Source organism: Schistocerca nitens, chromosome 1, assembly GCF_023898315.1.
Source record: "Schistocerca nitens isolate TAMUIC-IGC-003100 chromosome 1, iqSchNite1.1, whole genome shotgun sequence".
Lineage (NCBI taxonomy): Eukaryota > Metazoa > Arthropoda > Insecta > Orthoptera > Acrididae > Schistocerca > Schistocerca nitens.
This window is the reverse complement of record NC_064614.1, coordinates 126,919,214-127,063,392: the sequence shown is the minus strand read 5'-3', so window position 1 is coordinate 127,063,392 and position 144,179 is coordinate 126,919,214. Positions and strand designations below refer to the sequence as shown.

The 144,179-nt window shown below is 41.3% G+C and overlaps 2 protein-coding genes across 2 annotated transcripts; one reads left to right on the top strand and one right to left on the bottom strand.

Annotated features, from left to right (window-relative positions):
* Positions 1 to 38,015: 38,015 nt before the first annotated feature.
* On the bottom strand, positions 38,016 to 94,960 carry LOC126242889 (RWD domain-containing protein 1). Its single transcript, XM_049948124.1, has 5 exons — positions 94,762 to 94,960; positions 93,550 to 93,755; positions 61,088 to 61,231; positions 47,261 to 47,447; positions 38,016 to 38,260 (listed from the first exon to the last, which is right to left on the bottom strand). Exons 1-5 carry the CDS (start codon positions 94,829 to 94,831, stop codon positions 38,163 to 38,165), a joined length of 705 nt encoding a protein of 234 aa, XP_049804081.1. The 5' UTR covers positions 94,832 to 94,960; the 3' UTR covers positions 38,016 to 38,162.
* A 279-nt stretch (positions 94,961 to 95,239) lies between these two features.
* Positions 95,240 to 103,693, top strand: LOC126242905 (mitochondrial import inner membrane translocase subunit Tim13). Its single transcript, XM_049948125.1, has 3 exons — positions 95,240 to 95,492; positions 95,583 to 95,651; positions 103,397 to 103,693. Exons 1-3 carry the CDS (start codon positions 95,388 to 95,390, stop codon positions 103,493 to 103,495), a joined length of 273 nt encoding a protein of 90 aa, XP_049804082.1. The 5' UTR covers positions 95,240 to 95,387; the 3' UTR covers positions 103,496 to 103,693.
* Positions 103,694 to 144,179: the final 40,486 nt, after the last annotated feature.

Sequence of the window (144,179 nt, the reverse complement as noted above, 5' to 3'; positions counted from 1 at the left end):
TTTAGATGTGTAACTTCTCCAATGTTGTTTACAAACATTGTAACTTCTTTAGCGACAACAATCAGCAAATGTCTGAAGATGGCCTTGTAAGCCGAAAATCGATTAACGTGATAAAAGTAATACTGTAGAACAAAAGAAAACCAGCGCTTTTCATTTATTACAATGTTGTTCCATCAAGAAGCGATGGAAGATTCATTTAACATGAAACATGAACGATAAACAGTTTAGACAAGAAGAGAATAGAGGATTTTGAAATGCGGTGCTACAGAAGAATGCTGAAGATTAGATGGGGAGATAGCGTCACTAATGAGTAGGTACGGAACAGAATTGGGGAAACAAGAAATGCGTGGCACAATCGGACTAAAAGAAGGGATCGGTTGATAGGAGACATCCTGAGACATCGTGGGATCACGATTTTAGTGTTGGAGGGAAGTGTGGAAGGTAATACAGAGGGAGACCAAGAGATGAATACAGTAAGCAGATTCGGAAGAACGTAGGTAGCAGTAGCTAATCGGAGATGAAGAGGCTTGCACGGGATAGAGTAGCATGGAGAGCTGCATTAACCAGTCTTCGGACTGAAGACCACAAAAACAAGAACATTATTCTGTTTCCTCGTGGCTGCGATGCTCTTTCTAAATAATGAACAAAAGAGTTTCTGCGCCAGTCCTCTAATTAGCTGTTTCAGCCTTTCACAAACACGCGTCACGAAGGGGTGCAGTTCATTTTCACGTACAGAGTTTTGTTCATGACCGGACTACACAAACAGAAGTACGTTGGGATGCACCTGTATCTATTTAATTTTTGGCTATCCGATACAATGATCCACGTAGCAATAGGTAACAAGATTTAATATCTCGAAATCGTCATGTGAATAAATGAATAAAAATATCCTAACAGTGGCTATGGAAGAGTTATCCATTGTCTTCATAACTATTTCAGTTTTTTCGAGAGCATAATCTGTCACATTCTTTTAGCCAGATGTATATACACTCCTGGAAATTGAAATAAGAACACCGTGAATTCATTGTCCCAGGAAGGGGAAACTTTATTGACACATTCCTGGGGTCAGATACATCACATGATCACACTGACAGAACCACAGGCACATAGGCACAGGCAACAGAGCATGCACAATGTCGGCACTAGTACAGTGTATATCCACCTTTCGCAGCAATGCAGGCTGCTATTCTCCCATGGAGACGATCGTAGAGATGCTGGATGTAGTCCTGTGGAACGGCTTGCCATGCCATTTCCACCTGGCGCCTCAGTTGGACCAGCGTTCGTGCTGGACGTGTAGACCGCGTGAGACGACGCTTCATCCAGTCCCAAACATGCTCAATGGGGGACAGATCCGGAGATCTTGCTGGCCAGGGTAGTTGACTTACACCTTCTAGAGCACGTTGGGTGGCACGGGATACATGCGGACGTGCATTGTCCTGTTGGAACAGCAAGTTCCCTTGCCGGTCTAGGAATGGTAGAACGATGGGTTCGATGACGGTTTGGATGTACCGTGCACTATTCAGTGTCCCTTCGACGATCACCAGTGGTGTACGGCCAGTGTAGGAGATCGCTCCCCACACCATGATGCCGGGTGTTGGCCCTGTGTGCCTCGGTCGTATGCAGTCCTGATTGTGGCGCTCACCTGCACGGCGCCAAACACGCATACGACCATCATTGGCACCAAGGCAGAAGCGACTCTCATCGCTGAAGACGACACGTCTCCATTCGTCCCTCCATTCACGCCTGTCGCGACACCACTGGAGGCGGGCTGCACGATGTTGGGGCGTGAGCGGAAGACGGCCTAACGGTGTGCGGGACCGTAGCCCAGCTTCATGGAGACGGTTGCGAATGGTCCTCGCCGATACCCCAGGAGCAACAGTGTCCCTAATTTGCTGGGAAGTGGCGGTGCGGTCCCCTACGGCACTGCGTAGGATCCTACGGTCTTGGCGTGCATCCGTGCGTCGCTGCGGTCCGGTCCCAGGTCGACGGGCACGTGCACCTTCCGCCGACCACTGGCGACAACATCGATGTACTGTGGAGACCTCACGCCCCACGTGTTGAGCAATTCGGCGGTACGTCCACCCGGCCTCCCGCATGCCCACTATACGCCCTCGCTCAAAGTCCGTCAACTGCGCATACGGTTCACGTCCACGCTGTCGCGGCATGCTACCAGTGTTAAAGACTGCGATGGAGCTCCGTATGCCACGGCAAACTGGCTGACACTGACGGCGGCGGTGCACAAATGCTGCGCAGCTAGCGCCATTCGACGGCCAACACCGCGGTTCCTGGTGTGTCCGCTGTGCCGTGCGTGTGATCATTGCTTGTACAGCCCTCTCGCAGTGTCCGGAGCAAGTATGGTGGGTCTGACACACCGGTGTCAATGTGTTCTTTTTTCCATTTCCAGGAGTGTATGTTGGTATTGCAGTTTTCACAAACTCTAATGTAGAAACGTGAAGTACGCTATTTTCTCCTGAGTCATGCATATCTACAATCGCGGTACAGTATGCATTAACATAACGGGAACAACATTTTCAGTAAAAGAAGGCCGTACGGTGTGAAATGTTTACTTCTGGCAGCCCCTTAGTTGCAAGAACTCCGTTCGATAATTTCAGGCGTGTTCTCCGCTGATGCGATCTTTGAACCAGCACACAGGCCGCACTCGGAGGGAAATAAGACGATTGTGTCATGTCACGAAAACTTCCTTTCTCATCTTCCGAGTGTTACACCGCCATACTGTACTGAGTTTTCCTTTATACACGTTTCCTCTTTCACAGAGAGAGTAATTTCGCGCATCTATTGTGGGCGTCCTTCAATGAAACAATACGTGTGCATCTCAATTCATACACCGGAAGCCAAGGCAGAGAACACAGTGTGGCGTAGCTGCACGACACACACACACACATTTATACATATGGGCGGGAGTAAAATACTGTACATCTGCCGGCCGAAGTGGCCGTGCGGTTAAAGGCGCTGCAGTCTGGAACCGCCAGACCGCTACGGTCGCAGGTTCGAATCCTGCCTCGGGCATGGATGTTTGTGATGTCCTTAGGTTAGTTAGGTTTAACTAGTTCTAAGTTCTAGGGGACTGATAACCTCAGCAGTTGAGTCCCATAGTGCTCAGAGCCAGCCACTGTACATCTCCTCTTAAACAATGAGCTGCCGGAACTTTACGAGAAATCTTTTACATTACGCGCATCGTTGTTGTTCAGGCGTCGCCTAGTGACAGTCACTCTCACCAGACAAACTCGTAAAGAAGTCCACAGTCCTTAAGACTTTTTACGACTTCTAATTAATTACGAGTGGTAAAGCACACACTCTTCAGTCGTAAGTGGATAAAAACCCTACTGCCTCGAAGAGAACGTTTTTATAAGGCTCTTTTCGTGGAGCAAATATTTCATCAAGCGTTTCACAGGACTCATGAGAATCTCAGGGTTGAGACACATTCTATCGAGGTGCAAACCAACCCTGTGACATGTGGCGGAAGATCATTGGATACCACTATCCTACTCTATTTTTAAAAAGTTCGCCAGAAGAACTACTCTGAATTTCTATCATTTGTCCCGTTGAGGTAATTTCGTGAGATGTAGGTGGGAGGAAGTAACATAGTGCCTTACTCTTTTTGGTACGAAAGTTGCCAGAAATTTAATAGTGAACTTCTCTCACGCACAAAGCCTTTCTTGTGGCGCCTGCCATCTCTTGATCTAGCCCGCTAACAGGCACAGACTGGCGCAAATTGCTCAATCCTCGTTCAAAAAAAGGATCTTTTAAGTTTCTTCATCGGTGAGTTACATTTTGTTACCGTTCCTCAAATGAACTCAGTGCGCATTCTTAGCCTACAATTTGTTTCACGTGGTTGTTTTAGTTCCTAGATATTTTAACGTTGCTGTTGTTTGCAGTGACTGATGATCATTCGTGTAAGCGAAAAATAGTTGGTATTTACGCCCGCTTAAGCGCAATACGTAGAATTCATTTATGTTGAGAGTCAAATGCCAGTCCCTGCATCAGTCACTGATTCTTCACGAGTCTTCCTATATTTCGCTACTCTTTTCTGGCGTCGTGTTTCCTTTGTGGTTCAAATGGTTCAAATGGCTCTGAGCACTATGGGACTTAACATTTGAGGTCATCAGTCCCCTAGAACTTAGAAGTACTTAAACCTAACTAACCTAAGGACATCACACACGTCCATGCCCGAGGCAGGATTCGAACCTGCGACCGAAGCAGTCGCGCGGTTCCGGACAGAAGCGCCTAGAACCGCTCGGCCACCGCGGCTGGCGTTTCCTTTGTGAGTTGAGGGCCAAAGCTCAGGGAAAGTGTTGCCCTTTTTGGAGATATGAGTACAGAGTGATGCGATAATTGTTTACAATGTACCCCAGTATTGTAGGGGAAGTCGAGGCGAACAAATTGATGTAAGACACCTGTGTCCTATCAAGCCGGAAAACAGTCTTAAATCGGCGTAAACAGCTACGCTACAGCACATGCGCACTGCGCGAGATTTTCACTTAAATCGTCTACATCTATATCTATACCCTACAAACCACCGTGAGATGCATGGCAGAGGGTACGTCCCATTGTACCAGTTATTACAGTTTCTATCTGTTCCATTCACGTATGGAGCACGGGAAGAATGATTGTTTGATTGTCTCTGTGCGTGTACAAATTGTTCTAATCTTATCTTCATGCCGGCCGAAGTGGCCGTGCGGTTAAAGGCGCTGCAGTCTGGAACCGCAAGACCGCTACGGTCGCAGGTTCGAATCCTGCCTCGGGCATGGATGTTTGTGTTGTCCTTAGGTTAGTTAGGTTTAACTAGTTCTAAGTTCTAGGGGACTAATGACCTCAGCAGTTGAGTCCCATAGTGCTCAGAGCCATTTGAACCATTTTTTTTTTCTTATCTTCACGATCCCTATGTGAGCGATACGTAGGCGGTTGTAGTATATCCCTAGAGTAATCATTTAAAGCTGGTTCTTGAAACTCTGTTAATAGACTTTCTCGGGATAGTTTACGTCTTTCTTCATGAGTCTTCCAGTTCAGTTCTTCAGTATGTCTGTGACACTCTCCCACAGATTAAACAAACCTGTGTGAACATTCGTGCCGCCCTTCTCTATATACGTTCAACATATCCTGTTAGTCCTGTTTGGTACGGGTCCCACGCACTTGAGCAATCTCCTTTGTAGACTGATTGCGCTTCCCCAGTATTCTACCAATAAACCCAAGTCTACGACCTGCTTTACACACGACTGAACCTATGTGATCACTCCATTCGTATCCCTACAAAGTGTTCCACGCAGGTATTTGTACGAGTTGGCCGATTCCAACAGTGACTCATTGATATTATAGTCATAGAATACTTCGTTTTGTGAAGTGCACAATTTTACATTTCTGAACATTTAGAGCAAGTTGCTCCGCACTACCTTGAAATCTTATCAAGATCTGACTGAATATTTATTCTGCTTCTTTCAGATAGTACACCATTATGGATAACTGCATCATCTGCAAAAGCCTGATTTTACTATTAATATCGTCTGCAAGGTAGTTAATATACACTCCTGGAAATGGAAAAAAGAACACATTGACACCGGTGTGTCAGACCCACCATACTTGCTCCGGACACTGCGAGAGGGCTGTACAAGCAATGATCACACGCACGGCACAGCGGACACACCAGGAACCGCGGTGTTGGCCGTCGAATGGCGCTAGCTGCGCAGCTTTTGTGCACCGCCGCCGTCAGTGTCAGCCAGTTTGCCGTGGCATACGGAGCTCCATCGCAGTCTTTAACACTGGTAGCATGCCGCGACAGCGTGGACGTGAACCGTATGTGCAGTTGACGGACTTTGAGCGAGGGCGTATAGTGGGCATGCGGGAGGCCGGGTGGACGTACCGCCGAATTGCTCAACACGTGGGGCGTAAGGTCTCCACAGTACATCGATGTTGTCGCCAGTGGTCGGCGGAAGGTGCACGTGCCCGTCGACCTGGGACCGGACCGCAGCGACGCACGGATGCACGCCAAGACCGTAGGATCCTACGCAGTGCCGTAGGGGACCGCACCGCCACTTCCCAGCAAATTAGGGACACTGTTGCTCCTGGGGTATCGGCGAGGTCCATTCGCAACCGTCTCCATGAAGCTGGGCTACGGTCCCGCACACCGTTAGGCCGTCTTCCGCTCACGCCCCAACATCGTGCAGCCGGCCTCCAGTGGTGTCGCGACAGGCGTGAATGGAGGGACGAATGGAGACGTGTCGTCTTCAGCGATGAGAGTCGCTTCTGCCTTGGTGCCAATGATGCTCGTATGCGTGTTTGGCGCCGTGCAGGTGAGCGCCACAATCAGGACTGCATACGAACGAGGCACACAGGGCCAACACCCGGCATCATGGTGTGGGGAGCGATCTCCTACACTGGCCGTACACCACTGGTGATCGTGAGGGGACACTGAATAGTGCACGGTACATCCAAACCGTCATCGAACCCATCGTTCTACCATTCCTAGACCGGCAAGGGAACTTGCTGTTCCAACAGGACAATGCACGTCCGCATGTATCCCGTGCCACCCAACGTGCTCTAGAAGGTGTAAGTCAACTACCCTGGCCAGCAAGATCTCCGGATCTGTCCCCCATTGAGCATGTTTGGGACTGGATGAAGCGTCGTCTCACGCGGTCTGCACGTCCAGCACGAACGCTGGTCCAACTGAGGCGCCAGGTGGAAATGGCATGGCAAGCCGTTCCACAGGACTACATCCAGCATCTCTACGATCGTCTCAATGGGAGAATAGCAGCCTGCATTGCTGCGAAAGGTGGATATACACTGTACTAGTGCCGACATTGTGCATGCTCTGTTGCCTGTGTCTATGTGCTTGTGTGGTTCTGTCAGTGTGATCATGTGATGTATCTGACCCCAGGAATGTGTCAATAAAGTTTCCCCTTCCTGGGACAATGAATTCACGGTGTTCTTATTTCAATTTCCAGGAGTGTACAACATGAACAGCAAGAGTCCCAACACACTTCCCGAGGGCACACCCGGAGTCACTTCTACTTCTGATGACGACTCTCCATCCAAGATAACATGCTGTGTCCTCCCTACCAAAATACGATATTGCAGTGCCCGGCCGGCCGGTGTGGCCGTGCAGTTCTAGGCGCTTCAGTCTAGAACCGCGTGACCGCTACGGTCGCAGGTTCGAATCCTTTCTCGGGCATGGATGTGTGTGATGTCCTTAGGTTAGTTAGGTTTAAGTAGTTCTAAGTTCTAGGGGACTGATGACCACAGCTGTTAAGTCCCATAGTGCTCAGAGCCATTTGAACCATTTGCAGTGCCCATGTTATTCTGATGACGATGCACTGCGGCGACCACAGCCGTTATGAAACACAGCAGATGAATTCGCAATTGCGAATAATGACTACCATCAGCTGTACAATGGAATGACGACGATGAAAATTTGTGCCGGATCGGGACTCGAACCCAGATTTCCCGCTTATCGCGATAACTCCTCAATCCAGTCACAAATTTCACTTGACACATCATATGATGCTGCTTTTTACAATAAGCGTAGGTCTGGTATCTAGTCAATTGCTTTTCGGAAATCAAGAAATACGGCATTTACCTGGTTGCCTTAATTCAAAACTTTCCGTATGTCATGTGAGAAAAGTACGAGCTGAGTTTCACACGATCGATGTTTTCGAAATCCGCGCTGGTGAGCATTGAGGAGGTCATTCTGTCCAAGATACCTCATCATGTTTGAACTCAGAAGCACTCTTGAATATTAAAAATCCGTTGTGCTCGCACTTACAAAATGTAAAACTGACGTTTGTTTGTGTAAATTTTTCTCAAAATGTTGTGAATTTAACAGCATAAAATTGTCAATTAAATCGTTTCGTTTCTCTGGCCTTCTTACTACGGAACTACTGTGCTTGTCAGGGTTCAGTTTAGATCGGATCGTAAACGTAGTTAGTTTTTGCACAACGTTTACAAAGGTCATTTTCTTTCATTACCCTCGCGGGAAAGTTTAAATGAAAGATTTTAGCTACATAGCCGACTAAGCCGGCGGCGTAAAGAGAGCGAGAGGATATTGAAAATATCGCGCTGTGCGCATGTGCCGTAGCTTAGGTGTAGGGTTGCCATAATCCAAGGACGAAAATCAAGGACAGAATTCGGTGATTATAAAGATGTGGTTGAAACACGGACTGATATGTTATGCAAGTTTGCATTTCAGTTGAATCTTCATCATTACTTTACAGTGGTAATTATGAAGATGTGGTTGAAACCTGGTATCATACAATGTCCTTTCACCTTTCTGCACGTCAGCCAAATCTTCATAATTACCATGATTCAAACAGTAATTCTGTCAGCAAAGAAGTTGTAGTGAACAAGGAAAATTAATCTAAGCGTTAAAGGTGTCTATAAAGGAGTGGTCAATGATGAAGAAAATTAATTACAATTGACATTAAATAACTTTTTAATCAAAGCACTGAACACAAATTATTAACATGTACACAACCATGCTGCTATAATTGATATATATCTTTCACTTTATGCTTTAAACCAGCCATATTTCTCTGAGCCCTGGACAGAAGAAAGAAACTCGCTCTGATTCTGAATAAGCCTATGAAAATCTGTGCATTTGTGTTTTTCATGTTATATTGGATTTAGAGCATTGCATTGACTGATGTTATAGCTAGCCTGTTAACTTTAGACGACCAAAGAATATCAGATACCGACAGCAGAGACGTTGTAAACCAACAGCGGAAAACTGAAACAATCGCAAAGAATCGATTATTCCACTGCTTCCACAGTCTGCTCTGAAAATAGCCGAGCGATTCTGAAGTGACACAGAATATCAGCACAGGTTTCAACGGCTATCGTCAAGTTTGCAGGAGTTATGAAGCACTTGATCGGTGGCCAGTGGCAAAACCTGCGTGAAAAAATTTTTTTACTAACTAGCCACTTTTTTCGCGAACATTTTCCTCTTCGTCCAGGACACCCGTCTTCGAGCATAAAATCGCGGACGGTCTGCGAAATCCACGACGTATGGCAACCCTACTTACGCGCCTTCTGCAGGCCTGTTCGAGGTTTATGGAAACAGAGAATGGGGAAAGAAAGAGAAGGGACGGGTGGGAATTCGTGACTTCCAGCCGCTCAGGGCACTGCGGTGATGTAATGACGAAAGTTGAAAATTTATGCCGGACGGTGATTCGAACCCGGATTTACTGCTTCTCATGAGCGTGTTGCCTGGACCGCTTCGGCCATCCGGACACCGTCCGTGACCAACCCAAATTTCCTACTTATCGCACGCTGCCACGCAGTATCCTTCGTTCATTAACCCCCAAATCGCAAATTAGTCATACCAGTTGGAGTTCGGACGATATTAGTACATCTGCACTGAAACAAACGTCAAGGAGCCGTCGCGTTCTTACAGAAATGTATTTAAAAAATATGTATTTCAATGCTGTCTGTTCTGTCGGACGTATCAGATAATACAGTTTGAGGTTATTTCCCCGGCTTGATAGACAGCAAGTGTCCTATATCAAATTGTTCGCGTTGACTTCTCATACAACACAGCAGTACATTGTACGAGGTTTGTTCAGAAAAATTCCGAGATGGCAGAGTTAGAGAAGCAACGCGTCTGCATTAAATTTTGCTTGAAACTCAGGTTCACAGAGACACATCAAATAATGGTTCAAATGGCACTGAGCACTATTGGACTTAACAGCTCAGGTCATCAGTCCCCTAGAACGTAGAACTACTTAAACCTAACTAACCTAAGGACATCACACACATCCATGCCCGAGGCAGGATTCGAACCTGAGACCGTGGCAGTCGCGCGGTTCCGGACTGAAGCACATTGAACCGCTCGGTCACAGCGGCCGGCTATCAAATAATGCAGGGGGTCTACGGTGATGAGTGCTTAAGCCGTATTCGGTGTTACGAATGGTTCACACGGTTTAAAAATGGCCGGACGGAAGTTAAAGATGACCTTCGTTCATGGCGACCTTGGACGTCTACCGACGACGGTCGTGTCAGGAACGTCAACGAAACTGTGACGTGCCAATCGAAGACTGACTGTCCGAGAGATTGCAGAGGAATGTAACTTTTCAGCTGGATCATGTTATGAAATCCTGACACAATATCTTGTAATACATCGTGTTGCCTCCAAGTTCGTCCAACGGGCCATGGGTCAAGACCAGAAAGACCTCCGCCTCGCAATCTGTGAAGAGCTTTTGGATCGCACAAATGAGAACGAGACGTTCCTAAAGAAAACTACAATTGGTGATGAGAAACGGTCTATGGTTTTGGTGTTGAGACCACGGTTCAATCTTTACAGTGGGTTGGGAAAGGTTCTCCAAGACCAAGAAAAGCACGTCAGGTCAGATCAGATCTCAAAGCCATGCTGATAATTTTCTCTGACTTTGAAAGTTTACTTAATGATGAATTCGGGACACAGGGACAAACTCTTAATCGATGGTACTATCGGCACGTGTTGCAATGCCTGCGAGAAAATGTGAGAAAGAAACGGCCTGAAATGTGGCGAGACAGTTCATGGCTCTTACATCACGACAACACACCCGTACATCCATCCCTGTTGGTGCGTGACTATTGCACAAAACACAAAATCACTGTGCTGCCTCATCTTCCGTACTCTCCAGACCTGGACCCTGCGGTCTTCTTTAATTTCCAAAGTTGAAAACCCCGTTGAAAGGTTTACGATTTGCAACGATATACGAGATAAAAGAAAATTCGCAGACGCCGCTTCGCGCGATCCAGCAAGAGACGTACCAAGACTGCTTCCGGAGGTGGAAACGGCACTGGGAGCGGTGAATCAATTGTGGAGGAATTCCGAACGAGACCATGCACATTAAGTAAAAGGTAAGTGTATAAAAATATTGTGAACAAAATTTCGGATTTTTGAACAGGCTCGTAAACAGTTATCGTTCACACCTTTGTACGACCCACAAATGTTACCACCAGATGCAGCGCAAGGCGCCAATGTAGAGACGATACCTGAGTTGTCTGTCCCAGAGAGTTGTGTGGTGAAAGAGGCGGGTCGTCGCGAGTTAACCAGCTTTGACCGTGGATAATGATTGGCGCAAGACGCATTGCCCATACTTTGTGGGAGATCTGTATTACTAAACGTCTAAAACGGTGCGCAGTGCAAGATCCCAGCTGCAGGTTGCCTATCTAACGTCTACTAGGGGCAACAACAATTTGAATTTCTGTATTCCATATCATTATTAACCGAATTTAAGATGCTATTGAATCCATATCATTATTAACCGAATTTAAGATGCTATTGAATGTTTAGCGTAATAACTCCAGTATCAAAGTTATAAACCGCGTAAGACTCCTGAGGTAGAGCTGATCATGACACGCAAATTACCCATGCTATACTGACTCATTATTTGCGAATGAGGGCACTTAGCGACTTCCAACAAACTTTACACGTAATTTCAAACCTTTTCGAAACTTGTTCACGCTGAATCCCTTCACAAAATAATCGTTCTCTAATTTCATTGTACAATTACGTCAGAAATACGTTATTTTTGAGAATTTCGGAAGCTTACAAAACTATATTTTCGTGCGCTACCGGTACGACGTTTTGGATACATAATTTATTTCACAGCAAATCGGCTTTGTGGTTCTCAGTTCTGCCAAAGAATACATTACCACTGAATTTCATTGTATATCAACGCAAATAAACGTGCCTTTTTGAGAACTTCAGGAAACTACCATTGTCCTTTGCGTAATCTATGATCAGTCTGTAATAAATCGTTGTTTGTGATTTAGTTACTCTAGCAAATATTCTTTGCTTTCTTTCTTTCGTTTGCTTGTGTCTTGTTCCCGCAGTGACGCACGGTCGGCATGGTTAATCGGAATTGGCAAAGTTAAGTTAAGGGGTGGCCGGATGCCCTTCCCGCCGCCACCCCGTACCCCCCGGGACGGAATTAATGTACCCCAACTGTCCGTGTCTAGTGTCATCCATGGAATAGTGCGAATGTGTTCAGATGTCTGCGAGCTGTGGAACTGAGGCGGAACGAGGGGACCAGCCCGGTATTCACCTAGTGGGATGTGGAAAACCGCCTAAAAACCACTTCCAGGCTGGCCGGCACACCGGCCTCCGTCGTTAAGCCGCCGGGCGGATTCGATCCAGGGCCGGCGCGCCTACCCGAGTCCAGGAAGCAGCGCGTTAGCGCACTTGGCTAAACTGGCGGGTCAGTTACTCTGGCAGATATTCTAACAAATATATTGTGCCACATCTAGTTTTCCGTTAAAGAGGAGTAGCCCTATATATTATCTGCATTTATCGTAAATTAACTCTGTTTTCGATTTTGCTAACAACTATAATTAAACTTCCTGGCAGATTAAAACTGTGTGCCCGACCGAGACTCGAACTCGGGACCTTTGCCTTTCGCGGGCAAGTGCTCTACTGGGTAGAGCACTTGCCCGCGAAAGGCAAAGGTCCCGAGTTCGAGTCTCGGTCGGGCACACAGTTTTAATCTGCCAGGAAGTTTCATATCAGCGCACACTCCGCTGCAGAGTGAAAATCTCATTCTGGAACTATAATTAACCTCAAAACGTTTTAGGAAACTAACAATTTTTCTCACAGGTTTTTGTGTTGCCCTAATAGAAATCTCGTTTTTTGTATTTGCGTCAATTCTGATAGGGAATTAGCAACTTTTAGCTCCACAGATTAAAAGATAATCAGCTGGCTTAATTTAAAGTTATTCGTTCACTACCTTGTAATACATTGCACCAGCCAAAATGAAACCCCGACTGTGAATGTTGTTCTCAAACACAGGATGAGTTGGCTTACGTTCGTAAGTGGCTGGAAATCGCCCTGACCACTCTCAAACAATTGGCACCTGCTGCGAATCGATGTGTTGGAAGAGCTCCAGATAGTCATGTGACTGTGGCAGCAGTACCAGAGGTACCTCAAGTACTATCCTCTGCTGTGTATCCTGTCCCCTCTGCAGAAAGTACAGAATCTGTCACTACTTGTCCACTTGACTGCGAGTGGCGAGTCAATAGCAGATCTAGGCGTCCTGTACAGGGTGGACGAGGACCAGGAAGGACTCAGAGTTTTGTAACGGTCTCCCTAACCAAACATATTTGAGGTGCTGTCTTTCACTGAAGCTGAAACTGAGCCAGTGGGACTCACTTCACCTATTTTGGGGAAATCTGTTTCGTCCGGTGTCAAGAGGAGGCAAACACAAAAGAGTAAACCGTCGGCAGTTCAAACGCACAGTGAATGATGGTACCCCTTAGGGAAATGGCAGCAAGGGACAGGGAAGGGCATTGGGTCCTCTCAGTGTGTATGCCTGGGGGCCTCATTCAACATGATGAAGAGGCTACTCCAGCAGCCACTGAGGGAATAGGGACCAACTGCAAATTGTGGAATACCAGCCTTGCACATGGAGTTTCAACGAAGCTCACAAATTGCAGCATTGTCCCAAGAACTGATCGTGGCCTTTTGGTTCTGAGCCAAGTGGAAAGACTGAACCAGAGACTTCAAAGGTTCTGTGACAAGCTGGGCTGCAACTCCCTGGGCTTTTGCCACAGGGTTGAGAATTTAGTGTCTCCCTAAATGGATCGCGTGTGCACTACTAAGGTAGCTGACTGCGTGTGGGGTGCACACAAGGATTTTTTAGAATAGGCGACTCCATCCAATCCAAATAACGATAGCTGTAGGAAACCCAAAAGTATCAGTACAAGGTCGAAAGATGTGCCTTCCACAGGTGAGAGTATTAAAATCGTAATGGTAAACTGCCGAAGTATTCGCAACGAACTGCCAGAGTTTGAAGCGCTCATAAAAGCACTGTAGCTCACATAATACTCGGCAGAGAAAGCTGGTTGAAACCTGAAACTGATAGCAGTGACAGTTTTGGGGAAAAATTTAAGTGCATATCGAAAGGATAGGCGAATAGGAAATGGAGATGGCTTATTTATCGCAGTAGACATGAAACATAAATCCACCGAGATAGAAACTGAAGCTGCATGTGAGACTGTTTGGGCAAGGCTCAGTATCAGTGGGCATAAAATGGTAATTGGATCCTTCTATCGCCTACCATACTCATCTCCTGATGTAGCCGGAAACTTTGGAGAAAACCTCAGTTCAATTGTACATACCTTCCCCAATCATACTGCAATCATCGGTGGAGACTTTAATCACCCAACAATTAATTGGGAAAATTATGGTTTTGTTAGTAGTGGGCATGATAAGACACCCTGTGAAACGTTACTAAATGCCTTCTCTGAAAACTACCTAGAACAAGTAGTTAGGAACTCCACTTATGACGGAAATATATTGGATCTAATGGCAATGACGTGGCCTGAATTTTCATTGAGGATGTCCACATCGAAACTAATAAAATATCAGTAGTGTCATGTCTCAATAAAGAACTTGAAACTTTCATCACAGGGCAGGAGTATGAAGAGGAACTCCAGCTCAGGTTTAAAGGAATAATTGACCACGCACTGGATATGTACCCAGTAGAACCGTTCAAAATGGGAGAGAACCTTCTTGGTATGCAGTCGCTATAATGAAACAGCGATTAGTGCATAATAGGTGCAAAACAAACCGTAGGGCTGTAGGTAGAGAGATGATGAATGAAATGCTCAAAAGAGCAAATCGTGATGCCTTCAATGACTACCATAGCAGAATATTGTCAAGTAATCTTTCACAGAACCCAAAGAAATTCTGATCATATGAAAAGGGTGTTAGTGGCACCGAAGTTAGTGTCCAGTCCCTAGTGAATGAGATACGAACTGATATTGAGAGCAGCAAAGTAAAAGCTGAAATGCTTAACAGCATTTTCAAAAGTTTCTTTACAAAGGAAAACGCAACAAATTTACCCCAGTTTAACCTCGTACCACTGAAAAGATTAATGAAATAAGTATTATTGTCAGTGGTGTTGAGAAAGAGCTGAAATCGTTAAAACTGAACGAAGCTCCAGGGCCCGATGGAATCCCTATGAGATTTTATACTGAATTTGCAGCTGAATTAGCCCCTCTTCCAACTATAATCTATCGTGGATCTCTCGAACAAAAAACCGTGCCCAGATCTTGGAGAAAAGCAAGAATCACACCTTTCTACAAGAAGGATCGTAGAAGTAATCCATAAACCTATAGTCCAGTATCCTTGACATCGATTTGTTGTAGAATCTTGGAACATATTCTAAGTTCAAACGCAATGAGGTATCTTGGGCAGAATGACATCCTCAATGCCAACCAGCATGGATTTAGAAAAGATCGATAATGTGAAACCCAACCTTGCACTTTTCTCACATGGCATACTGAAAGCTTTACATCAAGGCAGTCAGGTCGATGCAGTATTTCTTGATTTCCGAAAAGTATTTGAGTCAGTACCACACCTACGCTTATTGCCAAAGTTCGATCATATGCTGTATCAAGTGAAATTTGTAACTGGATTAAGGGCTTTTTTGTAGGGAGGACACAGCATGTTATCTCGGACGGAGAGTCATCGTCAGACGTAGAAGTAACTTCAGGTGTGTTCCAGGGTTGGGACCCTGGTTGTTCATGTTGTATAATAATGACCTTGCAGACAATAATAATAGTAAAATCAGGCTTTTGCAGATGACGCAGTTATCTATAATGAAGTACTGTCTGAAAGAAGTTGCATAAATACTCAGTCAGATCTTGATAAGATTTCAAAGTGGTACAAAGATTGGCGACTTGCTTGAAATGTTTGGAAATGTAAAACTGTGCGCTTCACAAAAGGAAAAAACATAGTATCCCGTGACTGTAATATCAATGAGTAGAATTAACCAACTCATACACATACCTAAGTGTAAGACTTTGTAGGGATATGAAATGGAATGATCACATACGTTCAGTTGAGGGGGTGAAGCAGGTGATAGACTTCCGTATAGTGGAAGAATCCTGGGGAAGTGCAATCAGTCTACAAAGGAAACTGCTTACAAATCACTCGTGCGATTCATCTATATCTACACTCCTGGAAATTGAAATAAGAACACCGTGAATTCATTGTCCCAGGAAGGGGAAACTTTATTGACACATTCCTGGGGTCAGATACATCACATGACCACACTGACAGAACCACAGGCACATAGACACAGGCAACAGAGCATGCACAATGTCGGCACTAGTACAGTGTATATCCACCTTTCGCAGCAATGCAGGCTGCTATTCTCCCATTGAGACGATCGTAGAGATGCTGGATGTAGTCCTGTGGAACGGCTTGCCATGCCATTTCCACCTGGCGCCTCAGTTGGACCAGCGTTCGTGCTGGACGTGCAGACCGCGTGAGACGACGCTTCATCCAGTCCCAAACATGCTCAATGGGGGACAGATCCGGAGATCTTGCTGGCCAGGGTAGTTGACTTACACCTTCTAGAGCACGTTGGGTGGCACGGGATACATGCGGACGTGCATTGTCCTGTTGGAACAGCAAGTTCCCTTGCCGGTCTAGGAATGGTAGAACGATGGGTTCGATGACGGTTTGGATGTACCGTGCACTATTCAGTGTCCCCTCGACGATCACCAGTGGTGTACGGCCAGTGTAGGAGATCGCTCCCCACACCATGATGCCGGGTGTTGGCCCTGTGTGCCTCGGTCGTATGCAGTCCTGATTGTGGCGCTCACCTACACGGCGCCAAACACGCATACGACCATCATTGGCACCAAGGCAGAAGCGACTCTCATCGCTGAAGACGACACGTCTCCATTCGTCCCTCCATTCACGCCTGTCGCGACACCACTGGAGGCGGGCTGCACGATGTTGGGGTGTGAGCGGAAGACGGCCTAACGGTGTGCGGGACCGTAGCCCAGCTTCATGGAGACGGTTGCGAATGGTCCTCGCCGATACCCCAGGAGCAACAGTGTCCCTAATTTGCTGGGAAGTGGCGGTGCGGTCCCCTACGGCACTGCGTAGGATCCTACGGTCTTGGCGTGCATCCGTGCGTCGCTGCGGTCCGGTCCCAGGTCGACGGGCACGTGCACCTTCCGCCGACCACTGGCGACAACATCGATGTACTGTGGAGACCTCACGCCCCACGTGTTGAGCAATTCGGCGGTACGTCCACCCGGCCTCCCGCATGCCCACTATACGCCCTCGCTCAAAGTCCGCCAACTGCACATACGGTTCACGTCCACGCTGTCGCGGCATGCTACCAGTGTTAAAGACTGCGATGGAGCTCCGTATGCCACGGCAAACTGGCTGCCACTGACGGCGGCGGTGCACAAATGCTGCGCAGCTAGCGCCATTCGACGGCCAACACCGCGGTTCCTGGTGTGTCCGCTGTGCCGTGCGTGTGATCATTGCTTGTACAGCCCTCTCGCAGTGTCCGGAGCAAGTATGGTGGGTCTGACACACCGGTGTCAATGTGTTCTTTTTTCCATTTCCAGGAGTGTACATGGAAACTCTGCAAATCAAATCACATTTAAGTGCCTGGTAGAAGGTTCATCGAACCACCTTCACAGTTCTCTATTATTCCAATCTCGTATACCGCGCGGAAAGAACGAACACCTATATCTTTCCGCAAGAACTCTGATTTCCCTTATTTTATCATAATGGCTCAAATGGTTCAAATGACTGAGATCTGAGGTCATCAGCCCCCTAGAACTTAGAACTACTTAAACCTAACTAACCTAAGGACAGCACCACGTCTATGCCCGATGCAGGATTCGAACCTGCGACCATAGCGGTCGCGCGGTTCCGGACTGAAGCGCCTAGAACCGCTCGGCCACACCGACCTGCCCGTATTTTATCATGGAGATCGTTTCTCCCTGTGTAGGTCGGTATCAACAAAATATTTTCGCATTCGAAGAAGAAAGTTGGTGACTGGAATTTCGTGAGAAGATTCCGTCGCAACGAAAAACGCCTTTCTTTTAATTAGGTCCAGCCCAAATCCTGTACCATTTCTGTGACACTCTCTCCCATATTTCACGATAATACAAAACGTGCTACCTTTCTTTGATCTTTTTCGATGTACTCCATCAGTCGTATCTGGTAAGGATCCCAAACCGCGCAGCAGTATTCTAAAAGAGGACGGACAAGCGTAGTGTAGGCAGTCTCCTTAGTAGATCTGTTACATTTTCCAAGTGTCCTGCCAGTAAAGCGCAGTCTTTGGTTAGCCTTCCGCACAACATTTTCTATGTGTTCCTTCCAATTTAAGTTGTTCATGATTGTAATACCTAGGTATTTAGTTGAATCTACGGCTTTTAGATTACACTGATTTATCGTGTAACCGAAGTTTAACAATTTTTATTAAAAATGAAACTCCTCCAGCTGTACTTAAGATTTCATATTTATTTGGCTACTAGTTTCGACGTTGCGTCAACGCCGTACACATTAATATCAGTTGTGTGTGGCTGAGTACTAGAAGTCCGCGGTGAGACAAATACGTGCTCCACAATGATGGTGGGCAGAATTTTCGCACCATTCAGATATCTTTTCTAAATACTAGAACATTGCTCAAGTGTGTGGGGCCCTTACCAAACAGGACTAACCTGAGATATTGAACGTATTCACAGTTACTGCACGCAATCCAGAGCAGTTAAAACAGGCAGGAGAGGGTGGGGAATCTGCTCCTTCGTTTACAACAGAATATACTGTGCGGACAGAGTTCAAGCGAGGCCGTACGAGATGCCAAGGCGGCGAACATTGCAGTGGTCGATCAAATGAGGCGCCCCGCCAGAAATTGTGAAGGAAATCCGCAAAATGATATTGAACGACCGTCAGCTGAAAGTGTGCGAGCTAGGAGACGTCCTAGGCATTTCAAAAAGTGCTGTAAATCGCATACTGACTGAAAATTTGGACATGATAAAGCTGTGCACAAGAAGGGTGCAGTGTTTACTCACACTGGTGCAAAAACAGCGTCGTGACGATGTCTCAGTCGAGTGTTTGGTGGTGTTTCGCTACAACAAAGCCGAGTTTTTGTGTCGATTCGCAACCTTGGATGAAACATTCGTCCATCACTTTACACCCGAGACGAAGGAACAACCAAAACAGTGGATTGAAAAGAAAGAATTGGCTTCAAAGAAGGTGAAGACCTTTCCATCTGAAGGCAAGGCCATGGCGCATTTTTTGGGATCATGCGCGTGGAATGATTTTCATTGATTATCTTCAAACATGAAATGCATTCTATATGGAGGATTATGCGAAATGAATGCAGCGTTTGTGATGAAATCAAGCAAAAACGGCCGCATCTAGCTAAAAAGAAACTTTTGTTTCATCGCGACAATGCACCAGATATCCCACATCCGTTTTCGAATTGCTTCCTCATGCAACCTATTAGCCAGGTTTTCTTTATTTGCCTTTGCGCATTTTACTGTTCGTCTAACTTCATCTGCACGGCTGTACCGTAGTGATACGGAGGATCCTAAAGAACAGTCATAGATTCCATGCTGAAAATGTATTCCTAGAATTTTCGAAGTGGTTTTCGTGCGGCATTAGATGTCATGTTTCAAACGCACCTTTTCGGGAGGCACCTGGATTACTGTAACCGCACTGTCGCTATTTTATGTACTCGCTGCTGGTTTCCTCTTGCTTCACTGAGCAACCCAAATTCAGTCAAAGAGTCTTTCTCGATGTGTAGAGTTCCTCCTTCCTTTACAGGTAACCACCTACATTATTATTCTTTAAATTGTGTTATGGTGATCTGATGAAGAGCGCGTAGTTCCACTATTATTTCTCAATTCTTCCATTCTCCAGTACGGCTGTGGAAGCATAGAAACACCCTACTAATTGAACTATAATCCTACGAATTCTGCAGACGGTTGAGCACGGGTGAGAGAGCAAGTTTCCTGTCGTAGGCCATTAGTTCGCCTCTATTGGGCCATGATGAATGAAATTGTCCTGAATGTTACGTTTTTCTATTTCCTTGTTTTACTCTCGAGTTTTTCATAGGTTCAACATCCAGTTAACGTATAAATCTTTTGAAGCTGAACAGCTGATCGCTTGCAAAAGAATATGAAGCGAATCGACTGTGTGCCCATTCGAGGACGAACCCGTCGGAGGCCTACTTGCCTGGAGAGATTCGATGGAGCCACAAGAAACCCAAAGCAGGATTTTCGAACGAAGATTTGAGGCCCAGTCCTTCCGAATACGATTCAGCGTCAGATCACTGCACTGCTCGGGATCGTGAAATGAAAATGATTGTTGCAGGGGCGAGCTGAATTTCTTTCTACTTTTATCTCGTCTTGTTTTGTCCCTGGCAAGGGCAATATCTTTGCGCTACGATAAAGTTCAGAATGCGGAAAGCATTCTCCTTCCACCTCACATGTTACGTCGTGGCTTCTATGAGGAGATTTCCTCGGTTAGAAGAAATAGTGTCATTAAAAATGGTTCAAATGGCTCTGAGCACTATGGGACTTAACATCTGAGGTCATCAGTCGCTAGAATTTAGAACTACTTAAATCTCACTAACCTGAGGACATCACACGCATCCATGCCCGAGGCACGATTGGAACCTGCGACCGTAGCGGTCGCGCGGTTCCAGACTGAAGCGCCTAGAACCGCTCGGTCACACAGGCCGGCCAAGTGTCATTATAATCCGATACCTCTCTCGTAGTAGTTGTTTATTGTCAACGAAGAACGTTTGCCATGCGAAAAGAAAAGAACGAAGGGATCCAATAAAAATACGGCAGTTCGCTGTGTTATTCACAGAATTATCATGTACTCTGTATCGTCGTGGCAGCGTTCAAATGAAGAGCTACACATTCTAACTTTCCACAAGAAAATATCTATACGAGAAATTATTTCCTACGTATAAAAATGGCAATGTCATGCGAGGCCATATTTATAACAGTGCGTAAGTATACTGTCATCAAAAAATTCCCCTCGACTGTAGCTCGCATTTCAAGAGAAAAATCAGTCAACTTAATCAGATAAAGAGGTGTCAAATCCACATATCACTAATTAATATAGGCTTTAAATTAGCGAAGTGTAGTCGAGCTACTGTCGTAACACAGTTAAATATTGCAAATGAATAGCTTCTTCCTTGTTGGCACTCTGTTGATGCGTTGAAATTTTTAGTGTCACATATAATTAGTGTACAGATTATTGTGTAATTGTAGTTCAAAGCAGGAATTCTAATTAATGAAACGGAACATTCCATGCGTCATTTTATATGTCTGTAATAAATAAGCTTGTATAGAAGAGCTACGCCTCCTATGTTGTACGACGCTATTGATATGCACTCTATGTAAACGAGTACCAGCTCTGCGTTTAGCTGGTGTGTTTTTTATTATTATTTTAATAATATCGTTTGTGCCTTCTGATGCTTACTGTCTCATCGGTTTTTATGAACCACGAGCTAAACTTTTCTTACGAAATTACATCGTCACGCGATCAAATTCATCGAGTAATTTAATGAGACGCGAAACACATTTTGAGAAACGTACAATTTAACAGATCGCTGTATCTCCAGAATATGGGTAGTAAGATTACCGTGAATATTACGATTTGCTTGAGGTGATGTATTCACAACTATTCTAATCTTAAAGTCTATTGAATGTACGTGATTAGCATAGTATATTTTTTTATTTATTTTTTTACAGGGAATGGGTTCGTCGTTATGAAACTTCGTTTCAACTAACGTTAAAGAACAAAGTCACATGTAAATTAGCATGCAAATGACAGCACGACCATCTCATAGTAATGTTAATGAATTTTAACATACACCTTCACAGGATCTCTTTTCAAGTATTAACATTTGGTCTGCGGACTCGACTACAGCTGCCGCATTTACTTACCTCTGGTAGTTCGTCGGGTACTTTTCCCATCCATGTGAGAGACAGGATGGCACAGTCACATTTGGCATTTGTATTCCGTTCGAAATGCAAGTGCATAGCAAATTTTTCCTCTTCTAGTAGATTACAGACAGCTCAAGTGCGCGAGATGGTAAGCGCGTTATTTTTACAGAAAGATGTAGATACAGAAAGCTAGTGCGGTCGTAATTGTAAACGTCACATTTCGAAATTTTTAGGCTCATGACCAGTTCGAGGAACAAACATTTTTTCCGATAACTTGCGGCATGCGAAAAAGTTATCTGTCACATTAGCATTATTTTATTTGCATTAGGACACATTTGCTCTTTGTTACAGAAGTTACGCATTATAAACACAGAATCCGCATTCCGTATTCCGCGCCGTTGTCGTTGCACTTTATCAGTGCAATGTCTTGCGGGCAGCACTCCGGAGATAGTTAAAGTAAGAACTTAGCCCTTAGATTTTTCACGCTTTACACGCGCAGCTATATTAGTCACAAATAATTTCGGAACATGAGGAATTCGTTTATTAGAGCTTGCTTCTCGAGCAGATCGCGTATTGATTCTGGCTATCCTCGCACCGCGTGCAGGCGAGTGTTCGAACTATACGCGAACTGCTGGAAGTGGGGGGAAGCTTGTCACAGTATACATTGCTCCAAGCTTAGGCTGAGGCATGTAATCTTTGGAAATCTGATTATTCATTTGTTATGCTCGATTTAAGAGCACAAATAAAATACAAATTTCTGTATGCAGGACGAGATCAAACATTTTGAAAATGATGTTACAGAAAAATTAGGTTTTAATCTGAATTTCGTGATTAGACTAGGCACAGTTTAATTTAATGTTGTCACGCCTGCGCATGAAAGCTACATCTATGACACCAAGAGTAAGCTGTTGGAAGTGTGAGCGAAGTAATGTTTGTCGTTGTTGTGAAGCAGGCGATTGAGAATGATAGTTTTGAAATACGTTTGGCTGGTGGACGTCGTATATTTCATTGCGATTCTTGTACGGGCAGTTATGGATGAAATATGTCTATTGGGTACGCTTATGTGTTTGTTGAATTCGAGTAGGTGTAAGGCACGAAAAATTGAAAATTGGCACTAATTGTTGCGTGTTTTTCCATCTCGTCTTTCACATGACTTGCTACTCGTTACGTTTTGACACTAGTGTAGGCAGACAAGCTATATTCCATTCTCACTTACCCAAGAAGTGAGGCTATTTAATATTTACTTATGATCTGTGTTTTATCTTATAATTTTTCCATCACTTACATAGATACGGTCTTCATATGCATGACGTTAATTAACGGTACATACCCATAAGTAATGTTGCAAAAATATATCTTTTACATACTGTTGCAAAGTATGATGGCTTTCATGAGTTTAGATTTTTTTCACTGTGGCATTCTTGGTAAATTGACAGTGTACATTCCCCTGTACATTAGTCCTTATTTTTCATTTCAAGCAACTATTCTGCTACTGAAATTGTTTGCGACGCATTATTTCAATTGACATGTCTGATTGGCATTATTTCAATTGACATGTCTGATTGGCCGGTAAAATTTCTGGGCATTCAACAGAAATTTTATTTTAATCTCCTTCATAATTTCCCCATTATCCTTCAAAACGCTCCTTATGGACCTTGGATAACGGGGTTCTTATGAAATAATCAAGAACTGATTCCTGCACCCATAAAACTAGGATTTTTAATCATATTTTGGGGCAATTCGTCATTAGGAGAGAAAATATTCACTGCACAAAAGGGTGTAATCACAATACCTGGAGCCCACCCAAGATCACCTTGCAGACATTTATTTAAGAAACTTGGATATTCAAAGTACCTTCACAATACATATATTCACTTATGAAATTTGTCATTAATAATCTATCCCAATTCAAAAATAACAGTGAAGTGCATAGCTAACACTAGAAGAAAAGATGATATACACTATTCTGAATTAAATCTCATTTTGGCACAGAAGGGGGAAAAGGGGTGATATGCTGCCACAAAAAAATTTGGTCATTTGCCAAATAGTATTAAAAGTCCGACAGATAGCCAACCAACATTTAAAAGCAAATTAAAAGAATTTCTGAATGACAACTCCTACTCCATAGATGAATTCTTAGATATGAAGCAGTAGCTGCAAATAAAAGTTAATTAGGCCTATTTATTTTGTGTAAAGAAAACTTATAGTGACACGTTCCACTTCATTACGAAATGTCATATTCATGATCTATGGAACAAGGATTGATTTATATATGTATGTACGTTGGACCTATGTTGATAGTTTTGTTGGCTTTTCTTCCTGGTGCTTACTTATGTTTTACTAGGTCAGTTTCCACATACTTCCAACAGACTTTTTATGGGTGTATTCGTTGGTCATAAAAATTAAATTGCACAAAACGATTAATAGGAAAAATACAATTTGACCTATTCCTCAAAGGAATCATATGCTTGAAACATTGCAACATTTGAGATCATGATGTACTAGTTGGTTAATTATTACTGTGATAGGAAATACTTGAGAGTGGTATTTGGTTGCCAAAAGGAGAAGTAAGAGTATATTATTCCTAATTATTTGATTTTTACCTTTATTTCTTGAATTAGATTCCATATTTTTGAAAATATCATCTGAAATGTAGATATAACGCACTGCTGTTGGGACCCATCGCAAATAGGGCTAACACGGGATACTGCATTGAAGATACATGTCAACTATACTTACAAAGTTTCAAGAACCACCTTCAGATGATGACTGTAGGAGCATACTACCCCCCTCCCCCCGCCCCCAACTGCTTCACACTCACATAGGTATCTCGAGAAAAAGATTAGATTACTTTAGCACACACAGAGGCATTTAAACAGTCATTCTTCCTGCTCACCATACGTGGATGGAACAAGAAGAGAGTGTAATAACTGGTACAAGGGGACATACCCTCTGTCATGCACTTTAATTGATATGCAGAGTATAAATGATCCGTATCTGGAAGTAACTGAACATTCTCTCAAAGATTACCATCTTGTGCTGGCAGCATATATATATATATCTCCTCCCTCCCTCCTATTCCCTCTCCCTCCCTTCCTCCCTCTCCCAACATTCACAGCTTGTGTCACCCATACTATACAGTTACATCTTCGACATGCAAGTTGGACAGAGGAAAATGGGTCAAGTGACCATGAGGTCCCCGACTCTCCTACCTTCAATTTGTTGAAAATTCTTCAGTATTTACCACAGGGACCCAAGTGAACATTTGCCAAGTTTAATTCCATCTGTATCTCTGTGTGTATACTGCTGCCACTTTCACAGAGGCTGATTTACTCAGAAATGGAAATGAATGGGAAAGATCTTCAAGTTTCCTGGCCTAATATAGTTACAATTCTTCTGTTGGGCTCCTGACATAACTTTTGGACAGAATATAGAAATAACATAAAAAGGGGTCAGAAAGTAATAGCCATAGCACAATCTCTTCAACTTGCTTAAAAACTTTATTGCAACAAATCTTCTCCAGCTTTTAACAAGGAATAGGTAGTGAGTAAATGATGCTGGAAACATGATCATTTTTCAGTGAATTGTCTGTCTGCCTATCAGAAAACACACATGTATTCCATATTTTTATGAGCCTCTTAAAGTATCCAAACATAACAAATGTTCTTATCTTCAAGCATCTCTATGCTTTGACACCTCTGATTTCATAAATCTTAACACCACTGAAAGGGTTCATTTACATTCATCATAAGCATTATTTTTAGTTTGGTGTTTTTCAAAGTGGTTTGTGACCATGGGTGCAGCAGGTTCACACTCATCATTAGGTTTTTTTGTTTGTTTGGTTTTTTTTCCAATTGTAATCTGAATTCTTTCACGTTAAGGGGACTTGTTCATGAACAACTATCAAAAAAATCAATTTTTTAATTTGCCTTAAAAAATTATCTGTAGTTTTCTCCGTGGTCTTGCGGTAGCGTTCTCGCTTCCCGAGCACAGGGTCCCGGGTTCGATTCCTGGCGGGGTCAGGGATTTTTCCTACCTGGAGATGACTGGGTGTTGTTGTGTCGTCTTCATCATCATCATTTATCCCAGTTACAGTTGGAGGAAGGCAATGGCAAACCACCTCCACTAGGACCTTACCTAGTACGGCGGTGCGGGTCTCCCGCATCGTTCCCCTATGCTCCATCACGGATTATGGGACTTCATCATCATCATCTTAAGAAGAAAAAGTTTGCTTCCAGGAAAGTGGACCATGGAAAGTATCAAAGTTAGGGAAATTTAAAAGTGGCTGCATGCACCATGATGTCCCCATGGCCCACAATTAGCTCTACTAAAAATAAAGTTTTTCTGTATGACTGTTTAGCCCCTTAAGTTGGCTAATCTGCAAAAGCTTTAAGGTTGCTTAGCCTTTGTTTATACAGAGAGTTTAGTCATTGTTTGCTGTTGCTTTGGCACGAATATTTTGTTTACAGCCAAGTGACTGTATGCATGAGTTTCTTATTGAATTATTACGGACAAGCCATAAGACTAAATGAAAATGACCAAAAAGGCAGTATGGGTTACCTTCTTTCATAAATCCTCCACAAATGACAACCCATATCATGCACTCTACCCATCTGGCAGTGATTTATGGTGTGGTTCCCAGGGGGCTGTTACTCAAGGTGAGACCTACAACCATAATCATTCTTTGCCATTTGCTGTGATGAACATTATAAAACCTATATATAGGGATCTTAGTGACAAGATTAATAGCGAAATGTTTACATGGTAGGACTCAAAATCCAAATGAAAGTTTCAACAATAGCGTATGGGAACGGATGCCAAAAACTCTTCTAGTAGGACTAAATACTTTGAAAACAGGTAGGAGTGCTGGATGCTGTTCTGTGTTTAATGACAGTGCAGTGTCAAGACTTAATGTTGGGGAACTGATGGGAGTGCCTGGTGGACAAAATATGCATAGAGTTATAATAGCCATTGACTGAAGGAGACTCTTCAAAGCAGAAAAATCAGTGTTGGAATCCACCAAAGACCCAAGAAGTAGTAGTGTGAAAAAGAGAAGGGAGGAAGAACGACACAGGAAACAAAATGAATATGGACTTGGGACGCATTAGTGCCATTCAAGTTTAATAGAAAATGCAAGTTTTACCTTTAACATGAATTTCCCAAAAGTTAAATTATTTCATGTTCTGGTACACTTTGGCTAAAAACAAAGGTAGAGCTGAAATTTTGTATAATGTCTTAAAACATGCGTAACTAAAAAGAAAGACTATTCTTTTGACTTAACTTTGAAAATAAAATGTTTTTTTGAAGAAAAACCCTGAATGTATTTCCAAACCTTTTGATCATCATACTTAATTTTTTTTTGTACCACAGTTTATGACAAAATGGCTCTGAGCACTATGGGACTTAACATCTATGGTCATCAGTCCCCTAGAACTTAGAACTACTTAAACCTAACTAACCTAAGGACAGCACACAACACCCAGTCATCACGAGGCAGAGAAAATCCCTGACCCCACCGGGAATCGAACTCGGGCGCTGGAAGCGAGAACGCTACCGCACGACCACAAGCTGCGGACCACAATTTATGACAGTACCATCTTCTCAGTAGTCTGTTTTAAAGGTAATAGTGTGAAGAACTTACAGGAAAAAAATAAACCTACTTTCTTTGTATTTTGAGTAATGTGTACCTATAATGTACATAAATAATTAGCAACAAATAAATACAATTTTTTAAAAAAAGTGTGGGAGCTAAAGCTGTAGTTCATACATAAAAATGTTCCCAAAAGATGGTAAGCATTACATGGGCTTACAAATCTTATTCTTTGCGTTACAATGGTTAGAAAACTAACAATTTTTCAACGTTTCCTCTGGTATTCATGGACCAGCCCCCTTATCTGAAGTGACACCAAAATGATACGTAGACAAGACAATTTACTGACAAATGACTGTGTTTCCAGTGCCTTTTACTCACTACTTATCCCTTTTTAAAATACGGGGAAACTTTTTGTGACAAAGTTTTTCCAGCATATTTGAAGAGACATTGTGCCATGGGCTTTGCTTCCTAAACTGGATTTATGTTATTTCGTTGTTGTTGTTGTTGTTGTTGTTGTTGTGGTCTTCAGTCCTGAGACTGGTTTGATGCAGCTCTGTTATTCTGTGCAGAAACGTGCTAAGATTGCAAGTTATGGAATCATAGCTCTATTAGGTCAGAAAACTTTTCTTAAATGTTTTTCCAATCCAAAGAAAGTGGCCCTTGTGGAAACAGCTCTAGTACATACAAATACACTAAGTTACAAATGAAGCTGAGCCTTAGCAGAAGTTTATGCACATCCTTTAGGAACATCCTGTACAGATTTCAACAAAACTGAAGGGGTCATGCTGAGAGCATCTTGCAGATTGCATCACTTGACGTTGAATGACTCAACTGCAGTTACAAAAATTTAAGTGCATACCGATTTTACACATTCACTGGCCCAAAATACTAGATATGTGGATGTACAAGCAAATAAAAAGTAAACTATTTTCTTTTTTATTATTATAACTGACATTTTAGAAGATTCTGCTTGATATGTAAATTGATAATACATAAAGACAAATATTACTAGAATCTGGGTAAGAGTATAATCACTGTTGCACAGTTTTGTTTGCTAAACCCGAAATTTACTCTCAAAATGTTGAGCAGTGTGACACTATGCCTTTAACAGGTTCCATATCTCAAATGGTAAAAATGAAACACTATAGGATCACTTTGTTGTCTGTGTGTCTGTCAAAACCCCTTTAATCAGGAACAGGCAAACTTATCAGATTGAAATTTGTGTCACCTACTAAGGACTATGTTCTCTTGACAGCATAAAAAACTAACTTCTAAAGCAGTGCAGCCAAAAGATATGGCCACTTATGTCACCTAGCCCAATATTTGCAAACACACTATTAAAAACCATTAGGGTACTTCCTGTTTAGCTAGAATTATGAAATTTGTCAAGAGGCAACATTTTATAGTAAAAACTGTAACTTTGTAATTATACCACGCAAAAAATATTTTCAAGTTGAAATTTATGTCACATACGAAAGTCTATGGCCCTTTGGCAACCAATAAAATTTTGGCATCTAAGTCAGAGCAGTCAAAAGACACAGCCATTTACACCTTTGATATCCTGCCAGTATCAATATCAATAACTGACAAAAATCGCTGAAATTCTCGATTTGTGAGATGGATGAACTACGTACGTACATCAGTTACTGTTAGGTGTCTGTTTTGTGCTGAGTGCAATTTACTTAAAGAGAATTACATCAGATGCATTTTGCTTTTAATTATTTATAAAGCATCTTCCATGGTTATACTGCAAATTGGAAACATACATTTGTTACTGCAAATTGGATACATACATTTGTATATGGTTGGTTATTTTAGGTTAAAAATAGCATTTTGTTTATAAAGTTAGTGTAGAAGTTACTTATAGTTTTTCTTTACATATTCTGCTTCCTCCCTCCTTGCTAACAGCAGTTGATGTTGAAAGACTTCAATTCACATATGCAGTTGGCAGTTTTTGCCACTCTGCAGTATTTTTTGTGCTGCAGTAATTTGCACTTCACTTTGGTAAACTGTTTATCACTCTGCACAGTAACAATGTTTAATGTCTGTTCTTTTGTTCTCGCCCATGTTGAAAGTGTTGCCAACGTATGAAGCTACCTTCCATTTTGTGTGAGTTAGTGTAAATTAGTGAAATTGTCTTGTGTATTAGGTAGAGATGTGAGAGGAGATGGCGAGGTTGATGGCAGGTTTTTTTTTCCCCCCTCCTTTTTTTGGGGGGGGGGGGAGGGGAGGGGAGGGGAGGTGGGCCTGGATGGTGGTTATAGGAGAGGATCTAGAAGGAAATGATAATGGGAGATGGGGCCTGTGGTTATATGTGTGTATTTTATGTTGTATTAAGTGGTCAGTCAGTTTAAAGTGTGTGTGGTTTGCCAAGTTAGTCTGATGATTTATGGGATGTTTCTTTTCTGTTATGGGTTTTTGGATGTGGTAGTTTCCTTGTAAGGTGTTTTTTTTTTTTTTTTGTTGTTTATCCTTATGATTTCCATGTCTGCATCTCTGGTTGTAATTTTACATTTGTGTTGGTGTGTATGTTCTACACAGTTCAATGATTTGTTCTGTACTTGCGTCTCTTACATGTTCTTTTGTATCTGGTGTCAAATGTTCTCCTGGCTTGATGTATGTATAAATGATCAGACCATCTTGGCAAACCACACACTCTTTAAATTGATTGACCACTTAATAAACATTAAATATACAGATATAACCACAGGATACATTTACCACTACCATCTCCTCCCAGATTTTGTCCTAGAATCACCACACAGGCCCATCCTTACCCCCCCCCCTCCCCCCAACCACAAAAAATTGTAATCAACCTCTCAATTTCCTCTCATATCTCTACTTTACATGCAAGACAAATTCACTAATTTACACTGACTTGCCGAACAGTTTACAGAAATGAAGTGCAAATAATGCAGTGCAAGATATACTGCAGAATGGCAAAAATGCCAAGTACATATGTGAATCGAAGTCTTTTGACATCAACCGCTGCTAGCAAGGAGGAAAGAAGCAGAATGTGTATAGAAACACCACAAGTAACTTGCACACCAACATTATAAACAAAACACTGTTTTTAACCTAAAACAATCAAAAATATACAAATGTATGTATCCAATCTGCAGAATAAACACGGAAGGTACTTTGTAAATAAAAGCGGAATGCATCTGGGGCAGTTCTCTTAAGTTTGGACCGAACCCTACTTGCCCTTATCCAATTTTTTTTTTTTCTCCACAGTAGTAACTATATGTAAAAATATTCCAGGAGTAGAATTGAAGGGTATTTCAGATATTGTTCTTACTTTGAATATAAGCCAAAAATAAGCAAATCTTGCTGTAATGACAGGACAAAATGTTTCGTTTACTGTCAATTGTGAAAGATCAATACTGAGCGCAGTTTGCATTTGTAATGTTGTATCTGTTAATCTGTTGATTTAAGTGCATAGTAACAAAATAAACGTACAGTAGGTCCTCCTGTATGATTTTTGTGGAAAGTTATTTGTGTTTCTTCAGTAAGCGATACTTTAAAGAAATTTAGTGTTACTTATTAGTGCATTGTACATCAACAAAAATAATCAATTTTTAAAAATGTAATACAATTGCATTTTAAAAAAAATCTGCTCAACAAGCAGCAGCAGGAGAAAATTCATAGAAAGGTTAAAGAAACATGTGTGCTCTTCTTGTCATCCCATACAATAAGTTTCCACTGACCTGTGGTTGGGCAAGTTTTCCGAACTCTCTCCATTTCGTAAACCTCACCAGGTTTTTCCTTCATCCCTCTTCCTTCACCTTCAACCCTTTTGCCAGAAGGAACCACTGGCTGTGAAAGCTTACAATTTTCTTTAACCTTTGTATGTGTTTTCTCATGCAGGGACTGGACAGTAGATATTTTTATGTATCCAATTGTATTATAATTAGTGCATTGTGCCATATATTGGAAGACCAAATGAGATTCAACTTTTAATGGTCAAATTTTAACAAAATTAGCTAATACAAATCAGAATGATCATATAAATTCACTCTGTTGTTGAGGCTTCATTAAAAATCTGAAATCTGTTGTTTGTAGATTCATACACAGTGTCACTACTAATTACAATCGCGTCACCAGAATAACTAAATCTTGGATTAAAAGGTAGGTCACACCATTGAAGCAGATGATGATTGCTGGCTACAAACTGTGAAGTAATGTTTAAGATACTTAATATCATGATCCAGATTAAAATGCCTACCCAATTATTCAGATTTAGATTTCCCTAAATGGTTTCAGGGGATTTAGAATCAACGATGTCACTGCAAATTTTTGTCCTCCATGTTCCTCAAGCTAAGCTAGTTCTCTAATGACCTCAAACTTGAGGAGTACTACTGCCAACATTTCTTTTAAGTTGAAAAGTTCTGTGAACTGTAATTTTCAGTTTCTTTTGTTATTACAGGATCTCGATAAATTGCTGTGTGTGTTACAGAAACATTCCAGGTCCATGACAGATTTAGTATTGAGAATAACTTCTAATTTCAAATGTAACCAACATGGTTCACGTGTGTCTCCTGGCAATTTTACTTTAAATGCTATTATGATTCAGTTGTTCCATTCTTACTTTTACAAGGTCTGTTCAAAAAATTCCGGTACATTCGTAATTTCACACCACTGGTGTGGTGGAGCGGAATGCGGTTGGCATCCCTGCACATACCTCTGTATTGAGTAGAATATTGTGTCGCACAGTTTGCAAATTTCGAGATGGCAGATGAGGAGCAATGTGTTCTGCTTAAGCCATACCGAGGTGTTATGTGTGGCTCGAACAGTTTATGCTCATGTCAGGAACGTCAACAAAATTGTGCATGCCAATCAAAGACTAACTGTCCGAGAGATTGCAGAAGAATGTAACATTTCAGGTGGATCATGTCGTGAAATTCTGATGTCTTGGAATTCCTTGTGTTGCTGCCAAGTTTATCCCATGGCTCATGAGTCAAGATCATGAAGACCTCCACCTCGCACTATGTGAAGATCTTTTGGAATGCGCAAATGTGAACCAGATATTCCTTAAGAGAATCATAGCTGGTGATGAGACATGGGTCTGCAGTTATGATGTTGAGACCACAGTTCAATCTTCACATTAGGTCAGGAAAGGTTCTCCAAGACCAAAAGAAAGCTCATCAGATCAGGTCCAATCTCAAAGCCATGCTGATAGTTTTCTTTGACTTCGAAGGATTAGTTCATCATGAATTAGTGGCACAGGGACAAACTCTTAATTGATGGTACTGTCGGGATGTGTTGCAATGCCTACGAGAAACAGTGAGAAGGAAATTGTCTGAAATGTGGCGAGACTATTAATGGCTCTTGTGTCACGATAAAGCACCTACACATTCATCCCTATTGGTACGTGACTGTTGCACAAAAAAATATCACTGTGCTGCTTCATCCTCTGTTCTCAACAGACCTGGCCCCAGCAGTTTATTTTTTACCTCCAAAGCTGGATACCCATTGAAAGGACAAAGATTTGCAACACTACACGACATACAAGCAAATTCTAGACAGCGCTTCACGTGATCTAGCAAGAGGCGTACCAAGACTGCTTCCAGAAGTGAAGACAGCGTTGGGAGAAGTGTATCAATTGTGGAACAGAATATTTCAAAGGAGACATTCTCAAGAAGTAAAAGGTAAGCGATAGAAAAATTATGTGTACAGAGTCCTGGAATTTTTTTAACAAACCTCGTATATGATACTATAGTTCAATTCTTTTATCTTGGCGGCTCGCGCATGCCCACCTAGACGCGGGAGATTGCTGCGTTGCCAGTTGCACACGACGCACGCGCCAAGAGAAGGAGCGCCATAGTATAGCATCGTTCGCAAGCTTACGTTTAGGGGGGAGCGCGCAGTTCATGAAGTAAAGCCACCACGGCCGCTTTAACCCTTTCGCTGCTACAAAGACGTGCTCCCTGCATTCCGCGCTGTGGGCAATTTTGTCACTGCACTGCTCGCCTGTGCAGACACATTGTGTTCCGACTGCTTTGACACTCTTTATCATTCGATTCCACAAAAACTATTTGGCTCAAAAATTAGATTTTTACCTATCTTCTTGACTGATACCTTCCCCCCATAAATGACTTAATTTTGTTTCGATGTTCAACGCAGTTATTATGCAGCATTAAATATAGTAAACCATTGCACGAAATTTTGAAGAGTTTGCAGAGGTAAAGTCCATAGAGTATACTTTCCGGATGGTCGATTTTAGTTGCCACAATGTTGAGAATGAAATGTGGACAAGATACCTATATATTTCATTTAATTTAAGTACCACATAAGTGTCGTATGTAATATTGAGAAATATTCCACCTTTCGCGACTGTAGCAAAAGTTTTACTTACACTGGGTACGTTTGGCTTTCTTTTAAAGCACTTAAATCAATCAAAAGGAAGTAGACAAAATACATTAAACAAAACTGTGGACTTACAAAAACATTAGGACTTGATTATACCGTCTGTCAGTGAAGTGCTCAGAGCTATGTCAAATATAATTTTGTGTGTGGCACACACAAACAGCATTTATTTGCTAAAACACTGATGAGCCAACACAAACGTTGAATATTGTGCTACCGCAGCACAAAACTACGAAAGGTGACTTGGCAATGGAGGACACAAAATACAGTCCTCTTATGATGCTTCAAAAGAGAGAAACGCGTCTGGTCTATGATGATGATGATGATGATTAGTGTTTTAGGGCGCACAACAGCGAGGTTATCAGCGCCCGTTCCCAAAAGATCAATTCAGAGCCGAATGGTGAGAGAATTGGTATTGTTCAAATTGCAAGATGGGACACAGCACATCAAAACAGGGAGATAAAACTAAAAATAAAATAGCAGTACAAACAGGTAAAAATAATTAACGGTGGCTGAGTGACCACTTACAAATAATGGGTGGCGTCTGGTCTAGGTAAGTCGCTTATTACAGTTGCAGAAGAGGGATATATTTCAATACCATTGGTAAAACTGCGACTATGGAACAAAAACAAGAAATAGAACATCAATACCATTGTGTATATGCCATACCTTTCACCGACGGAAGTGCTTTAAAATAAAGCCAAACGCGCCCTGTGTAAATAAAACTTTTATTACAGTCGCGAAAGACGGAATATTTCTCAATATTACATACGACACCTATGTGGTACATAAATGAGATATTGTTATACAGTAAATATTATATGAAATTTAGGTATCTTGTCCACATTTCATTCTCAACATTGTGGCAACTAAAATCGACCATACGGAAAGTATACGCTATGGACTTTTACCTCTGCAAACTCTTCAAAATTTTGTGCAATGGTTTACTACATTTAATGCTGCACATCAAAACAAAACTAAGTCATTTATGGGGGGAAGGTATCAGTCAAGAAGACGTGTAAAAATCAAATTTTTTGGCCAAATAGTTTTTGTGAAATCGAATAAGTGTGTCTAAGCAGTGGGAACACCATGTGTCTGCACAGGCGAGAAGTGCAGTGATGACAAAATCGCGCGGAATGCGGGGAGCACGTGTCTGTAACAGCGAAAAAGTTAATGAAGAGGCAATGCACTAGAAATTTCATTCAAACGAATGAAATTCGTGAAGTAAGGCACTCCAATATTGTTTTTAAATAAAGAAAATATTAAGCACCATACAAGGTTTGAACTCATAACCTTTCACTTGGCAGCCCAACATCTTAACCGTTCCGCTACCTCAGCTCATCGAACAGTGTAACTCCATAAGGACTAACACTCACGCAACTACTTATTAACACTGTTGGTATGACTATGAATTACTCACGCTTGGTCAAAGTACAATAGGAAATAAACAATTACCGCTGTTCTTTATTGCGAAAAAGCAGTTCGTGAGATTGAAACAAACACCTTTCTTTGCTATCGCCTGTATTAGAAGTCTTATTGCTTGTTTGGTTTAATTAATTAATAGAATGTGAAGCAATTGGTATAAAGAATGCTTTTTCCAAACTTTCTATAAAAGAAAGTCTGCTATCAAGACATTGCTTTTGTTCTATTACTTTATTTATGACTGAACGTTTCTAAAACTGAAGACACTCATCCGTGCTCTGCACTGCAGTCGAGATCTGGCAACGTCGTTCTCTGTTCATTGGCTGACTGTGTTTTGTGACGTCAGATGCGCAGAACGAACCTAAACTCGGCCGCCAAGATATATGACGCGCACTTTAGCTGACAAACACGGCATGTTCTGGGTATTCATTTTGACAATTTTCTATCAGAAACAAAACCAAAAAATGAAATGAAAACACCTTTTAAATCATGAAACAGTTGTACAAAGAAATACACATAACATACAAACGTGTAAGTACAAACAACGGAAACTCTAGGTCGAAATATCAACAATATTCGGAAAAGGAAAGATTGCTACACGCCGTAAAGATGATCCATTGATTTGCAGGCAGGCACAATGAAAAGAGTTTTACACATTGCTGAATAAGGCTTTAGCCTAAAGCTGTAAAGGAAAACACACATGCAAAAGCAAGCACACCTCGCACACACGACAGCTACCACCGGCAGCTCTGACCGGAATGCGACTGTTATGTGAATAGCAACATGGGGTGAGGCAGGGAAGAGGGAAGGAGAGTAGGATGGGGGGGGGGGAGGGGAGGGGGAGATCGCCGACTGGCATGGCGCACAGGTAATAAGACTGCCAGGAGCAGCGTCCCGAGGTGGGGAGTGTGTGTCTGTGTGGGGGGGAATCGGGAAGCAGAATACAGAATAGGAGTAGTGTGGAGGGAGAAAGGACAGGTGGGTACACTGGAAAAGAGCATCACACAAAGATGTTGAAGAAATGTGAGAGAGGAGGAGGTGATAGGATGAGTGGATGGAAACTGGTGGCCATGGGGCCAGTAAATTACCATAGGTGGTGGTGGAGGGGAGGATCTAGGTGGCATTGGGATCCTCCCCTCCACCACTAGCTTTTCTGAAATGCACAGGTGGGACTTATTCTTAAAACACAATCTCCACTCCTGAAATTATCCCAGCCTCAAACTATTGTCCCCACACCCTCCTCCCTCAGTTTCTGACCCTAGCCATATCACCTCCCCCCCTTTTCACATTCCTTCACCCTCTTTGTCTGCTGCCCTCTGACAGTCTGCCTGCCCATCCTTTCTCCGCTCTTGTTTGTCTCCTTTTCCACACTCTGTCCCCCCCACCCCCTCCCCCACCTCCAAATCCTGCACCTGGCAGTCTCTACTCCCTGCACATCTTGCCAGACATTGCTCTTCTCTCCCCCCACCTGTACCCTGCTATTCGTCCCCTTCCCCCACCCCACTCTTAGATTGCTATTCACATAACAGTCGCATTCCACTCAGAGTTGCCAGTGGAAGCTGTCATGTGCTTCAGGTGTGCTTGCTTGTGTAAATACATGTGTGTGTGTTTTCTTTGCCGAAGAAGGCTTTAACCAAAAATTAATGTGTAAGTCTCTTCATTATAACCATCTGCAACTCAGTGGGTCATATTTACAGTTAGTCATAAATCCTTTTCCTAATATTGTAAATGTGTAAGTATAGTATCCAAATTAGAAACATGATCCCAGACAGTTTCTGTATTCTGGGCACAGGTGCTTTACATATCCACAATGTGATTTTGTAAACATCTCTATGGGAACACCTTTTCACAGCTCTATAAAAGGCTATCAATCTCACCTACAGCAGGTTGCTCTTCACAGATGAAACCTGTCAAAAGCACTGCCAGTTGTCAGGGATTTCCTTAAGATGACTCTGCTGTAGGAGTGCCTTAATAGTAGAGAATAAATGATGCAGAATTTTGTTACATATCCCAGTGTTTATGACATCAAACATCATATCTCTTTAACTGTGTGTTGTACAATGATATATTTATGTAGGTAGATTCAGCAGTATATGTGGATACTATCTGAAAAATATGTGCTAATAGTGTTAGTACAAAGAAGTAATAAATTTAAACGTCATGCATGATGCAGCAGTTTTTCATGCATCTCAGCAATTAAGATGCCGTATCTCCTGTTGTCCTTCTTTAGTTACTAACAGAACAATTACTTATGCTGTCATCTGGAATCTGAGTGACTGGTTCTTTTCTATAACATAACAAAATATGTTTGCTTCATTTTTTTCAGTTTAATTTTATTGAAAATTATGTCAGTTACTTCAGACATTTGGGGTGTAAAAAAATTACTTATAAGTTCAGTGCATTAATCCCATTGTGATGAATAAATTAAGGTCAGTCAATGAAACAGTAGTTTCATCTGAACAGCATAGCCCATTTTACAGTTTTCAGTTCTCAGGCTGCTGCCATTGTATTTAATGTAGAGAGAGGAGTAACAACATGGATAGGGAGGGGAAGAAGAAAATTCGAATGCATACTTAGCACTGAAAATATTTCTGGTTACTCTCGACTTACCTCCGTTTGGCATAATTCAGTGATTGGTGTTAATATGTTTTCAGATTAGTTCATTAGCTTTTCTACTTCCTTACTGAGAAGCACTTCAGAAGACTACAAAATGGATCTACCATTATGGGTTTCATGCATTCCTGGATGCCTGTTCAGACAATATTCAGCAACAGAAATTAAAATAGCTGAGCCCAAAAATGATCCATGTTTGATTAATATTGCCCAAAATGTTCACTGTACATTATCTTAAATAAGTTCACATTAGTTGCTAAGTGTTCTAGAAGAAGTAAGGAAATTTTCTACATCTTAAAATGCATAATAAAAACAATCAAAAACAATGCATGTATTTTTTCTCACTTCATATGTACAGTATTCACTTATGGCAACTTTCTCATATCTCACAAATGTGCTTAGGTCTTCTGCTGCCTTACACATGGAGGAATACAAAAGTTTTATAATTTTAATCTCATGAACTATCTTCTTCATCCAGTTCATCTTCATCATCAAGGTCAAGCTCATCCATATCTTGGAAGAGGGACTCATCAACTTTAATGGTATCACCACCTATACAAAAAGAAATAAATATAATTAAAATTTTTTGCCTTGTGATGAAGGATGTGGTGAAATTCCTTACAGAAAAAGACGATCCTCATTGTTTTATATAGGCTAGCAACACAATGCAAAGAAGAAAATAAATATGAGAATCCACACACATTATACAAATTGACATTGATAATTCAAAAACTAATAAGTCAAATTGGAAGACTGCAATTAAATCCATTCCCTGGAAGTTTTTTTTACATCTGGTTACCAACATAGAATTACAACCATAAATAAAAGTTCGCCACTCATATTTCAACGAAAACTGTAAACTATATTCTGTACAGAAAAGCTGCATCACCCAATTTGTGTAACATAGTCCACATGTTCTTTTAACTAATATGAAGAACTACGAAAATGTCCAAAATGCGAGCATTTCTGACAACCATGAAACTTTATAACTGGACTCTCTGCAACAACTTGACTACAGTTCACAAGGTGAATATATTAACAAAGCCATTGTTCGATACTCCACAGAACACTCACTCAGCAACTCAAATGCGCATCTCTTGCTCTGTGCGGTGCTACACTAGGCTTTTGGATACCATTGTGTTCTGACATACATGAACTGCTCCAACAATACAAATTGTTCCTAGCTGCCTCTGTCACACTTGGATTCTAAAAATAAATTAGTTGACAGTGAACTGCTTACAGGTAACTACCATATTAATAACCAATCAGAGAATGACTTTAGTAACAGCTACAGTTCTGTTCACAATTGTCATGCCACTTGCTGTCAGGTGTCCGACAAAACAGCCAGTTGCACTTGACAAATGCAGTCAATGAGTAACTGCTGTGGTTTGTTTTCAATGTGCATTTTATTTCTCAGTGTGGTGAATTTGTTTTACAAGCATTAAATCTGAAACTAACAGCAAAAGAAAGCAATAAAACTATTAAAATCATGATCTCTTACGATGTTCTCATATAGTAACAGTTAGAAACAATGGTGGACATAACGCAAGTCACATTGTGTCCCATACAAACATTCCTCATGGTAGGACACCACCACCAGCCTCTACTGTACCCTGCCATCAGCCTGTGCAACATATACAATGAAGTAACATGACAAGCTGACATTTCAATGGCAGTGTTCCTGTGCTCGTGCTGATCTCTTGTGTCCTGTTTTCAGAGGTACTTACATGAAACTGTCTTCTGCTTCCCATAGTGAAGAAAGAATTTTGCACAGTATGTCTACTCTTATTTTCTCGTCCAACAATACAGAAGTGATTAGTGGTGGCTTCCCATAAGTCAGCCTGCTGGTGGCATTTTTACCAGGCTTAAGGTGTCCAAAGAGGTCCACAAAAAAGGGATGTGGCCCTTAAATATCATCCCACTGATCTGGAGAAAATTTGAGGGCAGAGATCTAAAATATGTGCAATTAGTCCACGACTGCCTCAAATAACTACTAGGAAGTTGGACACTATTACAGTCAAACGTCAATAAAAGAGTGAACAATTGTCAAAACTGCAAGTAGTAAACATGTGCTTTAAACCATTCTAATGCATGATGTCAGATGTACTACCCAGATATCACCTTGATGATAATTCAGTCTTCTGTGATCTGAGAAGGCCTTTAGAAACAGATGTATGTACATTGTCCCAATAACAATAACTACAGAGAATGAATCTTTCATTCTGCAAGCAAAGTGCATTGTTTTGAAACTTCTTAATCGCTGAACCAGGCTTGAACGTAGAACCTCATCTTTTGCAGGCAATGCTCTTAAAGACAGACCCAGGGAAAGTCTCCACACTTCATTACTTTCCAAACTGTCAGGGCAGGCCAGATGTTGTGCATGGACAGCTCAAAAACACCTCACTTGAAACATTGTAACTGTTAACTATATTAATCATTCTAACCCTAAATCTCAATGGATTTGAGAAGGATGCACACTTCGACATCTAATGAGGGGAGCACGAAGTGAATAGTGATGCCCGATATCTCATCCTAAAGCCATTCAACCTGGTTGGCCTTCACTCAGAAGATATCATCCTCAAAAAGCAGACAAGTTAACTTTTACATCCATTAAAATAGCATCAGTTTTCATTTAGTGGTGAATGTAGCCGAGAGTGTATGATTTTAGACTGACACACATGGTGTCCTAGGGTTGAAAAAGCCATGTGTACAATTTTAAATTTTGTCTGCGTCTGAATGTGTTGGTGTATGCACACATTACAAAGGGGGTAATCTGATGAATTTCCATTAGACTCTGCTTTGTGGCAGCAAAATTCCATCCACTTCTCTTACTTAAAGAAGCACTGGCCTTTACTTCAGTATTATTTTTCGTTTTCCCTTTCACTCACAAAGATATGAGAAGGATATATATCTATTTTTAAGGGAACCTGTTCCCTCTTGACTTTACACATATTCGCTATGTGCTGCATTTTGCCAAAGATGACCACGGCAGCTGCTGCCGCCTCTTCATGCCTAGTACAGAAATGTTACCTACAATCAGCTATTCACAACTTATGGTTAATTGGCGTCCATCATGCATTAAACCACCCAATAAATAACCAATTGACATCTTTTGGAGTGATATTCTCCCTTCTCTAGTCTTTGCTGTTCAGATTCTGACACACTATGCAAAATACGTAGCTAATTCCATTACTGCCTCCTGTTTTCGCAATGATCCTTCCAAGCAGTTTCACAAGTACTATCTCAAGGTCTCTTCAGCAGTTCCAATAGTCAGAACATTCTCATGTCTCCCCCCTCCCTCCCCCCTCCCATTTCTACCTTATTCCCTGCAATATAGCTCATATTTGTGTGAATAACTACAATAAAAACACATTTTGTATACCAAAGACCAAAAAGATGATGAACTTTCACCCACATGGTCTCATTTTATATGCTTCTCACCTTTTTTTTTAATGTTCAATTTTATGATATTAATCTCTATATTAATGTTCAGCTACTGTCACCCAATCCCAACTGAAAGTTGCCTATGCAAAGGTTTTCTTGGACAACAAAAATTTAATTTACAGTATTTGATATAATTATTTACCGAATTTAAAATGTTGTAATAATCTACTCATTAAAAGGTATAGTCTTACATTAAACCTTAACCACAAAAAGTCCAGAAGTCAAGTTAGAAACTTTCTATTACGCTCCCATATTCTATTTTCTCAGGCTTGTCTGACATTTGGCATTACCCCCAAAGGCCTCACACTTAAAGTTCCCATCTCTGGCTGCAACCCTTCTTTCCATCAGTCCCTATACCAGTTCCAAACTGAACAATCCATTGCCCTCACCCACGTAATACTTCATCTACACATCAACTCAGCCAATGAACACACCCGTCAACTCCTATCCTTAATAAAAGTCCTTAATCTTTCCTCTCCCACATCCACACCGGCTGTTCAGAGCATCCTTCTACAGGCCAACCGTAAATTAGAACAGCATGCCACCCTCAACCTCAAAAAACTATCCAATCTCCTGGTTTCCCACCTCCAGAAAGGCAACTCACTCACCCTTCACAACCTTTCCAGCAAACCTCAACCTCCTCTCATTGCTCACAAACCCAGTCTCTCCCATCTACTCAATCTCCCACTTCCAGCTCCACTCCCTCCAAAACCTCAAAATTCCAATCAACACAACCTGGAACCACAACACCCTAATTCAGTAGTTAACCTTTCCTCCAAACCTCTCTCCCAATCCGAAACCTCTGTCCTATCCAAAGGCCTCACCTTCAGCCCCACTCCCAGATTCAACCAAACAGCCCTCGTCAAAGATTTACTGTCCTACACTCGTACTCTCTGCTGGAAATATCACTTTGCCACGAAGAAAAATGATCCTAATCCTACTCCTAATGATCCAAATCCCCAAGACACCATCCAAATTGAACCCTGCCTGGAACAGTTCCGTCCTCCGTCGCAGCGGGACCCACCTCCTCTTCCTCAAAATCACCCTCTCCAAACCTTCCAGGAATTTCTGACTTCCAGCCTTGCATCTCAATCCTTCTTAAAAAACCTTAATCCTACTCCCAACATCACCACTGCTGAATCCCAGGCTATCCGTGATCTGAGGGCTGACCGATCCATCGTCATTCTTCCGGCGGACAAGGGTTCCACGACCGTGGTACTTGATCGTCGGGAGTATGTGGCTGAGGGACTGTGTCAGCTTTCAGACAACACCACATACAAAGTTTGCCAAGGTAACCCCATTCCCGATGTCCAGGCGGAGCTTCAAGGAATCCTCAGAACCTTAGGCCCACTGCAAAACCTTTCACCTGACTCCATCAACCTCCTGACCACACAGACACCCCGCACCCCTACCTTCTACCTTCTTCCTAAAATCCACAAACCCAATCATCCCGGCCGCCCCATTGTAGCTGGTTACCAAGCTCCCACAGAACGGATCTCTGCCTACGTAGATCAACACCTTCAACCCATTACATGCAGTCTCCCATCCTTCATCAAAGACACCAACCACTTTCTCGAACGCCTGGAATCCTTACCCAATCTGTTACCCCCGGAAACCATCCTTGTAACCATTGACGCCACTTCCTTATACACAAATATTCCGCACGTCCAGGGCCTCGCTGCGATGGAGCACTTCCTTTCACGCCGATAACCTGCCACCCTACCTAAAACCTCTTTCCTCATCACCTTAGCCAGCTTCATCCTGACCCACAACTTCTTCACTTTTGAAGGCCAGACATACCAACAATTAAAGGGAACAGCCATGGGTACTAGGATGGCCCCCTTGTACGCCAACCTATTCATGGGTCGCTTAGAGGAAGCCTTCTTGGTTACCCAGGCCTGCCAACCCAAAGTTTGGTACAGATTTATTGATGACATCTTCATGATCTGGACTCTCAGTGAAGAAGAACTCCAGAATTTCCTCTCCAACCTCAACTCCTTTGGTTCCATCAGATTCACCTGGTCCTACTCCAAATCCCATGCCACTTTCCTTGACGTTGACCTCCACCTGTCCAATGGCCAGCTTCACACGTCCAAGCAACAGTACCTGCATTATGAAAGCTGCCACCCATTCCACATCAAACGGTCCCTTCCCTACAGCCTAGGTCTTCGTGGCAAACGAATCTGCTCCAGTCCGGAATCCCTGAACCATTACACCAACAACCTGACAACAGCTTTCGCATCTCGCAACTACCCTCCCGACCTGGTACACAAGCAAATAACCAGAGCCACTTCCTCATCCCCTCGAACCCAGAATCCCCCACAGAAGAACCACAAAAGTGCCCCACTTGTGACAGGATACTTTCCGGGACTGGACCAGACTCTGAATGTGGCTCTCCAGCAGGGATACGACTTCCTCAAATCCTGCCCTGAAATGAGATCCATCCTTCATGAAATCCTCCCCACTCCACCAAGAGTGTCTTTCTGCCGTCCACCTAACCTTCGTAACCTCTTAGTTCATCCCTATGAAATCCCCAAACCACCTTCCCTACCCTCTGGCTCATATCCTTGTAACCGCCCCCAGTGTAAAACCTGTCCCATGCACCCTCCCACCACCACCTACTCCAGTCCTGTAACCCGGAAGGTGTACACGATCAAAGGCAGAGCCACATGCGAAAGCACCCACGTGATTTACCAACTGATCTGCCTACACTGTGATGCATTCTATGTGGGAATGACCAGCAACAAACTGTCCATTCGCATGAATGGACACAGGCAGACAGTGTTTGTTGGTAATGAGGATCACCCTGTGGCTAAACATGCCTTGGCGCACGGCCAGCACATCTTGGCAGAGTGTTACACCGTCCGGGTTATCTGGATACTTCCCACCAACACCAACCCATCCGAACTCCGGAGATGGGAACTTGCTCTTCAATATATCCTCTCATCCCGTTACCCACCAGGCCTCAATCTCCGCTAATTTCAAGTTGCCGCCACTCATACCTCACCTGTCATTCGACATCATCTTTGCCTCTTCACTTCCGCCTCAACTGACATCTCTGCCCAAACTCTTTGTCTGTGAATATGTCTGCTTGTGTCTGCATATGTGTGGATGGATATGTGTGTGTGTGTGTGTGTGTGTGTGTGTGTGTGTGTGTGTGTGTGTGTGTGTGTGTGTGTGTGTGTGCGCGCGCGAGCGTGCGCGAGCGAATGTATACCCGTTCTTTTTTCCCCCCTAAGGTAAGTCTTCCCGCTCCCGGGATTGCAAAAACCCACATCCTTTCATCTTTCCCTCTCCTTCCCTCTTTCCTGACAAAGCAACCGTTGGTTGCGAAAGCTAGAATTTTGTGTGTATGTTTGTGTGTCTACCGACCTGCCAGCACTTTCGTTTGGTAAGTCACATTATATATATAATAGAGGGAAACATTCCACGCGGGAAAAATATATCTAAAAACAAAGATGATGTGACTTACCATACGAAAGCGCTGGCAGGTCGATAGATACACAAACAAACACATACAGACACACAAAATTCAAGTTTTCGCAACCAATGGTTGCTTCGTCAGGAAAGAGGGAAGGAGAGGGAAAGACGAAAGGATGTGGGTTTTAAGGGAGAGAGTAAGGAGTCATTCCAATCCCGGGAGCGAAGAGACTTACCTTAGGGGGAAAAAAGGACAGGTATACACTCGCATACACACACATATCCATCCGCACATACACAGACACAAGCAGACATTTGTCTGCACATGTCTGCTTGAGTTTGTTGCGAAAGCTTGAATTTTGTGTGTGTGTTTGTGTGTCTATTGACCTGTCAGCACCTTCATTTGGTAAGTCACATCATCTTTGTTTTATTATATTCTTAAGTCAGAGTAACTAATGGCACACAAATTACCAAGACTACATTCATTTGCCTATGGGTGAAAAATTCGAAACTAATAAAACCAACATAATTAGGGTTTCGCATCTTAAACCATAAAGATTTTACATGCTTAATATCAAATATTTAACGCTTTAACTCATTTGTAATCAGACTTCTGAAGCTTTTTTATACATGGGAATTCCATTCTTTAAAGAACTGGAAAAGGGGGTGGGGGTTGGTAATGGAGTATTATATAACAGCAACCTTATAGCATTATTTAGGAACATGTCTAACAGCTTCTCCATCTGTCAATTGCTCTATACCGGAAAATGTGCTGTTTATGTTCAACACATTGAATCTGGTCAAAGAACTAACTGGGTTATCCACATCAGCATCAAATGATTCAGAACTTTAGTATGTACCTTCACAACATCACAAGCACAGAGACTGAGCAGAGTCTGCTTGATTCGTACTTCAGAAAGCCACGTAGGAAAAGTTAGCATTTTTTAACATCCCAGCAATAATGATCTTTCGAGGTGCGTCCACACTACTCGTGTGCTTATGAGACTCGTGAGCCTACGAGTACTGTGAACGGAGGTAGGCTCCGAGGACTCACCGTGAGATGGGCTTGGAAGCCACCCAAACCTAGAGTTTGTCTAGCTTCACCTGTTGTCAGTACATCAAATGGATGCACAGCGAGCTGCGCAAGTGGAGTGGATGGTGACAAGCCTAGATCAGTCGGCTTGCTGCATTTGTCCAGTTTTATCTTGGTTTTTTCATTTTGCTGAGTCGTGGGACATTGGTTTTTCTTTTAAATTGGAGTGGACCGATAATTTTATTACTACATTCACACATTCATAAATATTTACGAACAATATTCTGTGTTGTTGGGTTTCCACAAACTCCCATTAAAAATAAAATCCAAAAAAGTGAAACCAATAAGAGCTGCATCTACTTCAGGAACAATATTTGATATCGCTAGCTTGGAGAGACTAAATAAAATGAGGCTGAAGTAGGAATCATCAGTTGTCGGTATCCGAGCACAAATGCCAACTGCTCAGTAACTAGTACAGCTTTCTGTAATTTGCTGTCCGTCTTTGCTATCTTCAGTCCAACCAAATTTATCAAATATTCAAAATCAGATGCACACATAAGGCAAAATGTTGTTATGTTTTCAACATCCAAGTCATCCATCAAATTCACTCTCACTATATCTTTTTCTGCTTCTGAAAACTGGTCATCCATCATCTTTGTTTTCTTGGGTCTATGTTACTACTTCTTCTATCTTGTCCATGAGGCAACAGACGCTTCACAAAGAAATTGGCACTTGTTATAACCAGGGAATCTGGCACTAGTCATGACTGCGAGTACAGAACAGATCCTCACGTGTCAAAGCCTGGCAAGCAAATGCGATAGTGTGGACCAAGAAACAGCACAGCGCAAATTGGACAAGTCAGACGAGTCTCCTGACAGACGAGTCTCCTGACAGACGAGTCTCCTGACAGACGAGTCTCCTGACAGACGAGTCTCCTGACAGACGAGTCTCCTGACAGACGAGTCTCCTGACAGACGAGTCTCCTGACAGACGAGTCTCCTGACAGACGAGTCTCCTGACAGACGAGTCTCCTGACAGACGAGTCTCCTGACAGACGAGTCTCCTGACAGACGAGTCTCCTGACAGACGAGTCTCCTGACAGACGAGTCTCCTGACAGACGAGTCTGACGAGCACAAGCCTGGTGAGCATGAATAGTGTGGACGCACCTTTAGAGACAGAGCACAAATTTAGATCGGACTAGGATGTAAAAATCAACTGACAATGTACTTTTCAATTAAACATTCTGGCATTAGTCTTAAGTAACTTAGGGAAACAGTCGTAAAACTAAATCTTGATGGTCAGATAGGAATTTGAATCCCATTCTTCCAGAATACAAATACAGGACCTTAACTATTGCACTACCTAACTCCAACTCCAATAAATATGTTTGTACACTTCAGTTATAACACAATATTGTCAGTCTTTAATTTATGGTGTATATCTTGTTATAAAAAGATGTATGTTATGCATCCTTTTGGTCTGTCAGTTTTTCACAATGACAGGAAAACGGATCATCATTTGCCTTGCAGAAAGAATCATCCAGGAATGACAAGAAAGAATTATAACAAGATGTTTCCACCATATCACCACATTCAAAGTCGTACCAATTTCCAAATTAGAATTAAAAAAGTACTAAATGAATAGGCCTACATACCATCCTCAAGAAATTTGAGATCTGATTCATAAAGACTTTTATCTGAAAGGAACAGTTCCCTTCCAGTCATCTTTTTGCTATCTTTCTCCTCTTTTTCTGGCTTCTTCTTCAAATTAAATTCAGCATCAAATGCAGCCTTCCATGCCAGAAATGTTTCAACAGTAACTCTGGTCCCCTCGAACCTTTTCTGCAATAAATGGAGTAATTGTGATACATTTTGACTTTTGTAAGCAACTTTGCTATTAAAATTTCATGCTGAATAAAGATAGATAACAAAAATGTACAGGAAATAGTGAAAGTACAAACATATACAGATGAACACGTCTACTGATTAAAGCTCATTTGCACCAACAGACTTGTTCAAGCAAATAAACAAAAAATAAAATAAAAAGACACATTTCGAAGAAACTAGAATGCACTGATCAGTGATATTACTTTATTTCAAACTAAATTTCTAGGAAATGAAAAAATGCGAAACTATACATGTTGCAAAGCACCTGCTGCATTTCAAGGTTTTTACTATTCAAAACTTATTTTCTTGGGGTGCTCAAATGGCTCTGAGCACTATGGGACTTAACAGCACCAGAGATGCTTTGATAAATATGACCAACACATTCAATATGATCCCCACAATACACTGTCCAACAGGATTAACAGAATACACACATTCCATTATTGACCAAATATTCATCTCAGAAACAACTTACAGATTCACAAGCAGAGTACTGAGCATGGGTTATGGTGATCATGAGGCACGGCTGCTGTGTATAGAAATGCCAACAAGTAGTAGCAGTTCCGGAAAAGTAGTTGAAAAAAGAACCGTTTCTGAAGATAACATTAGAATTTTTAATCTCTTACTGGCGAAGGAAAACTGGGAAAGCATCGCTACTCAGAACAATGTTGATAGCATGTACATGAGTTTTCAGAGCATCTTTCTTCACTATTTTAATGTAGCATTTCCAAAAGTAGTAAAAACAGTAAAACCTAACAATAATAAGCAATGGGTAACTAAAGGCATAAAAATTTCCAGTGAGAGAAACAGATTTCTGCAGTACTCTTGTAAGAAATATAGAGTAACCCAGAATTTGCAGATTATTCAAAAGCCTACAAAAGAATCTATGGTAGAGTAGTCAAACAGGCAAAAATTATGTGGAATGACAATTTGATAAGCAACTCATCTAACAAAATGAGATCCACGTGGAGAGTTATAAAGAAAGAAACTTGTAGTTCAGTGCCAAAGAAAAAAAAAAAAAGTATCATTAACACTAGAAGGCTCAAAAGTCACAGACCCAAATTCAGTTGTAGAAAAATTCAATGAATACTTCACCTCACTAGCTGAAGACCTCATTCAAGTACACTGTCAAGGACCAGTCCCAAGTTTCTCCAGCAAGTCAGTGATCTCGACTGCTTCTATGTATGTGTATGAAACAAACCCCAATGAAATTATAAGTAAAATTGAATCTTTAAGCAATAAAATGTCAAGTGGTCTTGATGAAGTACTTGATTTCATATTAAAAGCATGTGTTCACCACATAGCAAACCCCTTGGCAAAAATTTTCAACATCTCTTTACAAACTGGTGTATTTCCAGATATTTTTAAAATAGCTAAAGTTTCACCACTGCTAAAAAAAGGTTCTTCTGAAAAAATATCAAACTACCGACCCGTGACACAGTTAAGTTCCTTCTCAAAAATTCTAGAAAAACTCTTCTATGACAGGCTTTTAAGTTTCATAAATAAATATGCACCTCTTACAGTACAACAACATGGTTTTAGAAAGTCTAAATCTACCCAGACAGCAATTTTCGAATTCTTAGACTGCATTTTAAAATCCCTTGATCAACATAAATTAGCTGAGGTATTTTTCTAGATCTATCAAAAGCCTTCGACGTCCTGGACCATAACATTCTGCTCGAAAAATTAGAAAGACGAGGAGTAAGAGGTGTAGCACATAGCTGGTTGTGTTCGTACCTAAAAAACCGCAGGCAGAAAGTATCACTTCAGTATGAATTCAACAAAATGAATAAAAAAGAAACAACTCCTTTCTTTCTAGGGAATTACCACCAAAATATGGTGTATCACAGGGCTCAATCTTAGGTCCACTACTCTTCTTGATTTATGTGGACGGCTTAGTTGAATATACGAGTCCTACAAAAAATATCTGTTTGCCGATGACACCAGCATATTGCTCACTGGATCCAGTCCAGAAACTTTGCGGTCCACAGCAGAAAGTTCTATGAAAAGACTTTCTGTGTGGTTCACAAAAAACAAACTCATTATAAATGCTGAAAAAACTGTGTGTGTCGATTTTCATTAATTCCTCCAACTAATAAAATGTCTATTCAGGCCCAATTAAAAAATGATCCCCTAGAAAATGTAAGTATCACAAAATTCTTGGGTCTTTGGGTTCAGCAAGACTTAAAGTGGGACACACATATAAATAACTTGTGTAGAAAACTATCATCTGTGTGCTAATGGCCTAAGAATTTTAAAGGCTACAACAAGCAAAACAACAGTACTGCAGGCATACTATGCACAGTTCCACTCACTAATCCGATATGGGATCATTTTCTGGGGATACTCAACTCACAGTGTAAAGGTTTTTAGAATGCAAAAAAGAGCTTTAAGAATAATTTATGGCCTTAAAAAGATGGAGTCCTGTAAATCCCATTTTACTGAGCTTGGTGTTCTAAATGTTCCAAGTTTATTCATTTATGAAACTATCTTGTTCACTAGGGACTACCTCCTCAAAACAGGCAAACTGCTACAGAACAAAAATGTACACAACTATAGTACCAGAAGGGAATCAAATATACATCAAAAATATAACAGAACAACCGCCTATCAGAGGACCACAATTAACATTGGTGTAATACTACACAATAAGATACCAGAGGAAATAAAAAATACTACTCATCCAATATTTAAAGCTAAACTAAAGGCATTTCTAATAAAGCACTGTTTCTATTCTGTCAGAGAATTTCTAAATAAGCAACAAAATTAATTGTAATAGGTACCTAATTTTAATTGCTAATACTATGTATTATTGTAACTTATCTTTGACCTGTCCAATATCAATTGTACAATTTGTGCTATATGATAAAACTGGACCAATAAAAAATCAATCTGAGGTCATCAGTCCCCTAGAATTTAGAACTACTTAAACTTAACTAACCTAAGAACATCACACACATCCATGTCCAAGGCAGGATTCGAACCTGCAACCATATCAGTCGCGCGGTTCCAGACTGAAGCACCTATAACCGCTAGGCCACACCAGTCGGCTATTGGGGTGCCTCCAATAACAGTTCATCTGCAGTCTCAAATATACACACATATATCAATCTATTCTCTCCCTGCAGCATTCTTAGTCTCACAATGAAAAGAACTTAGATGGTTTTGGTTTCAATAAGAAAATTCATCTGTGGAAACTATAGAACTAGTAAGTACTGGCCAGTAATTCTGTATCATAATTTTACAGTTTTCTTAGTTTGTTTCAGCAAAATGACAATATTCAACAACTACGTAATAACTGACTTCCTTGACCGATGCCTCAGATCATTTCCAATAAAAGTGTACTTGGTAACCTCACAACAGCAATTATTAACTATTCTGCAATGGGAAAAGATGTGGTATTTTCAACCATGTGGGCAATAAACATTATAAATTATTTCCATTCATCATACTTCTCAAGTAAAGACCAGATATATTTTAAAATAGTCTGGTATTAAAGGAAATAAGTTGCTACCTTTCCTCCAAAATTATTTACATTCTATCAGAACTTTCCAGACCATTGACATACTTGAAAGATGATTAATTTTTGCAATTACTACTATCTTGCAATATTTTACTGAACTGCAGCATTTCTTGAACTAGAGAAGTGAACTTTTCTGTTAGCTTACAACTGTATGACTATGCAGACTTTTGTGGTACATAACACAAGATATAAGCCAAAATAATGACTGGCATGTACAATACATGCCTAACAGTTCTCATACCACAAGGTACATTTCTACCCATCACCTCTTTCTAGGTTACAACATTAGCAAGCAAGGCACTGTCAACTATAACAATGTGTTCAAAATTAATTTTGATGAGTAGCCAACAATAAACTAAATATGTCAACAAAGAATCAGAAACATTAATATGCAGAAGGACTAAAATAAAGACAAGTGATGTTGTGGCTCAAAAATATATTAAGTCCACGAGGAGGACGCGCACTAGCATTCTCTCTCTCTCTCTCTCTCTCTCTCTCTCTCTCTCTCTCTCTCTCTCTCTCTCTCTCGAGTGTGACCTGGTAAAGACTGCGTCGGCATCGAGACACACCAATGTTGAATTTGCATCTGTCCTGAGACGCCATGACCGGCCTCATTTGAACTCTTCTGTTGGGAGAGTTAATTTGGAGTTGGAACGGCTGCTTGGGTCGGGTGCGGGGGCTCATATTGGTGTGGTTCCTATTGATTCTCTCAGTAGGTGGGACTATACCAGGCATGGCCTACATCTCAACAGGAAAGGGAAGGGGAAACTGGCTGGGGTAATAGCAGGAAATTTAAGGGGGGTATGAATGGTAAAATACCAGTGGTTACAGGTGTTGGAGCAGCACCTTTTTTAGGATAGGTAAGACAGAAAGATGTCAAGTTCCATGAGAGGTCAGGATTGAAACAAATCTTCAGTTTAGGAAAGAAATTAAACAGCACAATTCTAGCACATTGGATCACCAATCACAGCTGTCAATTATAAATTTTCACCAATCACCAGAAATTTTATCTCCACCAAGTTGTATCTCAGTCCTAGGTAATTGCATTGACGAATTAAAGTCACCCAACCCAGTTGACATAATCTGCCTCTCTGAAAACCATGTGACCACTGGTATAGGAACTAGGCCTAAGCACAATGGGAAACTCAGACAGGAGAGTACTGCAAATGTTAGAATAAGGAAAGGTTCTCATAAAAGTATAATTAAAAATAATGTAAGTATATTTCATCAAAATATTGGGAGTTTAAAGAATAAAATAGATGAGCCTCTGGTTTGTTTAGAAGATTTAGAAGCTGAGGATCAAATAGATATACTATGCCTGTCTGAGCATCACATTGTTACTGATATGGAAAAGGTGGATATAAGCTCTCTGCACATGTAATGAGAGAAAATATGGAGAAAGGAGGAGTTGCCATATATGTCAAAAGTTATCATTGTGCAAAATGTATAGAAACAAAAAAGTTTTGTGTAGAGAAACATATAGAAGCATGTGCCTGTGAGCTTAAATTAAATAAAGGCACATTTATAATTGTAACTGTATATAGGTCCCCATCAGGAAATTTTCATCTATTTCTGAAAAATTTGGACTCCTTGTTGTGCTATCTGTCAGACAGGGGGAAGCATATTATTATTTGTGGGGACTTCAATGTAGATTCTCTGAAAGAGGGTAATAGGAAAAATGACCTTGAAGTATTACTCGGTTCTTTCAATTTGACACCCGTTATTGATTTTACTACTCGGGTGGTAAAGGATAGCAGCTCACTGATAGATAACTTCTTTATAGACCAAGATAAGTTTAACCAGATAAATGCTCAGCCTGTTGAGAATGGTCTTTCTGATCATGGTGCACAGCTAGTTACAATATATGACATAGCTCCATTCAGCAATACTAAACAGTCCTCCAAAGTAGTATGTTCAGTCAATGATTTAACAATTGCAAATTTCAGGGAAAGCCTACAGCAGTTAGACTGGGATGAGGTGTACCGTGAACCTGATGCCAATTTAAAATATAATTTATTTCATGACATTTTTGTAAATGCATTTGAAAACTGCTTCCCCAAGAAAATAGTTAAATATACTCGTAAGAAACCTTGTAACAAACCATGGCTTACTACGGGTATAAAAATATCTTGTAACCAGAAAAGGGAAATGTATCTGACAGCAAGAAAGAGTAGTGACCCAGAAACTATCAAACATTATAAAAACTACTGTGTTATATTAAGAAAAGTTATTAAAAAATCCAGGATTATGTGTATCATGTCTGAAATCAGCAACTCTGATAATAAAATTAAAACAATTTGGAATATTATTAAAAGAGAAACAGGTCAACCAAGAGCAGAGGAAGACAGTATTACCATAAAATTGAATGAAAACTTTACGAACAAAAAGTCAGAAGTTGAAAATATTTTTAATAATCATTTTCTAAATGTTGTGGATATAGTAGGATCCAGGTGTTCATTAGAAGATGCTAGGCTGTTAATGGAAGAGGCCATACCTATGCAATTTGATACAATTGAAATCTCACCCACTTCTCCCTCTGAAATTAGGAAAATAATAAACTTGCTTAAAAGCAAAAACTCACATGGAATTGATGGCATTTCCAGCAAAATACTAAAAGCTTGTTCTCAACAGATAAGTAAGATTCTCAGCCACCTGTGTAATAGCTCTCTGGAACAGGGCATTTTCCCTGATAGACTGAAATATGCTATTGTTATACCTTTGCATAAAAAGGGGGATAGATCTGATGTCAACAATTACCGTCCAATCTCCCTTCTAACAGCTTTATCCAAAATTTTTGAGAAAGTAATGTATTCAAGAGTAGCTTCACATATCTGTAAAAATGAAGTACTAACAAAATGTCAGTTTGGTTTCCAGAAAGTTTTTTCAACAGAAAATGCCATATATGCTTTCACCAATCAAATTTTGAATGATCTGAATAACCGAACACCACCCATTGGGATTTTTTGTGATCTCTCAAAGGCTTTTGATTGTGTAAATCATGAAATTCTGCTAGACAAGCTCAAGTATTGTGGCATGAGTGGGATAGTGCACAAATGGTTTAATTCGTACCTAACTGGAAGAGTGCAGAAAGTTGAAATATGTAGTTCTCATAACATGCAAAGATCAGCACATTCCTCAAACTGGAGAACTATCAAGAATGGGGTTCCACAAGGGTCAGTCTTGGGTCCTTTGTTGTTCTTAATATATATTAATGACTTGCCATTCTATATTCACGAAGAGGCAAAGTTAGTTCTCTTTGCTGATGATACAAGTATAGTAATCACACCTGACAAACAAGAATTAACTGATGAAATTGTCAATACTGTCTTTCAGAAAATTACTAAGTGGGTCCTTGTAAATGGACTCTCACTGAATTTTGATAAGACACAGTACATACAGTTCCGTACAGTGAATGGTATGACGCCATTAATAAATATAGACCTTAATCAGAAGCATATAGCTAAGGTAGAATATTCCAAATTTTTAGGTGTGTCCATTGATGAGAGATTAAATTGGAAGAAACACATTGATGATCTGCTGAAACGTTTGAGTTCAGCTACTTATGCAATAAGGGTCATTGCAAATTTTGGTGATAAACATCTTAGTAAATTAGCTTACTATGCCTATTTTCACTCATTGCTTTCATATGGCATCATATTTTGGGGTAATTCATCACTGAGGAATAAAGTATTTACTGCACAAAAGCGTGTAATCAGAATAATAGCTGGAGTCCACCCAAGATCATCCTGCAGACATTTATTTAAGGATCTAGGGATATTCACAGTAGCTTCTCAGTATATATACTCTCTTATGAAATTTGTTATTAACAACCAAACCCAATTCAAAAGTAATAGCAGTGTGCATAACTACAATACTAGGAGAAAGGATGATCTTCACTATTCAAGATTAAATCTAACTTTGGCACAGAAAGGGGTGAATTATACTGGCACTAAAGTCTTTGGTCACTTACCAAATAGTATCAAAAGTCTGACAGATAACCAACAAGTATTTAAGAAGAAATTAAAAGAATTTCTGAATGACAACTCCTTCTACTCCATAGAGGAATTTTTAGATATAAATTAAGAAAAAAACAAAAAAATATTTAAAAAATAAAAATAAAAAATAAAAAAATAAAAACACAAAAAAATAAAAAATGTTGTTATATTAACTAAAGTATGTTGTTAAATTAACTTAATTATGTCATGTATTGGAAAATTTGACTCGTTCCACATCATTACGAAATATCGTATTCATGATCCATGGAACTAGTATTAATCTAATCTAATCTAATCTAATCTAATCTGTGTGTGTGTGTGTGTGTGTGTGTGTGTGTGTGTGTGTGTGTGTGTGTGTGTGTGTAAAAGGCCTACATACAGCTATTCACCCAATCAGGACGCTCGTAATACACTGTAATTGAGGTTTATCATAGGCAAAAACAGAACTGTTTGTAATCTACATAAAAATATTATAATGATCCAAAATGGACTATGTTATCTTAGAGAAGTACTGTAATGTGCAAAAACAAATTTTGAAACAGTATATGACTAACACACAAGTAAAATTTTATAAACGTGTAACCATACCATGACTTCAGTATTGTAGTGAAAACTGTACTTTTAAAGACCAAAATACAAAGAATAAAATTAGGAGTGAGAATTATACAAAGTTAACCTGCATAAAATATTACAGTCCACCTGAAACTGAAGTTATAAAATTTAAGACTTAGCAATACTGGTGTCTATACACATTACGTATCTAAGACCATTGTGTGATGAAAGAAAAAGAAAGAAATATTAGGGTTTCACATCCCATTAACAATGAGTCATTAAAGACCAAGCATAAGGATTAGTACAAGGAAACTGGATGTATCATTTTCAAAAACAAAAAATTGCCAGGCATTTTCCCAATGGCCATGTGGGCCTCTAACCCACCATCCCCTAAATGCAAAGCCTTGCTTGGCTTTGTTGTCGAAGCTCTCTCTCTCTTTAGCAACTATCAAAGCAAAGAAAACTATGCATGTGACAACCAAGTACAAGGTGAAACAACAGACCAGGACAGGCAAGAGCACTGGGTCTCACATTACCATTGTTATTATTATTATTATTACTATTATTATTACTACGGAATAATTCACCATGTCAGATGATTGGGGCATTATCACACCTAGTACTGGCTATCAGTGTGTGACAAACCAGGCGGATTTTTTCAAACTGTTATGTTTCTCTCATCCCCCCCCCCCCCACAAAAAAAAAAAAAAAAAAAAAACTGGCAAATAGTTTCAATACTGTTACTTTTATGGCATCTGCATAATACCAAAAATCTCCAATATTAACTCATGGCTTGGCCGACTCGACTTTATTATCCATTACAGTCTTTTAGTTAATTGGGACTCGTAAGTACAAATAGATTACCTGGGAACTGTGCTAATTGCAAAATAGTAGTAATTTCAAGCTTTGTTATTTTTCAGATGTAAACATACATTCAATTACTCACTTTCAGATAAAGTAGATCAAACGTATATATAAATAAGAATCTAGACAGCTCACAGTGGAAATATGTTAGCAAATCTTGAACTCATTTAGTTTCAGAGTAAACAGCATTCTTATCTACAATGTCGTTATTAAAGTAGAATTCCATATATCCAATAGCAATTTTTGATTTATCTAAAGGTCCTCAGTCAAACAAATCTTATTCTTCTACTCAGTTGTTCAAAAGAGAAACCTTTACTTGTAATTTGTAAAAAGAAAGCAAAGTAATAGTTGTGATTTTCAGTCCGATGATTGGTTTGATGCAGCTCTCCATGCTACTACATCCTGTGCGAGCCTCTTCATCTCCAAATAACTACTGCAAGCTACATCTTTCTGAATCTGCTTAGTGTATTCATCTCTTGGGCTCCCTTTACGATGTTTATGTCCCACATTTCCTCCAGTACTACATTGGTGATCCCTTGATGTCTCAGAATGTGTCCTATCAATCTCTTCTTTTGGTCAAATTGTGCCACAAATTTCTTGTCTCCCCAATTGTATTCAGCACCTTCCTCATTAGTTACACGATTGACTCATCTGATATTCAGCATTCTTCTGTAGCACCACATTTCAAAAGCTTCTATTCACTTCTCGTCTAAACTGTTTATCGTCCATGTTTCACTTCCACACATGGCTACGCTCCAGATAAATACCTCCAGAAAAGACTTCCCAACACTTAAATCTACATTCAGTGTTAACAACTTTCTCTTCTTCAGAAATGCTCTTCGTGCCATTCCCAGTCTACATTTTACATCCTCTCTACTTCATCCATCATTAGTTATTTTGCTGCCAAAATAGCAAAACTCATCTACTACTTTAAGTGTCTCGTTTCCTAATTTAATTTCCTTAGCATCAACTACATTCCATTATCCTTATTTAGCTGTTGTTGATCCTCCTTTGAAGACAGTGTCCATTCCATCCAACGGCTCTTCCAAGTTCTTTGCTGTCTCTGACAGATTTACAATGTCATTGGCAAATCTTAAAGTTTTTATTTCTACTCCCTGGACTTTAATTCCTACTCCAAATTTTACTTTGGTTTCCTTTACTGATTGTTCAGTGTGCATATTGAATAACATCAGGGATAAGCTACAAACTGATCTCTCTCCCTTCTCAACCACTGCCTACCTTTCATGCCCCTGGACTATTATGACAACTGTCTGGTTTCTGCACAAGCTGCTTTTGCTCCCTGTATTTTACCCTTGCTACCTTCAGACTTTGAAAGAGAGTATTCCAATCAACATAGCCAAAAGCTTTCTCTTAAGTCTACAAATGCTATATATATAGGTTTGCCTTTCCTCAACCTATCTTCTATGAGAAGTCGTAGGGTCATTATTGCCTCGCATATTCCTACATTTCTCCTGAATCCAAACTGATCTCTCCTGAGGTCTGCTTCTACCAGTTTTTCCATTCTTCTGCAGAGAATTCGTGTTAGTATTTTGCAACCATGACTTATTAAACTGACAGTTCGGTAATTTTCGCACCTGTCTGCAACTGCTTTCTTTGGCATTGGAATTACTATATTCTTCTTGAAGTCCGGGGGTATTTGCCTGTCTCATACATCTAGCACACCAGAGGGAAGAGTTTTGTCATGGCTGGCTCTCCCATGGCTATCAATAGTTCTGATGGAATATTGTCTGCTCCCAGGGCTTTGTTTCGACATAGATCTTTCAGAGCTTTGTCAAATCCTTCTCACAGTATTGTCCCCCCCCCCCCCAATCTCCATTTATGTACACTTTCCTTACTATAATATTGCTTTCCTTTTGTCTGCGGCCAGCTGCTGTGGACGAGTGGTTCTAGGCACTTCAGTCTGGAACCGCGCTGCTGTTACGGACGCAGGTTCAAATCCTGCCTCAGGCGTGTATGTGTGTGATAACCTTAGGTTAGTTAGATTTAACTAGTTCTAAGTCTAGGGCTAGGCCTTGTCTTTTCACCTATTTGATCCTCTGTTGCCCTCATTATTTCACCTCTTAAAGCTACCCATTCCTCTTCTATGGTATTCCCTTCCTCTGTTCTAGTCAACCATTGCCCAATGCTCCCTCTGAAGCTCTCAGCAATCCCTGGTTCATTCAACTTATCCAGGTCCCATCTCCTTAAATTCTTATCTCTTTGAAATTTCTTCAATTTACAACCAATAAATTGTGGTCAGAGTCCACATCTGCCTCTAGATATGTGTTACAAGTTACAAACTGGTTCCAAAATTTCTGCAAAATTCTACCAGGTGGCTTCCTCTCTCAATCCTTTCCTCTAGTCCATATTCACGTATTTTTTCTTCTCTTCCTTTTCCTACTATCGAATTCCAGTCCCCCATCACAATTAAATTTCTGTCTCCTTTAACTATCTGAACAATTTCTTTTATCTCATCATACATTTCTTCTATCTCTTCATCATCTGTGGAGCTAGTCGGCATGTAAACTTTACAACTGTGGTAGGCATGGGCTTCATGTCTACCTTGGCTACGACAATACGTTCACTATATTTTACCCAAGAAAATGCCATCATCATTTAACAGTAGAGCTGCACATCTTCGGGAAAAAATTACAGCTGAATTTTTCCCTGCTTTCAGCCATTCACAGTACCTGCACAGTAAGGCTGTTTTGATTGATGTTACAAGGCCAAATCAATCATTTATCCAGAGTGTTGCCCCTGCAACTACTGAAAAGGCTGTTGCCCCTTTTTAGGAACCACATGTTTGTCTGGCCTATCAACAGATAACCTTCCACCGTGGTTGTACCTAAGGTACGGCTATCTGTATCACTGAGGCACACAAGCCACCCCACCGACGGCGAAGTCCATAGTTCATGGGGGAGCAAAGAACAATAGCTGAATTTATTGCTAATTATTGTAATCTTGTAACAGAGAGGCTGCTGGGAGCCATTTCAGTCAATCTGCAGAGATTTATGATATGAGCATGATCTATAACTGAAATTACTGCATAATGTACACAGACAAATTAGCACAAATCATAAGACATAAAAAGTGCCAAACAGAATCCAAATTCTGTGTTCAAGAGTTTACACAGTGACTGTTTTTCAGTGATTGACTGTGAACTCTTAATTTTATGAGCTGTGTTAATTTTCAATAATGCATTCTACCAACTGTGACAGTAGTATTGGACTGTGAACTGTGTTATTTCTAAATTAAACTTACTGCGCACATTGTTGTTTTAATTGATTGATATGGCTGTTACACTTCAAGGACAATATAATTAGGGATTGTCTTAATGACGTACTTGCCACATGTAAACTTTTGGGTCACTTTGGTGTTAAAACTACTGCATTCGAACAATCATTACAGGACATCAATAGTGTGTAGTATGTGGCTTACCCTTTATCTGTGCATAAATTACAGTAAATGAGACTCGATCTGCCCATAAACAGTATGTTACTTAATATCAAAGTGCAATTAAGGTGTTTTGGACTGTAAACCTGACGTGTAGCCCACTTTCACTAATTACTTTTCAGCCAGATTCGACAGAGGTGCAACTACTGATGGCAAAGCATGGGTAAATAGGGCCATGTTACAAGTGTGACTAATCTTCTGCAAAAGCCACTATATCAGCACCTTTAATCATGTGTGCCTGACAAACGCTGTTGCTCCATCACCAAGGTAGTGCAGGACAGAGTCTTCTCATATGCTGCTGTATCATGGGTGTACCATGCATACCTTGATTTGGAGAACTGCCATCATTTTCATGTCTGTGTTAACAATGGGGTCACTGTTGGCTATCATAGCCTTTAATCATACATGGACAGATCACAGAGCAGCAAATCACTCACAAATTCAGAGCTGAATAACAACATCTATGAGCACTCCACACCACACTGTGGGATCCAGAAGCTAACCAAACTGTGGGATCAGGAAGCCACCACCAAACACATGGAACAAGGACACTAACTTAAACACGTAGGTCCAGGCTGGTAACATTCTGGAAGTACTAATTACGGGGGGAAAAAAAATCACTTGTCAACATAACATGCTTCAGGCAAATGTGGAGGTATTTTCAAACTGGGGGGGGGGGGGGCACCCGATATAACTGCCACTGATTTCCATCACCAAACAATGTGGAAATTTATTGAAATGTCAACCCATTTATTCACAATGTCCTGCAGGCAACCTGTACCTTCATCATTACAATGCTTTATCTCATTGCCCCTGAACTTTGTTAAAGTTATCCCTTGGATATGAGGGTACTGCTGTGTATCCTAGTTCATCTGCCCTCAGTCTTACTTAGCCCATATGGGACATATCAAGGGAGAGTGTGCACAGATGTAGATCCAAGAGCTGTAGGCAGCGATTGGATCAGCAACACTCAGGACCAACCAATGCTTTAGGTCTCTTGTGAAGCACACATTCGTGTATAGATCTCTCCATTTTAATTGTGTGTATTACTAGGCACCAGTGCCAACAAAATTGTCATGTTAGCTGTTAACTTTCTGCTAAGAGCTTCAAAACTGAAACTACAAATACTGTAATTTTGCCACTTGCACCTTGCTGCATTGAATTCTGAAGCTTTTGTTTTACAGTCACAAGTAATAAAAATTGCTTACCCTTTCGGCTTCTTCTGCCTCTATTTCTTTTCTCCTTTCAGCCTCTTCTCTAGCATTCCGGACTTCATCCCACCGCATGTTTAGCCATTCCTGAGCTGATGAAACTAAGGTAAATATCATGACAGTTCCTAAATTGTCTTCAGCCTAAAAAAAAAAGAGGTTACAGCTATAAGAATGAAAATTTTCATAGACTAGAGCAAAGCAAAAACATTAGTAAAACTGACTCGGCAAATAAACACCACCACCACCACCACCACCACCATTAATCGATGGAATCTTCAGCATGGAATAACAGCAATAGGGAAAGGACAGACTGCTACTCACCACATAGAGGAGGCACTGAGTTGCAGACACACAATGAAAAGACTGCTAAACTTTTAGCTATCAAACAAAAAAGTCCTCTTCCTCACTCTCTCACATAAGCACACACACACACACACACACACACACACACACACACACACACACACACACACACACGGCTACTGTTTATGGTGCGGCTGTAGGCAGTAAACATCAAAATGATGATAATGCAAATTTTACTCAAAGTTTAGGAATCTTGGGATGTCACACAGGTCATAAATGTGTGTCATTTTCCTTGTTTTCATTCTTCACAACATAATCAATTCAAATTAGGATCCTTTTCGACTGAACATTGAGAACAGTGAATGGCAAACAAATAACAGAATAACTGGAAATGACAGTTCACCATGTAGAGAGAGTATCCTCATACAATTGCATTATCACATTATTTGCAGAATCAAAATTACATATTATTAAAGAAATGACAGCTATGTTGTAATATTGATTCTTGCTGAACAATGTGAAAGAAGATTCATTTTGGAAAATACTGTTCGAAGATTTTTTTAAGTTGTTATAATTATTTTGGAGTAATTTGAAACATCATATTGTCATTTTTAATACTTCAATATTTTCATGGAGTGTAAATGAAAGGTTCCATCATGGATAAGACAGTCTTCAAATTTAAATATAAAAATGAAATTTGTAAGAAAGTTTAATATTAAATATTGGTTAAATGACAAATCTTTTGTTTTCTTGTAAACATAATATCAGATAGACTACATATATAAGATAATAAGTTACATATCATAAAATACACTAATGAATCATTTTGTACTACAAGTTATTTAATTGCTGACTGTGCTGTGACAAGGCATAGTAGTGGAGCTAGGAAGCAGTCAGTAATTCTGTAGAAAGATCAGTGTGTGAACAGTATATACATCAATAATGAACAAAATACAATACATTACTTAACAGAATCCACAATTATATTGGGACGGAGAAAAATTCTTGTCCAAAAAGTGAATATGTATAGCAATGAAAACCACGTACCCTACAACATTACAGACCACATGAGGACGATATTACATATACACCAGGTGATCAAAAAGTCAGTATAAATTTGAAAACTGAATAAACCACGGAATAATGTAGATAGAGAGGTAAAAATTGACACACATGCTTGGAATGACATGGGTTTTTTTGGCAAAAAAAAAAAAAAAAAACCACGAAGTTCACAAAATGTCCGACAGATCGAGCGTCATTTGGTGATGATCGTGTGCTCACCGCCACTTTCGTCATGCTTGGCCTCCCAGGTCCCTTGACCTCAGTCTGTGCCATTATTGGTTTTGGGGTTACCTGAAGTCGCAAGTGTATCGTGATCGACCGACATCTCTAGGGATGCTGAAAGACAACATCCGACGCCAATGCCTCACCATAACTCCGGACATGCTTTACAGTGCTGTTCACAACATTATTCCTCGACTACAGCTATTGTTGAGGAATGATGGTGGACATTTTGAGAATTTCCTGCAAAGAACATCATATTTGCTTTGTCTTACTTTGTTATGCTAATTATTGCTATTCTGATGAGATGAAGCGCCACCTGTCGGACATTTTTTGAACTTTTGTGTTTTTTGGTTCTAATAAAACCCCATGTCATTCCAAGCATGTGTGTCAATTTGTACCTCTCTATCTACATTATTCCGTGATTTATTCAGTTTTTTAATTTATACTGACTTTTTGATCACCCAGTATATATATATATATATATATATATATATATATATATATATATATATATATATATACAAAGATGATGTGACTTACCAAACGAAAGCGCTGGCACGTCAATAGACACACAAACAAACACAAACATACACACAAAATTCAAGCTTTCGCAACAAACTGTTGCCTCATCAGGAAAGAGGGAAGGAGAGGGTAAGACGAAAGGATGTGGGTTTTAAGGGAGAGGGTAAGGAATCATTCCAATCCTGGGAGTGGAAAGACTTACCTTAGGGGGAAAAAAGGACGGGTATACACTCGCACACACACACATATACAGACACAAGCAGACATATTTAAAGACAAAGAGTTTGGGCAGAGATGTCAGTCGAGGCAGAAGTGCAGAGGCAAAGATGTTGTTGAATGACAGGTGAGGTATGAGTGGCGGCAACTTGAAATTAGCGGAGATTGAGGCCTGGTGGATAACGGGAAGAGAGGATATATTGAAGAGCAAGTTCCCATCTCCGGAGTTCGGATAGGTTGGTGTTAGTGGGAAGTATCCAGATAACCCGGACGGTGTAACACTGCGCCAAGATGTGCTGGCCGTGCACCAAGGCATGTTTAGCCACAGGGTGATCCTCATTACCAATAAACACTGTCTGCCTGTGTCCATTCATGCGAATGGACAGTTTGTTGCTGGTCATTCCCACATAGAATGCATCACAGTGCAGGCAGGTCAGTTGGTAGATCACGTGGGTGCTTTCACACGTGGCTCTGCCTTTGATCGTGTACACCTTCCGGGTTACAGGACTGGAGTAGGTGGTGGTGGGAGGGTGCATGGGACAGGTTTTACACCGGGGGCGGTTACAAGGGTAGGAGCCAGAGGGTAGGGAAGGTGGTTTGGGGATTTCATAGGGATGAACTAAGAGGTTACGAAGGTTAGGTGGACGGCGGAAAGACACTCTTGGTGGATATATATATATAAACAAAGATGATGTGATAATAGAGGGAAACATTCCACGTAGGAAAAATATATCTAAAAACAAAGATGATGTGACTTACCAAATGAAAATGCTGGCAGGTCGACAGACACACAAACAAACACAAACAAACATACACACAAAATTCAAGCTTTCGCAACAAACTGTTGCCTCATCAGGAAAGAGGGGAGGAAAGGGAAAGACAAAAGGATGTGGGTTTTAAGGGAGAGGGTACATCTACATCTACATCTACATTTATACTCCGCAAGCCAGCCAACGGTGTGTGGCGGAGGGCACTTTACGTGCCACTGTCATTACCTCCCTTTCCTGTTCCAGTCGCGTATGGTTCGCGGGAAGAACGACTGTCTGAAAGCCTCCGTGCGCGCTCTAATCTCTCTAATTTTACATTCGTGATCTCCTCGGGAGGTTTAAGTAGGGGGAAGCAATATATTCGATACCTCATCCAGAAACGCACCCTCTCGAAACCTGGCGAGCAAGCTACACCGCGATGCAGAGCGCCTCTCTTACAGAGTCTGCCACTTGAGTTTATTAAACATCTCCGTAACGCTATCACGGTTACCAAATAAGCCTGTGATGAAACGCGCCGCTCTTCTTTGGATCTTCTCTATCTCCTCCGTCAACCCGATCTGGTACGGATCCCACACTGATGAGCAATACTCAAGTATAGGTCGAACGAGTGTTTTGTAAGCCACCTCCTTTGTTGATGGACTACATTTTCTAAGCACTCTCCCAATGAATCTCAACCTGGTACCCGCCTTACCAACAATTAATTTTATATGATCATTCCACTTCAAATCGTTCCGCACGCATACTCCCAGATATTTTACAGAAGTAACTGCTACCAGTGTTTGTTCCGCTATCATATAATCATACAATAAAGGATCCTTCTTTCTATGTATTCGCAATACATTACATTTGTCTATGTTAAGGGACAGTTGCCACTCCCTGCACCATGTGCCTATCCGCTGCAGATCTTCCTGCATTTCGCTACAATTTTCTAATGCTGCAACTTCTCTGTATACTACAGCATCATCCGCAAAAGGCCGCATGGAACTTCCGACACTATCTACTAGGTCATTTATATATATTGTGAAAAGCAATGGTCCCATAACACTCCCCTGTGGCACGCCAGAGGTTACTTTAACGTCTGTAGACGTCTCTCCATTGATAACAACATGCTGTGTTCTGTTTGCTAAAAACTCTTCAATCCAGCCACACAGCTGGTCTGATATTCCGTAGGCTCTTACTTTGTTTATCAGGCGACAGTGCGGAACTGTATCGAACGCCTTCCGGAAGTCAAGAAAAATAGCATCTACCTGGGAGCCTGTATCTAATATTTTCTGGGTCTCATGAACAAGTAACGCGAGTTGGGTCTCACACGATCGCTGTTTCCGGAATCCATGTTGATTCCTACATAGTAGATTCTGGGTTTCCAAAAACGACATGATACTCGAGCAAAAAACATGTTCTAAAATTCTACAACAGATCGACGTCAGAGATATAGGTCTATAGTTTTGCGCATCTGCTCGACGACCCTTCTTGAAGACTGGGACTACCTGTGCTCATTTGGAACCCTCCGTTCCTCTAGAAACTTGCGGTACACGGCTGTTAGAAGGGGGGCAAGTTCTTTCGCGTACTCTGTGTAGAATCGAATTGGTATCCCATCAGGTCCAGTGGACTTTCCTCTGTTGAGTGATTCCAGTTGCTTTTTTATTCCTTGGAGTCATTCCAATCCCGGGAGCGGAAAGACTTACCTTAGGGGGGAAAAAAGGGCGGGTATACACGCGCGCGCACACACACACTTACACACTTACACACACACACACACACACACACACACACACACACACACACACACACACACACACACACATCCACACATATAGAGACACAAGCAGACATGTTCAAAGGCAAAGAGTTTTGGCAGAGATGTCTGTTGAGGTGGAAGTGCAGAGGCAAAGATGTTGTTGAATGACAGGTGAGGTATGAGTGGCGACAACTTGAAATTAGCGGAGATTGAGGCCTGGTGGATTACAGGAAGAGAGGATATATTGAAGGGCAAGTTCTCATCTCCGGAGTTCGGATAGGTTGATGTTAGTGGGAAGTATCCAGATAACCCGGACGGTGTAACACTGTGCCAAGATGTGCTGGCCGTGCACCAAGGCAAGTTTAGCCACAGGGTGATCCTCATTACCAACAAACACTGTATGCCTGTGTCCATTCATGCGAATGGACAGTTTGTTGCTGGTCATTCCCACATAGAATGCGTCACAGTGTAGGCAGGTCAGTTGGTAAATCACAGTGTAGGCAGGTCAGTTGGTAAATCACGTGGGTGCTTTCACACGTGGCTCTGCCTTTGATCGTGTACACCTTCCGGGTTACAGGACTGGAGTAGGTGGTGGTGGGAGGGTGCATGGGACAGGTTTTACACTGGGGGCGGTTACAAGGGTAGGAGCCAGAGGGTAGGGAAGGTGGTTTGGGGATTTCATAGGGATGAACTAAGAGGTTACGAAGGTTAGGTGGACGGCGGAAAGACACTCTTGGTGGAGTAGGGAGGATTTCATGAAGGATGGATCTCATTTCAGGGCAGGATTTGAGGAAGTCGTATCCCTGCTGGAGAGCCACATTCAGAGTCTGATCCAGTCCCGGAAAGTATCCTGTCACAAGTGGGGGCACTTTTGTGGTTCTTCTGTGGGAGGTTCTGGGTTTGAGGGATGAGGAAGTGGCTTTGGTTATTTGCTTCTGTACCAGGTTGGGAGGGTAGTTGCGGGATGCGAAAGCTGTTATCAGGTTGTTGGTGTAATGGTTCAGGGATTCCGGACTGGAGCAGATTCGTTTGCCACGAAGACCTAGGCTGTAGGGAAGGGACCGTTTGATGTGGAATGGGTGGCAGCTGTCATAATGGAGGTACTGTTGCTTGTTGGTGGGTTTGATGTGGACGGACGTGTGAAGCTGGCCATTGGACAGATGGAGGTCAACGTCAAGGAAAGTGGCATGGGATTTGGAGTAGGACCAGGTGAATCTGATGGAACCAAAGGAGTTGAGGTTGGAGAGGAAATTCTGGAGTAGTTCTTCACTGTGAGTCCAGATCATGACGATGTCATCAATAAATCTGTACCAAACTTTGGGTTGGCAGGCCTGGGTAACCAAGAAGGCTTCCTCTAAGCGACCCATCAATAGGTTGGCGTATGAGGGGGACATCCTGGTACCCATGGCTGTTCCTTTTAATTGTTGGTATGTCTGGTCTTCAAAAGTGAAGAAGTTGTGGGTCAGGATGAAGCTGGCTAAGGTAATGAGGAAAGAGGTTTTAGGTATGGTGGCAGGTGATTGGCGTGAACGGAAGTGCTCCATCGCAGCGAGGCCCTGGACGTGCGGAATATTTGTGTATTAGGAAGTGGCATCAATGGTTACAAGTTCACTTTTTATTCACCTTCTCCTTTTTACCATAATCTACTATACAATTTTATCCCGCCTATATATACTCAATAATACGTAACCCACATCCAAACCATAACCAGAAACATTTTTTTCCGCTTTCAACACTACCGCTGCTATAAAATCCACCGTTTCTAGTTCACAAACAGTTCCTTTCACCTATTAAACAACCATTTCAGCTAGTTCTAATAACTTTCGCTTTATTTCCATTTCTGTTTTTCCCACATCTCTGATAATTTTTAGCCGCTTCCCACAGGTTTTAACGTCATTATTTTTTCGTCGGACAATTGTTAGCCTCCTTTTCATAATCTGCCACCACACAACCACTCCTTTTAATACATTTACACGCAGTTTTTTCAAAATTTTCCTGAATTTCTCCACCCTTTAATGTGTTTTGGCGGCAACACAACCACCTAACCTTTGCGCACATCGTTGTCTACCAACCCAAGTTCACCACAGGATCAACATAGCCCAGCTTTAACCAACACTTATTCGCCTTTTTCCACACCAGATCTCCAGTTACTTTCTAGTTCACCTTTATCTCTCCCCATATATTTTTATTTTCATTTTCATTTCAGCCTCATGTTAGACTTTCCACCTTCTAATACCACGTCACCTTCACAACACCCCCACAATGACCCCATTAAGTTTTATTTACATTCCCTCCGCAAACATGCCTTCGCTCTAGCCAGATTACGCTCCCATATTTTATTTTCTCAGGCTTGTCTGACATTTGGCATAACCCCCAAAGGCCTCACACTTAAAGTTCCCATCTCTGGCTGCAACCCTTCTTTCCATCAGTCCCTATACCAGTTCCAAACTGAACAATCCATTGCCCTCACCCGCGTAATCCTTCATCTACACATCAACTCAGCCAATGAACACACCCGTCAATGCCTATCCTTAATAAAAGTCCTCAATCTTTCCTCTCCCACATACACACCGGCTGTTTAGAGCATCCTCCTACAGGCCAACCACAAATTAGAACAGCATGCCACCCTTCACCTCAAAAAACTATCCAATCTCCTGGTTTCCCACCTCCGGAAAGGCAACTCACCCTTCACAACCTTTCCAGCAAGCCTCAACCTCCTCTCATTGCACACAAACCCAGTCTCTCCCATCTACTCCATCTCCCACTTCCAGCTCCACTCCCTCCAAAACCTCAAAATTCCAATCAACACAACCTGGAACCACAACACCCTAATTCAGTAGTTAACCTTTCCTCCAAACCTCTCTCCCAATCCGAAACCTCTGTCCTATCCAAAGGCCTCACCTTCAGCCCCACTCCCAGATTCAACCAAACAGCCCTCGTCAAAGATTTACTGTCCTACACTCGTACTCTCTGCTGGAAATATCACTTTGCCACGAAGAAAAATGATCCTAATCCTACTCCTAATGATCCAACTCCCCAAGACACTATCCAAATTGAACCCTGCCTGGAACAGTTCCGTCCTCTGTCACAGCGGGACCCACCTCCTCTTCCTCAAAATCACCCTCTCCAAACCTTCCAGGAATTTCTGACTTCCAGCCTTGCATCTCAATCCTTCTTAAAAAACCTTAATCCTACTCCCAACATCACCACTGCTGAATCCCAGGCTATCCGTGATCTGAAGGCTGACCAATCCATCGTCATTCTTCCAGCGGACAAGTGTTCCACGACCGTGGTACTTGATCGTCGGGAGTACGTGGCTGAGGGACTGCGTCAGCTTTCAGACAACACCACATACAAAGTTTGCCAAGGTAATCCCATTCCTGATGTCCAGGTGGAGCTTCAAGGAATCCTCAGACCCTTAGGCCCCCTACAAAACCTTTCACCTGACTCCATCAATCTCCTGACCCCACCGACACCCCGCACCCCTACCTTCTACCTTCTTCCTAAAATTCACAAACCCAATCATCCCGGCCGCCCCATTGTAGCTGGTTACCAAGCCCCCACAGAACGTATCTCTGCCTATGTAGATCAACACCTTCAACCCATCACATGCAGTCTCCCATCCTTCATCAAAGACACCAACCACTTTCTCGAACGCCTGGAATCCTTACCCAATCTGTTACCCCCGGAAACCATCCTTGTAACCATTGACGCCACTTCCTTATACACAAATATTCCGCACGTCCAGGGCCTCGCTGCGATGGAGCACTTCCTTTCACGCCGATCACCTGCCACCATACCTAAAACCTCTTTCCTCATTACCTTACCCAGCTTCCTCCTGACCCACAACTTCTTCACTTTTGAAGACCAGACATACCAACAATTAAAGGGAACAGCCATGGGTACCAGGATGGCCCCCTCGTACGCCAACCTATTCATGGGTCGCTTAGAGGAAGCCTTCTTGGTTACCCAGGCCTGCCAACCCAAAGTTTGGTACAGATTTATTGATGACATCCTCATGATCTGGACTCACAGTGAAGAACTACTCCAGAATTTCCTCTCCAACCTCAACTCCTTTGGTTCCATCAGATTCACCTGGTCCTACTCCAAATCCCATGCCACTTTCCTTGACGTTGACCTCCATCTCAAATGGCCAGCTTCACACGTCCGTCCACATCAAACCCACCAACAAGTAACAGTACCTCCATTATGACAGCTGCCACCCATTCCACATCAAACGGTCCCTTCCCTACAGCCTAGGTCTTCGTGGCAAACGAATCTGCTCCAGTCCGGAATCCCTGAACCATTACACCAACAACCTGATAACAGCTTTCGCATCCCGCAACTACCCTCCCAACCTGGTACAGAAGCAAATAACCAAAGCCACTTCCTCATCCCTCAAACCCAGAACCTCCCACAGAAGAACCACAAAAGTGCCCCACTTGTGACAGGATACTTTCCGGGACTGGATCAGACTCTGAATGTGGCTCTCCAGCAGGGATACGACTTCCTCAAATCCTGCCCTGAAATGAGATCCATCCTTCATGAAATCCTCCCCACTCCACCAAGAGTGTCTTTCCGCCGTCCACCTAATCTTCGTAACCTCTTAGTTCATCCCTATGAAATCCCCAAACCACCTTCCCTACCCTCTGGCTCCTACCCTTGTAACCGCCCCCGGTGTAAAACCTGTCCCATGCACCCTCCCACCACCACCTACTCCAGTCCTGTAACCCGGAACGTGTACACGATCAAAGGCAGAGCCACGTGTGAAAGCACCCACGTGATCTACCAACTGACCTGCCTACACTGTGACGCATTCTATGTGGGAATGACCAGCAACAAACTGTTCATTCGCATGAATGGACACAGGCAGACAGTGTTTATTGGTAATGAGGATCACCCTGTGGCTAAACATGCCTTGGTGCACGGCCAGCACATCTTGGCAGAGTGTTACACCGTCCGGGTTATCTGTATACTTCCCACTAACACCAACCTATCCGAACTACGGAGATGGGAACTTGCCCTTCAATATATCCTCTCTTCCTGTTATCCACCAGGCCTCAATCTCCGCTAATTTCAAGTTGCCGCCACTCATACCTCACCTGTCATTCAACAACATCTTTGCCTCTGCACTTCCGCCTTGACTGACATCTCTGCCCAAACTCTTTGCCTTTGAATATGTCTGCTTGTGTCTGTGTGTGTGTGTGTGTGTGTGTGTGTGTGTGTGTGTGTGTGTGTGTGTGTGCGCGCGAGCGCGCGCGAGCGTGCGCGAGCGAGTGTATACCCGTCCTTTTTTCCCCCCTAAGGTAAGTCTTTCCGCTCCCGGGATTGGAATGACTCCTTACCCTCTCCCTTAAAACCCACATCCTTTCGTCTTTCCCTCTCCTTCCCTCTTTCCTGACGAAGCAACCGTTGGTTGCGAAAGCTTGAATTTTGTGTCTATGTTTGTGTTTGTGTGTCTATCGACCTGCCAGCACTTTCGTTTGGTAAGTCACATCATCTTTATATATATCTTTAAATATGTCTGCTTGTGTCTGTATGTGTGGATGGATATGTGTGTGTGTGCGAGTGTATACCTGTCCTTTTTTCCCCCTAAGGTAAGTCTTTCCGCTCCCGGGATTGGAATGACTCCTTACCCTCTCCCTTAAAACCCACATCCTTTCATCTTTCCCTCTCCTTCCCTCTTTCCTGACGAAGCAACCGTTGGTTGCGAAAGCTAGAATTTTGTGTGTATATTTGTGTTTGTTTGTGTGTCTATCGACCTGCCAGCGCTTTTGTTTGGTAAGTCTCATCATCTTTCTTTTTTTTTTATATATATATATATATATATATATATATATATATATATAAAAAACAAAGATGATGTGACTTACCAAATGAAAGCGCTGGCAGGTCGATAGACACACAAACATACACACAAAATTCAAGCTTTCGCAACAAACTGTTGCCTCATCAGGAAAGAGGGAAGGAGAGGGAAAGACGAAAGGATGTGGGTTTTAAGGGAGAGGGTAAGGAGTCATTCCAATCCCGGGAGCGGAAAGACTTACCTTAGGGGGAAAAAGGACGGGTATACACTCGCACACACACACATATCCATCCACACACATATTTTTCCCACGTGGAATGTTTCCCTCTATATATATATATATATATATACTCTCTTCTCGAAGAGCCCATTTGGCTGCTGCACCTATCTCTCCGATCTCATTGCTGCATAGTCACAGCCAGCTGTGATTTATCTTTACTATAGTTCTACAGAGAGATGCCTAAACGTCACAGACACAATTCTCTGCTGCACACATTCTATGTAAACACTGATGAGCACTGTATGCATTGCAGTAGTTTATGAAAATCTTTGTACATGCATGTTTCACCTGTTTGAAAGACATGATTACTGCATAGAATTTGACATCAAATATGCTGAATTTTGTCACATGTTCTGAATTTTGATGTTCAGTGAATCCTCAGGCTGCCAACTAAGGTCACTCACTTGGAACCAACTGTGTAAATCACTGCAATGTTCTGTGCTCCACTAAAATGAGTACAGATAAAATTTCTTGTATTTGTTGTACTACAGAAATTACAAATTATTCAGAGTCCCTATCAGTCAAAGCAACTGTGTACAGGTAGCAAAGCTACAAGAGAACCTACACTATCCTCAACTGTGAGTAATTTTACAAAAATCCCTAATGTCTTTGTGACTTGGTGGTAATTCAAAAATAGTTGGCCTGCTAGTGGATGAGCAACAATGATGGATACGGGGACACTCTTTGGTCAGTTTAGTTTTAATATTGTGTTGCATGGTCAGAAACCACTGTCAGAAATTATGTGCTTTTTCACTTACTTGTTACTGTTAGAGGCTAGAAGTACAGCTTGTCATACAAGCCTCCATTCCCAGTATAATCTGCACTTGGTGTACTAAGTCCAACAACTTTCGGTACAATGACACTCTGGCTAGCCCATAAATCGCGCACCCTGCCCTAGACAGCATGAGACCAATGCTCTGCATAGTTGTTGTAGACAGGTTCAATGTATTTGGAATGATAAGTGGGTGTCACAAGGACCTGGCTACACCCCAGACCTTTCCACTGAGATATATTAAATTTTGCTAGAGACTTTAATGACCTTTCTTTGTGATTATGCAAGTGTTGTAACCATCCTTTAAAAGATACAAACTCACTTAACAGTTAAAATGGAAGCATATTGTTCTCTCTGTTAACAACATAAAATCTGTCTTTGTACGACGCCTGAAGTTTCTGAAGGAGCTCACCTGGGGGACGCACACCATTCTATTGTATAACACTGCCTGAGACTGTGCCTCTAACCCAGTAGCAGAATGACCACTGTGTAAAGGAAACTTTCAATAAAATATACCTCCTAAGTCTCAGTTTTGATATTAACTCCACATAGCACCATGTCTCGTTGACCTGTTTAAAATAGCTTCCTGTGAATGTGCCTCCAAACGGGTCAGGTTACACAAGTTAGAACAATATTTTCTGAACCCACAGGGAGCAGTTTATGAGTTGCTTCCTCTCTGACTCTAGCACCCACAGTATGTGCAATTCACCATCAATCAAGGATCCTTCCTATGGCACTTATTTGGTCGACACTATGTTAACTATTTGTAAATGGAATGGGGATCACTGCTGTCAACTGCAGTGGAACATTAAGTGGAATCAGCGACGATGAGTGAAAATGTGTGCCGGCTCGGGATTTGAACTGGGCTCTCCTGCTTACTAGGCAGGTGCGGCAACCTCTGCACCATCTGGGACACAGCATTATTGCAAGCGCACGGACTATCTCAGTACGCCCCACAGGCAATCCACACTCTCATCATACGCCACCTACCCGGATCGGCCATGTGGCATATCGAGATAGTACATTCAGCTACGATGACACTGTATCCCGGATGGCGCAGTGGTTACTGCCCTGCCCAGTAAGCAGGAGATGGCGGGTTCGAATCCTTGTCTGGTACACATTTTCACTCATCATCTCTGATTCTGCTTAATGTCCTGCTGCAGTTGACAGCAGTGACTCCCTTCCATTTACAAACAGTGTTTCACAGCTATGGGAACTGCGTGGTGTCTGTTCTTTCGGAGGGATAGACAACACGCATTCATAAAAAAACATACTATCCTCCTGTGGTTTTAGAAGGGGTGCTCTAATTTATTCTCATGTTAGGAACACACAAATACAAAGACTTACAATCAAATTAGGAAACTGAGGAAACTGAGAAAATATAAAATATATGGCGAACTCTTATCTCCATATCACATGTGCCAAGAACTTTGCAAACTCCAAGGGACTTGGGGTTGCATGAATGATTTTGTCCTCTATGCAAAATGTTGAGCACAGATACCACAGAAGTATGTGGCTTGTGATTTGCTCTTGTCCACATTCACATGTAAACAATGTGGTGACAAAAATCATGGGACATCCTTTTGCCTGGTGCAGTGCAGAAACTTCACATGGAATGGTCTCAATAAGTCACTGGAAGTTCCTTGCAGAAATATTGTGCAATGCTGCTTCTATAGCTATCCACAATTGCGCAAGTGTGCCAGCGCAGGATTTTGTGCAAGAACTGACCTCTCAATCGTGTCCAATAAATTTTCAGTGGGATTAATGTTGGGCAAAATGCATGACCAAGCCATTTGCTCAAATTGTCCAGAATGTTCTTCAAACCGATCGCGAACAACTGTGGCCCACTGACATGGCACATTGTCATCCATAAAAATTTCATCGTTGTTTGGGAACATGATGACCATGAATGGCTGGAAATGGTCTTCAAGTAGCCGAATATAACTATTTCTGGTCAATGATCAGTTCAGTTGAACCAGAGGACCCAGTCCATTCCATGCTAAAACAGCCCACACCATTAGGGAGCCAACAGCAGCTTGCACAGTGCCTTGCTGATAACTTGGGTGTATGACTTCGTGGGGTCGTGCCACACTCTAACCATACCATCTCCTCTTATCAACTGAAATCAGGACTCATCTGACCAGACCATGGTTTTCCAGTTTCCAACTGAAATGATCATGAGCCCAGTAGAGGCGCTGCAAGTGATGTGTGTCGTTAGCAAAGGCACTTGTGTCAGTTGTCTAATGCCATAGCCCATAATTCCAAAATTCACGGCACAATCTTGACTGAAATGTTTGTCGTATATTCCACACTGATTTCTGTGGTAACTTCATGCAGTGATGCTTGCCTGTTAGCACCGACAACTCTATTTGCAAATGCTGAATTCCCAAACAACTACCAAAATGGAATGTCATATGCATCCAGCTCCAAATACCATTCTGCTTTCAAAGTCTGTTAATTCCTGTTGTGTGACCATAATCACATCCGAAACCTATTCACACGAATCACGGGAGTACAAATGACAGCTCCTCCAATGCACTGCCCCTTTATAGCTTGTGTACACAGTACTATTGCCATAGTGCATACTGTTATCCCATGACTTTTGTCACCACAGTGTACATCTCAACCTTAAAGTACCATTCCTTCATACTTCCCTTGGAGTTTCACATTCTGGGTTGTAATCTGTCTGGCAACTTCCATACCAATACCAGCTGCTGTCATCCACCTGTGGAGATGAAGTGTTCTCTCATTCTGACTGCCCCAGCCTTGGCTTCTCATGAAGTACAGTAAACTTTCTTAGATGAGTGTAGAAAGTTCTCCCTGAATGTCTGCTGTTGCAGAGGAGAGAGTGTCCATGTAATTTGATAAAAGCTGTTCTGCCCAAGTCTCTCCTTACCAGCAACTACTTATTTGTGTTAAGGAGGATGACACTATTCTGGCTAGGAAATGAAGCTGGACTGTGGGAGTAGGCAACCTGTAATCAGCCTATTTGTTTCACTGAGGCTGTGTCTGTCTGTCCGTAATGATCTTTACCAGACTGTAGATCCACATTCCACACCAGAAAATCACAGTGCCATTGATGATGCAGGGATTGTTGAAGGATGGGAGTCCCATTTGCGGATCAGATTGTTTCTCGTAGAGATTTTCATGTTGTTGTTGTTGTTGTTGTTGGTATTATTATTATTATTATTATTATTATTATTATTATTATTATTATTACAATGGCTCTTGAATGTATGAGTTCTGTGAAGTGTTACTCCCAGGTACTTTGGAGCTTAACAACACTGTAACAGGGCTCCTGACAATACTATGCACCTCATGACAAGCTCCTCTGTTCTGTAGATAGAATGCACATACGAGGGTAATTCCAAAAGTAAGGTCTCCTATTTTTTTGTAAGTAAATAGACCTGTTTATTTCTACAATGGTTTACATCAGTTTACAGCTTGAACATTTAGCTATATTTCGACATAATCACCATTTCTGTCGATGCATTTTTGTAGATGCTGTGGCAGTTTTTGTATGTCCATGTCATACCAGCTCGCTGCCATGTTGCATAGAAGGATGCCGCCTCTGGAGTGATTGTTGCTTCGTCTCAGGTGTAAAGTGGTATGCCCAGGTTTCGTCACCTCTGACAATTGTGACCAGAAAGTTGTCTTGTTCGGCTGCAAGGCGGTGAAGAAATGCACGGGAAGCATCAACTCGTTGCTGCATGTGGTCCTCAGTCAGCATGCGTGGCACCCATCTTGCGCACATCTTCTGGTAGTTCAATGTTTCCGTTAAAATTCTGTGAGTGGTGCTTCGGGAACCTCAGGAACCAACGTGCAGAGATCAGAGAGGGTGATCCGCCGATCTTCACACATGCTTTGCTCAACCTTCAACACTGTCTCCTCAGAAATTGATGGTCTCCCGCTCCTTTGTTTATTGTGAATTTCGGTCCGACCAGCTGCAAACTCTCTACACCACTTAGGAAAATCTTTGTCATCCATGCACGACTCATCATACACTTCCGTCAATCCGATTTCAATTGGTGCAGCGCCCTTTGCGTTCAAAACCCGAATAACTGCATGCAATTCGCACTTGGCAGTAACATCCAATGGGAGCTCCATTCTCAATGGCTGCCAAGCCAAGACAGAGCCTCAGCGCGACGTGCACATGTTTACACACAGCGCGTGAAGCACTCTTCATAACAGTGTGACCAATTGCCACACAAACAGAGTTCTGTACTTATAAAAAAATAGGAGACCTTACTTTTGGGGTTACCCTCGTACTTGCACCCTTGAAAGGTTCAATGTTAGTGAGTGGGCAGTTGTCCAATTTCTCTCCACAGAGCCAAAGTTTTTGCTCTGTGCAAAAAGGGCTGAACTTATAAATATATGTGTTCGTGAGAATACCCAGAATCCAAATGAGTCCCTAAAGTCAATCATATGGAAACAATGCCCTGAAACTGCTGCAGTGGTCAGAATTGTGCCTTATGATGTAGTTCTTGTGTTTAATTAGGGGGACATACGGAGGATGAAGGTATTAGAGAGAATGAGCTTTAAGATAGGAAATTTCGCTCAAGACATCTTGAGAAAATAGATTTACAGTGCCTCTACACAGCTGGAAAGTCAGTTGAAGACCTGGTAAAGAAAAAAAGGCAGAAAACAAGAAACCAGAAGAGAAGTGTAGAAGGGAAAGAGGATTAAGAACAAATCTGGGGCCTTTGTAAGATGCGATATGAGAAAAAAATGTTAGGTTAAACTTCAAATTGCATATCCTGAAAGTTGTGTTTTTTAAAGTTTATGTACCTTTCTGTCAGAATCTATAAAGGCTAGAATTGTGAAATTACACACACTTATTTCAATACACCCAATAAATATTATCTCGTGAGTGAATTTTGAAATTCTGAATGTAAGCCGAGATTGGTGTAAAGTGCTTGGAATTTTGCTTGAATTGTTTAACATATTTAACAAATTATAATTAAAAATTTATTAAAATTCTCTTTTTGATACACTGTATTCAAGAAAACTCAACAGAGAAGTTTACTATATACAAAGAGATTAAACAGAGAAACATTTGTAGAAATCTCTTGAATAGTTTCTGAGAAAAGGGTGCATAAACTATTTTTTGAAAATAAAATTTTTAAATTCTATAAAAAAGTTAAATATAAATAATCTCAGAAATTTAATGATAAATGTGTTAATTTCATGTAAAGCAAAATACAAAGTTTCATTGCAGTATCTTCAAAATTGTGGATTTCGTGTATCTGTTAAACAGTGTGTGTTTTTCATCGAAATCCCCCCGTAAGCTGGAATTAAATGTTGAGCTGCCTTTACCAAAGAAGCCCCTGATCAACATGCACAATTCTGTGGCTGATGTAGAATGATGAAGAGAATTCAGAAACTTCTGCTGTTACATTTTCCTACTCTCCTTAATTATTAACCAATTTTTTCTCTACATAAACCCATATTCGTAGCATGTTGGATCACACTTATAATGTGACCCACTCATTCTTGAATACCAACTCTATATTAAAACCTAGCCAATTGGCTGTAAAGTGTCAGATCACTAGGCTGAGCGAAGTCCCTTTCTCCCTCCTCAGAAATGTCAGTGCCCATAACATTGGATTTTCCATAAGACAGTGAAAGTACTCTATGATCTGATAGTTTTATACTGAATTTCTTAGGTTTTGGCCAGATTTTAATTAACTTTTTTCAATAATCAGAAGAGATAATTGATGTGTACACAAGGGTACTGAATACTTATGTTCTTGAGAGGAAAGGTTCTTGTTTAAGAGTGTCACTTTCAGACTCAATTCAAAAACTGAGGGTTGCTGATGACAGTGTATCATGGTAACTGGCAATACAATTATACAGCTATTTTATATTACTGGGGTAGGGGTCAAAGAATAGTATGAAAATCTAATTGCTACATAATGATCTAATTATGCAATGACTTCCATAAGATAGAGTGTAAACAGTATATAGTTATGGCATTGTCACCTGGCAACAGGGGTATTACAGAAGTGGGAACAATTACATGAGCAGGTTACAAACTGTTAAAAAGCCCATCATGATTCCACCGTACAAGTAACCACCCAGATAACATCTCAATGAAACTTCACAGCTTGTATTTTGGAAAGAGTATCAATGTTTGAGGTCAGAAATCTGCCTGCTAATTTACAAGTGAGAGTTTGTGGCCACTCACAGCTCATTATGTAGTGAAATGTATGATAGTCCACCGGCAGAACTGTTTTAATTAACATCTGTGTATCACTCAGTATCTTGATGAATTACTTCAGTAGATACGACAAGACCTGTGTTTATTACAGTACTTTATAGATGCATTATCAACCTGTGCTCATAAATTATTGTTGTGACTAATAGAGAACTGTACTTAAAAAAGGTACAAAAACAGGCGTTAAACATGCAGACTAAATGATAGTCAAGCACCGACAGCTGACGGTCATGGTAGTTTGATAGACATCAGTGGAACTGATGACTTTATTTATCAAGACTAATCTAAAAGTGCTGTATACACTACTCCAATCACCATAGGTTCTTCACACTGAGAACAGGAAAATCAGAAAGAAATACCACCATCACTAATTATAAGGCTTACAATGGAACCTTAACAGATAAAGACTCTTGTAGAAGAGCTCAACTTCTCAACACAGGATAGTCTCTTTGTCTTTCAATTTGTATGCCGATAGCCTACATACAATCTCTACATAAAAAACAATACTGATTGGGAAACTGCTTGATGTAGTGTTACTGCATTTACCAAGGACAGACAAACCTGAGCCTCATTAATATTGCACCAGTAACTGAAAACACAAAGTCAGGTGTATCATAGTAATTAAAGTTGTTAAAACAGCTGGTACATGGTCATTTCACTACTATCTCACTCTTGAAACTTTGAAATGGTTATCATTAAATGCTTTGTGCGCCAACATTCAATCCTTGGTACTCTCTTTAGTGAATTACCACAGAAGCTTACTAGAATTTAAAAAACTATTGCTGTATCTGATGGGAAGAGACAACTAATAAAATGCCAAAAGTCAACTATACCATTCATTAGTGAATGTAATAGCTGAAGAGGCTTCTAACTGGATCACTGCGAACAATGTAATTATCAGTCTTCCAAAATTGAGTACCACAAAGATACAGAAAGGGTTGGTCAGTTCTTACCGCCAAGGTGTACAATGCCAGTACATCAGACACAGAAATTAACTGTCCAGTGGTTCCAGCAAACTTCGAAAATGTTTTGACAGTTAACCACTCCACTGGTGGAATTGCAAATGTCAATGACAAGGTTATAACACTACGTTATGGATGGATGTATGGGGAAGTTCTCATACCTGAATTACTCACAGGAACATGACTTATGGGCGAAGGTGTTGGGAGTAGGGTAGTGGAGAGAGAGAGAGAGAGAGAGAGAGAGAGAGAGAGAGAGAGAGAGAGAGAAGAATATTTCACATATTAAATGGGTGACCGTTATAGGTGAGGACATGAATTACTAGAAATGAGATGGAAATTTCTGAGTACGTCAGGCTAGGTAGAAGCAATACCATGTGCCTTAGGAATACTGACATAAAAAGGGGTGCTGTCAACACACACAAACCAGCACCAGATGGTAAAGGGACAGAAACTGTAGACCCAATAGAGGAAGTTGGTACAAGACGATAGGTTGTACATAATGGGCAGCAGATGTTGGTCCACAGGGGCAGAGATCCTTTAAGTGAGGAGACAGTAATCAGCAGCAACAGCACATCTTGGGCAGTTGGTCTTACGAATCTTGGGAAACAGAAGATCAGAGTCAGGGTAATGTCGAGAGCGAAGTGGATGACAGACTTGCAAAGAACTTTTCAGATGGCCTACAGGATTTGAAAGGTCACACTGGACATCTGTGTTGCAGTCGCTATGTGTACATGTGTCCAACTGGCTGAAGCCCTTCACATAGTGGATGATAAGGGTGAGGTCTGTTTTGATTTGAGTGGCAGTGAATGGAGAAACAAAGTTTATGAGTGGAGTTCAGTGCTGAATTTTGGTAAACTGGTCTACACGCCAGTGGTAAAGAGGAGTTTCCACAGTAATGCCTGCATAAAGGGGAAGAGGTCCAAGAGAAGTCCAGCATGGCTGAATTTGGATATGGGGCTAAATAAGGGGAGTAGCTCACAATTGGTTCACCTCTTACTTTAGCAACAGACAGCAAAAGGTCATTATTCACAATGTTGATAATGGCTGTGATGTGGGATCTGAGTGGGGTACTGTCAAGTGGGGGGGGGGGGGGGGGGGTGCCCCAGGGATCAGTGTTGGGGCCGCTCCTGTTCCTTATTTATATAAATGATATGCCCTCTAGTATTATGGGTAACTCTAAAATACAGGGCTATTACAAATGATTGAAGCGATTTCACAAATTCACTGTAGCTCCATTCATTGACATATGGTCACGACACACTACAGATACGTAGAAAAACTCATAAAATTTTGTTCGGATGAAGCTGCACTTCAGGTTTCTGCCGCCAGAGCGCTCGAGAGCGCAGTGAGACAAAATGGCGACAGGAGCCGAGAAAGCATATGTCGTGTTTGAAATGCACTCACATCAGTCAGTCATAACAGTGCAACGACACTTCAGGACAAAGTTCAACAAAGATCCACCAACTGCTAACTCCATTCGGCGATGGTATGCGCAGTTTAAAGCTTATGGATGCCTCTGTAAGGGGAAATCAACGGGTCGGCCTGCAGTGAGCGAAGAAATGGTTGAACGCGTGCGGGCAAGTTTCACTCGTAGACCGCAGAAGTCGATGAATAAAGCAAGCAGGGAGCTAAACATACCACAGCCGACGGTTTGGAAAATCTTACAGAAAAGGCTAAAGCAGAAGCCTTACCATTTACAATTGCTACAAGCCCTGACGCCCGATGACAAAGTCAAATGCTTTGAATTTTCGGCGTGGTTGCAACAGCTCATGGAAGAGGATGCGTTCAGTCCGAAACTTGTTTTCAGTGATGAAGCAACATTTTTTCTTAATGGTGAAGTGAACAGACACAATGTGCGAATCTGGGCGGTAGAGAATCCTCACGCATTCGTGTAGCAGATTCGCAATTCACCAAAAGTTAACGTGTTTTGTGCAATCTCACGGTTTAAAGTTTATGGCCCCTTTTTCTTCTGCGTGTATCTGAACATGCTGCCACAACTGGAGACCGACAGCGCCGACTTCATCTTTCAACAGGATGGTGCTCCACCGCACTTCCATCATGATGTTCGGCATTTCTTAAACAGGAGGTTGGAAAAACGATGGATCGGTCGTGGTGGAGATCATGATCAGCAATTCATGTCATGGCCTCCATGCTCTCCCGACTTAACCCCATGCGATTTCTTTCTGTGGGGTTATGTGAAAGATTCAGTGTTTAAACCTCCTCTACCAAGAAACGTGCCAGAACTGCGAGCTCGCATCAACGATGCTTTCGAACTCATTGATGGGGACATGCTGTGCCGAGTGTGGGAGGAACTTGATTATCGGCTTGATGTCTGCCGAATCACTAAAGGTGCACATATCAAACATTTGTGAATGCCTAAAAAAACTTTTTGAGTTTTTGTATGTGTGTGCAAAGCATTGTGAAAATATCTCAAATAATAAAGTTATTGTAGAGCTGTGAAATCGCTTCAATCATTTGTAATAACCCTGTATTTCTGTTTGCTGATGACACTAGCTTGGTAGTAAAGGATGTTGTGTGCAACATTGACTCTGTTTCAAGTAGTGCAGTACATGACCTCAGTTCATGGCTTGTAGAAAATAAACTAACGTTAAATCACAGTAAGACTCAGTTTTTACAGTTTCTAACACACAATTCAACAAAACCTGACGTTTTAATCTCACAGAACGGGCATATGATTAGTGAAACTGAACAGTTCAAATTCCTAGGTGTACAGATAGCTAGTAAGCTTTCGTGGAAAGCCCACGTTCAGGATCTTGTTCAAAGACTTAATACTGCGATTTTCACTATTCGAACGGTATTGAAAGTGAGTGATACTTCGACACATAAATTAGTCTACTTTGCTTATTTTCATTCACTTATGTTGTATGGTATTATGTTTTGGGGTAACTCTTCCCATTCTAGAAGGATATTTTTGGCTCAGAAACGGGCGGTTCGGGCAATACGTGGTGTGAGTTAACAAACCTCTTGTCGACCTCTGTTCACGAGTCTGGGTATTTTGACACTGGCCTCTCAATATGTGTATTCCTTATTGTCGTTTCTTGTTACCAATATTAGTTTATTTCCAACAATAAGCAGCTTGCACTCGGGTAATACTCGGCAGAAATCAAACCTCCATTTGGATCGGACTTCCTTAACTCTTGTGCAAAAAGGTGTGCAGTATACTGCTGCATCCATTTTCAATAAGCTGCCACTCAAATTCAAAAATCTTAGCAGTTATCCACGCGCTTTCAAATCGAAACTGAAGAGTTTCCTCATAGGTCACTCCTTCTATTCTGTCGAGGAGTTCCTTGAAAAATTAAGCTGATTCTCATTGTATTGCTGATAGTGTTTGCCTAAACTTATGGACTGATTTTCTTTCAGGTTCATGAACATTTATTTTTATCTGTTATTACTTTTCTGTTGTAAGTTCATGTACTGACACGTTCCCTGACCTTTGAGATTTGCTCCTCAATTTGGTCCTACGGAACTTGACATGTAAATAAATAAACAAATAAAAAAGAGCCCTTTGGAGAGTATTGAAACATCTGTTGGTTTAAAGAGATTGACAACTGTATTGTGTGTGTGCCTGAATTCTACTATATGGAGAACAAGACAACATGGGAGCATGGAAGGCGTAACAGGTCTACAAAGTATTGCACACCTTTATCTTTGATGCTGTCTACCAATTATGTCTCCTTCTGTATTCTATGATGTCTGTTCTTGCTTTTGATTCATCTGCAAGATGTGTAGCAATATATATCTTACTTCCTCTATAAATTGTGCCATCTACTTTTGCCCAGGTTTAGTCACTGGGTTTCTGATGAAAGATCACAAAAACTGTTAACACTTCATTAAAGACTCAAAGCAAATAAAATGACTAGTAAATGTGCAGTTGTTCCCTGGATGTCAGCAGCATAACTGGTATGGACTCACACAAGGATTGCATGTGTGTCAAAAGTGATTCACCAGTACATCCAGAATGTTTTACTCCCAATCGTATCATAGCCATCTGCAAATGGCAAACAAAACGAAGATGGCTAAAACCAAATGATGATGGAAGAGGAACAGCCAATAGATGGCTAAATTGATTACAGGGTTTCAAGGGACCAAACTACTATGATCATCAGTCCCTCAAAGCTGAGTATGTCACGAAAAAAACCACATTCAGTTTAAAATCATTGCATACAATATGTTAATAAGAATGTATTAAGAGTTGGGAGATCCCTTGAGGCTTTTTATAAAAAAGTGGGAGACAAGCTCTGCCCCCTTGCGGTAGCCAGCGGAACCACAGCAACGAAGGCTTAAGATACAAGTATAAAATAAATTCTAATGAGATAAAATTTAAAACCTGATTTATCACCTACACATTATCAGCAAGGATTTCAGGCAGTTCGTCACCATGTAGCACTAAAGGTGGGGGTTATGAGCGACTGTCAGCTGCCCAAGTCTATATCGTCCATAATGTTCAGTTCTGTAAGTTAGCCTCGACAGTAACATCACTTTCAGTTCAGTAGCCAAGGTTGCTATTCTGTACACTACTGAGGCCTGTTGTTGAATGGTCCGCCTGCCTATTGTTCATCAACTGTACCGAGAGATGGTGATATGACATTAAGATTTTTAGTTTTGGATTTAGTGATTAGATTTTATTGAAGAATCACCAGGATGCATCATAGTGAAAAGTGAGTTCATAAGTGTTGTTATGCATGCATGTCATCCAAGAATCATGAAAGTGCTCATCATACTGTTAAGAAGAAGGCAAGAGTGACAAAGGCAGCTAAATGATATCCAGCACCACGCAATTTGGCAATGTAATCTGCAGGGTGAGACAAACACCTGAAGGCAATTTTTTGGCGAGGTACAGACTGAGCAAGGAGGCAGCCCGTTACTTGGCTGAGGATTTGCAGCCGTCCATTAGAACCAATCAAAAGAGCTACAGATGTCTCTTTGCATAAAAAGGCAAATTTGTTTAGCAAGTCCTGAAATGACTAAATCAGTTGAATAATTCATACCAGTTATCAAAGGCAACTGTTATTTTTTTCCTAGTTCTGACACTCTTAACTTCCTGGGACTTGAGTCTGTTAAAAAGGGGGGTAGGGGCTGACAATTCAGCTGCGATGAATCAGCCAAGCATCTCAGGGTGCACTGACAAAGTTCTAAGGGCTCACAAAGCGCCTGCAGTTTTGACGACTGGTTTCCCCTTAGCTGAGACATGAGCAGATAGATTTCTTATTATGCGAAGGTATTATATATGTTGTAGCACATTCAGAGGAACAGTGCTTGCTTACATTAAAAGCTACTTTATGGGAACTTTAGATGCTCATTCTTACGTGGTGGTGGTGTTGTTGTGGTCTTCAGTCCTGAGACTGGTTTGATGCAGCTCTCCATGCTACTCTATCCCGTGCAAGCTTCTTCATCTCCCAGTACCTACTGCAACCTACATCCTTCTGAATCTGCTTAGTATACTGATCTCTTGGTCTCCCTCTACGATTTTTACCCTCCACGCTGCCCTCCAATGCTAAATTTGTGATCCCTTGATGCCTCAAAACATGTCCTACCAACCGATCCCTTCTAGTCAAGTTGTGCCACAAACTTCTCTTCTCCCCAATCCTATTCAATACCTCCTGTGTCATTGGGCAATACATGAAGCCATTTTAGAGTCACTGGGATGTGAACATACTAACCTTCTCATTTTCTTCCACCATTTCCACTGATGTCTTATATGACCAACACTTGTAGTTATAGGAGGTTAGTAACTGGGTGACTGGTTAAGAGTTTCATTGTAGTTTTGTAATAGTAGATGTAGGTTGTTGGTTTTTTTTTTGTTTTAAGTATCACTTTTTTGTTGCGTTTCTTCCACTTTTCTATCCTTTCCACCCTCTGCTTATGTAATTTTTTGCCATTCTCTTGATTTTTAACTCTTCAAACTGTCCTCGCTTGCCATGATGAATCCCATCTCATATTACATCCGTTCCTTTCGAAAATATGCCTCTGCACTATCAAAACTAAGGTCCCACATTCTCTTTCTTGAAACCTGCTTGTCCCTTGGAGTTACTCCAAAAGACCTAACATTGAAAGCACCCATTACTGGATACAGTCCTTGTGGGGACTACACCAGGCTCTTTTACAGTTTCAAATACAGCAATCTCTTCCTCTTACCCAGCTAATCTGTGACCTATATGCCTCATCAGCAAATTTCCACTCTACCAGACTTCTCTCCTATAAAATCCTGCAGTTATCTGCCCCTCTTGTTTCCTTGAATGGTACCATCCACCAAGCCACTTCAAACAACATGCTAGACTTCACCTCAAAAAGCTATCCCACCTTCTCCTAAACTACCTGAACAGTGGTTTCCCTTCCTATCCTGATACCTCTACACACGGCATCTGCCATCAAGATCCCATCACTGTGATTCAAACTGACCTGCAGTCCCTCCTTAAAACATCTCAAGCCCCTCAAGGACTAACACCTCACCTCACCTCACCCCACCCAACCCCCCCCCCCCAACCTTTTACCTGCTTCGTAAGACCCACAAACCCAATCAACCTGGCTGTCCTATAGTCGCTGGCTTCAAAGCTCCCACCAAACGTATACCTGCCTTAGTTGATCAACACCTGCAACCCATAGTACAACAACTCCCCTCCTACATCAAAGAAACCAACAACCATTTCCTAGATCGTCTGAAATCCGTACCCGTCCCACCTCCACCACACACCTTGCTTGTCACCATTGATGCCACCTCCATCTATACCAACATCCCCCACAAACATGGTCGGTCTGCTGGTGAACATTTCCTCAGTCAGCATCCAACTGATTTCAAACTTATTACATCCTTCCTACTCAACTTAGTCAACTTTATACTTACCAACAACAACTTCACCTTTGAGGGGAAGACATACAAATAGATCAGGGATACGGCCATGGGAACCAGGATGGCTCCTTCCTATGTCAACCTTTTTGTGGGTCGTTTGGAAGGGGCTTTCCTGGGATCCCTAAGTCTTCAGCCTCTAGTTTGGTTTAGATAAATTGAGGACATCTTTACCATATGGACTCATGGTGAGGCTGACCTGCTAAAATTCCTGGAATCTCTGAATACCTTCTCCCAATTAAATTTCACATGGTCCTATCCCGAATCCCATGCCACTTTCATTGATGTTGATCTCGTCCTCACCGAAGGCCAGATACACACTTCTGTCCACATTAAACCAACCAACCAAACAAACAACAATACTTACAATTCAACAGTTGCCATCCTTTCCATGTCAAACATTTCCTGCTTACAGCCTTGGCATCTGAGGCAAACATATTTGTTCAGATGCAGACTCTTTACAGCAATACACCACCATTCTCACCTCAGCCTTCACTGCACGTAATTACACCACCATCCTAATTAAAAAGCAGATTTCCCAGGCCATCACATCCAATCCTGTACTGCTGATCCCTCCACAAAACAACTTCAGAGCACCCCATTGGTGACTCAGTATTATCCTGGTCTAGAATGTGTTAATCAGCTACTTTGACAGGGCCATGATTTCCTAAAAACATGCTGTGAAATGAGATCCATTCTGTCTGAAATTTTGCACACAACACCTAAAATAGCTTTCAGTCACTCTCCCAATCACCTCTAAAGCTAATGTATATTCAAGATCTCCTCTTAGACCTCCATGACAGTGGAAAGACAGTAGTATTCTTCTGGTTCCCCAGTTGTGTTGGGATCCCAGGGAATGAACTAGTGGACCCACTGACTGCAGAGGCTACCAGGACAATGCTCAGGACATGAAGATAATGGGGTCTGACTACATTGTAATACTGGCTCTTAGCAGCATGGAACTATTGTGGCATCACCCATCTGTGCAGACTTTACAACCCATGGCTGAGGGGGGAGGGGATGGAGGGGGGACAAGGTAGTTGAAATCCTACTGATGGAGCCCGAGTATTGCTGAGGTGGCATGGTGCAACACCCCAGTGCATATCAGTGGTGAGCTAAATAATCTTGTGCTGTGGCCTGATGATGTGACCAAAAGTTGGGCCCAGTCGTAACTGAGCTGGGCAGAGCCACTATAAATACTCGGTGCTCAAATGCAGCAGTATCTTGTCTTCAACTACTACCAACACTGAGACATACTCGGTACCAGTCAATGGTCCCATGTGGGCCAGTTAGTCTCGTTAACAACTAGCCACTTCATCTGCCAACTGCTGGTGTACAAACTGCTGCAAGACGTGGTGATTCTGAGGTCGAGCTGGAGCCACCAAGTGAGAGCAACCTCCACGATGACTTCATCCGATCTCTGGATGCCTGCAAGGGGTCTTGGTTTCAGAGCCAATGAACTAGGTGCTTGGCTGTCTGCCAGGACAGCTGGCTGTCCAGCACACACATGCCTACTCCCTGCCAAACGTCTGATGTCAGTCCTACACCCCATACTGATGCTGCCACTTTGCTGAACCAGCTTTCCTGCCCGGCAACCAAGCACTGCTGCAGCCAAACACACCACCTTGTGCTATGCTGAGGTAGCCATTGCTGCCTGTGGATCAACGTACAGTACAGAGCCGCCAACTTCAACCACTGTACGAACGTCTCACTGAATAAAGAATTTTTTCCAAGTGAGCTCTACCAGTTCCACGGCCACTGAGTTGCTAGTGTTATGCAAGTCATCTTTCTGCACACACCATCCTGGGTTAAGAGAGGGCCATGCAAGTAATTAATCGGGGTCCGTATTGTCAACCCCATTAGAGAACAGGTAATGGAGTGTCAAAACTGTAACCAAACAGTTACGGATTATAAAAGAATCTAGGACTGTGTGGCAGTCTTCCCTTTGACCATTCTGTCGTCAACCCACAATCCTCTGCCACCTCCATAGCGGAGAGATTACACAGCTACCAGACATGCTATTCCCATTATTGTTTTCAACAAGTGTGTTTACCGTGAATAGTACTGGTAATTTTTATTTATTTATTCTTCATAATTATAGCCTGTTATATGAAAAGCTAAAGCAGGCCATGCAAATAACATTTCCTTTGATAGTAATATATTATCTATTAACTATTTATTTCTTTAATTTTATACATAAAAAATCTACTCACCAAACGGTGGCAGAACACACTCATATAAAAGACTGTTGTGATTGGCAAGCTTTCGGAGCCAGTGGCTCCTTCTTCAGGCAGAAGGGTTGAAGGAGAAGGATGAAGGAAAAGGACTGGAGAAGATTAGAAAAAGGGGTAGATTTTGGGAAAGTCACCCAGAACCACGGGTCAGGGGAGATTTACGATATGGGATGAGAAGGGAAGTCTAATTTTTGGGGACTGCATCAGATCAGATTTGAAAACCTGAGAGCTTCAAGGTGGAAGATAGGGTAATATGCAAGACAGAGATTACTACTAAAACATTGTGTATGAGTTAATAAGAGTGTGAAGCTAAGTGCATTGTACTTAACAGAGGTGGGAGGTGGCGGCGAAAAATAGACAGGAAAGACAATGGAAGGTGTAGAAAATTTAAATGCGTGACACAAAAAGTAGTTACAGCGACAAAAAGCTGAGATGGAAGAAATTAATGTAAATTAAGGCCAGATGAGTGGCAGGAACCAAGGACACATTGTAGCACTAGTTCCCACATGCAGAGTTCTGAGAAACTGATACATGGGGGAAGAATCCAGTTGGCACGTATGGTGAAACAGGTGTCGAGGTCACGAATGTCACGTTGTAGAGCATGCTCTGCAACGGGATACTGTGAGTTGCCAGTATATACCCTCTGCCTATGTCCATTCATCCTAATTGATAAATTGGTGGTAGTCATGCCAATGTAGAAGGCTGAACAGTGTTTACATAATAGCTGGTATATGACATGTTGTTTTGCAGGTGGCTCTCCCTTTGATAGTATATGTTTTGCCAGTTACAGGGCTATTATAGGTGGTGGTAGGAGGGTGCGTAGGGCAAGACTTGCAGCAGGGATGGTCATAGGGGTAGGAGCCATAGTGTGGGGCGATGGGTGCAGGAGGAGCATCAGGTCTGACAGGAATATTATGACTGGGCCCAACTTTTAGTCAAGTAGGGGACCAAGGCACTACAACATCAGGCCACAGCACAAGGTAATTTAGCTTACCACTGAGGTGCACTGGGGTGTTGCACCATGCCACTGGCTCCAGCAGTGGGATTTCAGCTACCATGCCCCCCACCCTCAGCCACGGGCTGTAAAGTCTGCACAGACAGGCATTGCCACAACATACTGGGAATACACACTGCTAGTGTTTTGCCTTTTGAGAAGGGGGAAGGTGGGGAGGGGTGTGGGTCAAGAATGGCAACATAGGAGGCATCCAGCTGATTGGCATTGTGAAATGAGAAAACAATCAATAAGGTAATGATCACTATCAGAAAGAATTGATGCATATCTCTCTCCCTCCCTCTCCTTGCTTGACAGGTCAGTTTTCATGTCAGTTAGCAGCTAGTGAGAGAAATGAAACGGTGTTGGGGAGGTGAACCGAAGACTGCATTTTATTGGCAGAACACATAGAAGATGCAACAGATCCACTAGAAAGTCTACCTACACTACACCCATCTGTCCTATACTAGAGTACTACTGTGCAGTATGGGACCCTAACAGATAGGACTGACAGAAGACATCAAACAAGTTAAAAAAAAAAAGGGCAGTTCATTTTGTGTTATTACAAAACAGCTGAGACAGTGCCATGGATATGATACACAAGTTGGGGCACCAGTCATTAAAATAAAGGTGACCTCCATCATTGTGAGAGCTTTTCACGAAATTTCAATCACCATCTTTCTCCACCAAATGCGAAAATATTTTGTTGACACACACTTACATTCAGAGATATGATCATCACAATAAAATAACAGAAATGACTGTTTGGAAAGACTTAAAACTAAACTTAGCTCCTCCCGAATAGGCCATTATGGCCCAATGGTACTGCCATGTCATCCTCAGCCCAGAGGCGTCACTGGATGCGGATCTGGAGGGGCATGTGGTTAGCACAATGCTCTCCCGGCCGTATGCCAGTTTATGAGACCGGAGCTGCTACTTCTCAATCAAGTAGCTCCTCAGCCTCAAGGGCTGAGAGCACCCCACTTGCCAACAGCACTCGGTAGATCGGATGGTCAACCGTCCAAGTGCTGGCCCAGCCCGACAGTGTTTAACTTGGGTGATCTGATGGGAACAGGTGTTAACACTGCAGCAAGGCCATTGGCACATGGAGAGATTTGAAAGTTCATTTTTCCCAGGCACTATTTGAGAGTGGAACAGTATAGAAAATGCGTGAAAATGATTCAATGAACCCTCTGCAAGACGCTTAAGTATGAATTGCATATTCATATAGATGTAGACATATCTTATATTTACATCTACATGATTACTCTGCAATTCACAAATTAGTACCTGGCAGAGGGTTCATTGAATCACCTTTAAGCTACTTCTCTATCGTTCCACACTCTAACTGTGTGCAGGAAAAATGAACATTTAAATCTTTCCATGCAAGTTCTGATTTCTCTTATTTTATTACAATGATCATCCTACATACGCGGATGCCAATGAAATATTTTCACACCCTGTGGAGAAAGTTCAAGATTGAAATTTCACGAGAAGGTCCTGCACCTTTATTTAATGACTGCCACCCCAATTCGTGTATCATATTTGTGGCACTCTCTCTCCTATTTCTCGACAACACGAAACAAGCTGCCCTTCTTTGAACTTTTTCAATGTCCTCCACCAATCCTATCTCAAGCGGATCCCACACTGCACAGCAGTACTCAAGAGTAGGGCAGACAATCATAGTTTAAGCAGTCTCTCTAGTAAACCTATAACATTTTCTAAGTGTTCTGCCAGTAAATCACAGTCTTTGGTTTGCTTTCCCCACAACATTATCTATGTGATCATTCCAATTTAAATTATTTGTAATTGTACTCCCTAAATATTTAATTGAGTTTACAACCTTTAGATTTGAGTGTTTGTCATACAACTGAAATTTAGCGGACACTTTTTCGTGCTCATGTGGAAGAATTCACACTTTTCATGATTTAGAATAAATTGCCACTTCTTGTCTAAATCATTTTGCAATTCGCTTTGCTCATCTGATGAAATTACATGACAGTAAGTGACAACATTATCTGCAAACAGTCTAAGAGGACTGCACAGATTGTCTTCTAAATCGTTTACATAGATAAGGAACAACAGAGGGCTTATAACACTTCTTTGGGGAACACCCTGTTTTACTTGACAACTTTTCATCAATTATTATGAACTGTGACCTTGTATTTAAGTAAGTCAACTGAAATAATGAGACTTAATGACTTATGGACCATACAGCCAACAGCATGGTTCCACTTTAATTTCTTCGTTGCAAATGGTCCACCACACTGAGATCCACTTCAACCTGGAGCTCTCCCCATGGGCTTCACGGGGCCTATGCAACAGTCACTTGGCACAGTGGCCACTGCCCCGAGTCCATGTGTCCCAAATGAGATACACACATACTCATGGGGAAGGAAAATCAAGGATGCCAACTGTGGGATCCCTGTACAGTCGTTACCACACTGGGTGTTTGGCGACCTTTCCCTACACAATTGAGAAATTTTGAAAATAATGTGGAGGTAAAACCTGGTAATGGGGTCACTTCTAAATAACCTCAAAGGGGTTTAAGATGTAGCAAAAAGGTAAAGTTGACCATCTCTGATTCCATAAGGAACCAATGTAAACAGTGACTGTATATTAATTAAGGAAGGATAGGAAAGTCAGCAACCAGTCATAATCCCACTGGTTTTTTTATTAGTCCTGCATATCCAGATTTCAGTTACAGACAGCTATCTTCAGTGCATTTGACTGAGTTACTATCCAAAAAACTCGCAGCAGTACACGCCATCATATGACTATACTGGTGTATAGGCAGAACGATAACAAAAAATCCGTTGGAGTGTGATTGTTGTGTTCCTATCCTTCCTCATTTAAGGCAAAAGTGAGTAAATAAAAGTAGCAACTGCAGTTAGAGCCTAGTCAATGGTGAATGGAGCATCCATTGGAGGTTAAGTCAAAGTAGAACAGTAGTGTGGCACAGGAAGAGAGGAACTGTCATAATGGCACAGGACACCAAGTTTCCCAAGAACATCTTGCAAAAGAGTTGTGAACCTCCTGAAGAAAATAGTCATATAGCAGGAAAGACCCACAATGGAACAAGGTAATAGCCTACTACAGTTTAATCTGAATAAGAGATGTTTTCATTTCGTAGATATCTTTGATGGCTAGATGTAATACCACAGTCTAAAAGAGTGCTAAAATGTATACTTTTCAGCACTGGTAAGTACACAGAGTCTACATACATCATCCAATATGCTTAACATTCTGGCAGCCATCCTGTGAAATTGACAGCGTATTATAATAATCTGCAGAATAATGAATCATTTAGGACAGTTTGTTGGCATCACGAATCCAATTTTTCAGTACAAATAATCCAAACTTCAGACACAAGAATTTATCATTATAGAAATTTGAAAATTAGCATTCCTGGGCAATTTTGTCAAAGACCTTCTCATTATATTCAATGCTTAAAATACTGGGAGCAAGGCTTCAAAACTCAAATCATTGTAATATTACCAACCTCCTTCAATATATGCTGTGTCAGCAGGTCTGTATCTACATCTTCAAGGTTACTGGTTTCTGTAACTTCAACTTCTGGAGGTTCATCTGGATATTTGTCAGTGTAACTAAATTTTAACTTGCATGACATTCCATTTTCAGTGTCTGGTTCGTATTCTTCAGACTTTATAGGTATTAAAAATCTGTGATATGGCTCTGTTGTTAAAACTGAAAAACAGTTGGGAAATAAAATAAACAATCTTGATTAACAATGATTTATTCCACTGTACTGCTGTAAACTTAAAAAAAATTGTTGTAAGCAAATTTCAATGAAAATCATTTCTCACTTCTTTCAAATGTTTGTCAATTGTTATACTAAATCAAGCTTGTACAGAATCAGCCTTTATCCAAAACAGCACTCACTCACTGTAAGTTTGCATATGAAATATGTGTCACTTGCAAAATTTCTGGAAGTAACACAACAATAAGCATAAAAGAATCAGTGGAAAATTATTAAGTGACATAAACACAACTGCAAATACAACTCCTGCTAAGCATGCATTTACAGAAATACAAAGCCGCCTCGAGTTTTAATGTTGTACAGCAGCGTAATATAGTTAAGAGGTGTATCTCTTTAAACAAGGTAATATCTCCGAGCTTTACATTACATACAGCCGATATTTGCGATGTTACAATATGGATTTCTGTTATACGGATTTGTTTTGCTTAAAACCACGAAATGTGAACTAGAAGTTCAAGTGGCACGTTCTCCGCTCAATTGATTTGTACCCTGAGACACTACTGTGTATTGAATCACAGGGTGATCTACAAACTACACTTTCATCCCCCAAAAAGTCTACATTGGATAGAAGTGTCAACACCAACTGCAACGCTTTCAAAAAAACATTGGAAAAGGCTTGTACTTGTTGCAGCACTTTCATCTTACTCCAGAATAACAACTGTAATCTACACTTCGCAAAATATAAGAGCTCCAGCTTCATACACCGGGAAATATATGACAACAAACGTCATTCTTGAACATGCTGATCATCAAGTATATACTTTTTCACTTGATAAAATCTTCGATTTCGACCTTTAAAGATATCTACAGCAATCATTTTCTGTGCCATTTACACAGTTAACCACAACTGGAGTTTACTGAAATCTTATTTATAGCCTATTGGTAAAAACATCACGTTTCGAAGTTGAAAAAATAGAAAACTTGTGCCCTTACTTTCAAGTTCACCACAGTAAATTGAATCCAGGGCTTCTATTTCGTTGTTCTGTTCTTCTTTGTAATCCATTGTTTTTTAAGTCAAGACCAATATAAAAATATCCATTGAAATTCGCAACTACACCAAACAACCATACCGCTCATGCAGGGTGACGTTACATTATCATCTCTGGGGTTAAGCACCGATTTACATCAAATACAGGTGAACAATCCACGAACAATCTCACAGCGCTGAGACTAAGGGAAAACAAAACTTGACCAACAGCAAATAAACTGAGCACTCCAGATGCACATTTGCACTGTAAGCTTTAGTAGGTGAAGGCATGCATCAAATCCATTAATTTTTCAGTGACTGTATTTTACGATTGTTTTTTTTTTCATAAATAACAAGTATATGCCACACTCTAATGAAACGAAATCTACAGAGCTTAGTAGTCAAGAATTGCAATCATTTTTTTATGGTGCCACGTATACGAAGAATTACAGCCTCTCGTCTGTTGGTATGAAGCATGGGGAAAGGCAAGGTAACACATCTTTGGCCAACAATATCGTCACACACGCCGTGTGAAAGTGGAGAGCGGCTTAATGCTGTGGATTTGCTGTTGAAGACTAAAGAAAACATTTAAATGGACAGCTTGCAGACTGGGTCCCTAACCGGGGCGCAGAAAGATGAATTGATGGACCAAGTGAAACAGCAAATTGCTGTTGCAAACGCTCAGGAGCTCCTGACGGTACGTTTAGCGAGAGAGGATGTAAAGTATTTACATAACAATCGTTACATTTTTCTGACAGTATAGTAATTTCGCCTTTAATTATTTCAGAAAATGACAGAAAAGTGCTTTAAGAAATGTATCAACAAACCGGGTACCTCGCTAGACAGTTCAGAACAGGTAACATTATGTGTTTTGTGAAAAATTTTGTCTTTTTTTTTTTTTATTACAGAATGGTGCCTACTTGTACTATACATACTCATTTACCAGATCACTTCAAAACTGAAATAGGTACTTCAAAATTCTGTTGCAACACAAAGACGTGTTTACAGACGATACTCCATTACATACAAATGATTTATAATACCGCATTATTGCGTTTAACCGCGTCTCGATTGTTACCCTTAGTTATAAAACTTTCTCAGCCTATTTATACGAACCCTGCACGTAACATTTGCCTCCTCCATAAAGAATATATAGAGTTTGGGTACAACATCTTTTTCCTCAATACTTACTATTTAGTATCGGTAAACTGAAGAGTTATAAAACAAAGTCAAAGTAGAGGACATTATCAACATGAATCTTTGTCCATTTAGCCTTCATAATGTTCACTGTAAGTCCCACCTATAACTGGCTGTAAAAGTCAGTTCAGTGGCTGGAGGTAGGCATAGTCGTACAACCTGTGGGGTTCAGACAAACAATTAGGTGAAATACAGTTTTAGTTACAGGCCATTTGCCTTTGTCTCTGAGCTCTGGAAGAATAATGACATGTTAATATAGGTTGGCAGAATTGTAACAGTGTAAACATTTGAGGTTTATGGAATGGTAAGTTCTTTGAACATGCTGTATGTGATGGCAAAACAAATTCATTGTCATATTTCCAAGGTGTACAAGGACGTGGACCGTCAAGTGTCCTAACTACATCTACATCTTTACTCTGTGAAACATTGAAGTGTTTGGCAAAGGGTAAGGGTACATTGGATATAGAGGAATGCATGATAAGTCATTGACTTTGATCTGTAACATAGGAAACGTGCAGCAAATGCCATAAACAGTATGGCCATTACAATGTGATGTTGTTGGTGATTTTTCCCCAAAGGGTAGGCTACGGATCAGTCTGTTGCCACAGCCATCACCACAAGCAGTTTGTTTTAGTATCTGCTTAGTTGGCCTCACCAACTTGCATTCAGATTGTTACCTTCCAGCCTTGCCCATACCTTGCGCCAAGCTACGTAGCAATGTGTCACTATCACCAGTTTTTATTCTCACGTTTGTTGGCTTCACCAGGTAACAATAAAAATGAGAATATATTCACCAAAAGGTGATGTGAAAGCACCCATTAACAATTTGTCTCTGGCCAAAGCTGATAACTCATATCTAACATTTCTCTTGACTGAGGTACATCGCATTGTACCAGTTATTAGGGATTTTTTCTCTGACATTCATGTATGGAGCAGGAGAAGAATGATTGTTTAAAAACCTCTGTGCATGCTGTTAATAATCAGACCTTGTTCTCGCACTCCCTGTGGGTGTGGTATGTCTGGGGTTATAGTATATTCCTAAGAGTCGTCATTCAAAACTCGTTCGTAAAACTTTACAAGTAGGCTTTCTTGTGATAGTTTGTGTCTGTCTTCAAGGATATGCCAGTTCAGTTCTTTCAATGTCTGTGACACACACTGCTGCAGGTCAAAAAAGCTTGTGATCATTTGTGCTGTCCTTCTGTGTGTTACAATATACATGGATTCCTGTCTGGTATGAGTCCCACACACTTCAGCAATATTGTAGGATGGGTCACACAAGTGATACATAAACAATTTCCCTTGTAGACTGACTCTATTTCCCAAGTATTCTACCAGTAATTTGAAATCTGTTACTTCCTTTACCGACGACTGAGCCAATTTTATTGTGTTGCACCCAGATACTAGTCAGTTCAGATTCTAATTATGACTCACAGATATTATGGTCAGAGGAGACAACTTTTTCCATTTTGTGAAGTGCACAATTTTCTGTTTCTGAACATTTAAACAAGTTGCCAGCCTTTCACCACTGTGGAATCTTATTAAGAACTGGCAATATTTGTGTAGCTTCTTTTGGACTGTACTTCATTATAGATAACTGCATCATCTGCGAAAAATTGTCACAATTAATATTGTCCACAAGGTCATTAATATGCAGCATGAGTAGCAGGCATCCCAACACACTTCCCTGGGGCACACCCGAAGTTAAACCTACATCTGTTGATGCCTCTCCATCTAAGATATCATATCGCATCTTCCCTGCATGCCGCAGCGATACAGATAGCCGTACCGGAGGTGCAACCACAATGGAGGGGTATCTGTTGAGAGGCCAGCAGCCTTTTCAGTAGTTGCAGGGGCAACAGTCTGGATGATTAACTGATCTGGCCTTGTAACATTAACCTAAAGGGACTTGCTGTGCTGGTACTGCGAATGGCTGAAAGCAAGAGGAAATTAGGCCCAAAGCCGTAATTTTTCCCGAGGGCATGCAGCTTTACTGTATGGTTAAATGATGATGTCGTCTTCTTGGGTGAAATATTCCGGAGGTAAAATAGTCCCCGAAAAGGAAATGGATAGGTTAAATCTAGATATAGTGGGAATTAGTGAAGTTCGGTGGCAGGAAGAACAAGACTTGTGGTCAGATGAATACAGGTTTATAAATACAAAATCAAGTAGGGGTAATGCAGGAATAGGTTTAATAACCAATAAAAAAAAAATAAGAGTATGGGTAAGTTACTACAACCAGCATAGTGAATGCATTATTGTAGCAAAGATACACGAAGCCCAGGCCTACCACAGTAGTACAAGTTTATATGCCAACTAGCCCCGCAGATGACAAAGAAATTGAAAAATGTATGATGAGATAAAAGAAATTATTCAGATAGTGAAGGGAGACAAAAATTTAATAGTCATGGGGGACTGGAATTCAGTAGTACGAAGAGAATGAAAAGTAGTAGGTGAATATGAAATGGGGGTAAGGAATGCAAGAGGACACTGCCTAGTAGACTTTTGCACAAATCATAACTTAATCATAGCTAACAGTTCTGTTAAGAATCATGAAAGGAGGTTGTAGAGGGCTGGAGACACCGGAAGGTTTCGTATAGATTATATAATGGTAAGACAGAGATTTAGGAACCAAGTTTTAAATGGTAAGACATTTCCAGGGTCAGATTTGGACTCTGACCACAATCTATTGGTTATGAACTGTAGATTAAAACTGAAAAAAGGTGGGAATTTAAGGAGATGGAACCTGGGTAAACTGAAAGAACCAGAGGTCCTAAATAGTTTCAGAGAGACCACTAGGGAACGATTGACAAATACAGGGGAATTTCAGAGAGACCATTAGGGAACGATTGACAAATACAGGGGAAAGAAATACAGTAGAAGAAGAATGGGTAGGTTCGAGAGGTGAAATAGTGAAGGCAGCAGATCAAGTAGATACAAAGACAAGGGCTATTAGAAATCCTTGGGTAACAGAAGAGACATTGAATTTAATTGATGAAATATAATAATGCAGAAACATAGAAAATATAAAAAGGCAGTAAATTGAGTAGGCAAAAAGGAATGCATACACCTCAAAAAATGATATTGATACGAAGTGCAAAATTTGCTAAGCAGGGATGGCTAGAGGATAAAAGTAAGGATGTAGAGGCGTATATCACTAGGGATAAAATAGATACTGTGTACAGGAAAATTAGATAGACCTTTGGAGAAAAGAGAACCATTTGTATGAGTATCAAGAGCTCAGAGGAAAACCAGTTCTAAACAAAGCAGGGAAGGCAGAAAGGTGGAAGGGGTATATAGAGGGTCTGTACAAGGGCAATGTACTTGAAGGCAATATTATTGAAATGGGGGAGGACGTACATGAAGATGAGATGGGAAATACAATACTGCGTAAATAGTTTGACAGAGCACTGAAAGACGCAAATCGAAACATGACTGCGGGAGTTGACATTCTGTCAGAACTACTGCCAGCATTGGGAGAGCCAGCTATTACAAAACTCTTCCATTTGGTGAGCAAGATGTTTGGGACAGGCGAAATACCCTCAGACTTCAAGAAGAATATAATAATTCCAATCCCAAAGAAAGCAAGTGTTGACAGGTGTGAAAATTACCGAACTATCAGTTTAATACTAACACGAATTCTTTGTACAAGAATGGAAAAACTTTTGGAAGCCGATTTTGGGGAAGATCAGTTTGTATTCCATAGAAGTGTTGGAAAAACTTGAGGCAATACTGGCCCTATGACTTATCTTAGAAGATAGATTAAGGAAAGACAAACCTACATTTCTAGCATTTGTAGGCTTAGAGAAAGCTTTTGACAATGTTGACTGGAATACTCTCTTTCAAATTCTGAAGGTGGCAGGGGTCAAATACAGAGCACAAAAGGCTATTTAGTATTTGTACAGAAACCAGGTGGAAGTTATAAGAGTAGAGGGGCACGAAAGGGAAGCAGTGGTTGAGAAGGGAGTGAGACAGGGTTGTAGCCTATCCACAATGTTATTCAATATGTATATTGAACAAGCAGTGGAGGAAACAGAAGAAAAATTTGGAGTAGGAATTAAAATCCATGGAGGAGAAATAAAAACTTTCAGGTTTGTCGATGACATTGTAATTCTGTCAAAGACAGCAAAGGACCTGGACGAGCAGTTGAACAGAATGGACATTATCTTGAAAGGAGGATATAAGATGAACATAAACAAAAGCGAAACAAGGATAATGGAATGTAGTTGAAATAAATCAGATGATGCTGAGGGAATTAGATTAGGAAATGGGACACTTTAAGTAGTAGTAGAGTTTTGTTATTTGGGAAGCAAAATAACTGATGAAGGTCGAAGTAGAGAGGATATAAAATATAGACTGGCCATGACAAGAAAAGTTTCTGAAGAAGAGAAATTTGTTAACATCGAGTATAGATTTAAGTGCCAGGAAGTCTTTTCTGAAAGTATTTGTATGGAGTGTAGCCATATATGGAAGTGAAACATGGACAACATAGGTTAGACAAGAAGAGAATAGAAGCTTTAGAAACATGGTGCTACAGAAGAGTGCTGAAGATTAGGTGGATAGATCACAAAACTAATGTGGAGGTACTGAATAGAATTGGGGAGAAGAGGAATTTATGGTACAATTTGACTCGAAGAAGGGATAGGTTGCTAGGACATATTCTGAGGCATCAAAGGATCGATCATCACTTTAGTATTGGAGGGAAGCGCAGAGGTAAAAATTGTAGAGGAAGACTAAGGCATGAATACACTATACAGATCAGAAGGATGTAAGTTGTAATAGTTACTCAGAGATGAAGAAGCTTGCACACGATAGAGAAGCATGGAGAGCTGCTTCAAACCAGTCTCTGGACTGAAGACCACAACAACAGCAGCAATACTAAATCAAATACTTTTCGGAAAACAAGAAAAATCACATCTAACAGTCTGTCTTGATTAACAGTTGTGAAAGGGATAGATCGCTACACGCTGTAAAGGTGACACTTTCAAGTCGCAGACAGGCACACACTAATCTTTCAGACAAAGCCTTCTTCAGAAGAAGGAAAACATCACACAGGCAGGCACACATCACATACACATGAGATATCTCTTGCCAGACTGCCCAACATAGCAGTCGTGTGTGCATGTCACCTTTACGGTGAATAGCCATCTACCCTTTTCATAATATTGTTGATATTCCGACCTGGACTTTCCATTGTTTGACTATCTTGATCCATGGCTTTCAGAGTGTGATGTAAGAAAAGCTAAGAGTTGTTGCTGAAACTTCAGGGCAGCTTTTAGTTTTAATGATATTGGTCCTTACATAATGACTATTGTGTACAAATCTATGACCTAGTATTTGCAATCAGCTGAAAATTTTTGCAATAGAATATATAAAGCTGATCCCACACTACAGTGTGTATCAGTATAAGCAATTTTGTAGCATATTAGTAAAAAGGGATGTGTTTAAACACCGTAAAATGATAATTGGATCCTTCTGTTATCGCCCACCAGACTCATCTCCTGACATAACCGGAAACTTTAAAGAAAACCTCAGTTCACTTGTACATAACTTCCCCAATCATCAGTGGAGACTTAAATCAACTGACAGTATTGGGAAATTTACAGTTTTGTTAGTGGTGGGCGTGATTAGACATCCCGTGAAACATTGTTAAATGCCTTCTCTGAAAACTACCTAGAACAGATGTTAAGAACCCCCAATCATAATGAAAATATGTAATGGCAATAAGTAGACCTGACCTCTGTGAGGATGCTCACATCGAAACTGATATCAGTGGCCATAATATGGTTGTGGCAACAATGATTACCAAAGTACAAAGGACAACTAAAACTAGCAGAAGGATATATATGTTTAGTAAACTAGATAAAATCTCAGCAGTGTCATATCTCAATGAGGAACCTAAAACTTTCAGCATAGGGCACAAGGAACTGTGTCTCAAGTAACTACCATAGCAGAATATTGTCAAATGATATTTCACAAACCCCAAAGAAATTCTGTTCGTATGTGAAGTCTGTTAGTGGCACCCTCCATCGGTAATGCTGGAATTCAATATAGTGTTGGCCCACCCTTAGCCTTGATGACAGCTTCCACTCTCACAGGCATACCTTAAATCACATGCAGGAAGGTTTCTTGGGGAATGGCAGCCCATTCTTTATGGAGTGCTGCACTGAGTAGAGGTATTGATGTCAGTCGTGAGGCCTGGCACGAAGTCAGGATTCCAAAACATCCCAGACGTGTTCTATAGGACTCAGCTCAGGACTCTCTGCAGGCCTGTCCATTACAGGGATGTTATTGTCATGTAACGACTCCGCCACAGGCCGTGCATTATGAACAGGTGCTCGATTGTGTTGAAAGATGCAGTCGCCATCCCTGAATTACTCTTAAACAGTGGGAAGCAAGAAGGTGTTTAAAACATCAATCTATGCCTGTGTAGTGATAGTTCCTGTACACTTTTGTGCTGTATGTGTCCCTTCACGTTTCCACTTCACTATCACATCGGAAACAGTGGACCTGGGGATGTTTAGGAGTGTGGAAATCTCTTGTACAGACATATGACAGAAGTGACACCCAATCACCTGACCACGTTCAAAGTCCGTGAGTTCCGTGGAGCGTCCCATTCTGCTCGTTCAGTGTCTAATGACTACTGAGGTTGCTGATATGGAGTATCTGGCAGTAGGTGGCAGCACAATGCACCTAATATGAAAAATGTATGTTTTTGGGGGAGTCTGGATGCTTTTGATCACATAATGTAGATGTAGATAAGTTAATTTGTGATTTGGCCTGAAGCATACTTTGTTAGGTTTTGCACAGGGCTGCCTCTTTCACAGTGCATAGGTTTTCTCAGCAGTGTACTAGGTAAGTAGATTGAGATTTGTTGGTTTATAAATGAAGTGCATCTAGGCTTGTGGGGCCATTGTCAGTTTGAACAAAATCCTTTTGGTTATCAGGTTACCTTATACAGTGGAAGTGATTAAAAATAAATTGAAAAAAATGGCCAATTTGTTAACCCATGGAGGCCTGCTTTGTTTTATTATTGTTTAATTTTACAAAATTACTCAGCCTAATGCTCAAAAGGATTTTATTCTATGAAAATACAGAATATTTTTGATATTACGAACATGCCTGAACACTACTAATGTAAACTGTGGTACCTTTTTATGTGCTGCTAACTAATAACTGTAGCTTGTGTAGCTTAAAATTTCGTGGTACTTGCTTTGTTCATAAAGTATATTAGCATCAGAGAAAAGTTGCCATTTGTTAGGAGTCACAGTCCTGAATGAGCCAATTCAAAAATAAAATATAAATTATTAAATTACTCAGCTGCTCTCCCCCAACCTCTTTTTTTAACTTTTGCTACTATCTAGTCATAGTACAGCATTTTACAATTTGTTCTTTCTTGTTCCACAGAAATGCATTGCCATGTGTATGGACCGCTATATGGACTCGTGGAATTTGGTGTCTAAGGTGTATGGTAGCAGAATACAGAAAGAAAGGCATAGGCTATAAATATAAACCAACATGTTAGATAATTTTAGGTGAAAACGATCGATGTACAAAACCAACATATTTAAAAGAAACATATTTCATATGTGTGTATAAAATATTTTTTTGCTTAAAAATGATCCACAGATAGTTTTAATTGTCTTTGTATACATGTTATTAGTGCTGTTTATAAAATAAATGACTAATTATTGCAACCCAGTGCACACCAATTTTCAGTTAAAAGTTTTGATATTCGGATTTTATGTTTGTGGGAAGATTAGATCTCTCACTCTAGATTTGGAATGAGTCGTTGGCCATGCAAATGTTAGAATTATGTAGTACTGAATAAAAATAAAATTACAAACATATGGAGTTGACACTGTGATCATGAACCGAAGTAGAGGACAGTTGAAAAACATGGCTGCACGCTATGAAAGTGGTTTCTGTTGATCGATGAAAGATGAGAAAATGCTGACATTGTTGGTGGTGCAAGAGCAATACCACTATGTAAAGGTGGGTTTAAGTTCAAAAGCGGTAGAGTAATTCATACACCTTAGAGCTTGGATCACTGCACAATTACTTGATGTAATGAGATTCCATAAGAAGGAAGATATTTTTTTCCATCTATGAAATACATTGAGATGCAAAACTCTGGCATACAGAATGAAGGTTAACATCTAAACCTGCAATTTACCAATTATTTTACAGCTGCAAAGTATGTCTGCTGATATTTTTAAAAATATCAGAAATCTGATATATCAATATTTAAAAAAATATCATTATCACTCTTGATATATTGAGGGGGAGGAAGAGGGGGGGGGGGGAGATATCGATATATCGATGTACCAGCTTATAAAAATATTGGCTGCACATTGTAAATATACTGCTGGTTTTATAGCTGTATAGTTAAGTTAATTTATTATTAGATATAATATACATCAATAAGCTAGCAGTCTGCTTATCCCCCTTGGATCAAGAATTGAACAGAAAAATATGCACATTCACCCTTAGCGATAACCAGTTTGCTGACAATGGTAAATGCAGGTAAGTGGCACAATAAAAGGTGTCCAATGAGTCCGTCATTCAGTTTTGTCACTTATCGGATTTGTGTGTAACACTTCATGTCAACTTCCCTGTTTCTCATTTCTGCGAACATCAGTGACTCAGCAGTTGTGTCAAAATTGCATGGTTGAGCTAAATGTTGCAGTTTCTGTCGGTAGCGCTAATTACATCAGCATTTCCCCTCACACATCTCTGCCCATCGCAATGACCAATCTTGTCATTCAGATTTTTGTTCATCATTTTCAGCAACTGTTTTCAAAGTATGCTGATGTGTAGAAATAGCACATTAGTTGCATTGAAGACTGTTCTTCAATGCAACTGAAGTGCTATTTCTTCACAGCAGAAATCTTGTGTTCCATTCACACCATCTCACCCCTCACCCCTGTACAGTTGAACTACTGTAGTGCCACCTATACTTGCTTCACCCATTCAGAGAGGAAGATTGAACATTATGAAAGCTCAACAAGTAGTAAGACCCCTTCACATAGTGACAGAAAAATTATATTCTACTACAATTTCAAAAGAACAACTTCAAATATTTACCGAAAATTGTGAAAAGCTATAAAATAAAAATATTGGCACTCGATATTGCCATTTTGATACTGATAATCAGGAGAAAAAAATATCACCTATATGTATTTTATCAACAGCCTTACGCCAAAGCACGTACATCTAGAGGATGCCAGATGTGAATAAGTTAGATTCTTCAAAAAGCATGATCTTTAACCTGTTCAAAATGGGCAGGAAAGGGGGTCAATGAGCAAACAAAGAAACATACACTCATGTGAATTAAGAAGGTAACAAATATGGCTCCATCTCCCTCCAGAACAGCTCCTGAATCTGCACCTAGTGGCCCTACTGTCCCCACCACTTTACAGCAAGCTCTCATAGGTAACATACCTCCTCCCCCCCCTCTCGCCCCAGTCCTGCCCTGTTCTCCCTCCGTCTCCCCACCCCATGCCACCTCCGTGCTCCCACCACCACCCCAGATTGCTGCTAGAGTTCCACAAGTTCTGGGAATCAGGGAATTTCAAACACGTCAGGGAAACTTGGGAAAAAAAACTGGAAAAATCTCGTTTTTGTCTCCGTAGATGAAATGGTTTTTTACTGAAATGTCATACATTGTCACTGGCTGGACACAGCTGAGTACACATGCCACTTCCCTACTCCCTCATATCTGCTGCTTTTCCCCTTCTTACCACCCCCCTCTAATTGCAGTCAGCGCTGCCACCACTTCTTGCCCCTAGCCTACCAGCTGGTAACAAGAGGCAGGGAGATGTGAGGAGTGGTTTGTTTGGATCTGATTCTCAGGAATTGTAGATACAGTGGCCAGAGATGGCAGTCAAGTGTGCATGAGTTGTGTATGAGTGAATGTGTGTGTTCTCATTTTCTGACAAAGGCTATGGCCAAATATTTAGTTGTGAGAGTGTGGTTGTCTTTTCTATATGCCTGTCTGTGGCTCAGCAATCATCTTTATGGGGAGTTCCTACCTATTCTCATTAGTATTGATTCTTAGAGTATTCGCACAAGTTATTTGTTGCACGAATTGATCACCGCAGTCTCACTTCCACAACGTGGTCTGTGAATAGCTGGCCACTCAACTGGACTTACATGATGGGCCAAAACTGCTGGCCATTTGTGTGGGTATCTCTAACGGATTGGGCCAGCCAATCTGAACCTGATCGTTTCTCACTAATGTGTAGGCCCTGCCCGTTGATCCAGTTTCATCGATCTGCCCGCAGGCTGGGCCTGTTCGTGTGTGGCATAATGTTGTGGATTTTGGTGGTTTATCCGTGGGCCCAGGACTGTGGTGCATCTCGGCAGGCCAGAGGCCACGGGCAGTGGACTTTAGGAATTGTGATTGTCTCACCACATGTATGTCGTACAGTGCAGCATATTATAGACATTTTATTCATTCTAGTACATTTTGGCACTTTGAAAGTAGATTATATATTAGAAAGTATTTCTTGAAAGAAAAATCACGGAATACCTGTAAAATAATTGACATAACACAGTGAGTAATAACCAACAGTAACAAACATAGAACCAAAATTTTATTAGTGGTCACCTAAAGTGTTGGTTTACACAACTCTTCCCCCACCTTCTACATTTCTTTAGAGAGGCTTACTTTTTTCTGAGATTATGTCTGAAATCAATGAAGGTATTTTAAATGTGTGTTGTGACAACAAGGAAATGCATATTTTAGTCATCAGATGTGTTTTATTTTATTTAAATAAAATATCAGTGGTCTTAATGAAACATATATACCATTTGGCTTGCTTTCTTCATCAAAAAACAGTTCATTACAGAAGATGGTGATGTTAGTACTTAAGATTTTTGCTCACATGTTTAGAAATACAGAAGTCCCTACATTTTTTTTCTTTTCTTCTTCTTCTTCTTCTTCTTCTTCTTCTTCTTCTTCTTCAACTTATGTCTTTACTTACCCTTGAGATCTCAGAATTTGTCAGGGAAAAATGCTGAAACTTATCTGGAAATTAGGGAATTTCATTTGGGATAATTTCGGCAACCCTGGCTACTCATGTCGGACACAGTCCACAGTTGGGCCACACCGGCTGGAGACCGTAGGGGTGTGTGTGTGTGTGTGTGTGTGTGTGTGTGTGTGTGTGTGTGTGTGTGTGTCCAGCTCTCCATGCTACTCTATCCTGTGCAAGCTTCATCATCTCCCAGTACGTATTGCAACCTACATCTTTCTGAATCTGTTTAGTGTATTCACGTCTTCGTCTCCCTCTACAATTTTTACCCTCCACGCTGCCCTCCAATACTAAATTGTTGATCCCTTGCCGGCCGGTGTGGCCATGTAGTCCTAGGCGCTTCAGTCTGGAACCGCGTGACCGCTACGGTCACAAGTTCGAATCCTCCCTCGGGCATGGATGTGTGTGATGTCCTTAGGTTAGTTAGGTTTAAGTAGTTCTAAGTTCTAGGGGACTGATGACCTCAGAAGTTAAGGCCCATAATGCTCAGAGCCATTTGAACCATTTGACCATGAAGTTTGTGAATTTGCTGCTGAAGGATGTAGGCATCGTCTTTGAGTTGTTATGGAACCATCTGAGAGGCATCATCACTCATATTTGATGGACTCCATGAGCCTCAGTTGTCCATCATAGTGCTGGTTGCCACTGGGCATGAAAGTCCGTAGGGACTTAAGAAAATACATTACGCATGTTGTCCCTCACAAAGACCACAGCGCAACAAAAGTGCATTGTTGGAAAACAGTTCATGTTATGGGTTTGCTGCAGAGAATTCTGTGTAAATCTTGTGGTAAAAAGTCTAAATAGCACAGAGATTCACTATGAAATTCTTGCATTATATGTACCAAAGGCAGTGTCGCATCCAACCGTAGTTAAATGGTGCCACCAAATTTACCAAGACCACACAGACATGGATGATTGGGAAGAGAGGCCATTGACATCAACTACAGATGACAATGTCCAGGTAGTCTCTTTAGCAAGTTGAAAGATTATCTGGGGGAAAGGTTTTTGTGTTATGAGGATGTTCACAAAGTGGTTCTTGAATGGCTCAGTGACTAAGGAGCTGATTTCCATTGTTTAGGAATTGAATGATTGACAGAATGTAATGACTGTTGTTGAGAGACTTGGTGTCTGTTAAAAAGTAGTATCATGTAGGTATTACTTTAAGGTGCAGTGCTGCAAGTTACTAGGCCTGCCACAGTAATGTTGCTGCGCTAGTGCCAGTCCTAGTCGAGGTAAATGGAAATTTTATCAAAATTCAATGAAGCTGGGCGATGAAATCTGTGGCTGCTGGCTGAGTGTGAACAGACGACAGTCAGCAGGCCAGGCAAGGTAAACATACAATCACAGGCATGGAGCTGCGAAAGTGGTATTGCACACATGATTTGTTTTGAGTGGAGCAACAACGAGGCAGGAAACTGCAGCATTGCTTGAAGTTATTGCGATGTATGAGGTAGGGCACTAGGCCAGAGCCAGGAGGGCAATTTGTAAGTGGCTGACAGGTGGGAATTTATTCCTGCCGTAGTTTCTGTCTCCCTCTGACACTACGTCAGAAGTGAGGGAGAAACCAATATAAATAAACGGGCAATTTTAGCTTGAGACAGAGAGAATGCAAGGTCAGTCGAGCATCGGGATGGGCCAGTCTCGCAGCAATGTGATAAGTATTCTACATAAACTTGTACTTCGTTTCTGTGTACTTGTTCGGGCTATATTTCACCTACGGGGACACAACACTGGGGCGGGACGGGACGGAACGGAACAGCAGCCTGGAACTTGGAGATCACACGGTCTGCCTGAAAGAGGGCAGTGCCAGTGGTCTGCAGCAGGTCCAGGAAGGTCTTGGTTCCACTCTAGTCTGCGAGCCACATTCGCTTCCCACCTGGCGTACTGGGGTCCAGGCCAGGCGTATGCTGTGGGAGGCGCAGCAGCACCAGGGACAGCGACAGGTGTCACCATCCGGCAAGCACCACTAGCGGCAAGTTGTGGCACCGCATCCAGGAGGGTGCGGGTTTGAGTCTGGTCCTGTCCTGGGGGCAGTGGCAGCCCAATGGATACGGGTGACCAGTACATCCACCTTTGTCCTGTGGTTGGACAGAGCAGGCCAAATGAGGTGGAGGGCAGCGAGGACCAGGGACTGTAGCAGTCTTCGGAATCACTGGCAGCAATGTGGCGCAAGACGCGACACATCGGCAGGCGGCGACCGGGAGAGCATGGCCGACTTCCAGCTGAGCGGCCTTGATGACAGCAGCAGCGTCATACCAGGAGTTGCTGAGCCGGCTGGACTCACGGGACAGCACTGTGGGTGGTATGCCGACACTGCGCTGCACTGCAATCATCGAATACTGTAAATTAGCTGAATAAGGAAATGCTACCGAGTACCGCTGTATCACTCTGCACTGTCCCTTGACGCTCTTGAACTTGCTCAACCTCCTGACGAAATATGGCGCAGTGAGTCCCGGCTTCCTTGGACACCTGGGTTCGACCGACCGACCCCCCCTCCCCGAACCAGCAACAGAGGTGTCACAAGTGGTGCCTGTTACCACGCTGGCACCAGACTTCCACTCTCACATCTGTTGAGGTGTGCCTGTGTAGAGGGGTAGTTGAGGTGTTTGGTTGCGTTCGTGATGGGTGGTTGTGCCCTTCTTGTTACATCTTGTCGTTCAGGAGGTGTTCATCCATACCAGTATAAGGAGGAAAGTAGGACTGTTCACCTGCACACGAGCATGATGTGGAGGGGTGAGTGACGTTTGATTCATGGTTTGTGTGTCATTCTTTTGTTAATTAGGGTGGATTTTTTAGAGATGTCTTTGTGAGGCAGGAGGAGCCTGTAGATTTATCTGGATTCAAGGGAAATTGGGGACATGATAACATAGCGCCTAAGCGATGTAATTTTTGTAACCTGTCAGGTCACGGACTACTGTGTACAAAGTGGGTGCCAAAGAATTGTTTTATTTGTAAGAGATTTGGTCATTTGGCGCGCAATTGATCAGAATGTAGATGGGCGATAATTTGCCACAAGAACTAAATTTAAGGAGTAGCAGAGTGAAATTAATGGCAACAGTGGAGTCATAAGCAAGAATGGTGGAAACACAGCAAGCAGCGGAGGCTGTGGCAGTGACTACAGCGGAAGCTGTAGCAGCTCTAACAGAGCAAATTCAGGTATTGTCAGAGGCGAGGATAAGTGACAAAGAAAAGTATGAAGAATTAGCAGGGAGATCTGAGGCATTGCGAATAGGGGAAGGGACGTCGGGTGAAAGTAAATTACAGGTCATGGAGTGTCATAGACAGTTTGACCCAGCAATCGCAGCATTGATGAACCGCTTTTCGGATAAAGCAATGGAGGATGTGTCGGTATTCCTTAATGACTGAGGCCAATGGGTGGTCGGATGTTGTAATGTTGACAGTGGCAAAGTTATGCTTTATAGGGGATGCCAAGTCGTACATATTGTACCATAAAATGTTGAACATGTGGGGACATTCTCAGAGCTTGAGACTGGGTTACGCCAGAGGTACCAAAAACAGAATAGTACCAGGTTTTTTCGTGAAAAATTAAGTGCGTTAATTATGAAGAGAAATGAGACTGTGGAGGTTTCTCAGGCAGGATTCGAAAACTGAATGCACAAACGTTCGAACTGTCACAGGATGGGGGAGACTAATAGTGTTGTTACAAGAGGCCGAGAACAGGGCGTTAGATGTGTTTTTGCGGGGAGTACCGCCGGTGACGTGACGTCAGGTGAGAATGGATAATCCCAGTGATCTTGCGGCTGCTCTAAGGAGTGCCACATACTTAAAGGAGGTAGATTATGCGAAGAAGCAAAGGGGGGAGCATAGAATCCTGGCAGCGGAAATTGTTTTGGTTGTGGCCAAGTAGGGCACATTATGAGGCGATGTCAGTGTCAGTTGTGGTGTTACTCATGTGGGGAAAATGGGTCGCCGAGCAGCGAACTGCAGGAGTAAAAGTAGGGAGAAACCTCGGCGGCAACAGGCGCTAAACGAGAACGGGATTGCTTCAACCGTCAGAGAGCAGTCCCAGTGAAATTAGGTAATGCACTTAGAGGTGCACAGACGGAATGCTGCTTATTAGGCTTGGTGAACAGATGGGAACAAAGGTTTCTGGTTGACACGGGGTACAAGTGTGTCTTATTAGCGTAGACCTAGTTAGCAGGAGAAGGCTTGAGCCACCACGTTATAGGTTACGTGGGGTGGGAGATGATAAAGTGGAGTCATTGGGTATGACAGTACTTCAATTCGTGATCGCAGGAATTGATTATAGTGAGCAGGTAGAGATGTTACTATGTGGAGTTGAGGGGTATTCGGTGATTCTCGGACTGGACTTCCTTGACCAACATCGTGCAAAGATAGATCTTTGGCAACAAACAGTGGAACTCGGTGGAACAATGTTTCGCATGGGGGAAACAGTTGCAAATGGACGAATGTCACAAGGCGCACTTAACATGGAGGTGACGCGAGCTAAACTGCGAACGGATTTATTAAAGGTCGATCAGCAGGATAACATACTGGCAGGTACAGGGAAGGTAGTTTGGGTTTCGATAAATACGGACCTACCAAAGGAGACGTTGTACATAGCGGAGCCACTCTCGAGTAATGAGGAGTTGGATAATGCGCACTGTTTTGTGCAGAGGAGTTTAGCTCACGCAAGTTATGTGGAAGGAGGTAATAGAGTTCCTGTAAGTATAGATAACTTCGGCAGAGCGGATTTTAGCTTGTTGAAAGGGTTGTTATTGGCCATGTTGTGGGCTTTTGATGAAGATGCAGCGTAATTAAGGGGAAAATTACAGCATTTGCAGGGAGACGACAGGGTCGCGTTGGAGGAATAGTTATTGACATTTAGCGATTTATTCTGAATGGAGGATAGTGTTTAGGAAACCATATAAGATAGCAGGTCATATGCAACTGCTATTAGAGGAGTTTATAGAACAACTATGTGATGGAATCATACAGCATAGTGATAGTCGATATGCAAGCAATGTAGTCCTCGTACCTAATAAGTCTGTGGATGGTACAAGTAAATATAGGTTTTGTTGTGATTATAGGTTTCTGAATGCGAAAACCACTTCAGATGCTTATCAGATTCCAAATTTCACGGACACGTTGGACAATCTGGAACAATGTAAGTATTTTACGACAATGGATTTGCAGATTGGATACCATCAGTTGGAAGTAGCGCCAGAGGATAGGGCAAAGACTGCTTTTACTGTTCCTGGGGGGGGGGGGGGGGGGGGGGTACTATCAGTGTATACGTATGCCGTTTGGGTTGAAGAATGCACTGGCAACTTTTCAGCGATTATTAGAGGGGATTGAAACCAAAGACATGTATGGTTTACCTAGATGACATTATAGTATTTTCGAATGATATACCAGAACATGTATTGCGTTTAAGAGACGTCTTTAGACGATTGCGGTCGGCACGGTTAACATTAAGTTTAGAAAAATGTATATTTGCGCAGACGCAGGTCAGATATTTAGGTCATGTAATCAGTGAACAAGGGGATCAAACCGATTCTCGGTTAACAGAGGCAGTTCAAAATTTTCCGACAACCACATACAACAAAGCAATTACAATTGTATATTGGGTTATGTTCATATTATCGTAAATTTGTAAAATAGCCAAGCCATTAACAAAGCTTTTAAAGAAAGGGGTTAAATTTCAATGGACGAAGGAATGTCAGGAAGCTTTCGATGAATTAAAGATGAGATTAGTTTCTGGTCCGGTTTTGGTCTTTCCAAATTTTGAAGAATTTATTTATTTATTTATTTCTTACACCATGGATCCAACTGTGACAATTTCACATGGATGTAGTGTGTGTCAATTTTTACATTGTCAATGACAAGTACTTGTACACTATGTTTACAGGTAAAGAATATAAAGTTACTTAACCACTACAATGATCCATAACACAATATAATGGAATGAGAATCCTTAGACCTACAGATTACAGGTATAAAACAAAGTAAATTAAACCTGAAAAGGTCATATAACCCAGACTGTTAAATATAAGCAGTTAACACTAAAAGAGTTACATATGTGACAAGAATGTTCAGCTTAATGTTCAATTTATATGATAATACATCATATTTTAAGGCCGTTTCTCACTGTGTTTCATAAACTCTTCCAAACTGTAAAATGACATGGCTAAAAGAAATTGCCTCAGAAGCTCTTTAAATGTAGATTTGTTGGCAATTTCACATTTGATTTCTGGAGGAAGAGCATTAAATATCTTTATACCAGAGGACTGTACACCCTTCTGCACAATCTTCAAATTTTTACCTTCAGTGTGGAAATCATGTTTCCTCCTTGTGTTATACTGATGGTATTCACTGTTACATTTGTATAAATCAGTGTTTTTACTTATGAAACACATAAGTGAGTATATATATTGAGAAGTAGTTGTAAGAATTCCCAGATTCCGGAATAGGCTTCTGCAGCTGCATCTAGGATCTACACCAGACATCACTCTTACAACACGCTTCTGAGCAATGAATATTTTCTTTGCAAGAGGTTGATTTCCCCAGAAAATAATTCCATATGCCATCAAAGAATGGAAGTAACCATAGTATGCAGCTTTTTTAATGCTTAAGTTTGCACTGACAGAGATGATTCGCATTGCAAAAACTGAAGAGCTGAGTCTCTTGTAAAGATCTAAAATGTGATGGGACCAGTTTACTCTACAGTCAATCTTCACGCCTAGAAACTTTGTTACTTCCACTCTTTCTATGACCTGTGTGGCATATTTAACAGTCATTTCTTCCTCAGTTTTGGCAGTTGGGGTGAACTGAATATAATTAGTCTTACTCAGGTTAAGTGAAAGACCATTTGCAGTAAACCATTTCATTAAATCTATAAGAATAGTATTAACAGACTCTTGAACATTTTCACATTTAAGACCATTAACCATTATGTTAGTATCATCTGCAAAGATGGTAAAATTGCACTGAATCATTGAAGAATAAGGTAAATCATTTATAAATAACAGGAACAGTAAAGGACCAAGAATAGAGCCCTGTGGAACTCCACAATTTATGTCTCTCCATTCCGATGAAATCATTCCACCACAAAAATTGTCTGACTTATCTAAGACTACTTTCTGTTTCCTCTCTGTCAGGTATGACTGAAGCCAGTTATTTGCTACACCACTTATTCCTAGATGGTCTGCCTTCAGTAACAGTATTTGGTGGTTCACAGTGTCAAAGGCTTTACATAAATCACAAAATAACCCTGTTGTCACCATTTTCTCATTTAGAGATTCCAAAACCTTATCTATAAAAGCATATATTGCTTGTTCAGTTGACAGACCTTTCCGGAAACCAAACTGATGTTTGCTGAGAATATTGAATTTATGTAGGTGTTCTAAAATTCTAGAATACATGAGCTTTTCTAGTACCTTTGAAAACACAGTCAGGAGAGATATTGGTCTGAAATTTTTAACATCAGTTTTCTCCCCTTTCTTAAAGAGAGGCTTCACGATAGCATACTTTAGTCTATCAGGAACAATTCCTTGCTGCAAAGAGGCATTGAAAATATGACACAGTATATTGCTTACAGAAGTACAAGACTGCTTTAACAATTTGCTAGAAATATTGTCTACTCCACAGGAGTTCTTGGTTTTCATGGAGGCAATTGTTCTTTCAATTTCTGATACTGTAACAGGTCTAATATGCATTTGGATGATTTTGTTAGGGAAAGCATTTCGCAAAAAGGTCAGGGCATCATTCACAGAACCCTTGCAGCCTATTTGCTCAGACACTGACAGGAAGTGTTTATTAAAGATTTCAGCTATGATCTCAGGATTTTGCACAAGATTCCCTTCATGTTTGATTATGAAGTTTTCTACAGCTCTTTATTGTTCCCTGTCTCCTTGTTAACTATTTGCCAGACAGTCTTCATTTTATTATTGGAGTTATCAATTTCTTTTACATAATACAGTGCTTTTGATGTCTGAATAACTTTCTTTAGGATTTTACAATACATGTTATAATGGCTGATTAATTCTCTGTCCCTTGACCCTCTGGTTGCAACATAAAGTTCTCTCTTATATTTACATGACACTCGAATACCCTTTGTGATCCATGGCTTCTTTAAGGACGAGGAAATATTGTTCCTAACAAACTTTTTAGGAAAAGCTTCTTCAAAGTGGGATAGGAATTCATTTATGAATATGTTGAACTTTGTATCAACATCATCTACTCTGCGAACTGAATTCCAATCTTCATGCTGCAGCTTATGGTTAAAAAATTCCAGGGTCTCTTTGTTCATAAGTCTGATTGCCTTCCAGGATGGGACTGCTTTCTTGACAGGTCTGTAGTCATGTAGAGTGAGGAGCTGTCCATCATGGTCTGATATGCCATTTACTATTGCAGTGACAGTGAAGTTCTGGTATAAATTTACATCTAAAAATATATTGTCTATCAGAGATTGACAGTCAGGTGTGATCCTAGTAGGAAAGTCAACGACTGATGTAAGATTGTGGGAACTCAGCAAATTCTGGAGCTCTACTTTGTTGTTGCATTCCATTGCGAAGTTGACATTAAAGTCCCCAAGTAAGATAATGTCATTATTTTTAGAAAATAAGGTTGATAGTAACAATTCTAACTGAACCATAAAGACTGTGAAATTGGTTCCTGGTGCCCTGTACACTGTAACTACTATTAATTTGGAACTGTTTAATGTCACTTCTATTGCACACACTTCAAACTGTTGGTCACTGCAATATTTCCTTACATCTACAGATCTAAAAGTTAAATTATTCTTAATGAAAATTACTACTCCACCTTTTCTCATGCTATCTCTACAGTAGTAGGTGGCAAGGCTATAACTGTCTATATGTAACATTTCAATTCCTTCTGTAATATGGTGTTCTGAGAAACATAAGATCTGAGCATTGTTCATAAAGTTTTTGTTATTTATGTTAACTTCTAATTGATCTAGTTTGCTTCTTATTCCCCTTATGTTTTGATGAAAAATGGAGAAGTTGTTTGGATTATTACCTATTTTGGTGGTTTCTTCTTTCTCGTGCCTGTGGTTAAAAAATCCTTCAGATGAGGAGGACACACAACTTTACGTTTACCTCCTGTTCTTTGTGATGATGTCGATTTTTCTTCAGTAGATGCTTCCTTCTTTACTGAAGATGATGAAACTGATGACTTGCTTGTTGATTTACCTTGAGCTGATGCTGTCAATTCCCTTGGAGATGATGAAGCTATTGACTTGCTTGCAGGTGGGGATAAGATTGCTGTTGCTGTAGGCTCCAGGGGTTGTACTGCTGTTGCAGCTGGTGTTTCTGCTGGCAGTGATATTTTTGACGAACTGCATGTAGGCAGGTGCACAAGTGGTGTTGCTGTAGGTTCACAGAGTGGAAATGCTGCCTTTTCTTCTTCTGCAGTACATGTAACCATTGAGTTATCTCTGTTTGGTGAAGAAACAGAATCATCTGAGCATCTAGGTACTGAAACTTCTGATCCATTCATTTTCTTCGTTTTTGTTATTAAGCATACTGGCAGAGGGATTACAGCACGACCTTCCACTGTGTTGCAGTTAATAGAATTTAATAATTGTTTGCACATAGCTTCCTTTCCCTGTGTGTTCCTGTGCATACCATGCTTTGTAAAGTGAGCTCTCTCCACGCTGTTTGCGTCAATAAAGGTAGCCTGTGGGAAACTGCAGCAGAGTTTTCTTATTTTCCTGTTGACTTTGTTAATTTCTAGGTTAACACACGAGCTACTTATTAAGTCATGCCTATGTGGAACACTAAGCACGAAAACTTTTATATGTGAGAGTTTTTCCAAAGTTTCTTTGAGTGCTCTTGTTGCATGATGGCTTTCATTACGATAAACATCGTTTGCACCACCTATTATGACACAGACAGAGGAATTTTTTGTTAGCTTTTCACAGTTTTTCACAATCTCGCCAAGAGGTGCACCTGATTTCACAACACTAGTAATTTTGTAGCGAGATTGCATAGCTATCATTATACTGGCTACTCCTTTGGCATGGCTATCTCCTAATATACATATTTCACTTTTATTTGGCACTGGATTGACACTAAGTTTCTTCCCTGTAGATTTACAAGTTAAACTCACTTTTTTGAGGTTGCTGTTTTCATCATTGGCAGACTTAAACATCACACTCGCAGCATTTAATTGTTCAGTAGGCCTGTGTAATAACAGCTTGCTGCACTTGTTAGTATTTGCCGAGAATATTGTTAACATAGGTTCATGATGTTTTGAATGGATCGTTTCTATAGGATTAGGGAAACGATTACAAATAACACTTTCTTCCGAGTTTCTTCTTTTTTCAAAAGAACTTACCACTTTTTCAATTTCGAGGACGTATTTTCTTCCATTCTGTAAATCCTGTTTCAAACAATCTTCAACGGATTCATTGTGACCATTTAAAAATTTCGTGAGAGCAGTTACTTGTGGATCACACTGCGCCTGGCCACGACAACATGAGTGATCTGTCGTATTTATTTTACACAAACACGATGAGTGAATCTACTTATTAATCACTGGACACAATCTGATACCTTCTATAACCTCTTCATTGCACAATACGCAATTTATATCAATAATACTACTAAATTTCGCGGAGCAGTTTACTATAACGTCTATACTCGCCGCCATCTTATTATGTGGTGCTTTAGATGGCTCAGTTGGATGTGCTTTGGGGAAAATGGTGAATGGACAGGAGCACCTAGTGGCATATGCTTCTAGACAGAGCTTCTAGGGCAGAGCGGAATTATTCCACCAAGGAAAAGGAAATGTTGGCTGTAATATATGGAGTAACGTATTGTATTTTTGTTGTTACCCTTACGGTAGGAAGTTTAAGGTCGTGACGGGTCATGCAGCGTTGAGATGGTTACTGGGACTCAAGGATCCTTCTAGTCGATTAACACGGTGGGCTCTAAAAGTATGTGAGTTTGACTTTGAAGTAATTCGTAAGCCGGGGAATAAACACGGGAATGCAGATGTATTAAGTTGCAAATTAGACGCATTGGAAGTAATGGGTAAGAGTGTCGCAGAATGGCAAAAGGGCACAAGCAGAGGATGAGGAGTGCCACAGTTTTAGAAGTCAACCACATTTCATTGTGGAGGGAAATTTGTTGTATAGAGTTACCAGGTGCAGACCACGGGTATTGGTACCAAAGAGTTTGAGAGAGGAAGTGTCAAAGCAAGCCCATACTTATGTGCTCTCGGGGCATGATGGTTGTCGAGCAACGGGATGACGAGTAGCAGAATGATTTTGGTGGCGCACTCAGAGAAGGAATGTGGAACAATACGTAGCAAATTCTGTGCTGTGTGTGCAACGAGCTGATGTGATGCGTGCAGGAATTCCATTGCAACAGTTACCAGAGGCTTCAAAACCATTTGAGTTTATTGGGCTAGAAATTTGTGGGCTATACAACAAGACACTGACAGAGAATCTTTACGTTTTAACTACAATTGATCACTTTCGCAGTTTCTAGCCATGGTCGCAATACCAGACCAACAGGCAAGTACGGTAGCACAAGCTTTAGTCAATAACGGGTTATTGAAGTTTGGGGTGCCTGATACCATAATTACGGACCAGGGAACGAACTTCATGTCCGATTTAATGTCACAGTTGTGTCGTTTATTGAGAATTAAAAAATTACAGACCAGTCCATTTCATCCGCAGGCGAATTGGAGAACGGAGCGAGTACATTGGACAATTTCGAAAATGCTAAGTTATTATGTGAATGGAAACCATGTTAACTGGGACGTTTATCTTCCGTACGTGGTATCGAGTTATAACCCCAAAATACATTCGGGGGGCGGAATGTCACCATTCGAGGTGGTCTATGGTAAAAGATGCCAACACCGTTTGACGTTCTATGTCCGAAATCGGGAGCTAAAGGGGACACAGTGAGGAAATTTGCATGGGCAATACGGGAAGTCTGGAAGAGGGTACAGAAGGCCAATACGAAAGCGTTGGAAAGGCAGGAAGAACATAATAAGCAGTTGGAACCTTTACCACAGTACAGGGTAGGTCAATGGGTACTTATCACAAAGCCACATACACCTAAGGGAAAGACGAAAAAATTCTTGACGAAGTACCACGGACCATAACAGGTCGTTGAGATGACTTCACCTGTGAATATTAAAGTGCAACTGCCAACAAAAACATCCATTTCCACGTGAGTAGAATAAAGCCTTTTAAAGGAATGGTGGAGGGATTACCTCAATTACAATGAAGTGACCCGATTGCAGGAGCTAGGCAAAGCAAGCGGAAGGAGGTGGTCTCGGGGGAAGTACAACAGCAGACGCAAAACGTTCCGTATGCGTCACGGTCACGGAGAGAGTAAATTATTGTATGTGTCATATTGTATGGCATGTTTACATTTTGTATTTTTTTTTCAAGGGATAATTTGTGTGTTGTTTAGTGTGGGGGGGGGGGGGGGCGTGCGTGTGTACACGTTTTCCTATCTCTTTCTCGCATTTTGGTGTGTCTGATAACAGTTGCGTTTTTCTTGTTTGTTGTTTTAGTTTTGTCATTGTATGGGGGAGACTATTTTTTTTTTCAGAGAATTCGATAGGGCCAGAGTGAACTATCGGGAATTTTTGAGGATGTCGTACGATGTTGTAGTAACTTGTAGTGGAAAGGGGTGGTACAGGCATGTTTCATTCCTTTTCTGCGGAGGGACGAGTGATGATTTGCCCTAATCGACCAGTTTTTTTTTTTTTTTTTTGGATAGTAGTACATGCGAAGTTGGATTGTTCCTGGAGATTACGAATGGCTCAGATTGTGAAAAAGAGCTGTTATCGACACATTCCTACTTCCAGAAGGTAGGGAGGCATTGGTTATATTCAGTATTTATGCCGATATGGGTGATGGTCACTTGTTATACAAATCAGAGAGCGGATAAAATAAGGAGGTTGCAACTGCGGGAGAGTGGAATAATTATAAATGGTACAGTGTGTGAGATTGTGGGGGAGGATTCCGTCTTCCAGCATCACAGACGGGTGGCACAGCGTTAACTTTGTCACAGGGAACGGTGTATTATCCGGAAGGGATTCTGGAGATATTACCAGCGCAGAATCTGACATATTTGAACTCATGTTAAACCCAGAGTTTTTGGAACGTTGCATTTCTTTATTAATGCACAGGGATGAGCTATCACGGTTAATAAAGTATTGGAACACGTTCTAACGTTACAACAGCATCAGAGCAACAGGATAATGACAGTAAGCATTTCAGCCACAGGGTGCGCCATTTTTTATTGTTTTTCTTGAGTATAGCTTTGTGGAGAATGTGGAAACGTGCACCAGTGAAGGAGGTGCCAACACATCAGTTGCCTACGGCATGGGTAACCAGTGTATAGGTGTGGAGTTAACAGGGTGTATACGATCCAGGGAAAACCCGGGAATTTTTCATTGTTTTAGCTTTCATTAAGTTTTTGTAATTTTGACTGGTAAGAATTGATTCTCTAGCAAACAATGTCACTATATCCTACTACTGGAGAATGATACTGCAGCAATAAAATATAAACGAGAGGAAAAAAATAAAATAAAACTTTAGTGGCAAAGGTAATGCGCCATTTACAACAACAAAACACCGTGCACGCACAATTGTCTGCAAACACTAAAAATGTCAAAGGCATTAGGGCTCAGACTGTGTAATATTTAGTAACAATGAGCGTGACGTCACAACTGTTTACATTAGGTTCGTTTGACCAGTTGCCAGCGGGCTCATGCATATGCGCAGTTGACTCAAGTATGAGCAGTACCTTCTCCCGCTTCCCACTACTTGAAGGGTGGCTGTTAGTTGTAACATCAGTAAGCAGGCAAGCAGCCAGATGCTAAAGAGAAAAAATTTTCTCGCACGACCTACCTGCCAGATTCTCGCATGCGCAGAGTTGTTGTGGGGAGGGGGTTAGTCTCCACGTGACCCGTGTTTGCGTAATGTGACTTCGCTGTTTCCTCTTTGTTTACAGCTCCCAAGTCAAATGAAAACAAAGTGAGTTATAATAATGTCACGTAATTACGGGGGCCAAAAATGTATAAGTTTCAGTTTTCTGATTTTATTTTATTTCCAAATTATTAGCAGTCAAGCATTCATCGCCTTGCAAAATGGTCAAGTTATTTTTGTCAGTTTGCTAAAGAAATTTGGCTTTATTAATCTTTCCGCTAAGGCAATCAATTTATTTGAAACGAAGTGTTTCGTTCCACAGTATTGGCTAGTTCCAACTGTTTGCTGAATGTCACGTGCATGTTTTCATTATCTGCCATGTATGGCATTATGCCATAATAAAGAATCAAATATGAGATAGTACAGTACTGGTACTCCAACAAAGGCCGGCCGCGGTGGTCTAGCGGTTCTAGGCCATCAGTCCGGAACCGCGCGACTGCTACGGTCGCAGGTTCGAATCCTGCCTCGGGCATGGATGTGTGTGATGTCCTTAGGTTAGTTAGGTTTAAGTAGTTCTAAGTTCTAGGGGACTGATGACCACAGATGTTAAGTCCCATAGTGCTCAGAGCCATTTGAACCATTTTTTACTCCAAGAAAATTTACATCCCAAAAAGAACATTGAAAAGCTTGATATCAGATGGGACCTACTTCATTGTGAATCTGGAAAAAACGAATGTGTACTTCAAGCCGAATTATCCATTTTAGTATGGTTCATGAAATTCCAATGCTTTTGAAGTATCCTCTGATGTCCTGTTTCTTTTATGGCGTAATGTAAGCTCTCTTAGTGCTTTATACATACGAACATGCGGGCTTCCTACACCACTGCAGCTGTGCACGCACAATAATGCCTGTTTTCTAGCGTTCTCTGGCAACTGCTAAATCGAGCCTATTTCTAACAGTCTCGGGATAGTATTGCGAACGGTGTTTCGAAAAGCGTTACTTTCAAAGTAAATTTCTTTTTACGGAAGATGAATTATGTTACATGTGAGGAAGTGGGATGAATTTCTTGAATCAAAGAGCATTTAAAACTGAACACTTCGAGGGCCAGCCACTTAACAAGAATTTAGAGCCCAGAAGACCAGACATTTGTCATTATTTTAAAATTTCTGGCATATTTGTGTGATGTATCTTAAAGTATAACACACGCAAAATAGATCAATATTAGATGTAGAAGCTTAGCTTCTCTTGTACCTTATTAATCTTGGAGACGAATGTTATATGTGAAAGCTTAGCTTTTCTTGTAGCTATACTATGTATATTAATGTAAACCATTGACGTTTCCTCTTTGTGTGTTCGCGCTATGTAAGAGTGATCTTTGTATTGGCTGACTGTAACCTGTGCCCTATGCTCTGAATATCTGGTGTCATCGGCTGCCGAGATCACGTGGCATGAGATATGACTGGCTTATTAAAGAACATCACAATCTCGATTTCAACACTCCGGAAACTAACTTCCTGTGTTTGGTGCAATTCGAATTTATATATTCGTAATACGAAAATATGCAGCGCATATGTTGCTGTAAATCAAAGGTCTTTTCAAAACTTCTCTCCCACGTTTTTTTTTTTTTTTTTTTTTTTTCCGGAACATTCAACGCTAGTGTATAAAACGTTAACCATTCGAAGGAGTGATAAGTTTTACAGTTCTAAAGGAAAAATCTACAGAAAACCTACTGTCACTTAGCAAGGAAAAGGTGTATTTTCGCCTGGGAAAAATATATTTTTTAAATGGGATATCCAGGAATAATCCTGGAATTTTTTTTTTCCTTGTCCATGTATACACCATGTTTAATGTTTTGATGTTCTCGTTAGTTTTAGTCTGTAGAATGCAAGTTTTGTGAACAAGGTATGTTTACGCAGCCACAGGCCACATCTGCTTTATCTAGATGCGGGACGAATCTTGTTGAAAGGAGGGAGGTGTGCTGTCTAGTGTCAGTCCTAGTCGAGGGAAAGGGAAATTTTATCAATATACAATGAAGGATTGGTTGGGCGACGAAATCTGGGGCCGCTGGCAGAGTGTGGTAACAGACGACAGCCGGTGGCTGATGGGTGGGAATTTATCCCTACAATAGTTTCTCTATTTCTGACACTACGTGAGAAGTGAGGGAGAAACCGATATAAACAGAGGGGCAATTTTAGCTTGAGACGGAGTGTTTGTCAGGTCAGTCGAGCGTCAGGATGGATCTGTGCTGGTCTACGCTTATAGGGGCCAGTCTGGCAGCAAAGTTGTAAGTATTCTACATAAACTTGTACTTTGTTTCTATGTACTTGTTCAGACTATATTTTGCCTCTGGGGACACAACACACGAGCGGGACAGAATGGCAGCCTGGAACTTGGAGATCACACAGGCTGCCTGAAAGAGGGCCGTGACAGCAGTCTGCAGTGGGTCCAGGAGGGGCTGGGTTCCACTCCAGTCTACGGTCACATTCGCTTCCCACCTGGCGTACCGGGGTCGGGGCGAGGTGTACGCTGCGGAAGGTGCAGCAGCGCTAGGGACAGTGGCCCTTGCCATCCAGTAAGCACCACTAGCAGCAAGTTGCGGCACCACATCCAGGAGGGTGCTGGTTCGAGTCCGGTCCTGTCCTGGGAGCAGCGGCAGCCCAAGGGCCACAGGTGACCAGTACATCCACCTCTGTCCCGTGCTCGTACAGAGTAGACCAAACGGGGCGGAGGGCAGCGAGGACCAGGGACTGTAGCAGTCTCCAGAATCGCGGGCAGCAACACGGCGTAAGACGCGACGCATCGGCGGGCAGCGACTGGGGAGAGCGCGGCCGACTTCCAGCTGAGCAGCCTTGATGACAGCAGCAGCAGCGTAGGCATACCAGGAGTTACTGAGTCGGCTGGACTCACGGAACAGCGCTGCAGGCGGCACGCCAACATTACGCTGCACTCGAATCAAATACTGTGAATTAGCTGAATAAAGAAATGCTACCTAATACCGCTGTATCACTGCACTGCCCCTTGACGCTCTTTAACTTGCTCGGCCTCCTGATGAAATACGGCGCCATGGGTCCTGGCTTCAGCGCGGCCATCTGGAGTCACGGGTTCGACACATGCCCCACAACAATGTGTAATTTACTTTTTCATTCCCTCTGAGGATGACACGACGGTCGGATGGTCCCGGAAGGCCATTCATGGCCTGAAGACGGAGTGAATATGATATGTATTGAGAACTTGTAATTAACATAAATAACAATAATTTAACTTAAATAATGCTCAGATATTATATTTTACTGAGCACCATGTTATTAGTGCATATGGCATGCCATCTTTAGCCAGTAACCCATTTACGCAGAGTAAATAAAGATAGAGTAGCATTTTATTGGTGTAAATAAACGATTTGCCAAACCATCAGACAGTTATAGAAACGGTGATGTTAGCTGATGACACTAGCATTTTTATAAAAGGATACACTGAGGATGATCTACAGCAGAGTGTCTGTAGGACAATAAATGAGACAGAAAAATGGTTTAGTGATAATGCTTTGATCATAAATAAGGATAAAACGGTATTGATGAATTTCAGTAATATTAAAAGTAAAGCTAGAAAAAGGGTAAAGGCTGAGTTAGGGAACTATGTTATTGCACAAGCTCCATACACAAAATTCCTCGGTATATGAGTGGATGAGCACTTGAGATGGGAAAAGCACCTAGAAGTTTTGAGTAAAAAATTAAGTAAATGCTGCTATATGCTAAGGATGCTTCAGGAATGCTGCAACACTGAATCATTGCTGTGTGCCAATTATGCTTACATGAACAGTTTGCTTAGATATGGTGCGATCTTCTGGGGAAATACAGGTACAGCAAAACAACTATATTGATAATTTTTACTTATGGACCGTCTGACAGCAACTGAATAAAACACAATTTTAGTGCCATACGCGTTTCGCTTTTATTTTCTGCGAGGCATCATCAGTGGCAGGTTGCGTGGACAATTTCTTACATATTACGCTTCTGTTGCATTTTTGGTGTTGTTCTTCTTCTTATGATCGCAAATTTGCGGTTTTTTTCGACATTCCACAGCACTATGCAATGAACTTGTTTTAATGCAATGTTTTGGTTTCTGTTCTGAACAGAACAGGTGGTGTCACTTTGGCATCACTTCATGGGAACAAGCTCTGGGTATTGAACCTCACCCAGCGGCTTGAATGAGCTCCTCTCGGCCCTCTCACTGCAAGGAGATCACTTTAGGTAGATTGCGTATTGCCCTCAACCTCTGACAGTTTATCATTTCCTGACGGAGTGCCCTTTTTTTTTTAACCACTTACGTTCTCATTTATGTTTGCCATCTGAATTATGGGCCGTTTCAGCAAATGATGTGCGGGCTGTTGCACGTTTTACTTTTTATCTGTCGTAGCAGCATGACGAAGGATATTTAATCTTTGGTCCAGGACCTCCGTTTCTCTATGGCGTATTGTGTGGACCTTTCTCCGCGTCCCCGTTTTTAGCTGTCTTTCCTTCCATCGATTGGGACTAACATGTAGTCATTTTAACTCCTTTTTTGTCTTCATGTTCTATAGTTCTGACGTAGGTGCATATGGACCTAGCTGGTTTTGCACCCTAACCCGAAAACAAGAAGTACGAGGAATAAGTAAGATTGAGGCTAGGGGCATCAACCAACAAGCTGTCTGTCTGCATGAATGGCCACCAACAAACTGTGACCGAGAGACAGCTGGACCACCCAGTTGCTGGATGTGATGCTGCCCAGCACAATCTACATCTACGTCTATATTTATAATCCGCAAGCCACCCAACGGTGTGTGGCGGAGGGCACTTTACGTGCCACTGTCATTACCTCCCTTTTCTGTTCCAGTCGCGTATGGTTCGCGGGAAGAACGACTGTCTGAAAGCCTCCGTGCGCGCTCGAATCTCTCTAATTTTACATTCGTGATCTCCTCGGGAGGTATAAGTAGGGGGAAGCAATATATTCGATACCTCATCCAGAAACGCACCCTCTCGAAACCTGGCGAGCAAGCTACACCGCGATGCAGAGCACCTCTCTTGCAGAGTCTGCCACATGAGTTTGCTAAAGATCTCCGTAACGCTATTACGGTTACCAAATAACCCTGTGACGACACGCGCTGCTCTTCTTTGGGTCTTCTCTATCTCCTCCGTCAACCCGATCTGATACGGATCCCACACTGATGAGCAATACTCAAGTATAGGTCGAACGAGTGTTTTGTAAGCCACCTCCTTTGTTGGTGGACTACATTTTCTAAGGACCCGCCCAAGGAATCTCAACCTGGTACCCGCCTTACCAACAATTAATTTTATATGATCATTCCCCTTCAAATCGTTCCGCACGCATATTCCCAGATATTTTACAGAAGTAACTGCTACCAGTTTTTGTTCCGCTATCATATAATCATACAATAAAGGATCCTTCTTTCTATGTATTCGCAATACATTACATTTGTCTATGTTAAGGGTCAGTTGCCACTCCCTGCACCAAGTGCCTATCCGTTGCAGATCTTCCTGCATTTCGCTACAATTTTCTAATGCTGCAACTTCTCTGTATACTACAGCATCATCCGCGAAAAGCCGCATGGAACTTCCGACACTATCTACTAGGTCATTTATATATATTGTGAAAAGCAATGGTCCCATAACACTCCCCTGTGGCACGCTAGAGGTTACTTTAACGTCTGTAGACGTCTCTCCATTGATAACAACATGCTGTGTTCTGTTTGCTAAAAACTCTTCAATCCAGCCACACAGCTGGTCTGATATTCCGTAGGCTCTTACTTTGTTTATCAGGCGACAGTGCGGAACTGTATCGAACTCCTTCTGGAAGTCAAGGAAAATGGCATCTACCTGGGAGCCTGTATCTAATATTTTCTGGGTCTCATGAACAAATAAAGCGAGTTGGGTCTCACACGATTGCTGTTTCCGGAATCCATGTTGATTCCTACAGAGTAGATTCTGGCTTTCCAGAAACGACATGATACTCGAGAAAAAAACATGTTCTAAAATTCTACAACAGATCGACGTCAGAGATATAGGTCTATAGTTTTGCGCATCTGCTCGACGACCCTTCTTGAAGACTGGGACTGCCTGTGCTCTTTTCCAATCATTTGGAACCTTCTGTTCCTCTAGAGACTTGCGGTACAGAGCTGTTAGAAGGGGGACAAGTTCTTTCGCGTATTCTGTGTAGAATCCAATTGGTATCCCGTCAGGTCCAGTGGACTTTCCTCTGTTGAGTGATTCCAGTTGCTTTTCTATTACTTGGACACTTATTTCGATGTCAGCCATTCTTTCGTTTGTGCGAGGATTTAGAGAAGGAACTGCAGTGCGGTCTTCCTCTGTGAAACAGCTTTGGAAAAAGGTGTTTAGTATTTCAGCTTTACGCGTGTCATCCTCTGTTTCAATGCCATCATCATCCTGGAGTGTCTGGATATGCTGTTTCGAGCCACTTACTGATTTAACGTAAGACCAGAACTTCCTAGGATTTTCTGTCAAATCGGTACATAGAATTTTACTTTCGAATTCACTGAATGCTTCACGCATAGCCCTCCTTACGCTAACTTTCACATCGTTTAGCCGACGCGCAGGTCGCCGAAGTGGCGTCAAATCGAAAGACCTGCACCAGGCGAACAGTCTACCCGACAGGAGGCCTTAGTCACACGACATTTCATTTCATTTCATTTCTGTTTGTCTGAGAGGTTTTGGCTGCGTTTACACTTGGAGTGAAGCTCTCTTTGCTTTCGCAGTAGTTTTCTAACTTTGTTGTTGAACCACGGTGGGATTTTCCCGTCCGTCACAGTTTTACTCAGCACGTACCTGTCTAAAACGCATTGTCAGTGTCGGAACAGATCTGTTAGGTAGTCTGAAATCTGCCTTCTATTACTCTTGCTAAACAGATAAACCTTCCTCCGTTTTTTTTATATTCCTATTAACTTCCATATTCAGGGATGCTGCAACGGCCCTATGATCACTGATTCCCTGTTCTGCACTTACAGAGTCGAAAAGTTCGGGTCTGTTTGTTATCAGTAGGCCCAAGATGTTATCTCCACGAGTCGGTTCTCTGTTTAATTGCTCGAGGTAATTTTCGGATAGTGCACTCAGTATAATGTCATTCGATGCTCTGTCCCTACCACCCGTCCTAAACATCTGGGTGTCCCAGTCTATATCTGGTAAGTTGAAATCTCCACCTAAGACTATAACATGCTGAGAAAATTTATGTGAAATGTATTCCAAATTTTCTCTCAGTTGTTCTGCCACTAATGCTGCTGAGTCGGGAGGTCGGTAAAAGGAGGCAACTATTAACTTAGCTCGGTTGTTGACTGTAACCTCCGCCCATAATAATTCACAGGAACTATCCACTTCTACTTCACTACAGGATAAACTACTACTGACAGCGACAAACACGCCACCACCAGTTGCACGCAATCTATCCTTTCTAAACACCGTCTGTGCCTTTGTAAAAATTTTGGCAGAATTTATCTCTGGCTTCAGCCAGCTTTCTGTACCTATAACGATTTCAGCTTCAGTGCTTTCTATCAGCACTTGAAGTTCCGGTACTTTACCAATGCAGCTTCAACAGTTTACAATTACAATACTGATTTCTGCTTGGCCCCCGCATGTCCTGACTTTGCCCCGCAATGATCTACACTTCACAGCCTTCACCATCTGGATCCTTTGTACCAACACCAGTTTTTGTGAATTGCGCAGGTGGGAATTGTCCCTGCAATATATCCTACATTCCCGCAAACACCCCCCCCCTCCCCCCCCCCCCCCCCACACACACACACCAACCTACCTCTGACCTTTGTCAACTCCTGTACTTTATCCACAAATCCTTCTACCAATAAAACACCTTCATTCAGCTATGTGGCTTCTTTTGGAAACACCTTGTCATTCTTGACTTAATTGCTGTAATTTTTATGAAAATTTTAATGGTTATTTGTTCTTGAGTGTTGTTGTTATTCACAATGTCTCTTAGCTGTGGTTGCCCTCCACAGAAAGTTGTTTGTATGTATTATACTTCTGTACATCAAAATCATAGTTAGTACATACAAAGCAGTACGTCAGATGACTAAAAAATGCATACTTCTCATAAACGACTACCAGAAGGCCAAATACAACGATGATCCAGAGTGGTATATCAAATACACATAATTTAGTTAACCTCATGAACCACACAACTAGATAGAATCAAATATATAACAGGTTGCATGAAGACTGCCGACAGTTTACAGATAAAAGTCATAAGAGATATGACTGAAGATCACTGGAGAGTATGGTATCCAAAGATTAAACTGTACACAGAACTATAATTTAGTCAATGGAGTAAGTCAGAGTACAAATAATATAAGAGTAGTTCAATGTTATGGTCACTAAACAAACTGTATTGAGTACAGCATGAGGAGAACTAGCCCAGATGACACTGCATTGTACAAACATTAAATTTTTACTAAATGGACCACTTGCGAACTGGCACAAGACCTTACAACAAACTTCTGCACCAGCTCAAGACAATAAAAGAAATATGCACACTGAAGCACCAAAGAAATTGGTATAGGCATGTGTATTCAAATATAGAGATATGCAAATATGCAGAATATGGCGTTGCGATCGGCAATGCCTATAAAAGACAAGTGTCTGGCACAGTTGTTAGATCGGTCACTGTTGCTACAGTCACAGTTTATCAAGATTTAAGTGAGTTTGAATGTGGTGTTATAGTCAGCACATTACAGATGAGACACAGCATCTGCGAGGTAGCGATGAAGTAGGGATTTTGCCATATGACCATTTCACGAGTGTGCCATGAATACCAGAAAACCGGTAAAACATCAAATCTCCAACATCACTGTGGCTGAAAACAGATCCAGTAAGAAGAGAACCAATGAATGAAGTGAATCCTTCAATGTGAAAGCAGTGCAACCTTTCTGCAACTTGCTGCAGATTTTAATGCTGGGGACATCAAGTGTCAGCATGCAAACCATTCAATCATCGATATGGGCTTTTGGAGCCACTCATGTACCTTTGATAACTGCATGAAACAAAGCCTTACACCTCACCTGGGACCATTGACACCGACATTGGACTGTTGATAACTGGGAACATGTTGCCTAGTCGGACGAATCTCGTTCCACACTGTATCGAGAAGATGGACGTGTTTGGGTATCGAGACAACTTCATGAATCCATGGACCCTGCATATCAGCAGGGGACTGTTCAAGCTGGAGGAGGCTTTCTAATGGTGTGGGGTGTGTGCAGTTGGAATGATGTGGGACCCGTGATACACTATGTGATCACAAGCATCCAGACACCCCCAGAAACATACGTTTTTCATATTAGGTGCATTGTGCTGCCACCTACTGCCAGGTACTCCATATCAGTGACCTCAGTAGTCATTAGACATCGTAAGCGAGCAGAATGGGGCGCTCTGCAGAACTCGCGGACTTTCAATGTGGTCAGGTGACTGGGTGTCACTTGTGTCATATGTCTGTACGCGAGATTTCCACATTCCTAAACATCCCTAGATCTACTGTTTTGGATGTGACAGTGAAGTGGAAATGTGAAGGGACACATGCAGCACAAAGGTGTACAGGGCGACCTCGTCTGTTGACAGAAGAAGACTGCAGACAATTGAAGAGGGTCTTAATGTGTAATTGGCAGACATCTATCCAGACCATCACACACGAATTACAAATTGCTTCAGGATCCACTGCAAGTATTATTACAGTTAGGCGGGAGCTGAGAAAACTTGGATTTCGTGGTTGAACAGCTGCTCATAAGCCACACATCATGTCAGTAAATGCCAAATGATGCCTCGCTTTGTGTATGGAGCATAAACATTGGATGACTAAACAGTGGAAAAACATTGTGTGGAGTGACGAATCATGGTACACAATGTGGCGATCTGATGGCAGGGTGTGGGTATGGTGAATGCCCGGTGAACGTCATCTGCCAGCGTGTGTAGTGCCAACAGTGAAATTTGGAGGCGGGGCTTGCACCCCTTGTTTTGTGTGGAACTATCACAGCACAGGCATACATTGATGTTTTAAACACCTTCTTGCTTCCCACTGTTGAAGAGCAATTCGGGGATGGCGATTGCATCTTTCAACAAGATTGAGCAGCTGTTCATAATGCATGGCCTATGGTGGAGTGGTTACACAACCATAACATCCCTGTAATGGACTGGCCTGTACAGAATCCTGACCTGACTCCTATAGAATACGTTTGGGATGTTGTGTAACACCGTCTTCGTGCCAGGCCTCACCAACTGACATTGATACCTCTCGTAGTGCAGCACTCCGTGAAGAAGGGGCTGCCATTCCCCAAGAAACCTTCAAACATGTTGTGACGAAGCAAGCTGGGATATTTTTTACTTCCCCTCTTGTTTTGCGATCCGCCTCCTTAAAATTAATTTTTGACTAATTACCATTAACATATGTGAATATAATCTGCATTTACATAAAAGAGAAAGATTGGCCCTCAGTTTTAAAGAATATAACACCAGATCTAATTTTGTACTTAGTTTTATGTATGTAATTGGTTTTCTAATTTATTTTGACTATTTCTAGTTAGTATCTTTTGTTATAGGGTGAAATCAGTAATTGTTTCGTAACTTAAGTTCTATTACTGACTTATAAACAAGTATAAATTCTGTACTAATTGTAAACATTTGGAGGAACAACTAATAGCATTCTTAAAGGATCTATTTGGCTCTATTCGAAAATATGTTAGCAAAGCCAACCCTTAATTAATTCCAGAGTAATTACCAGTTATGTCAGAAGTATTGTTTGCGTAATGATATCTGTTAATTTCATCATTTAAATAATTCGACCTAACTCTGGTAGTAGAAGAAACTGTTAAAAAGATGCAATATTTTGTTGTCTGCAGTTAATTGAAGGAGTTAAGTTTTAACTGTAATTTCTGTAAATTAAACATCAAACAATGTGTAGTTTCCATGCCTATTATTGTAAGGATATATAAGGGCCCGATTTTTGGTCCAGAGACAGTCAGTCCACGTCCGAGTTTCAGACATTGAACCTGTATTGGTTAGAACAACAACAATGCATCACCTTAACTGTGAAATAAGTTTTACATCAATAGGAAGTGTGTTCAAGAAATGACAATGTCTGTCCAATTTATTTGAAAGGCTGTGAAATGTGTGGTTACGTTTTTACTGCTCGTGAATGTCCAACAGTAAACTATTGTAGCTGTATGCGGATGTTTGTCTGCAACCTATTAATGAGGCTTACTGAAAGTTAAACAATAGTTAACTGGCCATATAACTGTGTAATATTTGGGGGTTGTGAACAGTGAAAGTAAAGAACTGTGAAATGCAAATGTGCACCTGTCGGCTACATCATTTAAAGTAGTCAGTATTGAACTTCCAAACACCATTTTTCAGTCAGTGTAGCAATGCGCTATGTCGACACCGAGGACAACAAACGAAGAAATAAAGCAGGCGAATGTCGCAACCTGCCTGTGAGAATGGAAGCTGTCATGGAGGCTAAGGGTGGGCCAACACCATATTTAGTTCCAGCATTACCGATGGGGGCATCATGAACTTGTAAGTTATTTTCAGGCAGGTGTCCAGATACTTTTGATCGCATAGTGTAATTCTAGATACGACTCAGACACATGACGTGTATGTAAGCATCCTGTTTCATCACCTGCATCCAGTCATGTCCATTGTGCATTCCAATGTACTTGGGCAATTCCAGCAGGACAATGCGGCACCCCACACACTATATTAGGCAGGTGTACCAGTTTCTTTGGCTCTTCAGTGTATGTATGTGGAGTCTGTTCCTTGAGACATGCCCAAAAGAACAGACACCAGGTTGGTCCAGCAGCCACTGTGAATTAAGACACAAATGAATTGCAGACATTGGCTGTGTGTGGGCTCTGATTTAAATCAATGGGGAAAGTTGAAAATATGTGCTGGACTGTGATTCGAGCCATGGTCTTCTGCCATCCGGACACAATGGTCATCAAAACTGTAGGGGCTCTCCTAGCACACCTCCCATCAGACCCGGACTCAAATTCACCATTGCTCGTGGTATTTTGTCGATTCCTGTTAAAATTCAAGCTTAGTCAAGTGTCACAAGTAATGAGGATAATGAGCAAGGGGCACTACATTATTAGTGAGTGGATAAACTAAAAATTTCGGTCTGACGGGAAGCTTGCTAGGGTAGTCCGAGAAGTTGCTATGATCACTGTGTTCAGAGGGCGCAGTGATCAGCGCATATGCCTAGTACGTAGGAGGCCTTGGTTCAAATCCCTGTCTGGCACAAATTTTCAACTTTCTCCATTGTTTTAAATCAATACCCATCCACAGCCAATTGCTGTCATTCCTCTGTATCTTAATTTAAAAAATACAAAAATTCAAAGTTGCTCTAAAACACATTTGAAAGATATGTTCTATAACATTGTAAATGAATACCTGTTGACATAAATTTAAAGTTTTCTTATTTTCTATAATGTACTTACAACTGCTTTTATCTGTGTATTATACTATATTTTAGATTGTACTATTTTAATGTATTAACAGTTAAAATTGTTTATTACTGAATCAGTTTTGCTGTGGTGTACCGTGTATTAACTTACAAAATAATCTATATCCTGTATCAAAGATTTAATGAAACCGATGTTTGATAAATAAATTAATTAATTAATTATAGGTTTTGAGAGGACAACTTGTAAGGTAAACAGTTTTTGGCATAATATTATATAAGTGATAGATTAGATTAGATTAATACTTGTTCCATAGATCATGAATACGACACTTCGTAATGATGTGGAACGTCTCAGGTTAATAAAAGATGTCTGTACAAGATATTACATTACACAAAATATTGCATGACACTAATGTTTAAGGTTTTTTTTCCCTTAATTTATATCTAAAAATTCAGCCAATGAGTAGAAGGAGTTGTCATCTACAAATTGTTTTAATTTATTTTTAAATGTTAGTTGGCTATCTGTCAGGCTTTTGATGCTGTTTGGTAGGTGACCAAAGACTTTTGTGGCAGCATAATTTACCCCTTTCAGTACCAAAGTCAGATTTAACCCTGCATAGTGAAGATCATCCTTTTTCCTGGTGTTATAGCTATGCACACTGCTATTACTTTTGAGCTGGGTTGGATTATTAACAACTAATTTCATAAGTGAATATATATACTGTGAGGTTACTGTGAGGATCTCTAGATCCTTAAATAGATGTCTGCAGGATGACCATGGGTGGGCCCCAGCAATTATTCTGATTACACGTTTTTGAGCAATGAATACTTTTCTACTCAACGATGAATCACCCAAGAATATGATGCCATACGAAAGCAGAGAATGAAAGTAGGCATAGTAAGCTAATTTACTGAGATTCTTATCACCAAAATTTGCAATAACCCTAATAGCATACGTAGCTGAACTCAGACGTTTCAGCAGACCATCAATTTGTTGCTTCCAGTTTAACCTCTCATCAATGGACACACCTAAAAATTTTGAAAATTCTACCTTAGCTACAGACTTCTGTTCAAGGTCTATATTTATTACTGGAGTTGTGCCATTTACTGTACGGAACTGTATATACTACATTTGTAGGTAGTAATTACAGTGAATGAACTTATCATCTAACAGATGGAATGACAGTTTTATAATGAAGGTACTATATAGAGTGCATATCACAAACAACGGTATTCATAACAAGGGTCACGTGTTTTTTAAATTTTCTAGTTTGTATGACGAATGGCTCTAAATGCAGGAAATGGTAAGCTGCAGCAGGGAAAACACACACACACACACATACACATACACACATACACACACACACACACACACACACACACAAAGGATTTAACTTTTATAAGCTTTCGGAGCAAGTGGCTCCTTCTGGCAGAAAAGCTGAAGAGCAACGAAGAGGGGATGAAGAAAAAGGACTGAAGAGGTTAAGAGAAAGGGGTACAGTTCAGAAAAGTCACCCAGAACCCTGGGTCAGTGGAGATTTACTGGACAGTATGAGAAGGAAAGACTGAATGTTGGGTACTGTACTGGACGGTATTTGTAAACCTGAGAGCTCAAAGGTGGAAAACAGGGTAATATGCAAGACAGAGATTACTACTAAAATATGTGCCCGAGTTAATAAGAGCAAAAAGCTATGAGCATTGTATGTAAGAGACGGGAGGGGGGATGGCAAAAAGTAGATAAGTCAGGAAACGAAAGATGTAGAAAACTGAACTGGAGTGAAAAAAGTAGTAGTTACTGTAAATAAATGCTGAAACACAAGGCCAGGTGGGTGGCGAGAACCATGGACATGTATTGCTAGTTCCCGCCTGCAGAGTTCAGAGCAATTGCTGTCTGGAGGAAAAATCCAGATGGCGCATATGGTGAAACAGGCACCGAGGTCGCAACTGTCACATTGTAGAGCATGCTCTACAACAGGATATTGGGTGTTGCCTGTATACACCCTCTGTTGCCAGTAACAGGTTTGGAATAGGTGGCAGTAGGAGGGTGCATAGGGAAAGTCTTGCAGTGGAAATGGTCACAGGGGTAGGAGCCATAAGGTAGGGAGATGGGTGCACAAGGAGCATAGGGTCTCACAAGGATATTGCGGAACAGGGAGGGCGACAGAAAGCTATTCTAGGTGTGGTGGGCAGAATCTCTGACGGATCTCTCTTCAGGGAATGATTTTAGGAAGTCATGGTCTTGTCACAGTAGCTGATTGATACATTCAAGACCAGGATAATATTGGGTGACAAATGGTGTGCTCCAAAGTTGCTTTTTGGAGGGATCAGCAGTACCAGGATTGGATATGATTTGTTTGTGAACTAGGCTGTTGGGATAGTTATGTCCAGTGAAGGCTGAAGTGAGAGTTGTGATGTATTGCCGTAAAGAGTCTGCATCCAAACAAATACATTTGCCTCGAATGACAAGGCTGTGTGGGTGGGAACTGTCAAAATGTAAGTACTGTTGTTTGTTAGTAGCAATATTAGAGAAGGAAAGTTGCTACTCACCATATAGCAGAGATGCTGAGTCACGATAGGCACAACAAAAAGATTCACACAATTATACCTTTCAGCCATTAAGGATTTTGTCAGCAATAGACACACATACACACACGCACACACATACATACTCAAGCAAACGCAACTTGCACACACATCTGCAGTCTCAGACAGCTGAAACCACACTCCATTGTTTCAATCTCGTGTAGCACATGGCAAGGACGAACATCTATATCTTTCTGTATAAGCTCTGATTTCCCTTATTTTACCATGGTGATCGTTTCTCCCTATGTAGGTTGGACAATAATATATTTTCACACTTGGAGAAGGAAGTTGGTGACTGGAATTTCGTGAGAATGTTGCTCTGCAATGAAAAATGCCTTTGTTTTAAATATGTCCATCCCAAATCCCATATCATTTCAGTGACACACTCTTCCCTATTTCGCGATAACAACAAACATGCTGCCCTTCTTTGAACTCCATCAGTCCTATCTGGGAAGGATCCCACACCACACAGCAGTTATTCTAAAAGAGGACAGACAAGCATAGTGTAGGCAGTCTCCTTAGCAGATCTGTTACATTTTCTAAGTGTCCTGACAATAAAATGCAGTCTTTGGTTAGCCTTCCCCACAACATTTTCTATGTGTTCCTCCCATTTAAGTTGTTCATAATTGTAATTCCTAGGTATTTAGTTGAATTTACAGCCTTTAGATTTGAATGATTTATCATGTAACTGAACTTTAATGAATTTCATTTAGCACTCATGTGGATGACCTCGCACTTTTCATTATTTAGGGTAAATTGCCAATTTTTGCACTGTACAGATATCTTTTCTAAATTGTTTTGCAATTTTTTTTGGTCTACCTGTAGCCATACACTTTGTCTTACAACTGTTACGCACTAATCTCTGTTTCTTTTCAGTGACTGCATACCATTTAGGTTCTCTCCCATTATGAACTGTTCTACTGGATACTTATCCAGTGCATGATCAATTATTCTTTTAAACTTGAGCCAGAGTTCCTCTTCATGCTCCTCACCTGTGCTGAAAGTTTCAAGTTTCTCATTGAGATATGACATTACTGATTTTTTATCTAGTTTAATTAACATATATATCTTTCTGCTGTTTTAGTTTGTACTTTGTTCTTTGGTAATCATTGTTGCCACAATCATGTCATTGTTACTGATACTGGTTTTGATGTAACCATCCTCAAAGAAGTCAGGTCTATTTGTTGCCATTAGATCCAATATCTTTCCATCAGGAGTGGGGTTCCTAACTATATGTTCGAGATAGTTTTCAGTGAAGGTAAGGGTGTCTTGGGGGGGGGGGGGGGGGGGTGATCATACCCACCAGTAACAAAATTGTAATTTTCCCAATTAATTGTTGAATGATTTACGTCTCCATCGGTGATTACAATATGGGGGAACCTACATACAACTGAACTGAGGTTTTCTCTGAAGTTTTCGGTTACATCAGGAGATGAGTCTGGTGTGTCATAGAAGGATCCAATTATCATTTTATGTCCACCCCTAATACTGAGTCTTGCCCAAACAGTCTCACGTGCAGCTTCAATTTCTACCAAGGCTGATATGAGTTTCTTGTCTACTGCGACAAATACATGATCTCCATATCCCATTTGCCTATCCTTTCGATATAAAGTAACGTTTTCCCCAAAAATCTCACAACATCACTTTCAGGTTTCAACCAGCTTTGTTTGCCCAGTATTATGTGAGCTTCACTGCTCTTCATGAGCGCTTCAAACTCTGGCACTTTGAGGCACAAAGTCACGGGTTGCGTGTCCCCTCCTGCTGGAGGTTTGAGTCCCCCCTCAGGAATGGATTGTGTGTGTGTGTGGTGTGTGTGTGTGTTCTAAGCATAAGTTAGTTTGTATAGTGTGTAAGTTTAGGGACCAATGACCTCAGCAGTTTGGTCCTTCAGGAATTCACACACATTTGAACTTCTGGGTTGCCTACAGCTATCGTTATCTGGATAAGATGGTGAGCCACCTAATTGAAAAAACCCTTGTGAGCATCCCACACACACTCAGCTTCCTGAGTTAACAGCCTCTGACATGTAGTGCACATCTGACCTATTTAGGGGGACCCTACAGTTCTCAGTCCTATGGCGCAAGTCCAGAAAGTCACAGCCTAGCTTGTCACAAAGCTTTGAAAGTCTCTGGTTCAGTCCTTCCACTCGACTAAGAACCAAAGGGTCACGATCAGTTCTGGGGACAGTGCAGCAAATCTTGAACTTCATTGAAACTCGATGCACTAGGCTGGTCTTCTAAACTTTCTCTGCCATGAATGACCAGGGAGCCCAGACAAAAGGCACCATTTGTCTCAACATGTGCCACAATCTGCAGTTGGTTGCACTCTGTTCCCTCTATGGCTACTGGAATAGCCTCTTCAACATGTTGAATAAGGTCCCCAAGCATACACACTGAGTGTTACTGTTGTTTTTGATCTGCATAACTGATCTACCATTGTGTGCAAGCCTACTTATGCAATCAAAATGATCTCTTGCATTGGAGACTTAAACAAAATATAAAGTCCACATACTTTGGATATTTTCACTACATTAGGTATTATGAAATTGTCTTTTGAGAGAATTCGCAGGCAAAAAACAAATACAAATCTCAAAAAAGAGATCAACACAAAGTGCAAATTGGCTAAGCACAGATGGCTAGAGGGCAAATGTAAGGATGCAGAGGATATATCACTAGGGGAAGATAGATACTGCCTACAGGAAAATTAAAGAGACCTTTGGAGGAAAGAGAACCACTTGTATGAATATCAAGAACTCAAATGGAAAACGCAACCTAAGCAAAGAAGGGAAAGCAGAAGGATGGAAGGAGTATGTAGAGGGTCTATACAAGGGCAATGTACTTGAGGGTAATATTGTGGAAATGGAAGAGGACGTAGATGAAAGTGAAATGGGAGATATGATACTGCATGAAGAGTTTGACAGAGCACTGATACAAGGCCCTGGGGATAGATAACATTCCATTACAACTACTGACAGCCTTGGAAGAACCAGTCATGACAAAACTCTTCCATCTGCTGAGCAAGATGTAAAGAGATGGCAAAATACCCTCAGACTTCAAGAAGAATGCAGTAATTCCAATCCAGAACTATCAGTTTAATAAGTCATGGCTGCAAAATACTAAAGCGAATTCTTTACAGACGAATGGAAAAACTGGCAGAAGCCAACCTTGGGGAAGAGCAGTTTGGATTCTGTAGAAATGTTGAAACACACGAGGCAATACTGACCCTATGACTTGTCTTAGAAGACAGATTAAGGTAAAGCAAACCTATGTTTCTTAACATTTGTAGACTTGGAGAAACCTTTTGACAATGTTGACTGGAATACTCTCTTTCAAATTCTGAAGGTGATAGGGGTCAAATACAGGGAGCAAAAGGCTATTTACAATTTGTAGAGAAAACAAATGGCAGTGGTGGGAGTCAAAGGGCATGAAAGGGAAACAGTGATTGAGAACAGAGTGCGACAGTGTTGTAGCGTGTCCCCGACGTTATTCAATCTGTATATTGAGCAAGCAGTTGTTGTTGTTGTGGTCTTCAGTCCTGAGACTGGTTTGATGCAGCTCTCCATGCTACTCTATCCTGTGCAAGCTTCTTCATCTCCCAGTACCTACTGCAACCTACATCCTTCTGAATCTGCTTAGTGTATTGATCTCTTGGTCTCCCTCTACGATTTTTACCCTCCACGCTGCCCTCCAATGCTAAATTTGTGATCCCTTGATGCCTCAAAACATGTCCTACCAACCGATCCCTTCTTCTAGTCAAGTTGTGCCACAAACTTCTCTTCTCCCCAATCCTATTCAATACCTCCTCATTAGTTACGTGATCTACCCACCTTATCTTCAGCATTCTTCTGTAGCACCACATTTCGAAAGCTTCTATTCTCTTCTTGTCCAAACTAGTTATCGTCCATGTCTCACTTCCATACATGGCTACACTCCATACAAATACTTTCAGAAACGACTTCCTGACACCTAAATCTATACTCGATGTTAACAAATTTCTCTTCTTGAGAAACGCTTTCCTTGCCATTGCCAGTCTACATTTTATATCCTCTCTACTTCGACCATCATCGGTTATTTTACTCCCTAAATAGCAAAACTCCTTTACTACTTTAAGTGTCTCATTTCCTAATCTAATTCCCTCAGCATCACCCGACTTAATTTGACTACATTCCATTATCCTTGTTTTGCTTTTGTTGATGTTCATCTTATATCCTCCTTTCAAGACACTGTCCATTCCGTTCAACTGCTCTTCCAAGTCCTTTGCTGTCTCTGACAGAATTACAATGTCATCGGCGAACCTCAAAGTTTTTACTTCTTCTCCATGAATTTTAATACCTACTCCGAATTTTTCTTTTGTTTCCTTTACTGCTTGCTCAATATACAGATTGAATAACATCGGGGAGAGGCTATAACCCTGTCTCACTCCTTTCCCAACCACTGCTTCCCTTTCATGCCCCTCGACTCTTATAACTGCCATCTGGTTTCTGTACAAATTGTAAATAGCCTTTCGCTCTCTGTATTTTACCCCTGCCACCTTCAGAATTTGAAAGAGAGTATTCCAGTCAACATTGTCAAAAGCTTTCTCTAAGTCTACAAATGCTAGAAACGTAGGTTTGCCTTTTCTTAATCTTTCTTCCAAGATAAGTCGTAAGGTCAGTATTGCCTCACGTGTTCCAACATTCCTACGGAATCCAAACTGATCTTCCCCGAGGTCAGCTTCTACCAGTTTTTCCATTCGTCTGTAAAGAATTCGCGTTAGTATTTTGCAGCTGTGACTTATTAAACTGATAGTTCGGTAATTTTCACATCTGTCAACACCTGCTTTCTTTGGGATTGGAATTATTATATTCTTCTTGAAGTCTGAGGGTATTTCGCCTGTCTCATACATCGTGCTCACCAGATGGTAGAGTTTTGTCATGACTGGCTCTCCCGAGGCCATCAGTAGTTCTAGTGGAATGTTGTCTACTCCCGGGGCCTTGTTTCGACTCAGGTCTTTCAGTGCTCTGTCAAACTCTTCACGCAGTATCTTATCTCCCATTTCGTCTTCATCTACATCCTCTTCCATTTCCATAATATTGTCCTCAAGTACATCTCCCTTGTATAAACCCTCTATATACTCCTTCCACCTTTCTACCTTCCCTTCTTTGCTTAGAACTGGGTTTCCATCTGAGCTCTTGATATTCATACAAGTGGTTCTCTTATCTCCAAAGGTCTCTTTAATTTTCCTGTAGGCAGTATCTATCTTACCCCTAGTGAGATAAGCCTCTACATCCTTACATTTGTCCTCTAGCCATCCCTGCTTAGCCATTTTGCACTTCCTGTCGATCTCATTTTTGAGACGTTTGTATTCCTTTTTGCCTGCTTCATTTACTGCATTTTTATATTTTCTCCTTTCATCAATTAAATTCAATATTTCTTCTGTTACCCAAGGATTTCTGCTAGCCCTCGTCTTTTTACCTACTTGATCGTCTGCTGCCTTCACCACTTCATCCCTCAGAGCTACCCATTCTTCTTCTACTGTATTTCTTTCCCCCATTCCTGTCAATTGTTCCCTTATGCTCTCCCTGAAGCTCTCTACAACCTCTGGTTCTTTCAGTTTATCCAGGTCCCATCTCCTTAAATTCCCACCTTTTTGCAGTTTCTTCAGTTTCAATCTGCAGTTCATAACCAATAGATTGTGGTCAGAATCCACATCTGCCCCAGGAAATGTCTTACAATTTAAAAACTGGTTCCTAAATCTCTGTCTTACCATTATATAATCTATCTGAAACCTGTCAGTATCTCCTGGCTTCTTCCATGTATACAGCCTCCTTTCATGATTCTTGAACCAAGTGTTAGCAGTAAAGGAAACAAAAGATAAATTTGGAGTAGGAATTAAAATCCCTGGAGAAGAAATAAAAACTTTGAGGTTTGCCTATGACATTGTAATTCTGTCAGACAGCAAAGTATCTGGAAGAGCAGTTGAATGGAATGGACAGTGTCTTGAAAGGAGAATATAAGATGAACATCAACAAAAGCAAAATGAGGATAACGGAAAGTAGTCGAATTAAATCAGGTGATGCTGAGGGAATTAGATTAAGAAATGAGAAAGTGGTAGAAGAGTTTTTCTATTTGGGAAGCAAAATAACTGATCATGGTCTAAGTAGAGAGCATATAAAATGTAGACTGGCTATGGCAAGGAAATCGTTGCTGAAGATGATAAATTTGTTAACATCGAGTACAGATTTAAGTGTAACAGAAGTCTTTTCTGAAAGTATTTGTATGGAGTGTAGCCATGAATGGAAGTGAAACATGGGCAATAAATAGTTTAGACAAGAAGATAATAGAAGATTTCGAAATGTGGTGCTACAGAAGAATGCTGAAGATTATATGGATAGATCATGTAATTAATGAGGAGGTACTGAATAGAATTGGGAAGAAGAAGAAATTGTGGCACAACCTGACTAAAAGAAGGGACCAGTTGGTAGGACACGTTCTGAGGCACCAGGGGATCACCTATTTGGTATTGGAGGGAATCATGGAGGGTAAAAATTGTAGAGGTAGATCAAGAGATGAATACACTAAGCACTTTCAGAAGGATGTAGGTTATAGTGGTTACATCTTGTTACTCGGAGATGAAGAGGCTTGCACAGAATAAGAGTAGCATGTAGAGCTGCATGTAGAGCCTAGTGCAGATCTGGGTCAGGTAACAGAGGATGTAGGTGCTTTATGCAAGGATTTCACAAAGGAGGATGCCGTGGTTATAGTGGGTGGTCCGGGAAATAGCATTGACAGAGAGACTGAATATTCCATAGAGAGTGACCTGGTGAAGATAGCATCAGCAACGAAGCATACGAGTGTGGGATTTGTGTCTGTGTTGAGACGCCATGATCGGCCTCATTTGAACTCTTCCGTAGGGAGGGTGAACTTGGAGTTGGAGTGGCTGCTTAGGACGGATATAGGGTCCCATATTGGTTTGATTCCTGTGGATGCTATCGATAGGTGGGACTACACTAGGCATGGCCTTCACCTCAATAGGAAAGGGAAGGGAAAACTGTCTGCTTTGATTGCAGAAAACTTAAGGGGGGACACTGGCACAAGTGGTAAAATACCAGTGGTCACAGGTGTCAGAGGGATGCCTTTTTTGGGATAGGGAAGGGGGAAAGAAAACGAGTTTTAAGAGAGATTGGCAGACACACTCAGTTTGAGAAAACAGATGAACAGGAGTCAGATTTTATCATACAGCCTCCATTTAAACAGTGTTTAACAGAAAGTAATCAGAAACTGCCAGTTCATCTTCGCCAAAGCAGTTACAATCCCATTAGTATGCAGTATCAGTTATCTTTATTACACCAGAACATTCCGGGACTTAGAAATAAAGTTGATGAACTACTCATTTGTATCGATGAAATGAATTCATCTAACCAAATTGACATAATCTGCCTCTCTAAACATCAAGTGACCACTGATATAGGTATGTTAGACATTTCAGGATTTAAGCTAGCTTCCTACTTCTGCAGAGTAGATATGGATGGAGGAGGAGTTGCCACATTTATCAAAAACTGCCATAAATTCAAGAACATTGACATTAATAAATTCTGTTTAGAGTAGCATCTAGAAGCATGTGCAACAGAAGTAGAGTTCCATAACAGATCCTATATAATAATAACTATTTACCGAGCACCTGCAGGAAATTATAATCTATTCTTAGATCATCTAGAAGCTCTTTTGGGTTATTTAACAGGAAGAAACAAAGAAATTTTGATTGCTGGTGACTTTAATACAGATTTTCTAATACAATCTTCCAGTAAACATTCACTGCAGTTGGTAATGTTGTCTTTCAATCTAACTCACACTGTAAACTTTCCAACTAGGATCACTAAATCCTCAAGGACAGCCATTGATAACATTTTTATACACAAATCAAAGGAACAAAATCATATCATAAAACCTGTTATAAATGGACTATCAGATCATGACATGCAGCTCCTTGTTTTAGATGTAAATTCTAAGCAATTATCAAGACTGCTAAATCTGAGAACAGGAGAGCAGTCAATCAACCAAAAATTGAGTGTTTTAGAAAACTGCTCAAAGATATGAACTGGAAAGATGTTTATAGTGCTCATGACATGAATGAAAAATATAACACATTCGTGAACAATGTCAGTACCATGTTTGAAAACTGTTTTCCTCTAAAAGTTACTCAAATTAAACAGAAGTCTATAATAAAACCATGGATTACACAAGGA

What these genes read in the sequence shown, in the direction of transcription:
- LOC126242889 (XM_049948124.1), bottom strand. Translation starts at nt 94,831, where the DNA reads ATGGATTACAAAGAAGAACAGAACAACGAAATAGAAGCCCTGGATTCA. An exon ending in TTACTGTGGTGAACTTGAAA is followed by an intron (nt 93,756 to 94,761) that starts GTAAGGGCACAA and finishes ACTGTTTTTCAG; the next exon opens with TTTTAACAACAGAGCCATAT. An exon ending in TCTCAAATTTCTTGAGGATG is followed by an intron (nt 38,261 to 47,260) that starts GTATGTAGGCCT and finishes CTTTTTGTATAG; the next exon opens with GTGGTGATACCATTAAAGTT.
- LOC126242905 (XM_049948125.1), top strand. Translation starts at nt 95,388, where the DNA reads ATGGACAGCTTGCAGACTGGGTCCCTAACCGGGGCGCAGAAAGATGAA. An exon ending in ACGCTCAGGAGCTCCTGACG is followed by an intron (nt 95,493 to 95,582) that starts GTACGTTTAGCG and finishes TAATTATTTCAG; the next exon opens with AAAATGACAGAAAAGTGCTT. An exon ending in CGCTAGACAGTTCAGAACAG is followed by an intron (nt 95,652 to 103,396) that starts GTAACATTATGT and finishes CTTGTTCCACAG; the next exon opens with AAATGCATTGCCATGTGTAT.